Source organism: Vipera ursinii (assembly GCF_947247035.1).
Source record: "Vipera ursinii genome assembly, chromosome: 3".
Taxonomy (NCBI): Eukaryota; Metazoa; Chordata; class Lepidosauria; order Squamata; family Viperidae; genus Vipera; species Vipera ursinii.
This window is the reverse complement of record NC_139516.1, coordinates 176,471,273-176,609,775: the sequence shown is the minus strand read 5'-3', so window position 1 is coordinate 176,609,775 and position 138,503 is coordinate 176,471,273. Positions and strand designations below refer to the sequence as shown.

The following is a 138,503-nucleotide window of genomic DNA, read 5'->3' as shown; positions in this document are numbered from 1 at the left end:
GATAGATGATTCTGAGCTTCATTAGTTTCTCCTTCCCTACCTTTTAATTTCCTCCCTTGCTTTCTACTCATAATCACTTCTTGTGTGATCCAAGCACTTTAAACCAATGGGATTTGTATAATGCTGTGGAGATTACTAAGTACAGCAATTGTTTCATGGAAACTGAAGCCCAATACATTTGAGAGGCATCTTCTTATGGAAGGTTGAATTAAATCTTGCTTTTGGTGCTCCAGGAAGCATTTTCCCTTATGCACTGCAAGCTGGTAACCTCATGAGTCACTCGAATAGACAGGACCAATATTTTCAGATGCATTTTTGTGTCTAAGGATGCTTATAAAGTTTCAGATAGCATTTTATTTTCTAAAACTAGCCATGATGGGGGGGGGGAAAGACTCACTTTGCCTCTCACCTGTGTCCCAGTCCCCCCTCAAAATAGAATCTTAGCATTTCAGGTTGATCCATTCTGAAAGCCATAAAGCAGTTGCTGTAGAATGACTTTCATCCCATTTCAGGATTCTATCAGTCAGTTAATATCATTTATCTAGATAAATGGTGCTTGAGGTTTTCTATTTTAAATACTATTTCTACAAAAATTTAAAGATCAGAGAATCCTTCTTTTAAAATGGCATCTTATTTTAGGAGAGACTAATTTTCCCCATAAAGTTTTTGGCTTTATTTATATTTATTGCAGTTAAGATCTATGGTTTTCTAAGATTTGTCATAACTGTTTAATAACTAAAGTGCTAAATATTTTTAGAGGTAGTTGTGGATTTTTAATCTACATCATCCTAAGTACTGATAATAATAATAATAATAATAATAATAATAATAATAATAATAATAATAATAATAATAATAATAATAATTAATAATAAAGTTGGAAGGGACCTTGGAGGTCATTTAGTCCAACCCCCTGCTCAGGCAGGAAATATTAACAGGGTTTTCATATAGTGCAATAAATATGCAAATTTGGAAAACTAAATCTATTTTGATATATAGATTAAATATTTGTGACAAATTCTTTTCTTGGGTAAAATATTATGCTAATATCATAAATACAAGGGTGTCTGCAAGTGTGGCCTATGGGGAAAAAAACCTCATAGATTTTTCCCTATAGTTTGCTTTACATAAGTGAATATAAAAACCTTCCATGTTGATGATGCTATTAATGTGAGTTCAAGATCAGCCTTTTTAAAAAATATGTAGGATTATTTTTGTCTTTTTATAATTGCACTTTTTGTATATGCATTTCATTAATATATTGTAATAAGCCAAAGTATTCACACCATAGCCTATGGATCAGGCACGATCCACAAACTGTGCTTTTATTTGTTTTGTTGCTGTTTTGCAACCTTTCTGATTACAGTGATTGATGAGATCTTCCAAAACTTGAAATAAAGATTAATGTGTTAAGTTTTAGAATGGTCTTTAAAAAATTGTAATTCACCTTTATTTCCCACTCTACCTCCCAATATTATTGTAGTCCTTTGGGCTGATAGAAAACTTGGTCCCAGTATGCTGAATGATTAAATGAGAAGAAATAAATGTGAATGTATTCTAATTGTTATATAGTTTGTTTAATTTAATGCAGTTATTCAATTTTGTTTTTTTCACTATATGACTTTGAGCATATGGTCTTGTATTTATATTTATTGCTGAATAATAAAAGAAATACAATTTAATAGTGCTTTTAAGAATGAAATGTATACATTTTTTTCCTACTGTACCTTCTTAGCATGTCTGCATGCTAAGTACCCTTGCTACTCCATATGGGTACTTTTGATCATCGAAAAGGGGAGGAAGAAAAGACGGCTAATTCAGATGTTTAAGAAATGGTATTTATAGCTTTAATTTGAGAGTTGCTTCTTTTTTTAAAAAAAGGTACATCCTTTCAGCTCTTGCTGCTAGATGTAATCTAATTTATTACTAAATTAATGTAATTAGTTTCTAATGCAGGATTTCCACAGGCAAGTGATAGGTTTCAACTGTCAATTGTTTGAAGCCTCTGAGGGATCAGGATTTTTCACTAGTATAAAATGTAAACCACCTAACTTAAGCAACTAGGCACAAGATTGTTGGGGGCAATAAGCTGACTTTGTAAAAATGCCGCTTGCCCGCCCCCCCAAAGCCCTAATAAGCAGGCATATACATAGAATGAAGGCTATTGCTAAGCACATTGATTTGTGCTTCTTAGATTGTAAGCCGCCCTGAGTCTTCGGAGAAGGGCGGGATATAAATGGGATTAAAAACAAAAAACAAAAAAAATTCTTGTTTGCTTATTGGGTTAGAATATCTTTTATTATTATTATAAGAATGTTGAATCTAAAACTACCAAATTGAGGTTTATGTTTACTGTTCATATCTAATAAGGATTAAATGTTGTAAGACAACTTCTCTTCCCATATTGGAGCTTTAACCAAGCCAGCTGGATATCACCAAGTTACTAGCACCTCTACCTGAAAGAGAGCTAAGCCAGACAGTGCTTGTAAAAACATGATTGGGCTTATCTGAAAATCTACTTAAATTAAGGACTGAATTATAGAGTTTTTCTGTCCTGTGTGGTTTTCACTGAGTCCATACAAGCTGTACCATTTTATGAATAGCTGATAAACTTTTTCTTTAAGGTACTGTAACATGTTTGGCACTAGGGGGCCTGCACTACCCATGTTGTTTGATTTTGCATCAAACAGATCTTCCTCAAGGTGCTCAATCAATCTGTATGAAAAAGTAAGAAAGCATACAGATATGCAGATATGCAAACTAGCCAAATGTAAATGTTAGGTATGAACCCAAATCTCCTGCATGCTTACTCCAGGAAAAAGTGGTGTAATTTTTCAGGAAACCGTGCATTAAACATGATTCTGTTTAACAAATCTTGTGATTATGGATTATACAAGAGAAATATTGGGATAATATTACTAAAATAAGTAACCATGGTGATGCATCCGTGACTGGTGACTAGTTAAATTAACACAAGTGGGGGGGGGAAAGCTGTTAAGATGTGATTTCCCTAATTCTAAAACCTGTAAATATGTGGAGGAGCTGCTCTGATGAGTTAATGTAGTAGGGAATAATACATCTTCCAGCAGGACCGTCTGCGGAGGTGGTCAAAAACATCAAGATGGTGCCCAGGCCTACACGTTTGTAGCTCTGCCCCATTTTTTTTACATATGTGAGAGAGCTTTAATTGCATGATTACAGTCAGCTTGAGTTTTTTGACACGCACACTCCCAATTTAGCATCTGATTGCAAAAATGAGATCGTCAGACTTTTGGTTCTAGACAGTCTCAGAATCTTATAAACTACTTTTGTAAGATATATTCAGTATTTAAATATTACAATAATAAATGTGTATATCTGGTACATCACTAAATACAAATGGCTTTAATTTTGAATTTATTGTTTAATTTCACATACCTTTTTGGGTAGTTGTTTTCTCTTAGTTTTAATACAGGCTTTTGTAGTAAATTGTAATCTAGATGCGAAATCTATCTGAGAAAGGAAAATTAAAATCTCAAAGAGGTAATTTTGCACTGGATTTCACTGCTAAAAAAAACTAATTAAGATCTGGAACATCTCTTCTACCTCATTAAACATCTGACAAGATGGATTTTGTGACACCTGTTGCCAGTCTTCCTTTCATTTATTTTTGCTTTTCTTTTTAAAGAATCATCACCACAAAGCCTTCTGTTTGTAAATGAATGTTGCAAAACTGAATCTGCAATCAATACATTGAGCAAAAAATAAAAAAGGAAAGTAAAAGTGTAAACACATTATCTAATCTTTGCTGGAAAAGCAAGAGAGGAGAGGGGGAGGGAAGGAGGTATTATGGCTTCTGGGTGTTGTTGAACCTTAAATGTCTTCACTGTTAGTCAGCATGGCAAAGGATCTCAGCTGGACATCTACAGGTTGAACATCCCCCTATCAAACTGTTACTTGGGGGAAAAATCCTATTTTATTATTGTGTATGCATTCCACAGAAGTTCTGCAGCTTCATCACGCTTTGCACAGTTGCATTTAAAAGATGGCATGCACCAAAAGAGGAATGGTTAATGTTCCCCAAATGCATGCATGAATTTGATATGATGCAGGAATCATGAAAATGGCTAGTTCATCCCATTTCCTTTTTAAAATTGCATTTACTCCTTTTTCTGTAGATTGGAGAAATCCCAACAGATTTTTAAAAAAAATACTTAAGCAGTTTTCCAGGAGGGATGCACCTCCCCATGCCATTTAAAAGTAAGCTGATAGAGATGATATAATGCCTCTTCCTTCTCCTCCTCCTTCTCAGAGAAGGAGCTTGGGAAAGACCTGTTCTAATGGATGAAGCAGTCTAAAGTGGCAGCAGGAGGTTTGTACTGTCAGATTTGCAAGATTCTGTTAATTTAGCCTTACAGTAGAATTAACTCATCTAGTGGTGTTTTCTATCTGGGTTACCTGGGAGAGCTGACATATATGAATTCTGTGCATTCTATTTTCTGTTGGTATTGATATATAGGATGCCTTTAGATGGAAAAAAGCACAGAGTATACATGCAGATCTAAACCAAGTCATCATCAGTGTAGTTCTCTTTTCCACACTCCAGGTTTTTTTTACTGAGGGCTTATTTTAGTATGATTGGGTCTTTCAAATCTCTACAAACTTATTACACAAGTATTGGAAAGTTTTCTTGGAGTAGGCACAACTTGTGCCTTGTTATTTTTGTATTGCTGTCTTTTTCATATGAAAAAGAAAAGAAAAGTGGGAGACTGAGGCAGGCAACATTGGCACTTCTGAAAATGGTATTGGGAGTTCATCTGCTTGGATGGAGCTGTATCATATTCACACATGTCAATATAAAACTAAAATATCTAATTAGCTTCCATATATAGTTGTTTGTGGAGTCCTTGGTGCTTACTGACCTTGGTTGTTTGCTTGCTTAATTAACAGAATAGAATAATAAGAGTTGGAAGGGACCTTGGAGGTCTTTTAGTCCAACCCACTGCACAAGCAATTCTGGACAAACAGCTGTTCAATCTCTTCTTAAAAACATGATGGAGCACCCACAATTTCTGAAGGCAACCCTTTCCCACTGGTTAATTGTTCTCATTGTCAGGAAATTTCTCCTTACTTCTAGGTTGGTTCTCCCCTTAATTAGCTTCCATCCGTTGCTTCTTGTACTGCCTTCAAGTGCTTTGGGAAATAGGTGGACCCTCTCTTTTTTTGTGGCAGACTCAAAATATTGGACCATTGCTATCATGGTCAGCCAGTCCTTCTTTTCACTAGACTAGAAGTGAGTGTGATGCTTGCTGCCTGTTTATATAGAGTAGCCTGCCATGTCACTTTTGGTGGTGATGTGATTTGTTCCTTGTTCACACTGATGATGCAGGTAATTTATTAATTAGCGGGTTAATGAAAACATCTCCAAGCAAACAAGCTCAGAGAACACCAAGAACTCCACAGTTCAACCCTGTGCTACAGATATTCTTTTTAATAGGACCCAACTGTTTTTTCATTGCCAAAATGCTAATTGAGTTTTGCTTTTTTTGATAAAAGCACAGAATGACTCAATTGGTTCCAACTTTTGTTTGATGGCACTTTCAGAATGCAGTGTTTGGTTTCAAACTTGAAACGAAGTACTTTTTTACTCTCTGCCAGAACTAAAGAAATATGGAGGATTAAGTCCAGTGGTGGGATTCAAATATGTGAACAACAGGTTCTCTGTGTGGATGCTGCTTCCAGAAGTCCATTCTGGGCCTGGGCAACAAAAAATTAGCTACCAGTTCTGCTGAAGTGGTGTGAACCGGCTGAATCCCACCACTAATTAAGTCTGTGGATGAACTAAGTGGAGGGCGAGGTTGAACTACAGGTAAGACAACTGGGAGTAGAATTTCCATTGCCAAGAAAGTGTTGTTAAGTGAGTTGTGCCCCATTTTACATTTTTTTTTGCACACAGTTGTTAAGCAAATTATTGCAGTTATTAAGTGAATCATGCTTCCTCCATTGACTTTGCTTATCAAAAGCTGGACTGGAAGGTTGCAAATGGTGATCACGTGACCCCAGGACATGTGATCACCATTGTAAATACATGCAATTTGCCCCAATTTTATCACACAACTATCAGAATGCTGCCAAAGTTGTAAATGTGAGGACTGATTATAAGTAGTTTTTCCCAGTGCTGTTATAAGTTCAAACAGTTGCTAAAAAATGGTTGTCAGTTGAGGACCACCTGTATACAAAGTTCAAGCTTCTGCCCTATCCCAATTTTGCCAGAAACAAAGTAAGAGGAATAATTTTCCTATTAGTCATTAGAATTTAATTGGCTTATATACTTCTAGAATGTGATGTTGTGTAATATTTCATACAGATTAACAGTTGTAAGTTGCTTTTTCACTGAATGTGATTTTCTGTTCTAGATTGTGAGCATTAAATGCCAGGGAGCATTGTTGTACTTTCAAGTTTAGAATTCAGGATCATTTTTGCTCATGTAATGTCTTTCTAGAAGGGACGCGGTGGCTCAGTAGGCTATGACGCTGAGCTTGTCGATCAGAAGGTCGGCAGTTTGGCGGGTCGAATCCCGAGTGTCACGTAACAGAGTGAGCGCCTGTTACTCGTCCCAGCTTCTGCCAACCTAGCAGTTTGAAAGCACGTAAAAATGCAAGTAGAAAAATAGGGACCACTATGGTGGGAAGGTAACAGCGTTCCGTGCGCCTTTGGCGTCTAGTCATGCCAGCCACATGACCACGGAGACATCCTCGGACAAGCGCTGGCTTTTCGGCTTTGAAACGGAGATGAGCACCGGCCCCTAGAGTCGGAAACGACTAGCACGCATGTGCGGGGGAACCTTTACCTTTTTAATGTCTTTCTATGGATTCTATAATTTATTTTATTTATAATTTACATGTGTAAGGCTGCCAACTCACTACAGCTCAGAACAATGTACAAATAAAAAACAAAACCCAGTAATTAAATCAATAACAAATTAGAAGATGGTGATAGTTGGGAGAGTGGCAGGTAGAAACAGTTATATTATAATCGTGCTGACCCTAATCCTGTTCAGCCCAAACTAACATAGAACCTGAAAAACTACACCAAAGGATGCTAACAAAATCTGTACTATTATTTTTACTTATTGCCTATTGCTTTTATTTCCCACCTTCCCATACATACTTAAAAACAAAACACAAGGCTGCAGGCTATTTCCTCTTGCTTACTCATTGCACAGTTGGACAACTGCACAAATCTACAGCACAATTTTTTATGCATTACAAGTCTTAGCATTCTTATTACTGTTCATAACTGTACACCTGAAATATTAAATAATTCCATTCTCTCTAAAGATGAAGACAATAGGGCTTCCACTATGCTATTTGAATAATATCACAGTTATTCCCATATCTCATACAGAGAAAATTTATATTAAATACTGGAATGGAGTGAATTACTTAAGAACATTGCCCATAATTATTGCAAACAAAAAATGAATAAAATAGAGGTGAGAATGTATAGGAAGTTATTTTGATGCTATCGTGAACCCCCTTTACTAAGATGCAATTCCTGCCATTTCAGTGACAACACAATATCCCAAATGAAGTAAACAAAATTACACCCAACAATCTACTGGTAGATCTTGGGTCCCCAATACTGTACAAAAGGACAGTGATGTCTCAGTAGCACGTTCTATTACGTTTACTTTTTTTGTTTTAATCATGCTTTTAATTTAAAAAGTGATAGGGACTTAATTGCAAATGTAAATTGCCTTTCCAAATATGATTCTGGGTTTGAAACAGACTGCAGAGCCTTTTTTAGAAAATAAAATGATGGCATGTTGTACACAGTCCAGCTTTGCCAATTATGAATATTTTGTGGTCTAGTAGTTAAGGTGAAGGTAGGTGAGGAACCAAGAGATTATAGTTCTAAATCCAACCTTAGGTATGAAAGCTGACTGGGTGATTTGGGGCCAGTCACTCTCTCTCAGCCCAACCCACTTCACAGGGTTGTGGGGAAAATAGGAAGGAGTATTAGGTATGTTTGCCACCTTGAGTTATTTATAAAATAAACACTGGATTAAACAAACAAACAAACAAACAAATTTAAATGTGTCCATTGACCCACAACATTCTGCATACTTAGTCTAGAGAGTGGTTTCTCTCCATGGTGTACAGTATGGACAACTCACGAGAAATGGAAGTAGTCTCTAAAGGGTATGTCAAACTAAAATATAATTTTAAATGGCCAAAATATCGGGACATCACAAATTGGCTCAAGAGTTTAACATGCTCACCTAAAGTTTTGCTAGATTTCTAATGAGCACACAAATACCTTATGAAATTTGGCAGTCCCATGAGATTCTGATCATTTTTTAACATTCACTGTTAACTTTGGAATGAAGCGGAACCACATGAAGAATGCAATAATCCTATCTATGGCTTATACAGTGGTCCTAAAAAGACTTTAGTGACAAAGTAGCAGTCTGAAAAAATTAAAGATCGGAAAGTACTGTTCAAAACTGTGATGTCAAGGTGTACAGTTAAGGTGTCCATAGTTGGAATGCAAAATTCCAAATAACCATTAGAGATGAAAGAATTAAAATGAATACAAAAAAAGACAACCATCTCTCCAATAATTACTCTGCAACTATGGCTTTATGTTTACTCATTGGTTCACACCCTTGAGGTTATAGTAAAGGCCCCAGAGACTACAACAAAAATTCATACAACCATATCTTTAGGAATTCGTTTTTGGCCTGATACAGGGTATACAAAATAGAGTAAGATCCTTACTCCAGTTACTGCAGATGAAAGGAATCAAACTGAAACATCAGGAGACTCTGCAGTTCAGTTAAAGAGAGTCACAAACTCTGTTTTCCTTAGTAATTATGTTTTCTAGAAGTGTTAAAGCATTTGAAATGATGCTTCACAATTCTTCTACATATAAAAATAATACTGCTAGTGAAGTTGCCAGACGAACACATGCATTAAAAGTTGACGCAGATAGCCATTAAAGCAGCTGTGTTGAACCTTGAGGGTGCAGCACCTTGGCATGCAGCTCGAAGTGTTTTGCTTGTGTCAATGCATGCTGTTAAGCACCTCTTCCTAAAACTTATACCTAAAACCGTAATACTTTCTACACGTTTAAGAACTTTTTTTTAACTTTTTTGGTAATTTCTTTCTGGCAATGCCAGCTGCACTTTATACCAAACCAACAGGCAACAATATTGCTGAAAAGTAAGTGAACATAGAATGAAGAAAGTTTCCTCACTGAATGATGAGAGCTTCCAGAATGTGAAATTACCAGGATGTCAACTTGTCAACAGATCATTTGAATCTTGTTTTACAAAAGGACATAAAAAGGAATGCATAAGTACTTCTTTTGTAAAAAAAAATGTGTTTCCTGGAAATACTTTATATGCGTATTCTTAAGAAAACAGTATAGAGAACACCACAAAGGACCACAAGCTATGCACTGTTTTTAAGCTTAGGATTTGTTTGAACATAATTTATATAGTATGGCTATGAGTCAAGGTATCATAAGAATCCTGCTCAATTGAACAAACCATGATTAAGTTTGCACTGTAAATATATTTGACTTATAAAGTTGTAAAATGACAGTTTGCTGTTATCTAGGAACAGCACGTATCTGTGATCTGTTACAGATGTATTTTAAAAATAACACATGAAGTTTCCCTAAACCTACCTTTTTGGTTGCTTTAAAGTGAATGTGAAGGCAATTTCTCTTAGTTTAATGTTATACAGAAGCCCAATACAGCAGAATGTTCTCAATTGCTATAAGCAGACTAGCCTTTGCAATAAATAGTGCATATTCAACCTTGTTCTAATTCAGGTATAACTCTGCCTCCTTATGAACTATACTATAGTATGCAGAGAGAGAATGTGTTTTCACTCAAGTTTTCCTCTCTCCCAAATAAATTAATCTTCTTCACTTTTCTTTGACTCCTTATACCACATGCGCATCAACACAAATTATGTTTGATTTTAAGCAAATTACCAAGGACTAAGCAATCCCATTTCCAATCCTGATTGCAAATTCTGATTAGAAAGGTATCTGTGGTTGGAGTAAAATATAGTTGACAGTGCTACAGACAGAATATTAAAACACTCCTTTAAAAAATTGAAAGACAAGATTAGGGATTTTGTATCTAAATAGCAAAATAGGATGGGAACAGTATAAGTATTTATTTCAGGTAGTCAATCCAATTTATAAAGCTGCTTTTAGGCACCAGCATTACATTTGCTCCATAGTCTAGAAATTTTTTTATTGTTAGCCCCTCAGAATCACTTTGTTGATATGGGGAAACTACATAAATTGTATAAAATAATAAATGCTATGGAAGGCTCTGTCCTCAAATACAGTTTTGCACATATATAACAAATATATGAATAAGCAATGTGTATGTAGGTAAGTGTGAGGGTGGAAGAGCAATAACATAATTTGCATCCTGACTTCATTTACACAATGTAATGATACACATGGCCTCATTGTGTCAGCTGCCTATGAATGCACAGATCTCCAGATCTGATCTCAGATTCCTATCAATTCTAGCAAATCTGGTAGATAGCGAAGGAGGGTGGAGTAGCAAATGAGCAAAATCTGGAGATTGCCACATGAAACACCCACATTTTAGGGAATAATATAAGAAATTATATTGTGGATGAGAAATGCTACATCCTAACTAGCTTCTGAAATAAAGAACTGCAAAAATCATATATAAATGTCACAAAAGGAGCAGAATGGTTCAGTATTCCTTCGCAAACTGAGCATAAGGGTGAACCAGAGAAACAAAGTAACTACACCATGAGACAGGATGATTTTGTACAGCATAAAGACTAGATTTTTTTTCATACAGTATCCAGAAGAGGATGAAGAACAAAGGCCTAATTCATAGAGCGCTGAATATCCACAGAAAAACCACTTTTATGTCTCCCTTTTTATACAATTGGAAGAAATCAAAATGCCACGTTAATACATATTCTAAGGTTATTTACAGATCAATTTACACTGTTTTGTACATATCTTCATAATGAATGCCTTCTGTTCAGCTTTTACATTAAGGCCATCATGAATTTTCAGAGGCTTATAAGGCTGTAGCTGGTGCCTCCCCTTGATTCCAGTCTTGTACACATTCATGTTTGGCTCCTTCTAAGGAGAATTTTTTTTTAAAAAAAATGTGCAAATTACACACATCTCACCTGAATTTTGAAGAATGAAATAATTCTCTGTTAGTTACAACAGGTCCACGGAATGCATCTTGGAATCAGAAAGGCATATGGGAGAAGAGCCATATGCAAATTGTCTTGTAAACCTTATGCAATTGTCATTGGAAAAAAACACAATTGAACTGAGGGAGGCTTACAGTATGCCTGTAATTAAGTGGGATTCCATAGAAAAGGCTAGTGTTTAATTTAGTTGGATGTTTGTGTCCCAGTTTTATCATTCTTTCCTTCCCTCCTGCTCATTTCATCAGAGCTGAGAGCTTTTGGGGGAAGTGTGTGTGTGTGTGTGGGGGGGGTTCTGTGTATGGCAAATAATTTCTAGCACATGCAAATACAGTACAGTTGTCTTACTCCAAAACTATGGTAAAAGAGGACTCTTTCACACGCTCCACTGTTTTCATGCCATAAACACTAGATATTTTGTTTTTTAAAACTTCAAAAAGGAAAAAGTTACATTGTACAAGTTGTCATAAAAGTGAGTAAAGAAAAATTCAAGATTATCTAAGAAGGATTCATTTACAACACTAATAAAGAATCCGAAGTGGTGACTGAGAAATGCAGCCACATGTCAGGAGAGGAATCCACAGTCCAGGTTGAACATAACAAAGTCGAGTTTCTTCAGTGAACTTGCACGATTGGGCTTGCACGATTGGGCTTTCGTTGCAAAGCCTGGTTCCTCCTCATAACACTGCTAAACATAAGCATGGCATCATGCTTTTTTCAACCTGAAATGAGAGTATACAAGTTACCTGAGAAGAAAAGGTTGGGAAAGAAGTTTTGACAAATGTTACCAAATATCTTGTCTGATGATATTTGCTTTGAAGTCTTTAATATTCTTTCCTTGCTCAAACAGACTACCTGGTTTTGTAATGTCTGAACAGTAGGCACATTCAAATAGCACAGCCAAAATACTTTCCTCTCGGCTGTGGGCTAGCACAAAATTATGCCATTCTTTTGCACTGGTCCCATTTACTGGCCCCTATCCTGACCCTGCAATGATGCTGATGACTGCAGTTATAATGTGGAACAAGGGAAGAAAACAGAATGGTGGGTTTTCTGGGTTTCATTTCCTCTTCTACCTAAGCATAACCTGATGATGCAATAATAACAGTACATAAACAAAAAGCAGATGTAATGGAATGTATGAATGGCTTTGGGGAATGAGGGAAGTGATGCTTGTGCCCCCCCCCCTGCTTCATTGGTTCATAACACTGGCAGCTATTCTTGCCTTGTCAATTTAAAGGACTGGTAGTTGTTGATGGGATTGGGGATGGGGTTTCCAAGTGCTCATGCTCAACTTCTTTTATCTACTTAAGATGACATTTTTCCTTGGGTTTTCTCAATTACTTGTTTTCTTCTTATCTACTCTCTGAAGGGACCAACAAGATTCCTGTCCGGTTGTCCTATCTGCTTATGTATCTGCTTTATCTTTGGTTTTGGCTGCTTCATAAGTATTATGCAGGCTGGTGCCTTCTGAGGAACCGCATATCTGGTCTGGTCTTAAATGGCCATGGAGGGAGGATCATGCACACAACAGAAAGAAACCAGTAGAAACTGGCAGATCTCAGCCCCCTCAATGTTCATTGCACACACTATTAATGAAGCAAGTTTGATTACATCTATAGCAAAAATGTGCTATAAATTGAAGGCATTAAACACGAATAATTGAAGGCAACTTTAAGCTGCTTTAGCTGTGAGACAGAGATAAGACAAAGGAAATGTGACATCCCTAAAACTTTGCTGGGACACATTTCTCCCATGTATAGAGGAGTATGAGGATAAGACCATTTTTGAAAGCAATCTAACGCCTGTTTAGGATTAGTAGAGCAATGCTATTGTTAGTTTGGAATACTCCATGATTAGTTTAATATTTTTTTGCATTGTGCCAAAGAAGCATGTGGCTCTTGATTTCTACTAGTAAATGGAGCTTGTCTCCCAAGGATTTCACAACTTATCTAAGCAATACATAAACATTTAGCTTTGTGCAATCATAACCCGGCATGTTCACTGTACAGAGACAAATAATTTATAATAAGGAAGAAAAAGGATTCACTTATAATCCTGTGCTTTACATTGCAATCAAAATTCATTTTCAACAGAATAGTTTATTTGTTCCTTTTACTTTTACATCCCCTGAGGATTTAAATATAGGAAGTAATTGAAATCTAAATGAATAACTCAACAGCTGAAGTGCTGAAAAATTAAAGGATATACAGATGCTTTCAGGCTTTAATTGCCATGCTCCTGCTTGTGATATGTCTCGATAAAGCAGGAGGTAGATTCCCCAGAAATAGCCAGCTGGATAAGTGCTAACACTGTGAAACCAATTCTTATTTGCTAGAGCTTTCTACTCAAAGGACTCCACCCTGATCTGGAAGTTAAACCACCTAGTTCTCTGGAAAGTACAAAGTCAGAAAGTTGCAGGCTGCAGAAATGCTAGGCTGGCTTACTCAACTATAAGTTCTCGCAGGAGAGAAGCTGAACTTCTGGCCACTTTGATTCCTGCTTGTTGCCAAATGTATCTGAAGATATGTCTTCAGCCAGGCCATGGCATCCATGAAAGATGACAAACAGTTCTTTTTCTCTTCTAGCTTTAAGCTAAAAGACAGTTAGGCTTTTCACAATTTAGGTAATAAAAGGCCCATTAGTTTTGAAAACAGCAGCTGCCCTGGTCCATTTGCATCAAATACTGATACCAATTATTGTAAATCCTTGTGGGCAGACTACCACAAATCAGACAAAATAAGCATCAAGAAATTGGTGGATAGCATAGATAATTGTTTTCTGCAGCTTGGCTCTTAAATTTTTTTTACCTTGATCATTGAAATTCTTTCTTCTTTAGAGTCCATTAGCATTCTAGAACTGCACAGGGATGTAAAGCCCTTAGAACAAGTTGCCTGTGTGTTGTACATCTCTCAAGATATTCTGCCATGACAAACATCTAGGAGACTACCTTAAACCAGGTCAGTTTCTTCATCTAAACCACAGATATTTTTCTGACTAGAAACGAATGTAGTAGCTGACTTGGGTGTGAGGCAAAGGCATTTCTCAAGTAATTTTGTATCCCTTTCAGTCTGTAAAAATCTGGATCTTGGTCAAGTCATATTTTTTCCAAGTTTTTTTAAACAAAGAAGCTGTCTCAACCATTACATCTAGTTTACTGAAGTTTATGCCACCAGAAATGGAGCATCCTTTAACTCTTTGCTGACTGCGCAATATGATGTATTTTGTAATTGTCAACTGCTGTGTGGTTTTATGGTATTCAGAGCAGCTGTTACATTATCTGATGGTTTCTACTGGAATATGGTCTGAAAAGTGAAGAAATGCTTGGGGTGGGGGAGACCCTATACCTGGAAAATATAATAATTGGCAATGAGTTTCAGCCTTACCCGCTGTCCCTTCTTCAGGCTTTTAAATTTTATTTGATTTTTAACATAGCATTTTCTGCTATTGTGTGAAGTTGCAATTGCTTTTCTTACTGCTCTGATGTTTTTAGCAACTTCTGTTTTATTGGCTTGTTTAGTATGCATCTTTATTTATCTGTGACCATTATTATACATTATCTTTAAAATTGCTGTTACACAACAGTTATCAAATGTTGTAAATATAAACATTTTTTAAAAAAGGAAATTAGCTGATAAATGCATAAAGTTCAAATACAGGATCCTTTCTTGGAAGGGACATTGCTGAAAAAAATGGGTGGCATAGGCTATGGATTTTTGGCTATTTCTTGTAACTCCTAACATCTTGAAGGATGGTGGCTAGTCTAAATATTTCCATTTATTCGTTAGAAGGATGTAATGAGTCAACTAATGCTTGTGTCCATATTCCTTTTAAATTTTACTGCCTTTTACATTTCTATCTAGTGCCTAGTAGTTTCTCCAATGGAACCACAATATAATAATTGGCGTGCTTAGAACTGTTACTGGTTACAGATACATTCAACTATGGAGGCAATCAAGAGTCTTCAATAATGAGTGCATTTAAGAATAGGAAAATATGTATCTAATTTTTTTAAAAAATATTTCTTCTATGTTGTTGTTATGAAATTTTAGTTTTATTCTTTATGAAAGAGCCGTTTTTATTTTACACACACACACACACACACAAACACACACACACATCCATGATGTTTTTTTAAGGGAAATTGTCTTATGTCCTTGATAAAATACAATAGTGCCTTTTCTCTTTCCTGACATTTATATTGAGGTTTTCCAGGCAACACAATTTCTGTCAGTTCCAAATATCCAAAGTAGGAAAAGATGTTACAGATAAACATTCTCTGTGAATCAGCTGTATCCTTTCCCCATCTCATATTTACTATTAATTATAACCTCTTTTTCCTCTAGGAGCTTAAGGCAGCTTGTATGGGAATAACTATAACTCTGTAAGCATATCTGACTCAGGAATTCTGTGAGTTGAAGTCTATGAGTCATAAAAGAGCCAAGGTTGCCTACCCCTGGTCTAGTTGCAATAAACAAAAAAGTAGAAAATGTTTGAAAATGCATTGGGTTTGCTATATTTTAAAAAAAATAAAGTTAAGCACTTTGAACTTCAGTCTGAAGTTTTTGGATTTTATTCCAAAAATATGATTTGGAGTGACAGGCGAGTGCAAACCTAGTACCTTTCAACAATTCATGAAAGCAGCTGTGTCTTTTCCTGGGGATCGTGTTGCAACAGACTCTTGCCTTTCCTACTAAAATCTCACTTATCAAAAGCCAGAAAAGCAACAGCTTGATAGAACATTTCTTTATATGTTTATTGCTCTTGGAAATATATTCACTGAATGATCAATACCTTCTTAAGCCTTGCAGAAGAAGGGATGGTTATTACTTTTTAAGCCTTCCTGGCAGATTTCAACCCAAGAAGTTAAAAATTATGCAAATATATTTCACTTCATGAAATATTAAAAGGCCAGTAACTGCAGGTTTACTTTAGGCTGAATTAAACAGAGATTATTATATATATAACATCCATGGTTGTCCATGGTTTCCGAAACAAAGTTTGTGTGTGTGTGTGTGTGTGTGTGTGTTTGTGTATGTACTGTACGTATGTATACACAAATGCATATTGTTTGAAGTTATAGACATTAACAATGTAGAAATTAACAAGGTATGAAGAATGTAACAAAACAATATAATTTTTCAAGAATCAGGCTGAATTGTAAAATAAGTAGAGTAGAAGAGAATAGAAGGAACTGGTACCATCACAAGGAAATTATCTATTCAAATTGTTTTTGTCTCTTTTAAAAAAAACCTTGGCATTATCTGTCAGACATCTCATCTTTTCAGAACCAATAAAATGCACCACAAATTGGACAGGAAAATAGAGGATAACTGCATAATAGTTTTGATACGTATACCGGTATTAAATTATATTTCAGAAATTACTGCTGCAGTAAAAGTAGAATTGTCCATCAAGCTACCATTTACCAATACCAATGGTAAATTATATCCACCCAAGATTACTTCAGCTGTGAGCTGCTATATTTATATTTTATATGTTATAATTTAAAATAGCGGTCCACAACCTTTTTGGCACCAGGGACTGGTTTCATGGAAGACAATTTTTCACAGACGGGAGGGGAAAGGATGGTTTTGGTTTCACTCTCTCATCTGCCACTCACCTTCACCTGTGTGGCCTGGTTCCTAATAGACCATGGACCAGTACTATTGGTCCAGCAGTTGGGGACCCTGTTTCAAAGTACCTTTTAGAATGTATATCACTCTTTTAAGGAAGCTTTCATAGGAAATAACAAAATGAAATAGAACAATGTATATCACACAAAGTTAAAAATAGAATAAATCATTAATATTAACATAACATGAATTAGAATAACAAATGAAAACAATGAAAATACTTAATCTTATTGATATGTATTGGCTATATTATAAGGGCAGAATTAAAAGAAAGCTATTTTTTCCAAGAGAAGAATGTTGCTCTCTTTTTTTAATATACCTTTCCATTCCCCAAAATTTCTATGAGAACAATATTATGTCTCACCACAAAGTTGTGACTCCAGAGATCGGGATGTATATATCAGTATTTACTGCTGTCCTCTTCTTCCATAAAAACACTAATCACATAACAGGCATAAACAAAGCCAATCAACTGTGAGAGAAAAAAGAAACAGAAAAACTGTTACTTCATCCTAAATGTGCCAAACTACATCTAGTTCAGAAATTTAATATATATGCAAACTAAGTAGAAACATAGGAAACTAATGGCAGAAAAAGACCCAATGGTCTATTGAGTCTACCCTTTGAGTTTTTTGGAACTGTAGAAACTTTTAAGAGTTATAATCGGTTTTAAATATTCCATTCTGGTTACAAATTCATGACAATGCAAACTAAAATTCCAGTGAAATTAAGTTTTTGGGATCAGAGTATTTGAAAAGAAATTTCTCATATGAATCCATTCAGAATATACAATTGCATTGTAAGTTCTCTTTATAGATGCTACCACTTATAGAATTTAGATTGGGTGAGAACTTTTCTGTAGCCATATTCCAATTACACAACTCCTTCCTACAGTGGTGACTACTACTGCTGGGAATGACATAGTGAATCCACAGCTAGCTTCATCAAAGGGTATGCCAGAAAATGCATTTGGCAGCAGTGTTTGTAGTTTAGTCGAAGTCCCTTGCTGTTAAGTAACGAGGAAAATGGCATTCTCCCCACCACCAACACACTGTAGAGGTAAACAAGTCTTTTTGGTGTTGAGATAATTGGCATCTCTTCTCTCCCCTTCATTCACGCAAGAAGACCTGCCAGGTCTCTGATGCTCTGGAGTGATCCTATGGGATGAGATAACTGAGAGCATAAGACCTGTTCCCCGCTTTTCCCCCATGCCAAGAGAAGTAGTGGGGAATAAGGAGGAAGAAAGATCTCTTCACCTCCCCTCCTCCAGTCCATGGGTGACAGGAAAAGCAGGACACGGGAGCAAAATGCCTCCTTTGGTTCTAGAATGATCACTCTGTTGGATCAGAAAGTTGGAAGGAAAACTATTGTTCCACAACTTATTTTGCTATCCCTGGATCTGAAAGGGAAGGGAAGCAAATCCTTCTGGTTGCAAAAATAATCTCTTGACCCCAAAGAGCTCCCCTACCACAGATTCCTTTCACCAGAAGAGTTGTTCTCCTCTCCTCTTGTTCCTCTCCAACTTATTTTTTTAAACCAAAAGTACCGTACTAAATCAAATTCAGAGCTAGAGAGAAATAATCTCCCAAAAAATAATGTGGCACTCATACAAGATATGTCTTAAACTTGATCCAGAAGAGGCAGCAGCCTTTTGCTGTTTCACATGGCCTCAGACTATTTGAGCTGTCCACACAAGTATGTGCATCCCACTTTTCATACAAGAAAACCCTTCTCTGCTTCATTGCTGAGGCATAGTAGAGGCTGGTAATGTGATCAGCATTTCTTTAAGCTTGCATAATTTTCAATCACTTCCCATAATGGATAAGTAGCTCTTTGATCTACCACATAGAAATCTAGGATAATCTTTAAATATGGCCAGGATCAACATTGATTAAGGTTTTAAATAACTGCTTTTGTAGGTCCAATATAACTTCTTCAAATATGAATAACACATATACCATGAAATTACATTAAATCAAACATATTTTCTTTTAAAAAAGACAAAAGAAATTGTTTTAAAAAGTTAAATTGATGCATGGAATAGTTGCAAATATCTGGGGCAATTTAAATAAAGAAAACTTATCAATAATTAGATGAAAATATTCTTCCTATTCAATGGCAAATATAAAACTCTGAAAATGGACTGATCTTTAAATATATATTAATGGAGTACTATAGTAGCTTTTAATAGCAAGGGAATTATTACAGTATTTTCTGTGCTTGATTGATGGTCATTATAATAAAATATTTATTCCAACAAATTACTTTGGCTAGCTATCTTGATTAACCCAATTGTTATTTAACTGATATGGCTGCAGTCACAAAAGGCTAACTAACAGATAGGTTAATAATTAATCTGCAGTGGGACAATTCCTTTCATTGCTTGGCTTCTTAATGTAAATAGCATTTGTTGGCAGCTTGCCTAGACTCAAGTTAACTTTTATTAATTGATAAGAAAGCAAAAGTTGGTGTGCCCAATTAGCATTACATAATTTTTTGAATCAAACACATAGATCAAGAATGGAATTCTATGGTCCTCCAGGTATGGCTGAAACACAGTTCCTAATATTTCTCACTGGTTTGGTCCACTACTACAGAATTAAATGGTCAGATGGAAACATTTCCAAATAAAGCCTGACACTATTTATTTATTTATTAGGACTCAGGGCGGTGAAGAGTGACATAAATAACAGAATGCACAAATACAGATATTGAAAACAAATTAAACCCTAAATTAAACCCTAGTTTTGCCTAAATGTAGAAGATAGTTACCTTAAAACAATAATTACAACAGAACCCGTCAGACCAGACCGGATTGCTTAAACAGATATGTTTTTAGGTCGTGTCGGAAGGAGCAAAGGTCGGGAGCCATCCGGAGCTCAACCAGTAAACGGTTCCATAGGTCAGGCGCGCCCACAGAGAATGCCCTCCCTCTGGGAGTCACCATTCTCCGAACGGTGGAACCCTTAGGAGGCCCTCTCTGTGGGAGCGCACTGGACGGAGGGACGTTGATGCTGGCAGCAGGTGATTCCCAAGGTACTCCGGACCCATGCCATATAGGGCTTTGAAAACCATTACTAGCACCTTGAATCTTACCCGGAGGACAACTGGGAGCCAATGCAGCTCACGGAGTAGAGGTGTAACATGGGAGTATCGGGAGACTCCCAACACAACTCTCGCGGCTGCATTCTGTACCAGTTGGAGCCTCCGAGTGGTCCTCAAGGGCAGCCCCATGTAAAGAGCATTTGTTGTTGTTGTTGTTAGCTGCGAAGTCGTGTCCGACTCATCGCGACCCTATGGACAACATTCCTCCAGGCCTTCCTGTCTTCTACCATCTTCTGGAGTTCATTTAAGCTCACGCCTACTGCTTCAGTGACTCCATCCAGCCACCTCATTCTCTGTCGTCCCCTTCTTCTATTGCCCTCGATCTTTCCCAACATTAGGCTCTTCTCCAGTGAGTCCTTCCTTCTCATTAGGTGGCCAAAGTATTTGAGTTTTAGCTTCAGGATCTGGCCTTCTAAAGAGCAGTCAGGATTGATCTCCTCTAGGACTGACCGGTTTGATCGCCTTGCAGTCCAAGGGACTCGCAGGAGTCTTCTCCAGCACCATAGTTCAAAGGCCTCAATTCTTTGGCGCTCAGCCTTTCTTATGGTCCAACTTTCACTGCCATACATTGCAACTGGGAAGACCATAGCCTTGACTATACGCACTTTTGTTGACAGGGTGATGTCTCTGCTTTTTAGTGTGCTGTCTAGATTTGCCATGGCTTTCCTTCCCAGGAGCAAGCATCTTTTAATTTCTTGGCTACAGTCCCCATCTGCAGTGATCTTGGAGCCCAGGAAAACAAAATCTGTCACTACCTCCATTTCTTCCCCATCTATTTGCCAGGAATTGAGAGGGCCAGATGCCATGATCTTGGTTTTCTTAATGTTAAGTTTCAACCCAAGTTTTGCACTCTCCTTCTTCACCCGCAACAAGAGGCTCTTTAGTTCTTCTTCACTTTCTGCCATTAGAGTGGTATCATCTGCGTATCTTAGGTTGTTGATATTTCTTCCGGCAATCTTAATTCCAACTTTTGATTCATCTAGCCCTGCCTTTCTCATGATGTGCTCTGCATATAAGTTAAATAGGCAGGGCGACAGTATACAGCCTTGCCGGACTCCTTTCCCAATTTTGAACCAATCAGTGGTTCCGTGTCCAGTTCTCACTGTTGCTTCTTGACCCGCATATAAGTTTCTCAAGAGACAAATAAGATGGTCTGGTACTCCCATCTCTTTAAGAACTTGCCACAGTTTGTTATGATCCACACAATCAAAGGCTTTAGCATAGTCAATGAAGCAGAAGTAGATGTTTTTCTGGAACTCCCTAGCTTTCTCCATGATCCAGCGTATGTTAGCAATTTGATCTCTAGTTCCTCTGCCTCTTCGAAATCCTGCCTGTACTTCTGGTAGTTCTTGATCCACATACTGCTGAAGTCTAGCTTGTAGGATTTTAAGCATGACTTTACTAGCATGAGAAATGAGTGCAATGGTGCGATAGTTTGAACATTCTTTGGCACTGCCTTTCTTTGGAATTGGAATGTAAACTGATCTTTTCCAATCCTGTGGCCACTGCTGAGTTTTCCAAATTTGCTGGCAATTGAGTGTAGCACTTTTACTGCACTGTCTTTTAAGATTTTGAATAGCTCAGCTGGAATACTGTCACCTCCACTAGCTTTGTTGTTGCTCAGCTTTTCTAAGGCCCACTTCACTTCACATTCTAGGATGTCTGCCTCGAGGTCAGTGACCACCTCATTGTGATTATCTGGGACGTTAAGCTCATTCTTGTATAGTTCTTCTGTGTAATTTTGCCACCTCTTCTTAATCTCTTCTGCCTCTGTTAGGTCCCTGCCATTTTGGTCCTTTATCATGCCCATTTTTGCATGGAATGTTCCCTTCATCTCTCCAATTTTCTTGAAAAGATCTCTGGTCCTCCCTATTCTATTGTTTTCTTCTATTTCTTTGCACTGTTCATTTAAGAAGGCATTCTTATCTCTTCTAGCTATTCTCTGGAATTCTGCATTCAATTGGGCATATCTATGTTTTTCTCCCTTGCCTTTCGCTTTCCTCCTTTCCTCAGCTATTTGCAAAGCTTCCTCAGACAGCCATTTTGCTTTCTTGCATTTCTTTTTCTTTGGGATGGTTTTGGTTGCTACCTGTTGTACAATGTCGCGAACCTCTGTCCATAGTTCTTCAGGCACTCTGTCTATCAGATCTAATTCCTTAAATCTATTTGTCACCTCTACTGTATATTCAACAGGGATATGATTTAATTCATACCTGAGTGGCCTAGTGCTTTTCCCTACTTTCTTCAGTTTAAGCCTAAACTTTGCAAGGAGAAGCTCATGGTCTGAGCCACAGTCAGCTCCTGGTCTTGTTTTTACCGACTGTATAGAGCTTCTCCATCTTTGGCTGCAGAGCATATAGTCAATCTGATTTCTGTGTTGACCATCTGGTGATGTCCATGTGTAGAGCCGTCTCTTGGGTTGTTGGAAAAGAGTGTTTGCTATGACCATCGTATTCTCTTGACAAAATTCTATCAGCCTGTGCCCTGCTTCATTTTGTACTCCAAGGCCAAACTTGCCTGTTATTCCAGTTATCTTTTGGCTTCCTACTTTAGCATTCCAATCCCCCATGATGATAAGGACATCATTTTTTGGTGTTACTTCTATAAGGTGCTGTAGGGCTTCATAGAACCGGTCAATTTCATCCTTTTCAGCACTGGTGGTTGGGGCATAGACTTGGACTACTGTGATATTGAATGGTTTCCCTTGGATTCGAACTGAGATCATTCTGTCATTTTGAGGATTGTATCCCAGTATTGATTTTCCTACTCTTTTATTGACTATGAAGGCTACTCCATTTCTTCTGAGGGATTCTTGCCCACAGTAGTATACCTGATGGTCATCTGAATTAAATTCACCCATTCCTGTCCATTTTACTTCGCTGATACCTAAGATGTCGATGTTCAGTCTTGTCATCTCTTGTTTGACCACGTCCAGCTTTCCTTGATTCATGGATCTTACATTCCAGGTTCCTATGGAGAAAAAATCTTTACAGCATCGGACTTTCCTTTCACCACCAGACACATCCACAGCTGAGCGTCCTTTCGGCTTTGGCCCAGTCGCTTCATTCTTTCTGGCACTACTAGTACTAGCCCTCTGCTCTTCCCCAGTAGCATATTGGACGCCTTCCGACCTGAGGGGCTCATCTTCCAGCGTCATATCGTTTTGCCTTTTGGTACTGTCCATAGGGTTTTCATGGCAAAGATACTGGAGTGGTTTGCCATTTCCTTCTCCAGTGGATCACGTTTTGTCAGAACTCTCAGCTATGACCTGTCCGTCTTGGGTGGCCCTGCACGGCATAGCTCATGGCTTCATTGAATTACGCAAGCCCCTTCGCCACGACAAGGCAGTAGTCTAAACGAGAGGTCACGAGTGCATGAGTGACCGTACGTAGGGCATCTCGGTCTAGATAGGGCCGTAATTGGCGCACCAGGCGAACCTGGGCAAAGGCTCCCCTAGTCACAGCTGTTATGTGGTCTTCCAAGGAAAGCTGTGAATCTAGGAGGACTCCCAAGTTGTGAGCCCTATCTGTGGGGGGTAATAACTTACCCCCTATAGAAAGAAATGGAATGTTCTGAATATCCTGAGATGCCGGTACGTACAGCCACTCAGGCTTGTCAGGGTTGAGTTGAAGCTTGTTCTTCCCCATCCAGACCCGAACTGCTTCCAGGCAATGGGACATCACATCAAGGGCATCACTGAGGTGGTTTGGGGTCGAGATAAAAATACTCAATATTCTACTTCTAAAAATGTCTATGGGACTATAGGGCCAGATGCATTTTTGTACATAAAGATGATACTGAAGCTGGATATTTATTTTGCAATGTTCAGAGAATACATGAGCAAATATTGCTTCTACCTCCATAATTTATTGCTATATAAAAATATATAATTTTGCTGATGCTTTCAAGGTACCACCCATCTTATTTTGGCCAGAATAAGTTTACTACATGCTCCAAGAGTTTACACTTAGGCTGACTCCTCAAGGATGGGGAAAATGATTCTAAAACATATATTTATTCTATATTAGTATATATTAGTATATTAACATGATTCAGGAAGAAGAATCAAAACACTACTTTACAGAAACTGCATCGAATAGCATGTTGTGATTTTACTTTTCTACTTTTTTTAAAAAAAACCATTATCTGCACTGTGCATAATGTTTTTTTCTGAAAGAGAATAACATAATGGATATGCAATCTATGGAAATAGGTGAGGATTGGTAGATAAATATACAGTATATGTTACAAAATGTATGATAGCATATTTAGAAGTTTATTATTTCCATCGTATACACAACCCACTACCAAATTGCCATAAGGAATAAGACACCAGATAAATTATTTAAAGCAGAGTAGACATGGTTGACATTTTAGTTGCCTGGCAGATTCAACTTCTGTAATATTCCCTCCATGAATCCATGTTTTAGAAATAGTTTTGCAAGAAACAAAGGAATGCCTATATAATCTTAATAGTTTATTTTAACTGAGTGTATTATTTTTTATAAACACATTTTTTAAAACAACAACAATGAATTGTCCTTTTGATTTTAAAGAGCTGATGGAATTCTTTATTATTTCAACTAACATTAATTTACCAGCAAAGCATAAAGGATTGTAGAAAATAAATGCTCAGTTAACTTCAATAATGACTGTTGCTAAATTGTACTTCTCAGGAAAACATTTCAGGGGATTCAATAAAGGAAAACTCAAGCAGTATTATGCAATTTATCTCAGGAAATATTCTATGATCTAACTGTAGCATTTCTCTCTGCTTTTCCCAAACTGATTATATTAGCCACCCCACCCCACCCTTGGAAAACCTTCAGACGTGGTTTTCAAGAAATCTGAACAAATCAAAATACTTTTGAAGCAAACCTCAGGACCAAATAAATATCCACGTAGCTCTGAAAGTCACAGAAAATTCAGTGCATCCAGACAGTTCCTAGTAGATGCCTTAGGTGCAGTATATAACTGTACAGAGAGTTTCACTTTAACATCTCACCAGCAAAGCAAGTATTAATCTAAGTTACTGGAAGATTTTTTTTCCTGCTATGTTAGATGTTTTATGTTAAAGAGATTTAAATTCAATATTAAATAGAAGTGTAGGTTATATGTAGCCTAGTATGATCTTTTATACTACTTTCGAATGTCACAACTAGTGAGGACGTTTTATTCTCAGTGCTAAGTTTCTACAGCAATGATTTCAGATTCCTTGTTCTTGCAAGCAAAGCTGAACTCACTTGCTATCCAGATTCACGTTCAGAGAAATGCTTTAAGTTGTAGACAAGTACTGAGGGTGACCCAGGTCTGTACCGGAGATTCTTATAACAAATCATCAAAGCTATCAGGCTTTACTGAAATAAAAAATGGTTTTGTTAATAATAAGTTTTGCATTGAAGTTTACCAGGAGAGATTTTTTTTTAATTTTAATTCCATTTATATCTCGCCCTTCTCCGAAGACTCAGGGCGGCTTACAAGCTTAGCAGTAGCCTTCATTCTATGTATGTGCCTGCTTATTAGGGCTTTCACACACACCCCAAGCGACATTATTACAAAGTCAGCTTAATTGCCCCCAACAATCTGGGTCCTCATTTTACCTACCTTGGAAGGATGGAAGGCTGAGTCAACCTTGAGGCTGGTGGGATGCGAACCTGCACTAATTGCAGGCAGCTGGTGTTACTTAAGGAGGCATTAGCCCACTGCTCCACCAAGGCTCTATTTTGCTAGTCACAGCCTATTTTTTTTTTCTTTGTTCACATTTATCATCCCTTCAGTGTATTTTGGGAAATATAATTTTGTCATTACAGCTTTTGTTCTCCCCACCCCCATTTTCATTTTGCCTGATTTATTTTCTTAGATCTGTAAAGAGTCTTCCTATTGCAAATATTTCACCAACCACACATAAATAGGGTCTTCAAAAATTAGATAATCATTATCTTTCTAACTATACTTTTCAGGTAATCTATTTATTTTCTTTAACAGAACTTTTAACTATCCTTTTTTTGTTTTGCTAAATAGCAATATCATTAATTTTTTTTTCAAATTGTTCAAAAAAACCCCCCATTCAGCCGTTTATCTTCTGAATATCTCACTAAAGTGGAAAATAAAAGTGCCAGAAAAAGATATTTCATACATGAGCTACACATTCACTAAAGGATAGCATTTTAGACATTTTTTTTTTAAAAAAAATCATTCTTACTGGACTCTATAAAGTATATTAGTGTTTTGGTTTTATTTATAAATCAAATATATTAAGTCATACTAAAAAGATGAAATGCTTTAAAATAGAAAACAGTACATATTATAATATTGTATGTATATGATTCTTTCTGTTTGTGAGCTCTGAAAAGCTGAAATTTTTGCAAAAGTACAGGAAAGTTTTATTATTTATGTACTGTACTATGGAATGGAGATTGGATTCTATCAGTGCCAGAATCAAAATATACAAATCATTTCCTATCAAATCCTTTCAAATATCTACTCTAGCTGTGAGCAAAACTATCTGAATCGGTATCAGTGAATGTTTTAATTATTTGCTTCTTTTTATAAAATAAAAAGCAGTTGTCTCATGTTGCCCAATGATACAGTCAGGGTCTATCTTGCAGTTGGGTGCCCACTGAGCCATATAAAAATGTATTTCTTGTTCACTTTTAGCCATAGATATCAGGCTTGCTTTAAAAATCACGCTACATTGTTTTACTTACACTGTTTTAGTTGCTTATTCTTCATACTAGCCTGCATGAAATTCAATATGAATTTCAGTCATGGGATTTGTTTTTTTTTGTTGTTGTTGTATCCAATAACAATTTTTACAAAGCCCTTCCAGATTCACAGTTGACAACTTCCTAATTATAAGGTATTCTCATTTAAATAAGTGGACAGGTAATTATAACATGATTATAGGATTTCTTCAAAATAGACAAATAATGTTGATATTTGTAAAATTCTGGGAGAAATAGTGTCTATATAAATGTGAGCATAGGAAAAAACAGATAAGAAGAAATTTATTTATTTATTTATTTAGTTACATTTATATACCGCCCTTTCCCTGAGGACTCAGGGCGGTTTACAGGGAATTAAAAAATCCAACATACAAAAGTTAAAACCAAATTAAAAAATGTTAAATTGACCCTGTACTCTTAAAAACCCCAATTAAAAATGATATCTTAGTTCTTCCAATATTGTTCCAGAGACTTCTATAAAGCTCTATAAAGTGTTGTTCCGCAAGTTAAAACATCCACATTCCTTCACATGGAAATAATTGTTTTAAGAAAATGTAAATCTTAAATTCCTTTTCAAAATTCATTTATGGCCTGAAATGATCACAGTTAATAAATGATTTGTGGCTTTTGTATTTCTTACTCAAAGCCAGGTGAGTGATTATTGCATTTCTGCCAATAAGAAATCCTATTTTATATGTAAAAATTAACTAATAGAGATAATCAAAGGCGTTTCCAGGAATAAGGAAAAAAAATGGTTTTAGTAGTTTGGATGAAATACTACACTTTCTATTCCAATGTAACAAATGTTAGGAGGAATGGCTAATCTTATATATGAGAGATCTACATAGCTTAGAATGAAATTGTTCTTTAATGGTGTCTGCGTACTCTAGGTAAGTACAAGAAATGCTGACTCAGGAATTCTGGGAGTTGAAGTCCACAAATCATAAAAGAGTCAAGGTTGCCTACCCCTGGTCTAGAATATGGAGCCTTGGTGGAGCAGTGGGCTAATGCCTCCTTAAGTAACACCAGCTGCCTGCAATTAGTGCAGGTTCGCATCCCACCATGCTCAAGGTTGACTCAGCCTTCCATCCTTCCGAGGTAGGTAAAATGAGGACCCAGATTGTTGGGGGCAATAAGCTGACTTTGTAATAATGCCGCTGGGGGGGCGAAAGCCCTAATAAGCAGGCATATACATAGAATGAAGGCTATTGCTAAGCACATTGGTTTGTGCTTAAAATTGTAAGCCGCCCTGAGTCTTCGGAGAAGGGTGGGATATAAATGGGATTTAAAAAAAGAATATCAAAGTAAAACAAGGAAGTGGAAAAATGAAACAAGTAAAATAGTGTTATCCCATGGTAATATACAAGTACCAGTAAAACCTCAGTATACACTCTAGAGGAAAATGAGCTGGAAAAATATAATGAGGGGAAACTTTGATATGCCAGCTAATGAAAGGCCATAAAGGAAATTCAGTTTTTTCTTAATAGACAACTTAAATATGTTATTAGCCAGCAGAGGGAGTACAATGTAATTGAGTGCTTCCTTATAGGAATGAAGAATAGAATCTAAATGCCCTAATTCTCTAGCTCAGGGGTCGGCAACCGGAAAAAGGAAAAGAGCCACTCAGAACCGGTTCCGTCACACAAACAAAAAAGTGGGAGCCGCAAAAAGTGCGCACGCGTGCGTCCACTCACGCGCATGCGCAAAAAACAGCTAGAGTCTAGCTGGTTAAAGATGAAAGCTGCCTCTGAAATATTCAATATTTGTCAGTTAAACTAGAGGATATCACTACATCAAAAAAATAAAATAAAGGGGGTGATAGCAGAAAAGAACAACACAAAATAATTGCATGAAGAAAAATAATTAATTCAAAAGCTGCTTCTGATCAAATACAGCATCCCTGACATGTTAATGGAACTTCAGTGCAATGTGCCTGGCAGCAACTACAGGATTAAGGGCACCAGAAACAAGAATATACCAGAACAAAGTTTTAGGACAGAAGGCTGGCAAGTGGCTACATGGTTAACATGGTGACAAGCCTGCAGGTAATAACAAATATAAGATCAAATTGCATCAATTAGGAAATTAGGAACTTCACCATTATATATGTAACCAATCATAAATTTATTACTTTCCTGATTTAAATGATATATCATATCCCAAAAGGGTACATTCCCTAGCTGATGGGAAAGATGAGTTTTGTGTGTATTCCATTTATTTTAATAGTGTTGGTATAAGAATTATTTTCTGTGAATTACCAATATGTACATAGTAATTATCTGGACTCCATCCATATGAACTTTCCATATGGGCAAAAATTACTGCATAGTATCTCCAGATTATGAAATAGTGATCGCTTTGAGTTTAATATAGGAAGACATGAATCTACACAAAATGATCTGTTTGACTGGATTGTTATAAGAATGTATAAGGCAGGAGTGTCAAACTCAATTTCATTGAGGGCCACATCAGCATTGTGGTTGCCCTCAGGGGGCTGGGTGGGTATGGCCAGGGTGGGCGTGGTCTACTGGGTGGGCGTGGCTAGAGTGCGTATGGCCTACTGGGTGGGCGTGGCCAGCTCTACATCGTTCGCATCAAGGGTGCCTATGGGGGCCTGGGCAGGAGTGGGACAGATCTGAGGGTCTCTGGCAGAAGGAGGGTCTCTGGGCCAGGGCCAAGACAGAGGGGGCCATTCCCTCAGTTTCCAGGATGGCTTCACAGGCCACATGAAACCACTTCGCGGGCCGGATCCGGCCCCCGGGCCTTGTGTTTGACATGTCTGGTATCAGGTATATAATTTGAGAACAAAGACAAATACCAAAGTCTAAAATAGTCTATAAGAAATAAATAACCTGGTGACCTTTTAGCAGAAAGAAAAGGAAGGAAGGAAGGAAGGAAGGAAGGAAGGAAGGAAGGAAGGAAGGAAGGAAGGAAGGAAGGTCTCCAAATTGCTTGCTATCTATAGCTGATGAAAACTTCAACCAAGAATACCCAACACATACTTATTGCACAGCCTTATTGCTTATTGCTTTCAGGAAATGGGACAGTAACTCCCATTGCTCATTGGAAAGAGGAAGCAGTGGCTTTCTAAGTCACCCTCATTTAGATAAAAGATAATCACTGAATGTGAATGTAAATAAAATTTATTACAGTCTCAAATTAGCAATAGACTTCTTTTATCCAGACAGGAGAGACTCATAAAGGGAAAAAATCCATTATTTTCCTTATGTAAATATTTGTTTTCCCTGAATTTTGCTACAATCTATCTTGTCAATCCAGATAAAAAGGACTAATTACTTATGTCACAGGGCATGAGTTACTATTGTTTTCCAGTTTCTTTAGGTGGACTTGTGATCTTATGAAATATTTAAGAGGTATTTCAAGGTAGATTACTTTTGATATACTCAGTGCACCACTTGTAGCACCAGAATATTATGTCCTAATATATTTTGGTAATGATGATTTAGCAATTTAAGAGCCTACAGATTGAATTAATAATGGTAACCAAAATAGTTTAGAAATTTGTAATAATTCTAGCCGTTAGCTTAGGAACCTTACTTAAATCGTTCTGGAAGTATAAACTGAAGTTCACAGGTGACACTCAACAGAGAGATTCTTCTTGAAAGGTTTACAAATTATAAGCATAAATTGTCTTTTATCAGAGTTCTACCAGGAGGAAGGTTGACAAGGCTTTCTGGGGGGAAAATACCTTATCTAATCAAGCAAGTGTGAGTTCAGGTAATAGCCAGTTGATTAGAATAACAGACTGGTTTGACTTTCATACATTCAGAGGTTGTCCATTTCCAATCAGGGCTAGATCAAAGGTGAGATTTGAAAAATGGTCTGATTGTGTATTTGGCAGCTTTGGTAATGTAATAAGCTAAAGGAGAAGCAAATGGAAATGGAAATGTCAGCTATTTTTAACACCAATAACATCTTAAAGTGAGAATGCTTAAAAGGGTGTTAATAATTAAGTCTGTAAAAGAGAAAATTATTTTCTAAGTGCCACTTTTTTTAATCAAGTTCTGTATGTAGGATTTATTCCAATTACTCCTTCTAATGACAGCATTTCCGCAAAGAATATTTTTTATACTCCCTATTAGCTTAACTCCACCCACTTCTTTGGCAATCAGTAATCTTTTTATTCTTTTCCAAACAGTTTCTATATCCTGCTTCCTTAAATTGCATTTTCATTTGTTTTGTTGAGATATTTTTTCAAACTCGACCCATATGTTCTTTTCCTGTAGTCATCTTATTTTAATTCCAGTTACTTTTTATTCCTTGTTCACTTTTTCCAAGATCCACACTTTGCATTAGCAAATCATGGAATGTCTCACTTTCATAACATTCTCATCCTTTCATTCTTCACTACTTTCACAAGGACCAATGGGATTCTGAGACTCAACAAAGCAACGAATCTCCTGTGCCCAGAAGAATCTAAAGGAACAAATTACAGCTTACTTGCTATGATGTACTGTCATTGTTTTTTAAAAGATATTAAAAAATGAGGCCCTTTACCCCAGGAAGCTATTGACTGTGGTTCTTAAAGGACCTAGCTATATCCTTCTTTTTTGAGATTAGTACCTGCCTTAGGCATATGGCTGCAATCTAACTCAGCTGGAGCTGACACATTAATTGAAATATATATGCTCTCCTGTCAGGTGAGCCATGATATAATTTTGATACCCTTTAGAGGACTTATGACAATTCATCAAGGATAGATGTATGCTTTCAGATTATATACATCATTATATACTGCATGTAATATACTTTCATCCAGCAATTCCCTAATATATATCCTGAAACAGGTAAGACACAGTCAAAATATTTGCACTGAATATGTATGTAAAAAAAAGACAATATCACTGCAATGAGATTAGATGAAACTGGGATAATTTCCCATTCTCATTGTATATTTTCATGTATTAGTCCCTGTATTAATCTAGAAAAAGGTCTATAGAAAATGTAGCCTCAATGGTGTAAGGCAGGGTTGTCAAACTGCCAGCCTGCGGCCCAATTGTATCATGCGGAGGCCGCACCCACCCCAGCTCCAGCAATGCGAAAAAAATCACAATACACTGCAGCATATCACGTGACATGGTGACTTTGATACCTGTGGTGTAAGGTATTAATTGCATAGAATGGGTCCTAAATAGCTCTCTGTCCCTGCTATGCACTTAAAAGAGAGATTAGAACAGTGTTTCTCAATGTTGGCAACTTGAAGATGTGTGGAATTCAACTCCCAGAATTCCTCAGCTAGCATGGGAAGAGGTTCCAAGATTACAGTCACCCTTAAATGAAAGGAAACAAAACACTTCTATTAGATGTTATCTTGTGATGGGGCAGGGCATTTTAGTATGTCCCATACATTGAAATAGAATTTTATATGTTTATTAAAGAAAGGTTCATGTGACAACAAAAATATCTTCTTATTTACAGTAATTATATAGAAGACAATATTATCCATTAAACATATGCAGATTTCCTAATGGTGCTGGAGATTTAAATAGTTTGCTTCCAATTACCTTGAAATTAGCCATTACCCTTCCAGTAGTGGGATTTAGGCTGACTTTTAAGTGAACATTTTATCATAAGTGACACATACATGATCATCCCCTAATTTTCAGTAACAATGTTTTCAAGGCAATTCCCTACATACAGTCACTATGGAATCATTGGAGAAACCTGATTGTACAATAACAAGTTGACATTGAACAAGGTGGTGGTAAGTACCCATAAGACATTCATTAGTACAGTGTAATGATAACATGTTGGTCTGATTGCTCAAGAAGCCACTAAGCAATTCCTCAAGTTTTGAATGAAACTAATTTTAATTGCCAAGAGCTTTAAATGTCACATTGTTGTAATTGCTTGTTTAAGCAGATACAATGAAAGCATTGCCAAGTGTGCTGCCTTTTTCTGTATTTTTTAACCTCATAGTTAAATAATTTCTTGTATTAGGATTTTTCTTAAGCAGCGGGCATTTTCTCAAAATGATTATTATTGAACTGATTGTTAGCAGATTCCTAATAATTTTTTTTAAAAAAAGACAATATGACTGAGTTGATTTGGCTCTAAGGTATTTCTTCATAAGATAACTATTAAAGTAGAATAACTGTCAAGCCCAAACCAAGACAGTAAAATCCAATCCAATAATTTATCTACTTACACCTAATAGACATAATCTTACCCAGCTAAAGCTGTAATATTCTAACTACTAGATCTATCCTGAAAGTGTAATATATTGGGTTAGTTCACTAATAGTTGTTATAATCAGTTGTTGTGTATGTTTCAAAAGTCTCCAACTGTCTTGGAGCAAACTGCTAGCCTGCAATTTAAGCGGAAAATTGTTCTTTAAAATGATTGGTCGCCGACTAGTGGTGGCACTGTATAAATAGATGTCAAGTGGTTGTCACTTCTGTTTTCAGCAATAAAGAACAGTTGTATTACATCGGTCTGGTCAATGTCTGAATGAACACAATACGCAACAGAAAGATTTTAGGATGTGGCTACCCTGAATCTCCCCCCCCCCTCTCCAGCTTTGAACTGTGCTGTAATCTGGGCCTCTCTCTGGGAAACCTCTCTGCCAAAATTGTCCCCGACTGCTGCTGTCAGTGCACATTCCATCACATCAACTTTTTGTTACACTTACAGGAGAAGTTTACCATGCCTTTCTAGGAACCAAAAGTAAACCACTTTGTTATTGTTCCATGGTTCATCATCAAGAATTTCAAGCAGCATTTGAGACCTAAATTGCAGCCTGATCATATATTTTAAATGTTAGAGTTGTACAATGGGAGACTTGTGTCCCATGGGGTCTTCTGAAATAACCTATATAAGTTTCACAATCATTGACAAGGCCAATCATGAATCATGAATGTTCTTCCCATGAAATCATCCCCTGGCAAAATCCTTCATAATTGGGCCTGCTCCACAGAATTTAAGTATGTCAACAGTTTTGTGGAGCAAACTAATATAGAAGTAGCTTGTTCTGGAATACTTGACAGAAATTTCAATATTTAGGGTAATTCTAAACAACTCAAGCACAGGCCAAATCCTCCTAATAATTCACTAGTCAAACTCTTTCATTTTTTTACTGCCAAAATATGCTATATTATAAGAGTATATATACAGCGAATATACAGTATATACAGACAGGATTGATGCCATAGTTGCCAGATTCACATATAGCATTAAGGAAATGATAGCTAGACTGCTACATCACAGTAAGCCAAGAACAAAGAAGCAAATTATTACATAATTACATATGACCTAATGTGTTACGTGATTATGGTAGACTTATTTGAACATAAGCTGAGACTCACGTGAAATAAAAATTCGCACACAAAAAACAGTAACAGCTAAACAAAGTTTGGAGAAAAACAATAACTGTCTTTGCATTACTTGGATAATGATCAAGAATTCTACATCAACTTTTATTTCTCAAAAAAGGAGACTATCTAAAATGGGAGCTATGAAAGAACTCCCAATGGGTATAGGATAGTTCAATCAAGAGGCCTGGGCAACCTTCTAATGAAAGCACTTCATTAGTTATATCCTTTTGTTCATTTGAAAAATGACAGTGGTTATTAATATTCTGTTATTATTTCAGAAATGTCAAGCTTAATTAAAACTGTTTAGTATAGATGGGGAGAAGGTACTTAGCAAATATCTGACACTGTAGTTTTAGAAAAATACATTGCTCTTTATATTTTCAAGAAGCAGAATGCACATTAGGGAATAAAATTTCAAATCCATCAGGGCAAAGTATTTTAAGAGATATGTGTCTCTTATAACTTTTATTCAGGCATTCAAAAGCTAGGAGTATTCCTTATTCAAGTTCTCCCAATTATTTTTTTTAATTCCATTTATATCCCGCCCTTCTCCGAAGACTCAGGGCGGCTTACAAGCTTAGCAGTAGCCTTCATTCTATGTATATGCCTGCTTATTAGGGCTTTCACACATGGTTGGTCACCAATGTTTCTCATCTCTTCCAGCATTGAGGAAAAAGTCTGCAGGAAAAAGTCTTCATTTGTATAATTGTAGGGAAGCTACAATTGCAAACAAGCAAATTTAACTGTGTGAAGGTAGCCAATGACTGCTTTAAAAGGCTATGGAAAGAATTCTGTTGGGCTTAGCAGAACAGACCACAATATGGTCTATTTTATTTTTTTATTTTGATTACCAATTTGTTTCTAGCCTCAGTACAATTTGCTAACTTTCACACCCTAAGCAATTTGAGACCAGTGTCAAGAACTATCTTTTCCTATGTGAATATGCTTAAGAACTTTGATCGGCTTCCTCTCCCATCAGAAATATACAGTTGATGAAGGCAACAGAAGAGGACCTTTCAATTTTTACCATTAAGTAAGGGAGCTACTTTCCAAACATCAGTCTTCTTTGCTGTATACGCAGAACTATTTTGTGACCAAGCTAGTTATTTTTCTCCCTAGTTTGGTTGTTTTAAATATCTGGACAATTCCTTTATTAAATCAGCATTCTCTACATAAAAGAGATATTTCTTATATTTCTATTAGATTTAACAGGCTTTTTTACCACTTTTCCATTTTTATCAATGCAGAATAAATTTTATCATCAACTGCTTAAATTCCCTTAATTGGATCATAGTTGTCATATCAGTGGTACTTGGAACATTTACTATACCCATTTGTATCCTGTCCTTTTTCATGGAGTTCAGAGCAACCTGCTGAAGTCAATGATAGTTTCCTTGTTGGGAAGAATACTAGCTTCAAAGGTGATGATATGGACCAAACACAACATTAAACAACTCTTTGACTCACCCCATCGCCACCGTAATTCTGGTATTCAATGGCTGTTGACTAAAATTTAGACTTGGGGAGTTTGCTTTACCCCCGATGCCTGAAGATATTCATGACTGAGCATTGATTCCCACATCCACGACTAAACGATGTGCCATCTTTAATGTTTATATATATGAATCTTAAAGTGCCTTTCTTTTTTGTGTTGATCATTTCCAGTGCACAAGGGAGATATTTGGAATAGAAGATTCTATCAGAAAAGGTTTTTCTTCTTTATTATAACTTTACAGATAAATTGAAGAGCCATCTGTTTTTATTCTCCTGATCTTTACTCATTTGACAATATACACATTGTACATTTGCAGACTCTAATTAGTGCTAATATGTGATTACATTAGTCCCAAGTCAAGAAATGTTTTATTACATGAATACTTTGTGATAGGCAGAAACTGGCTTCAGAAGAGCAGTCTCATAAAAGCTGTGTAACAAAGGGATACACAGTGTAGCATGCAAAATATGTGAATTAATGCTCATTTTTTTCCTTTTCCTTTTTTTTTGCAAAACTATCAATGGCAGTTTTCTAACTTGAGGAAAAGTAAGTTCCAAGAGTAATTAACTTTGGGATAATTATATCTGATATGTCATGAGCTTTAAGCCAGAGATCCCCAACCCTTGAGCCATGGCCCACAGCCTGTTTGAAAATGGACCGCATGAGCGATGTGCAAGCATGCGCATGCGAAGCTCTACTCGCACGAGCTGTGGGCCCTTGCAAGCACAAGCATCCTCCACTCACATGAGTGGAGCTTCGCAAGCAAGCACAAGGGCCCTCTGCTCATGTGCAAAGCTCCATTCACCTGAGTGGAGGGTGCATGTGCCTGCCACTCACACCAATGGAGCTGCACATGCATGTGTCTGCCACATGTTTCCCCTCCTCCACAGGGCCAGGCTGCCAAGCTGGAAATCTTAGCAACTGCTGCTTTAAGCTCTCTTTCCTTCAGGATTTTGCTTCCAGTTCTGTTTTGATCCTGCATTAGCCTAATCATCACAATAATATTCCAAATCATTTTTTAAAATATTATTATGATTCGTTACATAGTTAGTCAGATATTCAGACTACAGTTTGAATTTTGGTCTACCTATCGAGTCCTTCCAAGGACCTGGATAGGTAAATCTGGATGTTTATCTGGAACACCATTGAACATCCAGATCTGCCTAACCCAGGTCCTTGGAAGGAACTCGATAGGTAGGCAAAAATACCAAATCCAGTCTGAACATCTGGCTGACTCTGTGACATACCATAATAATGGCAATAAGCAGATTTATTTATGTATTTTTTTATCTTGCCTTTATTACTTTTATAGATAACTCAAGGCAGCAACCATACCTAATATTCCTTCTTTCTCATATATTCCCCACAAGAGCAATCGTGTGAGATGGACTATGTTGAGAGAATGGCCCCAAGTCACCCAGCTGACTTTGTGCCCAAGGTGGAACTAGAACTCTCGGTCTCCTGGTTTTTAGCCTGATGCTAAACTGGCTCTGCACTGCACCAAATGGCTCTCATATGCATCTATCCAAATATACTATTAATATTTTATGTTCAGTGTTAGGTTTTGATATTAAATAATTTCTTATATATAATTGCAATACATGCCATTAATTCCATTTGTAATTAATAGCTAACATACCTAATTGTTTAGTGTTTGACTTACGGTAAATAGCAATCTGTTACTGTTCAGATTCTCATTGTTGTGCATTCTTGTTACATATGCTTAATCTGAGCATTTTTTCCCCTCTGCATCATCCTCATTTTCCTCCATTGTTGGCTTACCTACCTCCTGTTTCAAATCTTAGTACATTTGTGTATGACATAATACCATATTTTTTGATTACATCTTACTATATCAGATCCTAATTACTTGGTGCCATAGAAATGGAAAATCCTTTCTATTTTCAACTCTTTAGTATGACGGAGTCTTATCTTCTACATCACTGCACAACAGGTCTGTTATTTTGCATGTCTCATTTTTGCTCAGCCTGAATAAAACTGAAATTACTTTTGCAGGTAGGAAAAGCGCAAATGCCAGCTGACCTAAAATAATTTAGTATGTATTTATGCATAAATTTGAGGCATTTGCCAAGTATTTTATAAATAATACACTTTGGGGCTGGTTTCCAGAATTAAAGGTCAGCAGCAGCATTTTTTTTTACTTTAGTGTGCATAATTATGCTAGACTATAAACCTTTCCAGGTATAGGTAGCTATGAACAAAAAAAAACCAAGTAATGGAACTCATCTCATTGTTTCATATTCCTTTCCATAGTTGTTAAGAGTATACATGTGAATGTATCCTCCTAGCTGTCCTGTGTACAAAAACATGGGTAACTGATCAGAATCCTACAGCATCATAGCATCATACCAGCTTTTAAGTGCAACTCTTTTTCTTTTTTTTTATTGAAAAGTTTTAAGATACAATTTTCCTTTAAAAAACCCCCCTTCCCCCTCCCTCCTCCCCCCCTACCTCCCCCCTCCCCCCCTCCCTCCTCCCCCCCCTACCTCCCCCCTCCCCCCCGACTTCCCAGAGCTAAATACAAGGTATATATATAAAAAAAGCAAACATAAACAACCATATACTAACAACTATAAATTCTAAAATCCATCACTCTCTAGCTTATATAGGATAAAACAAACCTTAGCAATATTAAATATATATAAAAAACTAAAATAAAAAAAGAAACACTCTCTAGCTTATATAGGATAAAACAAACCTTAATAGTATTAAATATATATTAAAAACAAAAAAAAGGAAAAAAAACCCCAAGATAGAAAGAGAAAAAGAAAAAGAAAAAAAGGAAAAAAGAGTTATTCAAATACTACATAATACTTCCCAACCCTATACTTATCCTAAATAGACTCCATCCATTTTGTCCATTCCATGATATAACGTTCTTACAGATAATCTTTCAAATTAACCAAAATCTTCACCACCTCAACCAAATCAGAAAACTTTAAAGTCAACTCTTCTATAATCGGCCGTTCCTCTTCCAGTGCCACATCTATAATTATTCCAAAAAAAAAATTGCGAACAAAACTTTAACCTCCATTTGAGAATCTTCTGTATATTCCACCAAACTTTAATCCAAAAAACCTCACCCTTTCCACAAAACCACCACATATAAAAATATATTGCGTCTACACCCAAACCTTTTCCCACCTCCCATACTGGACTATAAATATGTCATAGAAATTCCATAGACTTCTGCAAATTCTGCTATTTTCTCTTCTTAGATCGTTTTGCAGCAGCACGCGTCACCCTCTGTTCTATAGGATCATCCAACGAGGTTATATCTTGATCTCCTCCAACACCGTTGTCTTCTATCTGACCATCTTCAGCCTCTTGATGCACTCCTTCTCCAGATCCCTTTTCAGCTTCCAGAAGTGTTAATGGCGTTGCATTTAAAACATTATTGTAGAAATCACGCGCTTGCATCACAGTAACCAGACGGTACCTTTTACCTTCGTGCGTCACCATCAACCCAACTGGGATCTCCCATCTGAACCTTATATCTCGTTGCTTGAGCTCTTGCACAAGAAATGTAAAATCCTTCCTTCTCCTTAAAATCTTTGGAGGAATTTCTTTTAAGACCAAAACTTCTTGATTAGCAATCACAACTTTAGTATCATAAGCAGCTCGTATAACTTCATCTCTAGTTTCCCTTTTTGCAAAATATACCACCACATCTCTAGGCAACTTTCTCTGTCCAGCAATCCATGAATTCACACGAAACATTTTATCCATGCCTCCTTTTATTTCAGATGCTGGCTGTTTCAATACTACTTCGAAAGCCTCAGAAACCAGCTGCTTTAGATCTTCCTTAATATTCTCCTTTAAGCCTCTAATTCTAATGGCAAACTGCATCTGGTAATATTGAGCAAGACTCAGTTCCTTTTCCATTTTATCTTCATTCTCCAATACTTTTGCTTCTAATATAGCATTCTTTTGAGTCAAATCTTCTAGCTTCTCCTCCAATTCTTCCACACAACGAGCCACTTTACACACTGAAGACAAGATGTCTACCTTCATCACTCTAAACTTCTGTTCCATCCTCTCCTCCATTCTCTCCTCCAATTTCTCCAATTTCTCCTCCATCTGTGCAAATCTATCATTAATTGATTCCAAAATTACCTGGGTGTGTTTTTCAAGAGCATCTTGTAAGTCCTTTGATGTCAATACATCAGGAGGATGCAGCGCCTGCAGTAATGATTGTTGCACCGGCGAAGTTCCAGCACTCCGAAGAGTTTTAGGGGGTGGTTTAGCCGCCATCTTTTACCAATTGTGACGCACTTTCACTTCAGATTTATAATCCAAAAAAGTCCATCAAGCTGGAGAGTAAAATATAATAATCCTCTTCACCTTTTCCTCTTGTATCGCTCTGCCTGCTCCTTTAATCCATAGTCATTCCTTCAGGCAGGGGTGGTCGCAGACGCCTGGCTCTGCTCCAAGAAATCAGGAGCAGAGGCGCTGGCCAGCTGGGAGCAGCCCAGGCTACGGGGGAGTTCAATCCTTCAGCCGCCCAAGCCATAAGCTCAGGCGGCCCTGGAGAACTCTACCCCTACCTGGGAGCTCACCCCCTCCTCTTCTCCCGAGGAGGGGGCTTCAAATTCGCCCGAACAGCTGATCGGCGCTGTTTCGGGCGAAAATAACTCAGCTGAGCCGCGGGCAGCCCGGAGAGGCTGTCTTCGGCACCGCGCCGCCACCGGAAGTTCAAGAGCAACTCTTTTTCCTTGTAGTAGAATTCAAACAAACTCAGCATATAATTGCTGTCAGTAAATGCTATATGACAAAACAAACATTATTTGGCTCTTAGTAGTACTTGTCCTAGGGCACTGGCTGTCTTGTCCATACTTATCATCAGTAGCAGAGAGGAGTGTGGTGGCTCACAAAGTTAGAACACTGAGCTTGCATAACAAGAAGAAGCCACTAAAGCAGATGATAAGCTGCAATTTCATTCTGATGTTTCCCACTATTTAAAGGACTTCTTGCCTTGTACTTTACACTATGAAACCAGGTGACTACCAGTTACTGCTACAACAGACATCTCTGTTATGAAAGAAGGCTGGTTGGTAGAGGGAAAAAAAGCACTGAGTTCAACCTTTGCATTATTTAGGTGGCATTAAACAATGTGTTATATAGAATTTTGCAACTACCTAATGTCATGTGGATTTCTGCAATCCTTTACTGCAGGGGTGTCAAACTCAATTTCATTGAGGGCTGCATCAACATCGCGGTTGCCCTCAGGGGGCCGGGTGGGTGTGGCCAGGGTGGGTGTGGCCTCCTGGGTGGGCGTGGCTAGAGCGTGTATGGCCTACTGGGTGGGCGTGGCCAGCTCTACATCGTTGGCATCAAGGGTGCCTATGGGGGCCCGGGCAGGAGTGGGACAGATCTGAGGGTCTCTGGCAGAAGGAGGGTCTCTGGGCCAGGGCCAAGGCAGCAGGGGCCGTTCCGTTTCCAGGATGGCTTCGCGGGCCGCATGAAACCACTTCGCGGGCCGGATCTGGCCCCCGGGCCTTGTGTTTGACATGTCTGCTTTACTGGTAGCTGTATATGTAAACCTATACTTACGTGCCTGCAATTTTTTTTATAATTTACAGAGTATTTGCCAAGGCTTAGATTATTATACTTTAAAGAGTAGCAATTTGTTTTTCAATGACTTCTATTTTTTCAAGGAAATTGTGAATATACTGTAAAGCATCAGCAGAGTAACCTTTTGAAAACATGGCAGATGATTGCAAGTGTATCATTAATTGTTTATTTTGCTAAAGGGAATGTGCTTATTTTCTCTGCTTAAGACATATGGTAAGATAGTCACAACTCCAAGAGGCCAAAGTAGTATTAAAAATAAGTATTTTTTCAGAATGTTATAAATATATCAGGGATTTGGAGCTCTGTGCTCCATATTCCTGACAAATTTATCTCATCATCTCTTAATCTTGGACATAATCCAAGAGATGCCTGAGACATTAATGAAACAATATTCTAAACTCTGATTCTTGCTTTATTTACTGTGGACTTTTTAAAAAACCTAGTAACAAAATACACAATAAAGTATACACTCAAATCATTTCTTAAACATAGGAAATTGAACATGCAACTCTATCTTTTTCTTAAAAATGTGTATTCAGAAAGGCATTAAAAGTCTCTTGAGCATAGAAGAAATATTTCATTTTATAATAATTGAAATGTTCCTCATTTTAACAGCTGCTGCACTGAAGACTGCTAATTAAATGGTTGCTACTTAAATTATTTTTTCCCTTTGATAAAGTAGTATTTAAAAACACAAAAATATAATGGTTCATCCTCAAATAATCAGTAGCTGACAGATATGTTGAAAATAGTAAGGCTTAAATCATCAGTTAAATCAAGGACACTGTAAAGAGGTTAATAATGATATGGTGGCTAAAGAGGAATGATCTATGGGGGCATATTCATATTAAAATTCCAAGTAAAGATGTATCCTATATTGGAAAAAAAGTAAGTGGGAATGTAGAGAAGAACAGTCAGATATACTATGATAGTAGAGAAATATTTTATTATTTTAAAAAATAATGCAGATATGTTATTTCAGATATTTTTCTGAATTTTTTTAGGAGCCAATGAAATAATGTTGTTTTTTTTCTTAAGATTTACATGTAAGCTTTAGCTTAGATTTTTGTAGATGCTGTTTTAAAACTAAATAAAGATGAATTTTCCATTCTAATAATACACTATAAGCTCGAAAAGTTGCCTTAGACATTACCTCCCATATTTCCCTGAGAATTAGCAATATTGCACTTAATAATCAAAATTCTTAACTCTATTCCACAAATAGGACAATCCCTTTCATCCCAGCAAAAGAGAATGTGGCGGGAGAGATGAATTGATGCTTATTAACATCCACGAATAATTTCCAGCTGGGTAGATTTTAAAATAGGCAAGGGTATTGACTTCTCTACTAATGATAGCATCCCATGAAGAGCAATCCAATGAGAGTAATGACCAACATCAGTTAAAATCTAAACTTATATGGAAATATGTTTAATAAAATTCATGCATATACATGTAGACAGTAAAACTCTGTAAACATGGACTTAGCCTGTTTGACTCACTTTGCTTGTAACTATGTCTGTGGGATCTCTTTATTAAGGAACTAGTTTCCTCGTTTGATGTAGCCCTGCTATATGCTCAGGAGACTATCAATTACTTAGATTTTAGTCATAAATTATGTTGGATCTGTTTATTTCTTAATTCTTCAACTCTCGACTCCTTTTTTCATAGTTTGTTGACCAATCTTTTATACTGGCAAGCCACATTTTTCTGCCTTACATTGACCTCTTGTTTAAAACAATAATTATGGACTGATTGTGTGAATAACCTCAAGCTGACATTTGCCGGTTCAAAGAACATGAAAATATGTTCCAAATATAATACATGTACAATAAGATTCCTAAATTTAATTATATGTAAAAGAAATCTAATTCTTTTTTTTACCTAGTAAGTATAATGAATTTTCAGGAAGTACTCAATAGACATCTAGACCAAACATGAAGATCTACTGACACCCCCTAACACTGAGTAAGAATCATAGAAATATTAGCAGATTAAATGTCAGAGCTTGAAATATAATGAACTATAAGGGCATTGTTACATGGTAGTGGTAGATTAAATAGGAGTAAATAGCCTTTTATCTGATTGTTTTGAGTGATTTGTTTCTTTGAAGTAGACTAATAGTATGAGAATAGTGACTACCTTAAAATTTTTATATATAACAGGTTACATTTCTATTCTTGTGGAATCATAATGTGTTATGACATCATTTTAATTATAAACATCATTTTCACCATTGTGTCAAAAATAAAAACTATCCATCTCAGAAAAGAAAATATTTTACCATCCTTCTTTCATCTGTACTTTCCTACCATTGTAGTGATTAATAGCTATATACAGAACTAGAGCCATACTGAAAATTTTGGAACAAAGCAACTGCATACCAAAGTGTACAAAATTATCTGGTATGATTCTGATATGATTGAAGTTAATAGTTCACAATGTACAGAATGTACAGTATAGGAGAGCCTAATCTATAACTTCTTGTATAACATATCCACATTCTATTGGAGTTTAAAAGAAAAAAAGGTAGTGAGTTTGTCTGAATTATATCAAAAGACCAAAGAGAACAAAGAGACCATTGTACTAATCTAATAAATAAATGCCTCATCTTAATGGTCAATTACAAGTAATTGACAAATCTAAAGGAAATGCCTTTAGCAAAAATATCTCCCCTTGATATTTTGAATCTTACCCCAGGAATATAAGCTGCTCCTAGCTAATTACAGCAGTTCATTAAGTCTTCTCTTTCATTCATTTTTTCTGATTTGATTGGCAAATCAACATAATGCTTCATTTTAATTTGCATGCTAAAGTAATGTGGACTACCATACTTCACAAACTACATGTTCCAAATGACTCCTTTAATAATGTTTTTTTAATTACTACACTATTTATAATCATATTTTCCCCTCTCTTGCAACTGAGAGGAATTCATTAAATAAAGATTATATCAAGCTGGTAGAAATGAGGAAGGATCAGAGGATCCCATGGAAACACAAATATTAATCTGTCTAAATTTGGATTAACAAATTAAATCACACTTAATATGAACATGTTTAAAATAATATTGTCTGCATTGCTATAAATCTTATTTAATACAGTCAAAAGCTGCTACCATGGGAAGATACCAAACATTCAGATTGTGAGCCAAATCATGACTTCTTGCACCTGTAGAACACCTTTAAGAGTGCTGCTTTTAACACAGCTTTTATCCATTCTCATGACAACTTTATTGAACTTCCATAGACCTTCCATAGAAAATTTCCCTGCAAGTAGTATTAGATATTACTCTTGTATTCCTAATAACAGGTTAATTCCTGAAACAGCTCAGCATAGCCAATATGTAGATGAGGCAAAGGATAATTTAAGCAGAATACATTTTGCAAGTTATTCTGTTAGATGCATGAAACAATGCCTGGACAACCAAATATGTGTGTACAATATGCAAATTCTTTAAGGTTCTATTGATGAAATTAAATTTAAATTTGGCCTCTAGGGAAAAGAAAGTTCCTAACATATAACATATTTTCTTAACATATGTAACATAAACTAAGAAACATCTGTGTTAATCAAAAGTCTCTTCTATGAGCATCTTTGGCATTGAGAAAGAAACTAAAAAACAGAGCCATATTTTTTGTGTCTATATACCAGGAGTGGGCAATTAATTTTCGCAAGGGGTCACATGAGAAACAGTGACTATTATGGAGGGCTGAACCAATAGAGGTCTGAAGGTGCAGAGGCACACATGCATCCACATAAGTAAATTTTAAAAAAGCCTCCTTCAAAATAAAAACAACACAGTTGCATTTCATGCACAGTGTAAACATATAAATGTGATTTGTAATTTCCAATTGACCTCATGCAGGCCAGACACGTGGCCTGGGGACTGTAAAATGTGCAGGTAAGCTATATATCAGCAGTCTCCAACCCCCAGGCTGCGGTCCACTACTAGTCTGTGCCTATTGACAACCGGGCCGTGGGTCAGTGCAGCGCGATTCATACGAGTGGGTGGCCCAGTGTAAACGCACATGAGCGCGCAGCTCAACTTGCAGTCCAACTGCATGTCCATGTATTTGCATGCCTGCCCATCACTTGTGTGGCCTAGTTCCCCTCTCTCCCCCCAGCTGGGCTGCCATGCCACAAAAGTTGGGGACTGCTGCTATATATTATTCATACATATAATGTGTCCGTCTGTGTGTGTGTAACCACAAACAAAACAGAACTTCCAAAAATATTTCTGCATTTTGATCAAATAAGACTGCAAAAGTTTAAAACATATTTCATATCAAATTATATATGCAAAACACTTTTTAAACCCCTCTGTTATTTTAATTCTGAGATTTTTTTTAAATAGCCAAATAACTAAAGTGGCTCCCCCCGTTCCCAAAAAGAAGGCAGCAGTAGCAATATGGAAAAATGTCAAAATAAAAATATCCATAAAAGTAGACATGGACTTACAGAGAGTAGAATTTGGATGGCACTATGAATGACCTCTAAGTACTGAAAGTCAATTATGCAACCTGTCACAGAGACATAGGAAATATCATCTATGATCCCAGGAGCTGAAGGGCGCACCACTCTACGTATGCAGCCAGGCCCATGTTCTCGCCACCAAGATCGATGCATTGAGATGTTAAAGGTCATGAGATCTGTTTCCTAGTAAACGAAAGAAAAGAAAGCATTTTTTAAATAAAATTTTAATCATTTAATATGAAAAATATATTTCAAAGGAAATACATACTACCACAGTACAGTTTAAAACAATGGAGATGAAAATTGCCTGTAAAAAAATGTGATCTCCTTTTGGAAATATCACATGTTCTTACAACCTAGACAGATATTTCAATCTCTATTTCCAAATATGGCAATAAAATATTAGCTGAATTATAAAATGAGCAGGTGCAAAATATTTCATCTGTTTCTGGAAACACAGCGAGCTTTGTCAACATTTAGCAAATTTGATAACATACAGAATATCCAAGATAATTCTGAGAGGAAATGTACAATGTTCTTCTCCCATGAATTATTGAAAGCACCTAAAGAATTCTAATGATTCCTTACTACCTCAACACTTTTATCTACAAATCAAGGAAGGTTAGCGCTAAGGAAAATTTACAAATAGATTATTTCATGGCTTCAAATTCTAATGTACAGCTCATTTTGTCTAGCATTAATCTCAGCATAGAGATAACACTAAGGGCAGGAAAAAGAATATATAAGTCCAGTTTGTTAAAACATGGGTGTCAAACTCGCTGTGTCATGTGACTTGTCGCAACTTTTTTTGCGTTGCCAGAGCTGGGGTGGGTCCATGATGCAACTGGCTTATGTGCCAGCAGTTTGACACCCCTGTGTTAAAACAATGAGAAACATGACATACTGGTATAATGCTACAGTCAGGCCTTACAAGGTCTGTAAATTGGACCTGGTTTCTTTTGATTTTAGATACTCATTAGAAGTGGTGGGGAAGCTCTTCTTTCCAATTCTTGGTAAATACAGTAGCGGCCAAAATTGTGGAAACCTTTTGGGAAAAGTGTATTTTTGAGGTTTGATGGCTAATAATACCACTTTTTTTGGAGTAGTACCATAAAATTATATATCAATGGAAAGATAATTTAATCAAGAATGTAATGCAACAAAATTTGTTCAATTATCTGTACTGTATTCTATGAAAAGTTATAGCCAAACAACCAGAAAAAGGAAGCAGAACTTGCTTAGGTTAATATCAGGTAGCTTTCCTTCATCTGATTGCAGCCAATGAGCATGAGTGTTTAGAGAGCCAATCAGGTGTCATCTTGTTTTGGCAATGAGCCAATCAGATCACAGTAGGATTCAGTGATTGATGTCATGTATTGAAGCTGAGAGCAGGACATTTGTCAGTGTGTTATGTGATCGCTATCAAGTTGGTTGGGTTTTTTTTTTGTGTTCTTTCATTTAGTGAGTTTGTAAAACATAATAAAATTAAAGTAATGGTGCAAAGAGTTGACTGGTTGCCCAGAAAGTGATGTAAAATAGTATTATTAAGTGAACAAGACTACAGTTATAAAGAAATTAGAAGAAAAACTGGTGGAAACTTAACCAAAGGTGGCATTTCTACTCTACACTTTTCCCAAAAGGTTTCCACAATTTTGGCCACTACTGTAGGCTTCCACTCTTTCTTCATAAATTTCCTCAGAACACTGTTTGAATTGTTTATACATGTTGCAATATTCAATTTCCATAGGTGTTATACAAAGGATAGAATATGATGATCTGCTGGAATAAAGCCCAATGAGTCTTTCAGAAGTGATGTTGAGATCGGATAGCCTCATTAGAATGATAGATTGAATCATTAGATACTCCTCACTTAACACCGCATGGTAATGCCATTAACAATGTCTTGTCCTTCTACCTTATAATAGTATCATTTGCATAGATAAAGTTGGTTTCAAACTATTCTTAACTGTCATCACTGATGGGCCAGTAATTGAGTAATCTGTGTCTAACAATATGGAAAATATTCATGCAGGGAAAATATAAATTGTTCATATTTAATATACAAAACACTTGCAGTTCATCTATTCCTGCTTATGAAAGTTATTTTTACTAATAAATTTGTTGAATCCATTTATGTCAATGAATCACCATTCTCAAGTTGTTTTTGTTGCAAAAGCCCAGGAGATAGACTCTGTTGTTTCTATTGACTTCAATGTAATTTTAGTTACTTACATAAAGTATAGTAAAGTGTAGTAACCATTGAGAGAATTGGTAGGATTGAAATATTCTGGCATTTTTGTTAATGCTCAGTAGAGATTAGGATTCGCTACCCTAAGCAGGAATAGATGTTTTAAAAAACATATATTGAGAACTTGACATAGAATATACATGATTCATCATATATAAATTGTACTTCAGCTTCTAGGTTTGACCATGTAATACTATTATATTCACAGTTTTAGATCAAATTTAAAAATACTCTAGTTACTTACATCTGAAAATAAATTGGGGATGCTCTTCAAGGACCAAGAAATTATTCAAATACTTCTACTATCTTTCAGGTACTTTCATGAACCCAAAACCACAGGTATCATTTGGATTGGGAATTATTTATGACTTTATTTATTCTGAACTTCCCTGAAATTGTGCTAACATAACTATCTCCAATCTGTCGTCCACAATGTGTTGTTTTGTTATTATATAAACCAATAAATAAATATTTTCTGTACAATAAAGCAGAACTCAAACTAGTGTAGACATTTGGTCAATACAGAAGATTTCTATGGGAAATGGTTTCTATTCTCACATCCTATACTAAATGTTTAAACATAAGATACATTATATTTAAGCATCTTACTTTTCTCACCAATGAATTGCATTATTTTTTGATAGGCTTAAGATTCAGAAGGAACTTGACCTATCTTTAAGGTGTTGGCTATTCTCCCTATCTTGGTACTGTCTGCAAATCTGATGAGTTTTCTTTCTATTCCCTCATCTAAATCACTTATGAAGATGATGAAGAGTACTGGCCTAGGACAGAACCTTGAGGTATCTCACTGCATGCTTCCCTCCATATAGCTGCAGTTCCACTGAACAATGAGTATGCACAATCCTCTACTGTCAATGTTGCAGTAATATGCAAATATGTAATCTTTTTGCTTAGGAACCAATAATTAACCATTAGGTTAATTTAACAATGAAGAAGAGAGCATCTGATAGCTGAAGAATATAAATATTTGTATATTTGAAGAAAATCTTAAATAAAAAGAAAATAGATCATGCAAATAAAACATGATACAGCAATTCATGTGCAATGACTGATTGATGACCAGATTCCTATAGTTCAAAAAACTATAAACCATGACATTAACTTTCCTCATAAAACAGTCAGTAGCTTGGGGGCATCTCTATTTTGGAATGGCTTACTGCCTTTTAACCAGTATCTCACTTTGCATTCATCTGATGTAAAAGATCCTTTGGGATCTATAATTCATATGGTAGCTTGAATTATAATGATGAAAGTCTGACCCTTTCTTTCATTTTTGCATAAAATTATTCCAGGATGTTATATACTGTATATATAAAGTCAGCCTAAATCTACAGGGATACAACATCAGCATCTCTGCTGAAAACTGCTTGTACAGCTAAGAAAAAGGGCTTTCTTATGTAAACTTATTACATTGTCTACCAGCACAGATTTGCCTTTCCAACATGACAGTAGATGCTAGCTGGTCTCTGTAGATAGATTTGGGTATCCGCAACCTAACCAATATCTACCGGTAATTTGCAATGCGGTTCATTAGTGCCTTAGAATTATGAAATCAGAAGAGGAGTTGATTCCATATTCTGGCAAAAAAGTAGGAAATATTTTCAATTGGGAGATAGTTAGTAAAATAACAATAAAGATATCCAGTTGAGAGATAGTTAATAAAATAACAATAAAGATAGTTAATAAAATAACAATAAAGATAGTTAATAAAATAACAATAAACAATAAAGATTACTAACAGTTTTTTATATCACAAAGATAACAAAGATTGAGATTCTGGCCAGGTTTGCATGATAGAAATCTTGCTGCTAAGGAAAAAACCCCCCACCAAAAATAAAATTGCTAGATTACAGAAATCAGAAGTCATAAGGATAGAGAATGTGTGTGGCTTGGGGGGGGGGTTGTGTAAAGTCAGGTGTTGTTTTATTAAAGAGTCTAGATTTGAGTTCCCTAAATAGACATATGGCCTAATTCAATTTTAGGTTTTTATTTCATTCTCTTGCTGTGAATTCTGTTTCTATAAAATTTGTCATCTAACTTGAATTTTTTAATTTTCATGTTGATGTTGAGAAAATTGAGAGTACAAGTCAATTATCTGCTGTATATGCAAAAAGTATTTTCTATCTGTACACTACAACTAAAGAGTCTAATTATGATGACACCACTTTTCTAAAATAGAGAAATAAGTTCTGATAGTATTATTCATGGATTCCACATCACAGGTTTCAGGAATATTAAATAAAGAATTTAATTATTTTAAACACAGATGAAGAAATGTTTATACTCAAACATCCCCAGATACACTCCTGTGCTGTTAAAATAGTCCAATGATACAATATCTAAAAGTATCATCATGTACAATGCCATCTACTTAAAGTGTTGTCATGATAATTCAAGAATCATTTATCACATTTATATTATTTTCTCTACAAATCTTTACAAGCTGACTGGAGACCTCAATACCTTCATAAACCTATGCTATTACAGTTGATCGTACTAAAGTACTGCACAATGGATTTTGGATCTTTAACCTGGACTATAATATTAATTTTAAAGGCTTTAAAAATTGACTAATACTTTAGTCAATAACTTATGCTATTGTTTGTTAGAATAATCTTAATATTAGAATGTTTGTATACTATATTTATTCTAGTAGCAGTATCTCTTAGCTTGTTCCAGTAAAATTAAACAGAATGTGCTGCAGTTTCTTAAGTAAAGAATACCTTGCCAAGACAGTATTATGTATCTAATAGTCCTGATAAAATTATAAAAAAATAATAAATTGAATTTTAGGAGGCAATGCTGGTTCTTCAGCATTATTTCTTCAGAAAATATTCACCTGACTTCTGTAAAAGTTCTTAAAATCAGTTTTTTCTTGTACTGAAACTTTGCTATAGAAACATGGAAACATGGCAACATAGATCAGATGGCTTCTTTGTCATTTTTGGAGGACTGGACATGATCCTAAGCATTGTCTAATCACTTTCATCTGCTTGTTAGAGTGAAAAGGGAATTCATGCAAGATATGTGTTTTTTATTCAACAGTCTGTCTGGTTTTGTTAGACTGAACCAGTTTTGTAACTAAGCTTAATATATATTTTCTTTACATTAGAAAAAATAAGAACTAAGTCATGAGAATATTATAAACCTTACAGTTGAGACATATTTCTTGTGTCAAAATGAACTCAAGTGGCTGAAATTAAATTGTGTAAAATAAAACAACAAAGCTCCATACTATAACATTTGGCTTCAGGCTAACAATTTATTCTTTGAAAATTTATAGTCTAAAATTAGTTGAAGACATAACATGCTTGAATAGTTCAATTTCAACTATTGATGCACACTAAGGAGTTTGCCTTAAACAGTACAGTTTGGGTATCACGAGGAGCCATAAATTGTTAATTATTTTATGTCTTGTTGGTAAAGGACTCCATGGACATTTTCTACTTCAGATGTTCAATAGACAGTTCTTGAGCACTGTGTACCTTTAAAAAAAAAACCCGGAGCAAATAATGTGCAATGCTTTCGAGACAACTCCTTGAAGGAAAGGAGCTTTGGAACAAAGTAAGTTCTGGATGGTTCTGCTAGCACTTAAATTATTTTTGGCAGTCTAAGGTTTTAATTGTTTGATGCCTAAAACAAAACAGCATCTCTTGTTCTCTTTCAGATAGCACTCCTTGAGCTGACCCCACAATCACCATTGGTATGATGCATTTGTGTGGCACAAAATCTTTTTGAGACAAATCCACTGGGGATTTGGGAGGAGGAATAGGTGGGAGGTAGCCATTTTCTTTTCTCCTTTAAAACAAACAAACAAACAAACAAACAAACAAACAAAAAAGAACAGATGGTCTTACTGTTTTTGACAATTATCTGCACTCAAGCGCAAATAATGATTACTTCTGTCTCCTGTCACTGCAACCTATACAAATGTAATACTTTGCTTCAGCATCTATATTTCTTGGCTATTTCTGGTGACATGTCCACGAATCTGTCCATCTTGCTATATGAGAAAAACTATCCTAAAATAATTACTCTTTTAACCTGTCTTTTTGGAGACAGTTTGGTGTGAACAAATGAAATAACCTATTCAAACCTTGTAAAAATTTCCCCTTTTCACACTCTGAAAAAGTTATTCTTTTGTGAATTTGTTTTAAAAAGTATAATAAAAAAACTCCTGTAGAATTTTTTATGTAGGTAAGAATGCAACAGTATTTAAACACACAGCCATAAAAAAGGAATATCACACTTGCAAAGTAAGATAGCTGAAATGGTGCACCCATCTTGATAGTGTCGCCAGCTGCATGCTTGCTGCATTTGCTGAAGGACCCTCTATCTGGATGGAGCATTCACACAGAGGCATCTGAGTTGGCAGTGACAGTAAGCTTACCTGCACTTAGTACTCCATCAGCAAGCACAAAACAGCAGAATAGACCCTGTATTACATATGGACATCAAGGGTATATAGGGGATTTTCTATGAACAAGAACCATTAGCCCAGCCTATTTCTGTCATTAGAAAACTAGCAGGAAAACTCAGTGTCACTGCCAACTCAGATGCATCTGCGTGAATCCTTCATCTTTGCCATTAACAGTTGAACCAAAACAGCTGATTAGGAAAAAAAATTCAAATCACAGCTAGTTGTTAAAAGTAATAAAAATTAAACACTATACTTAAAATGTTTTCAACAGTTGTGAATATTTTAAGAATAGGGTAGAAAACCTGATCTTGTATATACATATAGAGAAGGGGTGTCAAACTCAATTTCATCGAGTGCCGCATCAGCATTGCGGTTGCCCTCAAGGGGCTGGGTGGGTATGGCCAAGGTGGGCGTGGCCTACTGGGTGGGCGTGGCCAGCTCTACTACATTCGCATGAAGGGTGCCTATGGGGGCCTGGGCAGGAGTGGGACAGATCTGAGGGTCTCTGGCAGAAGGAGGGTCTCTGGGCCAGGGCCAAGGCAGTGGGGGCCTTTCCCTCACTGTTTCCAGGATGGCTTCGCGGGCCACGTGAAACCACTTCGCGGGCCGGATCCGATCTCTGATATAGAGAGAGTGGGCAAGGAAAAGCACAACACACATAAGAGACAAACTCACATAAACATCCATTTTTTTCTTGTAAATAAAGTGAAGGAAACTGATACTGAAAATGACCATTTTGAAATCAAGTACGCAGATCTTAGTTGCTTAGATTGAAAATCACTGAGTTAATGAATGCCGCTGAAATAGGGGGACAAATAAGGAGCACTTATCTGTTGTAATGCATAAATATTGTCAGAAGAAAGGCAAAATAATATGCCCTTTATTTTACATTTCAAAAGTTTAAGTTTAAGCAATAAATTTTTCCACTGCTTAAGTCATATTGGTGATTATACTAAACATTGGTCTCATAAATAATACCAGCTTTGTACACCAAAAAGTTCAGCACTTGAAGTAATTTCATTAAGAAAGAAATTACAGAACCACACTGAAACAATTTATATAAAAACATTCAAGCCAGATTATTCCTGTATTTTCAAAAGGTAATAATAGGGTACCTTAAAATGATGTCTTAAAAGATTATGTTAATTTATTTTTTAGATTTTTTTTTTTAAAAAATTATTCCTAGTTTGCTCCTTGGAATTTTGTTAAATAATCCAGACTTCAAAATGGGACTTATAAAAAGATGTGATACTCTTTTATCATGCAAATAGGAACACAGAATGGCAAGAGGAATTAAACTAATGATTAACCTTTCCTTCCCTCTGCTCTCCCCCCCAAAAAGAAAGAAAAGACAAATATATCAAAGTTGTTCTGAAAAACCCATTTGTCCCCTGGGAAATTAAATTGCAAATATAGTCTCTTTTCTTTTATTTCTTCTTTTTGCCAGGTGCTGTGGGAAGTAAAAAAAAGAGGTATTCAAATGCAGATTTAATGGAAAAAAAAACATACTGAGATTATAGCTACTGGAGGGTCTTAAAATCAGTTCAAAGGCTCACTTAAGATACTGCAAAGAAACAAAGGAACAGCTCTTTTAATAGGAATTTCTGCTACAGAACAAAATGAAGATGATGCATAATTAATGCAATAGTGTATACAGCCTGAATCTTATAAGAGAACCAACAAAGTCTTTATTTTGCAATATCTGGATGTGGATGATGAAGATTAAGAAAGCACTTATTAAACACAAATGTTTAACTGACAGTTAATATAAGTGTAAACTGACAACAAATAGGTTTTTTTAAAAAAAATATCACCTTACCTATTTTCATATTGAGAGCTTTCATCCTCAAATCAATAATGTAATAGAGTATAATAACGGCAAGTGTCCAAATTTATTGAAGAGCAGTGATTAAAAATCTATATATCAGGCTATTTTCATTTTCCTGATCATCAATGTAAGAAGCCTTTTATTGAAATTATCCATAATTTGTATCTGCATTATACATTATGTATAATGTACAGCTCTAACTTATTAACAGGTAAAGACGTACAACATAAGATCTCATTTGGCATTATCACAGATCAGGGTGTCAATTTGTTATGGGGCTAAAAAACCTGACCTTTGAGTAGCGGTCTAAATATGAAAAATAAACATGGGGAGGACAAAGAAGTACTAGACCCTTAAATGGTCTTATTTTCTCCAGGAACTCATGTCAGGTGACCTCTGCGTCTTGGCCCAGCTGACCATCTACAGTTGCAAGAAAAAGTATGTGAACCCTTTGGGATTACGTGGAGTTTTGCATGAATTGGCCATAAAATGTGCTCTAAACGTCATGTAAGTCACAATAGAAAAACACAGTCTGCTTAAAATAATACTACACAAACATTAGCTGTTGTCATGTTTTAATTGAACATAAGATGGAAACATTCACAGTGCAGGGTGGAAAAAGTATGTCAACCCCTAGCCTAATGACTTCTCCAAGAGCTAATTGGAGCCAGGAGTGAGCCAACCTTGACTCCAATCAGTGTGATGATATTGGATGTGTTGCTGACAGCCGTCCTTCCCTTTAAAAACACACACCTGTTTTGGGTTTACTGGTCTCAAGAAGCACTGTCTGATGTGAACCATGCCTTGCAGAAAAGAGCTCTCAGAAGACCTACGATCAAGAATTGTTGACTTGCATGAAGCTGGAAAGGGTTACAAAAGTATCACCAAAAGCCTTGATGTTCATGCGTCCACGGTAAGACAGACTGTCTACAAATGGAGAAAGTTTAGCACTGTTGCTACTCTCCCTAAACGTGGTTGTCCTGTAAAAATGACTGCAAGAGCACAGCGCATAATGCTTAATGAGGTAAAGAAGAATCCTAGAGTGTCAGCTAAAGACCTACAGAAATCTCTGGCACATGCTAACATTTTTGTTGACACATCTACAAAACATTAAATAAGAATGGAGTACATGGGAAGACACCACGGAGGAAGCCATTGCTGTCCAAAAAAAATATTGCAGCACGTTTGAAGTTTGCAAAAGAGCACCTGGATGTTCCACAGCACTACTGGCAAAATATACTGTGGACAGATTAAACCAAAATTGATTTTGCAGGAAAATGTATGACCATCTGTCTGCCAACTGAAGCTCCGCAAAGGATGGGTGATGCAACAGGACAATGACCCAAAGCATACAAGTAATTCAACAAAACAATGGCTTCAACAGAACAGAATACGCCTTCTGGAGTGGCCCAGTCAGAGTCCTGACCTCAACCCAATTGAAATGCTGTGGCATGATTTTAACACAGCGATTCACAACAGACATCCCAAGAATATTGCTCCACTGAAACAGTTTTGTGAAGAGGAGTGGTCCAAAATTACTCCAGATTGTTGTGCAGGTCTGATCTGCAACTACAGGAAACGCTTGGTTGAGGTTATTGCTGCCAAAGGAGGGTAAACCAGTTATTAAGTCCAAAGGTTCACATACTTTTTCCACCCTGCACTGTGAATGTTTCCATCTTATGTTCAATTAAAACATGACAACAGCTAATGTTTGTGTAGTATCATTTTAAGCAGACTGTGTTTTTCTATTGTTGTGACTTACATGACGTTTAGAGTGCATTTTATGGCCAATTCATGCAAAACTCCACATAATCCCAAAGGGTTCACATACTTTTTTTTGCAACTGTATCCCAAAGAGTTCAGCTCCAGGCTACCACCAATTGCTCAGCTTCTCAGTTTTTGAAGAAGTCATTGCTGCCCTCCAGAGACAAGTCTGTCAATCCCCAAATCCTCTATTCCAGAAAACATACTGAAGGGGGAAAAATATGTAGGGATACATTCAATGCCTTACATATGGTATCATATATAGGGATTCCTAATTTACTTTGGCCCAGAAGTGGTGAGAACAGCCAATTGAGGCTAATGGTGGCAGTACCCCTTATAGTTTTGATTATGAGCTTTGACTAGGTTGAAGCCTTACTAATTCTAGTAGCCAGAGCTGACTTTCCTATTTTAAACATTCCTCCTCCTAAAGCAGGGGTTCCTAAACGGGGTTGCTTGCACCCCCTAGGGCTGAGAGACAATATTCTAGGGGGTGCGAAAACTTGGGTTTCCAAAATTATAGTGTATATGCATAATTTGTTGCATAATTTATTTTGAACCTTTGTACGGGATGCGTGAATATATCAGAAGCGTTCTAGGGGTGCGGGGTATAAAAAAGGTTGGGAGCCACTGTCCTAAAGGCTTAAAACCATTTGAATTTTTCCAGGGGCTCATACTGGGTGAATTCTTGTATCATACCACTAGGGGCAGAAGCTACAGTTGGCAGTCTAGACTCAAAAACTTCAAATTCAGATGCCAACAAGTCTTATTTTCTGAATTAATATCTACTTTTTCTATAGGGGAAATGTTTCACTTTTCAGTCTTTGGACTAAGATAAATATAATATTCCTTTTCTTCCTTTTACATGGCCTCATGTTTCTAATCTTTTGAATCAGGAAGTTGAGTGACAGCTGTAAGAGAAGTGGAATTTCTTCTACTAATAGTTCTTTTTTTGCTGCCAGAAGGACATCAAAGCAGTTCTGGATAGAGTCTTTCAGAAAACTTTGCTGTGAACATCTCATACGGTATTCTCTATTGTCAAGAAGTCTATTTTATACAGAACTCTGTATGCAGCACATAATTAACTTTATATTAGTGGCTTAACTGTGATTTAGTATTGCCATTTCCAAGCTATTTTTTCTATGACAGTTACTGTCATTCAATCATTTATTAACACTCAATTTCATGGAGTCTAAATTGCTTTCTGTTATTACTTCTTAATAATTATGTTATTCAATTTTATATATGAAATATTGACGGGAGGCTGGAAGAGAAACCAAAGAGAGAAAAGACATTAACAATAAAGAGACAGAGGTTGAATCAATTAACACGCATGCTGGCTTGGGTAATTGTGGAAGTTGAAGTTCACACATTTTGAAGTTGCCATGTTTGAAAAACAGTGAATTTAACAGTTTGTTTCACAAATGGCAACTTAGACCAGGTGGAAAGAAGCCTGAGCAGAAGACTTCATAACTTTCAAAGAGATGCTACCTTGATTAACTTACTATTATGAAGAAGAGGAATTCCTTTGATAATTTCCAGGATTCTGTGTTTATTCTGAACTAGCATTATAAATACCTCAATAAATTGTGATTTTAATTTTTTGGGGCTAGACTTAATTTAATTTAATTTTAGTTTTATATTGTATCGTTTTTAAATTTTGCCTTGTAAACCACCCTGAGTCCTTCGGCAGTAGGGCGGTATATAAACTGAAATAATAATAATAATAATAATAATAATAATAATAATAATAATAATAATAATAATACAATCTAGTAGGTCTTGGTTTTTTGATTTTGATAATCTGCATGGAACTTAATGATATGCTACATAATATAACATGGCAAAATTATATTAATTTAGAGTCACTTTCTACATCTCACCATCTTCTGTTACTACTGATCCTAAAGTAGCGCAATGCCAATAAAATGCACAATTCAAAAAATAGAAGCAGCTTTTAAAATAGAATATGGGCTATTTCATGTTTCACAATAAACAACAACAATAATAATAATAATTCCAGCAACCATTCCTTATATGTTTTGGCCTCCAGTCCCCTAATCATCTTTGTTGCTCTTCTCTGTACTCTTTCTAAAGTCTCAACATCTTTTTCACATCATGGTGACCAAAATTGGATGCAGTATTCCAAGTGTGGCCTTACCAAGGCATTGTAAAGTGGTATTAACACTTCATGTGATCTGTGAACTGTTTTTTGTGAAATACCTGTGTGTTTCTTGGAACTTACAGTAGCCGTGTTTCATGCATGTATGAAATACTAAAATGCTATTACTCAACTAGATATCTATAAAAATTGCTAGGTCTCACCCAATACCACCCAATATTGATACAAATTCCTTTTTAAAAATTATTTGGTTTTTGAATATTTAAATTTTACATTTATTACTTTCTCTTTCGTGATCTAAATATTATTGTTTTCACTGTTGCTTGTTTTTGTTACAAATGTATAAGTCATAAGATTTTGTTAATATTCTGTTTAGTTTGGCTAGCAAAGTATATTAACTGAAAAGTGTTTTCCCATTTAAACCATTCATTATTCTTTCCACTGCTTTATTGCCTATTAAATACTGGCTTTCCTTTTCTGTCTCTGCAGCTAACATACAACTAAGAATCCTAGAATAACCTTGGAATGTTAATGTAATAATAATCTTTTTTAGTTCCTTGAGAATGATTTGATTGGTGGATCAAAATGCCAAATTCAATCTAAACATCTGGCATCTTGACTATTTAACCAACCATAACAATAACAACATTGATACTTTGGACACTCTAACACCATCAACCTTGGGGGTTGGACCCTTGTTCTAAAGCCTGGTTGCATCAGAAAAATAAAGGCTTGTATCATGGGTCCCTAAAACAAAGATATTTAAAATAAACCTTTTAAAATATTCAGGAAAACCTCAACATATATCTCTGCATGTTTATATTTGATATCAACCTTGTCTTGCAAATATTCTAGACTTGAGATTGAGCAAATGAAATTTACTTTTTATTTATCAGGAGAAAATTTAAATTTGGATACAAAATTGTATCTGCTCAAGAAGCTAGAAAAACCTGTCAAAAATACTCAAAAAATCCTTTGATGCTTAGAGTCTTTATCATCTCCTAAATGATTTCTTGATTTCTGCAGTCTAATTGATGAGAAGATGTTGTTATCACTATTGTAAAAAAAAAAAATAGAAGTTGGAAAACATTGATGTCTCCTGCAGATCAGTGTATCTTCTGGAATAGAAATGTAAAGAATTGCAAAGAGTCTCTTAGATTTCTTATGAACTCCAGCTTGTAAGCCGCCCTGAGTCTTCGGAGAAGGGTGGGATATAAATGGAATTAAAATAAAAAATAAAAATAAAAAAACCAGACAAATAAAATTTTAACATATTTCATACCAGAAGAGCTGGTTTATAACCTCAGGCCCCTATGGAGGTTTAATTACTATGCTTGAGCTTCCCATTATTCACAAACCTTAAGCCTGCATCTGCTTAAAGTAGCTATCTCTTTTCCTGGCTTCGATAATTATGCTTCAGCACAACTTTAGGAAAAGACATGCTTAGTTCAAGAATTTGCAGCAAGTAATATGCATGCACCCCTGCAAAGACCTGAAGCACCTTTAAGAAAAGAAGATTAAATGCTTTCAGAAGTAGTACTTGAAAGTGTTATAGATGACTTGCATCACAGCAATTTTCTTGATTCTAAAGACCAGGTAGGAACATATTATTTTTAAAAGTAGCAATCATGATAATATCACTGAGTAAATTTTAAAGCTGATTATACAAACTATTAGTACAGAAATGTCAAGCTCTCAAGACATTCCATTATTAAATAATTAACAAAAGTCTTTAAGAGTGGGAAGGAAAGAAGAGAATGTAGTATCACGGGGGGGGAGGCGGGGGAGCTTTGAAGGAAACTCTGTTATTTCAGTTTCAGCACTCATTATTGTGTTCAGAAAAGAGAACATCCTCTGGGGTAGGATTTAGGTCCTAAACTTTAGGATATTAAATATAAGTGTGTGGGGAAAGGCAATGTGTATAGGCACACTGTGCTCTTTCCGATAATACTAAAAAAGTTCCATTTTTCTGAATCAGTCCATATTTATACCTTAAAACTGATTTGTGTCAAATAAAGCATTTCTCTCTCTCATGTGTTAAATACAGGATGCTGTATAACAACGTATCTATGGAATACAAAAGAGCAGGTTCCATTCTCCTAACCTATTCCTAGTTCAGTTTTTCTAATTGTTTTCATTTTGATTTTGTTATAAATTTGCATGAATAACAGATCCCTTATTCCTCCCGCAAATCCCACTTCCACCCCTTAGATTTACTTACGAGACTGATGATGTACAGAAACTTCTAAAATTCTTCTTGTTCTATTCTGTAGTCAGGTTAATGACTTCTTTTGCCTCTCATTACTATTTCCTATAAACTTAGTTAATGCAACTTTGACAAACCCAATGATATTTCTTATCTGTTAACACGGGAACAATGTTTCCATTATATTAACATGGAAGGACAGAGGAGACAGTTCCAGTAATCGGTTTGGACATTTAACACAAGACCCTCTTATAAGCGGTTTTTCAGATAACATGATTGTAACTATAACTTTAAATTTAATGCTGTGGTACAGATCATTGGAGCTTTTAAAAATTACTTTATGTTCTCTATGAGGGTTGGGTTCTTGGTTACTTCCCCAACTATTTCTTTGGGACATAAAGATAACTAAGGCTAAATTCCCCAATGAGCTAAAAATGAAAAATTGTCTGGATCATTTTCCAATCATTTTTTGAATGAATTGGGTTGTGAATTACTATTTCCATTTTAGAGTGCAGTGGGCTACTTATTTTTAACCTGAAAAATATAAAGAACTCATGGATATTTAAACCTTCCTCAAAACCTTAGCAAATTTAAGACAAGTGGCCTTCAATTCCAGAATTCACCAATCAGCATGCTGGCTGAGGAATACTGGGAGTTGGATTCTACACAGTTTAAAGTTGCCAAAGTTAAGAAACACAGATTTAAACAAATGTGAAAAAATTAAATCAAACATTACTAAATCTACTCATAGTACTATAGGAAAACAGAAAGCTGGTTCCAGCTTTGAGCATAAGAAGTTGCTGTTGCCAAGTCAGAACAGTGGAGACTTCTTCATAAGACTGCCTATTTGCATTGATAACTGCTTTCCAGTGCACCAGAAAGATCTTTCTCACTTCCCTTCATCTCCTTCCTATAGCCATGGTGTACACTGTAATATTTTTCCTGATCAAACGAAGTGGAGCTCTCAAATATTTGCACAATTGCATTGCTTCCAAGTCTCATAATAAAACTATTGTCCTTATACAAATTTGGAATTTGTGTTATCGATTGAACAACTTTTTTGCATGACCAGAGTGTATAAAATTTAACCATTCAACAGTAGGATGTAATGCCAGAGGAAGATTTTATGCCACCTAAAATTTGTCATATCACTATGGGAATTATATTGGTAAGATGATTACATTTTGTTTGATGATTTTTTTTCCTTTTTGGGTCTGCTATTTTAATCTTCTTTCATTATATTACCTTGCACAATACTATACTATAAGCTTCCTAAAGTCAAGGTTTGGGGCAGCACATGAGTTCTAGCATGTACATATATACTGTACATAATCCATCTCTAATTAATAAATTGAGTTAAGTGAATTCTCAATTTATTTTCCCAAATATTTTACAAGCCAAAAACTATTTGCAGTTCAATTAATATAAACCTGTCAAATTTCTGTAGGCTCTTATTTTGTCTACCAAACATCTACATATATTTTGTTCCTAAGGATGAAAAAAAAGTAGCAGAACAATTAAATGTTGTGTTTTCAAAATAAGAAATCAATGATACTTTCTTCTAGCAGTTTTAAGTGCTTCTTGAACCTACCCTGGTGCCTATTAGAACTTCCCACATTCCCCTAAGAGGAAATTCCAGGACGTACACTTTAAAACATGAACATTAAGTGCCTCATCCCTACCTGCATTCTGTAACATTTCACCAGGGGTGGAAACCTGGAAATATCAAAAAGTTACTTCTATTTGTGATTGTTGTGTTGTCTAAGTAATATTATTCATGTATAAATTTTTGAATTCAGTCACACAGAGGTGCTGATATTATATTGCTCTGGAATACACATCACCTATTCCATAGTGTATAGTAATATGCATCTCAAGGTTTATGTTACATATCTTTTGAGACTTTCTTCTTCTGTTGAATAGGTTTAGTGTTTTAACTATTAAAAGCCAGTGTATTTTGGAGATATCACTGTGAAGCTCACCTTGCACTTAGTTTGAGATCGTTTCTGGCATTTTGAAGGCTATTTTGTTTCATTTTCCAAAATTTTTAAATTTAAACTTATTTTAAATTTAAACTTATTTTAAACTTAAAACATACTCTATTATACTAATGTCATTTGTTATTGGTGGTTTAATTATATTTTATATTTCATGTTTGCATTTGATTTTAGTTTAAGGGACTCTCTATTATTTTGTGTATGTGGAGCATTCTGTACATACAAATAAAAAACCCAAACATATTAACAACTAATTGCCTTGAAAATGAATCAGAATATTTTTTAGTTCTTTCAAAGTATTTTTAAATAGCTAAAATTTGTTAATATTTACAGTGTTTTAATACATATGCAAACATGCAGAGAGTTTTTCTCACCTTTTATTTGTCTCTCAGTTTGCTTAGGAAACAGATTACAAAAAAGATAATCAGGATCACAACAATAAACAATATATGCCATCTCAAAAGGCAAGTCAGCATCCCTAGGCTATGTAGCTGTTATTGATAACATTATTTTATTTCCAACACATGAATACTTCTAAAAGTATAAGAAATCTATTTGGCTTAGTCACAATATATTGAACACAGAATTTTTGATAGTGTATTTATTTCATTTTCTCAAAACCTTGAATGAAGGTTTCGAGAGCATGCAATCTGACAACATGCAATCAAAATACATGTTATATTCAATAAGAAAGGATTAAAGGGATAATTTCTTATTGAAAGCAAATTTTCCCAATTTCAACATTTGGATGAATTGTCAAATTTACTGGAAATCAAATAAACTGAAAAACATACTGTAATGTTCCAATTGTCAAAAAGAGTTGACATTTCATATTTCATTATGCAGTTAAAACAAATTAAGTAGATTATATCATGGTTCTCAAATTGTAGTAGTAAAATGTATCTTGGAAAGTTTTTACTGGGACCTCAGTAATGGAAATGCATGAAAGGCAAGATATCAATTTTTCATTCATAATTCTCCTGTTTTTCCACTATTTTTCCAGTGCAGTATTTTTTTCTACCATAATAAAACTTCGAGTAGGGACAGACCAATTATTTGCACAATGCCTTCTGGGTGATAGGCATCCAACCAGAAACCTGGGACACTTTTAGGACAGAACTAAGTGATCTCTGAAAAGGATTTTAAATTTAATATTGAAACATGAAAAATAATGAGTATAATGTCACAATATATTCAAGCTATCTGCAACCAATTTTGTACAACTTTGCACTGATCAACACAATGTCTATTCTATAGCACCTACAGCTTTCTATAGCATCAATAAAGATCAATAGCCATTCTGTAGAATAGAAGCCAATTAACTTTCATTAGCTCAGTTTAATTAATTCAGCCCAAGCTTTATCTCTGTGAAGACAATTTTATAGCATGAATGCTGGAGCTGCAGGTTAAGAGGCTGGCCACTACAGGAACATTCACCACATTCCACCAACTTGTCTCTCCCCACTCTGTGTTCAAGACACTGAGCTACCTTTTCATCATCACATTGGGCTTCATAAACTAAGCAGATGGCTGACCTTTCTCCTTGCTTCCTGCTTCACCACCACTATATAAATGTGTGGTCCTAGCTGGTTGGTCTGTTGGATGTACTGTTAGCTTATGAGGGGAAGACCTTAACATTTTGAGGACTATAATAGGAAGAACAATCATAAGACAGCATGAAAGTACTTCTCTCCCCACCCACCCCTCTCTCTCTGGGTAAATTCAGCATCTGTATCAAAGGACCCATGTTTTTTGCTACTTATTTAGATATAAAAGGGAGACAACAGATGTTTTATTTTTATTCCTCAACAATTCAACTGAGTAATGGAGAGAAAAAATTATGCCAGCATAATTTGTAGTTTTTAAGATGCCAAAAGATGGCTGCTTTTGGAAAAGATCCTAAGTAGCAAAGAACATGCTTTGTATGCCAAACTCCCAGGTCAGTGGAAAAGTGTTCTGACTGAAATCTTGGAAAATCCTTGCCAGCTATTGACAACACTGAGCTTTATGGGCCAGTGATCTGATATACAATAATGCAGTTTCCTATGTGAACAACTTTACCTTTTTGGAAGTAAAAACCAAACTAAACCAATCTGGTTTTCTTAATGGTGACATCTCTCTAAGTGTTGAGGTGTCTAATTCCAAAGAACAATGTGCACGTTATTTAAAGTCATTGAAAGTTCTTTTAAATCAATTCTATAGATAGAACACATGCCTCAAATATTAGCTATGTTTATAATTCTGGTTGTGCGGTGTGCAATATAGATGGATCCGTGCAATATAATAACAAGTATGATCATGACTTTTCTTCACATTCCCCAAAACAGATGGTAAATTGAAGATGGCATCTATGGCTGGGAAGGTCTAGTTTCCAGTTCCATTAATGATTAATTTTATCAACAAAGGCCCCTTCCCATTTGGCAGAAAGTCTATAAAGGCCATTCTTTATCAGCTCTGATGATAAATGTTCCCCACAGTCAGGAAAAATGATACAAATCTTGACATTTTTCAAAATGTACTAATGGCAGAGGCAAGGAAGGAGGGAACTAGGAAAAACGTTTGATATATCCAATTGTAGAAATACAATGTAAAAATGTTTTGTTAGACTTTTGGCATCTTTATATAATTATTGATACTCATAAATCATTATTGCATAATGATAGGAAGAATCACATTGATGAGTTTCTTCTAAGCATTCGTGGACAATCAAATAATGTTTTTTAAATCCTATGGAGCAATGGTTTAGAATGTTGGCAAATGACTATAGATAAGTCCACATGTATTTAGATCTATTTTAATTCTGTTTTTAACGCAGATATATGTGTAAAACTATTTTGATTTATCATGAAGGATGACCTACATTATCAAAAAGGATTCCCACTAAATTTTTAAATGAACAATAAACATTAGCCCTAGAAGGATAATAAAATAAATTCTCACTATATTACTTTCTTCCAACTTGTCAGAAACATTTACCATCAAACTTTTGGCAAGTCTTTTTGAGTGGTGATATTTAAATAATACATTAATGTGGTATAAAATGTCAGCATACACCATCACATTGTGCAAATAACAAAGACAATTGTACATAATACTCCTTGAAAATGGAAATCTTTACGCACACATACTTCAATGTTTGTGCTGAGCTTTTAACAATCACTACATAGAGATGAAGCCCAGCTTTAAAAAATATTCCACTAAATTTTGTATATACACTAAAACTCCAGATCTGAGTTAGCAGCTTTCCATAACGATAGTTTAAATGAAGAAAATGTCAGATACTGTATGATAACATCTCTCATCTTCCTGTAAATTGCTGCTGCTGGTTTTTGAAAACACCGGAAATTGCTGGCAATTGACAATGTGACACACTGCAAGGATAGTTTGACTAGACTTTTGCTCATTGACACAAACTGTTCTTACATTATTCATGCACATCATTCAACACTTAGGCAATTATCAGAATCATTGATTTCTGAAATCCAGAGTCTTCCTTTCACACTAGACTAAAATCTCTTTTTGTCCTCTTTATAAAGATCAAATTAACATGGCAGCCAACAAATGAAAAACCTTTAACTGTTTCAAGGATCACTAACTCTACCGATTTTCACCATGCCATCATACCGACAGTTTTTAGAACATCCTATATTGGATTTTTACTGAAATTGCAGTTATAAAGGAGAAAAAAATCATTAGGGAAGAAATAAAACAAATTATTAATTGATACAAGAGAGTTTAAAAAATGTATTATACTATCATATAAGCATTATCTATGTGGTCCCTAAGAAATGACACAAATTTTGATAGCATGGAATCAACTGAGAATATTTAAAGTTGCAATTACTGAGTCCTATTGTGACAGAATATATTTGCAAAAAATGTAACTGATCTAAAAGGTACTTGGGAAGAGCAATGAACTTGCCTCTGGATCTATCATAGCAAGCAGCAATTTTTATAAATGGCCTTTTCTCATTTTTCCCTTGGAATACAGTCACAGCGTGCTCAGAATTGGACTATTTGAAGTAAAATCAAATAGTATTTTAATTGAAATACATACATTTATTTAAATATATTTCATATATTTTATAATACTGATCATATTATATTCCTGTATCAATCATTGTTTTAGTTCATGCTTTGCACTGCATTTAGCTACAGCACTGTAATCAATAAAATTACTATGTGTTAGCAAAGCACATCATAGAAATGCCATGCTCAGCAGCATTTACTCTTGCTCTAATTTCAATTCCATTTGGACTTAACATATGTAAATTGTGCCTTTATATTCCACAAGTTGAAGTTACACAGTTTTTACATTTTCTTTCAATGAAATGCATGTATCACAATCAGTTCTGTTGACTAGAGGAAGGATTAACCTGTCTTACTTCCTTTCTACTGCAGTTATGTCCAGAAAAAGATTAAAGCTGGAATAACCAAAAGCCACTCCTTTTAAGACTGCCCATGCCAAATATCCTCAGTACTATTTTCAGAGTTTCTGGATGGTTCTGCCTTTTCAATATATGTTGTTGTTGTTAGTTGCCCAAGTTGCAACTCATCGCGACCCCATGGACAACGTTCCTCCAGGCCTTCCTGTCCTCTACCATCTTCTGGAGTCCATTTAAGCTCATGCCTACTGCTTCAGTGATCTATCCAGTCACCTCATTCTCTGTCATAATATGAAGATATGAAGTCGTCTTCTTTAATTTTTATTCTCTCTCTCTCTCTCTCTTTCTGTCTCTCCCTCCCTCCCTTTCTCTCTCTCTCCTTTTGTTCCCTTTTGCTAGTTAACTTTAAATAAACATTAAGCTATATGTTTTGCTAACTGACATGTGTACTTCTCCTGATCTGGATTCAGGGATTGACTATATCAATGTTCGGGGAATAAACTAAACTGAAAATACACACACATTTTCCAACACAGATCTTCACTTTACTTTTGGAGTCCTTTCGTATTACTTAGAGAAGATCGGGGGGGGGGGGGAGAAAAATTACAAAGTGATATACCTTGTTATGAAAATTAGAACAGAAGCTGCAGGAAACATGTATTTTATAAATTTTCATATGCAATCTCATAAAGATGTACCATAATTTTAAACTGAAGCAAGAAGATAAAAATGTATGTATTTGTGCATTCATTTTTAATGTTGTCCAATGTAATACATCAACATTAATACTTAATTTCCCTTTCCAAATTATGTTAAAGCCAATATCAGCATCACTGCTTATTTCTAAATTTAATTAACAAATTAATGGGCATCTAAATTTAATTAACTTGGGCATCTGTCAATACTTTTCCAGACAGACAGAACTACTCTATTAATGGAACTAAGTGATTCCCTTGCCCTCCCCCTTTATATGCTTACTTGAATAAATTTATGTATAGTACGTATGTACTTACAAACAAGTGTGTAACATATTAGACTTGTATTACCTCAGTCAAAAGATTAGCTAACTAAGTTAACTAATCCAGATCCTCTCTCCTTTTCACCATTTAACTTTAAAAAATTATCCTAATAATAAAGCAAAGGGTGACACAACAGACAAACAGAGGATCACTGAGGTGCTAGAAATTTTCTTTAATTTTCCCAATGCATCCTTATAATACTTTGAGATTACAATCAGTTCTCTTTCTTGGTATAAAATAGAGGAAAAACTTTAAAAGGAAAGAATAAATATCAATTTCAACTGATGGCATGACCCCACTTGATGATTGTGGGTAATGGTTATAACATTCATCAAATAAAAAGACTGTAAATAGAGTATTAAATTGGGAATCTCTTTTTTAAAAAAATATTTTATTAAATTTATTATTGAAAACATTGGACACGGTACAAACGGACTGACATACCTTCTTGTCTACAATATTCATATATGTATATATAAACATAAAGTACACTTAAGATACATATCGATTATATATAATACAATACTTAAAGCAATCAACCAATCTATAAATTCTAATAGAGACCTTCCTTTTGTTCCTGCCAAAAATAAAATTTATTCCAAATTTTGTAGTAACCTGATTGATCTTTATTTTTAATTTCCAAAGTTAATTTATCCATTTCTGCGCATTCCCAAATTTTCCTTATTACCTCGTTTTCTACTGGAATTTCACTCCTTTTCCAATTCTGGGCAAATGACATTCTTGCTGCTGTAATAATATGAGTCATCAGATACAACTCTTCTTTTGGATATTTCTCTTTTGTTATGCCCAATAGGAAAAATTCTGGACTAAACTCAACTTCTTGTCTTAATATTTCTTTTAGCCATGTCCAAATCATTTGCCAAAATCTTTGTGACTTGCTACAGGACCACCACGTATGAAAATATGTACCTAATTCTTCGGAGCATTTTAAATTTGCACTAGCGGCGTTTGAGAATCTGCCTGCCTGCCGACCTGCTGTTCTCCGCTATGACGCCGAGAAGTCCGGGACGCCTTGCCCTGCCTTCCCTCTTCTGCTTGCTCGCCGTGAATACCCTCTGCTTGTCGGAGGGGCAGCGGCGACGATCCCACCGGTCAGAGATCTTTTTACAATCATCAGCTGGCGGGCGCCGTTTTTGGCGGCGCGGAGTCTTTTTCTCCTCCCGGATGGTGGCTGCAGACGGTGGGCCTGGTCATCGGCCTCGGCGGACATGTTGGCGAATTCCCGGACTTACTACATCGGCTGGGATTGCCTCTCTCCGCCGTTGGAAGATTGCCTGGACTGGCGGACGGGCGTTGGGAAAGAATGCTTTTGTTCTTCCCCCTCCCGGACTGGTGGTGCTGGCTGGAGATGCGAGGATCGACAGAGGCCTGGCCTGCCTGTTCTTACTTTCCCTGTTGACAGGCAGGCATTTGGCTAGCTCCATGCCTGATGGGAGTTAAGATCCCTCCTATTGATAGTCCAGTGTGGCCGGGACCGGACCGTGGTGGGAGGACGGTTTTGGACTGGTCAGCGGCCACCTCACTGGTGTGAGAGACCAGTTGGGGTGGCCCTGGCTCAGGATTCCCTTTCTCTCTCTGCTCCTGATTGGACTCCTCAGCCGGAGTGAGAGGACGACTGAGGCTGTCCCCTGGATTTCCATCTCAGGTGAGAGCTGAGATGGCTTTGCAGATTAGGAGATATGCCTACTGGACTTGTTTACCATCTATACACCATCACTGAGCGATCCTTGGACATATTCATAACATCTGCCCTAAAAGACTATCCCAGCGCAGTATGATTTATCATTATTCCAGAGCGGACTTGTATGCCCTTAGGGCAGTTCCTGCCTCATGGGCGTGACCTGTCGCCTGTTTCCATGCTCCCCTTAATGACGATCCCAAGCTTTGGGATTCCGAGAGGTGGCTGGGCTTAGATAGGGGCCTCGAGTTAAGACATGCTAAGAGGCCCCTGATAAAATTTTTAGCCGGTTATTTTAAGAAGTTAGGGAGGGGGAGGGGGGGGTAGGGAGGGAATCTTTAACCGGCACTCAGTCTGGTCCTGTTAGAGGTCTTGACGGGACGGGGTCTGGGGAGGTGGCTGCTGGTTCTGGGAATGTGGGGGTGGGGCTTCAAATCCCCACGGCGATAGGGAATGGCAGCAGGTGTTTGCGCGGAGGGCCATATCAACATCTGGGATCGCGCCCCCGCTATCTCCGAGCGGTGGCGCGCTCCGACCCTCCAGTTAGCACCCTCTTACCCGGGGATGAGGGTGATCAGGCCCCTGAGCTCAGGTTGGTCTATTTTAACGCTAGATCCGTAGTTAACAAAGCTCCCCTCATCCGTGATCTGATCGAGGAGGAATGTGCGGATCTAGCGTGCATCACGGAAACTTGGTTGGGTTCGGAGGGAGGGGTGCCTCTCACCGAGTTATGCCCACCAGGTTTCCGGGTGCTGCACCAGCCACGGGCTCAGGGCAGGGGTGGTGGGGTGGCAGTGGTTATTCGGGAGACCTTGTGTCCCCGGGAGGCCACCATTGTCCAGATGGCCGGGAGTGAATCCCTCCTCTTGAGATGTGGTCCTCGGGTTCAGTTGGGCTTGTTGCTCACATACCTGGCGCCCAGCTGTGTGGCAACAGCCCTGCCTGAGCTGCTCGACACCCTCTCAGGGTTGGCGGTGGAGTTCCCCAGGCTTATAGTCCTGGGTGACTTCAACCTGCCATCACTGGGGGGGTCGTCGGAGTTAGCTCGGGAGTTCATGGCTTCCATGACAGCCATGGGCCTGACCCAGGTTATTGAGGGCCCTACTCACGAGGGGGATCATACTCTTGACCTGGTGTTCCTGTCTGGACAGTGGTTGGATGATCTGGGAGGGGGTTCTCCATCCATCACCCCTCTGTCATGGTCAGATCATTACCTCCTGAGGCTGGTTTTCCGTCATGCCATCCCCCGCCGCTGGGCGGCGGAACCGACCAGGTGGTTCCGCCCCAGGCGCCTAATGGACCCGGACCGGTTCCAGAGGGCGCTTGGGCCGATACCTATCACCCTTACCCACAGCCCAGTCGATGCTCTGGTGGAGGCCTGGGAAACAGCTGCCACCAGGGCACTCGACTGCGTTGTACCCATGCGACCTCTGACTCGGCGCAGATCCCGTTGGGCCCCATGGTTCTCTGTGGAGCTCCGGGAGATGAAGCGTCGGAGACGAGGTCTAGAGAGCGGTTGGAGATCCAGCCGATCCGAATCCGACCGATTGCAGTTAAGAACCTTTATAAGGTCTTATCTTGCGGCGATAAGGACGGCGAAGTCTAACTACTTTGCCGCCCTTGTCGCATCCGCAGATAATCGCCCGGCCGCCCTGTTTAGGGTGACTCACTCCCTCCTTAACCAGGAGGTGAGAGAGGATCCCTTGCAGGGACGAGCCGAGGAGTTTAGTCATCATCTGGCGGACAAAATCGCTCGGATCCGGACCGGCCTGGACTCTGACTGGGCAGAGTCTGATGTGGAGGAATCAGGCGGTCTTGAGCATGTTATCTGGACTGAGTTCGACCCTGTTTCCCCTGATGATGTGGACAGGATCATGGGGAGACTGAGCTCCACCACCTGTTTGTTGGATCCGTGCCCCTCCTGGCTAGCTTATGCGGCTCGGGAGGGAACACGAGGCTGGTTCCATGCAGTAATAACTGCTTCTTTGAAGGAGGGTGTCTTCCCTGCCGCCCTGAAGGAGGCGGTGGTGAGACCCCTCCTCAAGAAGCCTGCTTTGGACCCGGCTGTTTTAAACAACTATCGTCCAGTCTCCAACCTTCGCTTTCTGGCGAAGGTTGTTGAGAGTGTGGTGGCGCATCAGCTCCCTCTGTTCCTGGAGGAAACTGATTATCTGGACCCGTACCAATCGGGCTTCAGGCCCGGACACAGCACGGAGACGGCATTGGTCGCACTGGTGAATGATCTCTGGAGGGCTAGGGACAGGGGTTGCTCCTCTGTCCTGGTCCTATTAGATCTCTCAGCGGCTTTTGATACCATCGACCATGGTATCCTGCTGCGGCGTCTCAGGGGGTTGGGAGTGGGAGGCACCGTTCTACGGTGGTTCTCCTCCTACCTCCGGGGCCGCTCGCAGTCGGTGTTGACAGGAGGGCAGAGATCCGCCCCGAGGTCTCTCATTTGTGGAGTTCCTCAGGGGTCGGTTCTCTCACCTCTCCTGTTCAACATCTACATGAAGCCGCTGGGCGAGATCATTCGTGGTTTTGGGGTGGGGTATCACCAGTATGCTGATGATACCCAACTTTTTCTTTCCACCCCGAACCAACCCAGTGATGCCCTCTCCGTGATGTCCCGGTGCCTGGAGGCGGTTCAGGTCTGGATGGGGAGAAACAGGCTTTGTCTCAATCCCGCCAAGACTGAGTGGCTGTGCATATCGGCGTCTCGGGTTAACCATGTTATTCCACCCCTAATGATGGGGGGTGAGGTGTTACCCCCCGTTGATAGGGCTCGCAACTTGGGCGTCCTCCTGGACTCACGGCTCAATTTTGAAGATCACATAGGAGCCGTGACCAGGGGGGCTTTTGCACAGGTTCGCCTGGTGCGCCAGTTGCGTCCCTATCTGGACCGAGACGCCCTACGCACAGTCACTCATGCGCTTGTGACCTCCCGTTTGGACTACTGTAACGCTCTCTACATGGGGCTGCCCTTGAAGACCACTCGGAGGCTTCAACTGGTGCAGAATGCGGCCGCGCGAGTTGTAATGGGGGTTTCCCGATACTCCCATGTAACACCTCTACTCCGCGAGCTGCATTGGCTTCCGGTTGCCCTCCGGGTGAAATTCAAGGTGCTGGTTATCACCTATAAAGCCCTACATGGCCTGGGTCCAGGTTATTTGAGGGAACACCTGCTGCCGGCATCAAACGCCCTTCGCCCAGTGCGCTCCCACAGGGAGGGTCTGCTCAGGGTTCCGCCGGTGAGAGATTGCCGGCGGGTGACACCCAGGGATAGGGCCTTCTCGGTGGGAGCGCCTGCCCTCTGGAACCAGCTGCCGGTGGAGCTGAGGACTGCCCCGACCTCCGATCATTCCGCCGGGGCCTGAAGACCTGGCTCTTTGAGCTCTCGGGCCCAGACTGAGGAGGAATTTTTAATTTGGGGTTCTTTTTAACTGACTACAGGGTTAATTTAATATTTTTTAATTTGGTTCTTAATTTTTGTATTTTGGATTTTTAATTCCCTGTAAACCGCCCTGAGTCCTCAGGGAATAGGGCGGTATATAAATATAACTAAATAAATAAATAAATAAATAAATAAATAAATTGGGAATCTCTTGAGAACCAGTTTGGTGTAGTGATTAAAGCATCAGGCTAGAAGCCAGGAAGATATGAGTTCAAGATCTTGATTTTGACATGAACCCAGCTGACTGACTTTGAGCCAGTCCCTCTCAGTCCTAAGAAGAAAGCAAGAAAAGCCTTGGGAAAAGCCTTCCCAAGAAAACTGCAGAGCCTTGCAGAGTCCAGGAATCAAGATTGACTTGATGGAAAAACTCTGCCCCTCTCTATATTTTACTATTGACTGGGCCAAAGAGTACACAGCTGGATTTGGAAAGCTTGACCTCTTGAAGATAGCTTGCATGTAATGGTCCTATACACAGTGAAATCATCTCAAATAAAAATACACTTGAGTTGTAGGACTTCTGGTTTGCCATCGTGGCCACTGCAGATGCTGGAGGAGAGCTCCGTCTTCTGCGTTCAGTTTCATTTTGCTGGGGGACCCTCGAAAGGGTCAAAAATCGCCCTGTAGGGGTGATGAGCAATGAGAGGACCCCCACTTGATTGCAGGAGGGCAGCAGCCCTTCTGCTTGATCCAGCGCAGCCCTCCAAACCAGCAGAGGAAAGACCGGCCATAGCAATATGGTTCATCACTAGGCTGCAGACAGCCGAAGTCAAACTTACCACCAGGCACTTCTAAAGCAATGCAGATAAAACTGGGTGAGATCTGATCTTCTCTCTCTTCTCTTCCTGTAAAAGCTGCCCAAAGTACCTTTCCCCCTGTAAAGAGAGAGGGAAGGGAATTTCTATCCCGCCCTCTAAGAATAGCGGCGACTGACTACCCAGGGGACTTAAAGCACTAAAAGAATAACTTTAATCTAATTGGATTTATATATTTCTGAAACATGGGGACCAAAAGTTTTCTTATTCTCACTGAAGACTTTTGTTTTTATCTATAAAAAAAGAAAAAAAAATGGGGAAAAAATTGGACTTAAAAAACCTTAAGTGGCATCAATGACATCTTGTGGCGAAGCTTGGTATTACAATTTGTTATTGTCTAAAGGAGACTTTGCTTGAAGCCCAGACTATAGATAAGACTCTTTTAACTTTGATAAACACCAACTGTGAGACGTTCAGCTGTAAAGATAACTTCTGGGTGGCATGGCTGGCCTCCTTGAACTATGAATGTAAACCCTTATTGATTTTTAGAGCTATATGTGGGAAATTGCCTTCCTACTTTTTTATCTGAGGAATATTGGTTATTATTTGAGACGATGAAATACCTTGGATTATAAAATCTTACTTGACAAACAACTTTAACTATAAAGACTACATGCAAACACGTGAAATAGAGGTCACATACCCAGCTATAAAATTATTTTCATCATCTGATTTCAAAGTCCGCACCATTAAGAGAAGATGGATGAAGACCAGAAAAAGATTCTTTCCATGTTGAAAGCAATACATGAAACCATCCTTTCAGCTTGTGACGAAATAAGATGTTACAGAAAAGAACAAGATATCAGCTTAGATATACAAACCCAAATTCCAACTACAACTAAAGAACTAAAAATGCAGAAGGTAACAGAAGAAATGGAACAATCAAATACTAGGACAGAGGACTCAATTGACCAACAAATACAGTCAATGGAATATCCAGAAAAGGGACTGACAACACTGAAAATGGAAAAGACTTTCTATATAAATCAGAAGAAATTTGAGGAGCAAGAAGAAGAACAGACTGAATGGAAGATAAACATACCAGGACAATTATAGGAATTTGGAATAATAGGAAGACAATTTAAGGAATACAAATGGGCTTGTCCTTCAAAAAAAAGGCAACTAAATGGTCTCTCTTATTCCAAACAATATATATAATAATAGAGGGAGACCTATTTAATGATTTAAAAGCGTTGATGTAGAAGGCTAGTTGGCAAAGAAAGAAAGCCAGAATAAGGCTGAAGAAAATTGGGGTTTTGATTTATCAGAAGGGATTTCATATTACTAATTAGAGGGTCAAAGGGAGAGGTTGAGATAAGGGAAATTTTGATTATTAAATTTAAAACATTTGGAAATTAGTTAAAAATAAGGATGCTATTTGTTTAATACTTAAAAATTAAACCCAAAAGAAAAATATATATATTATGAATATGTTTGATTTATTGATTAATTCAGATAATATATATAATGGGTTTTGATTAATTAAAGGAGATACTGTATTATTAATTAGATGATGTAAGATGCAGGGAAATAGATAACTTTTAGGACATAGAACAAGATTATACCCAAATAGGTAAGACCTGTATTTTGAATATTAGATTTCATTATGAATTGAGATAAAGGAAACTTTGGTTACCTAAAACCAGAAAATTATAAATATCAAATATTAAATTTGAATATTGATGGGAAACTAAAAATTGGGAAAAACCAATAACAGGACATTGATTGAATGTAAAGATTGAATATAAAAGTAATTAAGATATGTATAAACTAAAAATTTATTGATAAATGTAATAATGATGTTTTTATTTAGTTGATATAATAAGAACTATGTTAGCTTAAATATGAGATAGTAGATATTAAGGGGAAAAGAGAGGAAATATTTGAAGTTGTAGTTTGAGATTTGTACTAAAGATTTTTGTATGTTACTGAACTATTGATTAACCCAGCCACCACGTTGCTTTTTAAATACCTAAATGTAAAATTAGAAAATTAATAAAAATATTATTTAAAAAATACACTTGAGTTGTACATGGAAGCCTACTGGCAACCAGTGAAGTTCATAAATGGTTTGGAAGTAACTGGCACACTAGATGAATTTGTGCAAAGGCCTTTTTGACCAGAACTATGAAAGCTTTGGAACCTTGGTGTTAAGACAAATCAGCAAACAACAGGCACATAGAAATAAGCAATGACATTTACCCACCATTTAAAAGATGCAATCAAAATGCTAAAAAGAAAACAAAAAGACTAGAACACCTTCTTGCCAGCAATCATCACCCAGATAAACAGGGATTAACACCAAGATTAATACCAGACAATCAAACATCAAACAACAACCTAATTAAGGAACTATCAAGAAAAAAACAAAACTCCCATAAACTAGGTCAGGACAAGCTGTTGTATATAAACAAGAGAGCAAATCCTATTCCCTTCTAGCACTGAAGATGTTACCTAGTATGGTTACAAAATGTCTGCAAGCAAACAACCAAGTACAGATAGCACCAAGGACTCCACAGTTCAACTCTTTGAGCTACATATATTCTCTTCTATTGGTGTCATAAACAGCCTATCTGCATTTAACATCTTGGCTGCCCCTGCTCTGTGTTCCCATGGGCTTGACTCTAAATCAGTTTAAGAAAAATTAGGTGGGAAAGTCTACAGAAGGAAACTTTGCTTCAATATCTGTATTAAGGCCACATTGTTCTTAAATACTAAGACTTTATGAAAAAGATGGTTGTCAAGAACCTTCTGCTCTAGAAGCTGGCGATTCCTATCATGAGCTACTTTTGGCTGCGGAACAGAGAGGATGACAGAACAGTTAACAAGCTGAAACAACTTCTGGGAACTAGAGTAAAAAAACAATAACAATATAGCCTCAATCAATTCCAAAATTAATTATTAAAGTTTTTGCAAAACAGAAAGCCAAACAAAATAATATGAAATATCTGTTTGGAAGAGTTCCATGTTATTGCTAACAAAATGTTTGAATTATGACAAGTTAGAAGAAACTAATCATAAAAATAATTATTTGAAGGCTTGGAACAAGTAGGGTTTATCTAATTACTACATAAAGATGCTCTTAGAAATTTATATATGATGTATCTCTTTATGTTAGTGGTTTTCCCCAAAACATGTCATAATGCTATAGCAATTGTGGAAACAGAAATTCAAAAGATCCACAAATGATCCATAATCATTTTTTTCAAAACGCAATGAAATATATTTTACAAAATAGTCATCCTGTAATTCTTTTAATTAAGAATCATTGTTCCATTTCATTCAGTCAAAATATGGAACCTACCTTAGATAGACCACCTACTTCCAAATAAAAGCAGATAATGAAAACATTCCATGTGACCCAGAGAGCTGTCCAAATGGAGTACTAAGTAAAGAAAGAAAAACAGATAAAAGATTATGATAAAAATATTATACGCATGGAAGCTGTAAACCAAACATATAAGTACACTTCTGGGAACCACCAAGCAGGGAGTTTCCAGAAAGAATTCTCTACTCTGAAATCTGTACAAGTGCAGCCAACTCTAAATCCAATATTTTTTCTTTCACTAACTACACTAAATGAAAGCTAGATTATTAATATATTAGTCTATTGATACCAATATATTGTAACACATTGACCTAACTATGCATTTAATTCTCACGATATATTTCTGCAATGCTTGAAAACAATTATACCACAGCCTTATTTTGCTAAGTCTCTAAGAAATGACCAAAAGCCAAATAAATAAATAAATAAATAAATAAATTTAATTTAATTTAATTTAATTTAATAATATTTCTATACCGCCCTTCTCCCTGAGGACTCAGGGCGGTTCACAGGGCAAGAGTAAAATACAAAATACAAATATTAAAAAGAAATTAAATGATTGCCCAATTTTAAAACAAATTGATATACAATTATAAAACCCCAAAGATAAAATTAAGAATACAAAAAATAAAAACCCCCACCAATCCCCATCAGGCTAGTGATCAATAATGTTGTGAATTATTGATCAATAATGTTGTGAATTAAATTTCTCCAAATTATCAATTGATGACCTTCAATTGATGACAACACATGTATGTATGCATCAAAATAAAAAGGAAAGAAAGTAATAGGAACAAAGTATATATTTGGGGAAAATCACTGGTATCTAGCTATAGCGATGAGAGCAGTGAAATGACGTTTCATGTATTCGTTGTACTAATTTAGCATAAAAATTCAGATTTTTGCAAAATAATGTTATGATGCATACAACGTCACTTTTCTTCTCTTTCCTCCCTGGTGAACATTTATGTGTAATATGAATAGAACTTCTTTTCATGTCTTCATTTATAAAATTCATACTATGGAATTCTGATTTCTTTAATCTCATTTAGACCTGCCCTTATCAGATTGTGTGAAACTTTGATTCAAAGGTGCTTCAATCCAATCACCAGGCTGAATGGAATAATTGATTCAATATGTTGATTATGTGGCATCAAATCAGTGTTGATTTTTAGCTATTACATAGATCGATTTTCTCCCTGAATCAAATCCTTTTAAATTTATTGAGGGTTCAGTAGAATTCTATGCATGTACATACAAATTCACTTCTACAAATTGTACGGCAAAATCAAATCAAACTGCACATTCAAATCAGATTCGGATTTGATGACATAGAACCTATGCATCATTTGACGAAGGAATTATTTTTTGAGTTTTAAAAATTTAATTCAGGCAAGATTTTGCACATTGTGACAAGCCATAATATGTTTTGTTTAATTTTATCTAAATGGATTTAGCATGTTACATGAAATCAACTGTGGTTTATTCAACAATCACAATTAAGTAAACCATGTCTTAACAAGTTGCAACTAAACCTTAATCTCAATTGGCTATAAATTTTAAACAGAAAATGAGGAAGAGGAAATATTTTCCCTTTCAGTAATACTTCATTCAAAATCTTTCCTCTTATTAACTGCTTTCATTCCACAAGCAAAAAATCCATAACAATGAGCAGAGAGTTGGACTAGAAGACCTCTAATGTCCCTTCCAGCTCCATTCTGATTGATTGATTTACATAAATATCAGTCCTTGTGTGTTATTGCCAAATTTGTTAGGAAAATTGTTTAAAAATCATAACTGATACTTAAAGTTGCTGTTCTATGGAACAGCAACTTAATGGATAAAGGACTGGTGTGATTGAAGTTTTAAGATGATTAAAAAACATATTCATCTGCACCATCACTCCAGTTGTACAATGTATTGTAAACTTCAGTTATGCATTAAGAATGCCAGGCATAGCTTCAGAAATATAGAAATACTCTCACAATCATCCTTACCTGGTTCAGTTAAATTTGTGGCTGACAAGGGACCAAAGCAACAGGATAGAAAATGGAACCGATTGGCTCAACATTTACCAAAATCATTTTTCAAAGAGATAATCTGCCTTATCAAACATTCTATGGTATTTTTTTTAGGTCAGATGAAGTTGGCTTTCTTATTGTTTCTTGATATGTAGATTGGCTGAACTCCAAATAATCTGGTTTTACATCTTCTGGGTACTGTGTTTTCACCTTTCTAAAGATTTAGTTTCTTTCCCCAAGAATCACCATCTATCTCTACAGGTTTTTACTATTATACATATGTGAATGTAAAAAAAGCTTGTTAGTTTATAATTATAAATGAAACATGAAATCAGTTTAAAAATACAGTAAAAAGAAAACAAATCGATATTACACAACCTTTATGTAGCATTCCCTTTAGAAATTCAAGTTGATTAACTAATGAAGTTTTGTTCCCGACCCAAAAGTATATCAGCTAATTGGTTGCCTGTGAGCTTACAGATATATATAATAGGTTATAATAGGTTGATAGATTTCATCCTAGTATAGAAATTAATGTCTTATATGAGTCCAGTCTTTTTCTTTTTCAAAACATAATTTTGGCTAATCTTTTTTTATTTTATTTGAACATTAAAAAGTATAATTTCATGTTTAAATAACAAACGTGTCTAGTTTGGGAACTGGCATGTATTTATGAAAGTTGCACTATCCTGGGGTCATGTGATCACAATCTGTAATCTTCCCAACTGGCTTCTGATACTCAAAGTCAATGGTGGAAATCAGGTTCGCTGAACAACTCAAAGATTCACTTAATAACAGCAGTGATTCACTTAACAACTATGGCAATAAAGGTCATAAAATGGGGCAAAACTCACTTAACTACTATCTTACTTAGCAACAGAAATTTTGGGCTCAATTCTGGTTGTAAATCAAGGACTACATGTAATATAAAATAAATCTCAATGTTGGTTTATTAATATTCACATTATTATTTTATTTGCTTTCTCCTTTTAAACAATTCATTAAATGGTCTAAAACGAAAAAAACAAAATATGGAACTAAACAGATTTTAAGGATGGAAATGTTATCTATGGATAATTCAAACATCCACAGATGTTTACAGTTTACACTTCACAGTTATGTAAAGTTAATCACTTTCATAAAAAGTTTCCTTTTTACAAACTTGAGAAACACATGGAAATAAAACCCCAAGTATAAAAAAATACTGTTATTCTGTGTCTGTTATGATGCCATAGTAGTTTGAGAAATAATAAAAGATGAAAGGCTGAAAGGCTGAGCGCCAAAGAATTGAGGCCTTTGAACTGTGGTGCTGGAGAAGACTCCTGCGAGTCCCTTGGACCGCAAGGCGATCAAACCGGTCAGTCCTAGAGGAGATCAATCCTGACTGCTCTTTAGAAGGCCAGATCCTGAAGCTAAAACTCAAGTACTTTGGCCACCTAATGAGAAGGAAGGACTCACTGGAGAAGAGCCTAATGCTGGGAAAGATCGAGGGCAATAGAAGAAGGGGACGACAGAGAATGAGGTGGCTGGATGGAGTCACTGAAGCAGTAGGCGTGAGCTTAAATGGACTCCAGAAGATGGTAGAGGACAGGAAGGCCTGGAGGAATGTTGTCCATAGGGTCGCGATGGGTCGGACACGACTTCGCAGCTAACAACAACAACAACAAAAGATGAAAGGTCTCACATCAATACTAATATAAATTTTAAAAGCAATTTTTTTTAAATTCCATAACTGAAATTCCTAAAATAGAAGAGATTGTCTTTATACCTCAAAATCCATTACTAATAAAATTATAGAAACTTCCCAAATGCTGACAGTTCCAGAGTGAGAAACCATAAATATTCAGCCTTTCCAACCAGCTAAAAGTCAGCATAATGTGAAGGAAGATAGGTTTTTACATGGTTGTAGAATTCCTGATTCCTGTAATGTTAAGTTGCAGAAATTCCCAGTGTGTTTACAGTTGCTATACAAAGACTATGCTTATTATTATGTTGTTTTACATAGCTGAAGTAAAACCCCTTGGCATCTTACAGTTATTTATTCTTAGCGGCGACTAACTACCCAGGGAAACAGAGCAACTATAAGATTAATTTTAATCTAATTGGATGTATATTCTTTTGAAACTTGGGGACTAAAAGTGTTCTTTTTCTTAATGGAGACTTTTGGGTTTGTTTGTTTGTTTTTTAAAAAAATAAGACTTGAAAAACCACCATATACGTTTTGAACTTAAAAAGCTTAAAATGGTGTTGGTGACATCTTGTGGCGAATTATGGTATTACAATTTGTTATTGCCTAAAAGAGACTTGACTTGAAGCCCAGACTTCAGATAAAATTTGTTTGACCTTGACAGTTACCACCTTTGAAAAAACCAGCTGCAAAGAAGGGATTTCTAAGCGGCTTATCTGGCCTGCTTGAACTATGAATGTATACTTTTCCAGACTTTCAGAGCTATACTTGGGGAATTGCTTTCCTATTTCTCTGCATGAAAAGCATAAGTTATTACACGAGATGATGGAACACCTTGAATTATAAACTCTTACTTGATAAACAATTTCTACTATAAAGACCACCTATAAAACGTGAAATAGATGTCCCATATCCAAAAGACAAAAAAATATTTTTAACGTTTGATTCTAAAGTCTTCAACTTAACATACTATCAAGAGAATATGGATGAAGATCGGGAAAAAATCCTTTCCATGTTGAAATCAATACATGAAACCATCCTTTCAGCTTGTGACAAAATAAGAAGCAACAGAAAGGAACAATGTACTAGCTTAAATATACAAACCCAGATCTTGACTACAAGCAAAGAACTAACAATGCAGAAAACAAAAGGAAAATTGGAACAACTAAACACTAAGACAGAGGACCCAACTGACCAATAGACCCCACCAACTGAAAAATCAGAAAAGGGAGTGACAACAGTGAAAATGGAAAAGACTTTTTACAAATAAAGAAATCAGAATATATTTGAGGAAAAGGGAGAAGAAGAAGATTGAATGGAAGATCAACCTCTCAGGACAATTGTGGGAAAATGGAGTAATAGGGAGGCGATTTAATAAATACCAATGGGCTTGTCCTTCCAAAAAAACTTCAACCAAATGGTCTTTCTTATTCCAAATAATATATATAAAAATAGAGGAAGAACTATTTGATGATTCAAAGGCATTAACATGAAAGGTTAGCTGGGAAAGGAAGAAAGCCACAGTAAGGCTAAAGAAAATAATGGCTTTGATCTATTTGAGGGGATATTATATTATTAATTAGATGGTTGAATATGGTGGAAAATAGATAACTTTTAGAAAATAGAGTAACATTATAATTAAATAGGTAAGATGTGTAATTAGACTATTAGACTTTGGTACGAAAAGGGAAAAAGGGAGAAGTTGAGATAAGGGAAACCTTTGATCACCTAAACATAAAGTACTTGGAAATCATAAATAATAGTGTTTTCGTGAATATTGATGGGACATTAAAGTTTGGGGGGAAGCAATAAAATCACTTTGCATTTATTTATTTATTTATTTATTTATTTATTTATTTATTTATTTATTTATTTATTTATTTGATTGATTGATTGATTGATTGATCGATCGATTGATCGATCGATCGATTGATCGATTGATTGATTGATATACTGCCCTTGTCCCATAGGACTCAGGGCGGTTCACAAGGTTTTTAAAAACAATACAACAAATTACAAAACTTAAAATCAATTAAAAAGATTATATTGACCTTGAAATAAAACCCCAGTTAAAATACAATTAAAATCCCAATTAATATTCTCCGTCCAGGCCAGAGAGCTCAAAGAGCCAGGTCTTCAGGTCACGGCGGAATGAGCGAAGGTCAGGGGCAGTCCTAAGCTCTATATAAGGATATTATATAAGGATATTAACTGCAAATGCAATTAAGATATGTATAGGCTAAAAATTATTGATAAATGTAACAAAGGTGTTTCTATTTAGTTGAAAATAAGAATTTTGTTTGTCCAATATGAGATAGTAGATATTATTGGAAAGAGAGAAGAAGTATTTGATGTTCTAATATTAGATTTAAACTAAAATTTATGAATATTACTGAACTATTGGTTAACCCAGACAACACCTATAATGGTTTTGACTTATTAGAGGGGATACTGTATTATTAATTAGATGGTTTAACATGGTGGGAAATAGATAATTTTTAGAAAACAGAGCAATACTATAATCAAATAGATAAGATGTGTAACCAAAATATTAGACTTTGCTATGAAAAGGGGAAAAGGGAGAAGTTGAGATAAGGGAAACTTTGGTCACCTAAATATAAAATACTTGGAAATCATAAATAATAGCGTTAATTTGAATATTGATGGGAAATTAAAGCCTGAAAAAAAGCAATAACAGGACATTGACTGTGTACAAGGATTAAGTGCAAACGCAATTAAGATATGTATAAGCTAAAAATTACTGATAACTGTAACATTTTTTTTATTTAGTTGATAATAGTAAGAATTGTACTAGCCCAATATGAGATAGCAGAAATTAGTGGAAAAAGAGAGGAAATATTTGATGTTGTAATATGAGATTTATACTAAAGACTGAACTATTGATCAATCTAGTTATCATGTTGCTTGTGAAATACCCAATTGCAAAATGATAAAATCAATAATATTGTAAAAAAAACACCATGATATAAAAAAAACATACTAAAAAGCTGAACATTAAGCAAGTGCTTACAAGTTACACTTTTTATGTCGAAAACAATTGGAAAAAGAACGGTGAATGTACTTATAAAGTGAAAAATTACTTACCAGAACTATATACCGAGGTCTGTATTGGATGGTTCCAAACAAACCCAAAATAACAGCTATTATATTCAGGAAGTTGCCAAGGATGGGAGCCCACTGGAATCCCAGAAAGTCAAAGATTTGTCTCTCCAGTGCAGCTAGCTGTAATTAAAACAAGCCAAATAAATATATCAGAATTAAGCCAGGTTTTCCATCATAGGTAAAGCATTATTGATAAGGGCTGATTCTTTTGAAAAGGACTGATACCCATTTCTTCATCCTTTATTTTTTATTGCATAAAAAAATAAAATTGTTACTAATCATAGCAGCAAAAGTAAATATGGGTCATATCTAAAATCATGTCAGCAGATATCCACTCTTGTTCTCTTCTTTGCATCTGCAAATGTGTGTCACATAATCCTATAGTGCAGATCAGCAGTCCTTTAACAGAAATAACAGAACAACAGAGTTGGAAGGGACCTTAAATCACATGAAGCCAAATGTGAATCCACAGCAAGAGAACCGCTAAAATCAACAATCAGTCACAAAATGTATACTATTGTGCATATGTTACTTGACGTTACTGCACAACAGAAGAAATACAGTTTAAACTACTGACAATATGTCTAATTTTCATATTTCTAACAGGAAACAGAATCTCACATATGACATGCTATACTGAATGGCAATGACTTGCACATATTGACAGCTGACTAAATAAATGAATACTTTAATTTATTTTCATTAGTGTAATTCTATGGATTTTATGAGTGTTTAAAAGTACTATTCACCTGAGTAGTTTGAATAAGTGGTATACAAGTAAGTTTCAAGAAATATATAATACTGCCTTCATAAAAATATTCTTGTCCTGTATTCCTTCTGATGATTCTATGGGAAAATTAAATCAGTTATAAAGTGGTCAGCCAGACAGAATGTACTGGCTGAAACATTCTGGAAACTTATCTTCTCGTGTATGCAGAAGCTTGCTTTACCCTTAGCTACCAATTAGCACAAATTTTATGTTAAGCATCCCTTAAAGCAGATTTCCCTTCTAGAGGCTTCCCTTGAGGACCACCCGGAGGCTCCAACTGGTACAGAATGCAGCCGCGAGAGTTGTGTTGGGAGTCTCCCGATACTCCCATGTGACACCTCTGCTCCGTGAGCTGCATTGGTTGCCAGTTGTCTTCCGGGTGAGATTCAAGGTGCTAGTAATGGTGTTTAAAGCCCTTCATGGCATGGGGCCGGAGTACCTCAGGGAACATCTGCTGCCGGCATCAAGCTCCCTGCGCCCTGTGCGTTCCCACAGAGAGGGCCTCCTCAGGGTGCCACCGGTCAGAGAATGCCGTCTTGTGGCCCCCAGGGGGAGATCCTTCTCTGTGGGCGCCCCGGAGCTATGGAACCAGTTACCGGTTGAGCTCCGGACGGCGCCCGATCTGCGCTCCTTTCGCCGCGATCTGAAAACATACTTGTTTGAGCAAGCCGGCCTGGCATGAGGGGGATTGGTGAGGTTTTTATCATTTTTATTGGGTTTTATTATGTATTAACTGTATTTTAATCGGGCATGTATTTAATTATCTTTTAATTTTTGTACATTTCTGTGTTTTATTCTTGCCCTGTACACCACCCTGAGTCCTCAGGGAGAAGGGCGGTATAGAAATATTAATAAATTAAATTAAATTAAATAACAGACAATAGAAAAGTAATTAAGTGCCCTTGAAAATATGGGCATCATGGGATGAGAAAAGCTGAATGAAATCCTGATCATTTTCACTACCTGAGCACTGAATTCTGATTTCCTCAAGAAGCTCAAAGTAGGAACAAATCATTTTATATCAGAACAGTAATGTTTACTGTCAGGTATGCTACTATGCTTCCTTTCATGTATTAATTATATTTATTGTTAAATATTACATTTTCTCTTGAAGCTGCAGGTGGCTTAGATTAGCATTTTCTCATATTTTATTCTGATAATAGCCCAGTAACCCCATAGTTATGTTTGGAATATGAATAATCTTGTTCCAATCATCCATTTCATTTTCATGGCTAAGTGACCCATTCCTATGATAATAACTGCTTCACCATACTTCCGTGCGATCAAAAATTTGCCTTGAAGGATTGCTAGACCCCATAGAACAAATTTGGGAATCCAAGGAATAGAATAGAATAGAATAGAATAGAATAGAATAGAATAGAATAGAATAGAATAGAATAGAATAGAATAGAATAGAATAGAATAGAATAGAATAGAATAGAATAGAATAGAATAGAATAGAATAGGAAGGGACCCTGGGGGTCTTCTAGTCCAGCCCTCTGCTCAAGCAGGAGAACCTACACTATCTTGGACAGGTGATTGTCTAGTCCAGGGGTAGGCAACCTCGGCTCTTTTATGACTCATGGACTTCAATTCCCAGAATTCCTGAGTCAGCATAGCTGACTCAGGAATTCTGGGAGTTGAAGTCCATGAGTCATAAAAGAGCCGAGGTTGCCTACCCCTGGTCTAGTCTTTTCTTAAAAATCTCCAGTAATGGAGCACCACGATTTCTAGGGATAAGCTGTTCCAGTGGTTGATTGTCCTCACTATCAGGAAGTTTCTCCTGAATTCCAGGTGGCTTCTCCTTGATCAGTTTTCAACCACTGTTTCTCGTTCTTCCCTCTGATGCTCTGGTGAACAACCTGACCCCTTCTACTTTGTGGCAGTCCCTCAGATATTGGAATACTGTTATCATGTCTCCCCTATTTCTTCTTTTTTAAAGAATATCCAAGCCCAAGTCCCGCAGCCTTTCTTCATATGTTTTAGCCTCCAGGCCTTTAATCATCTTAGTTTCTCTTCTCTGAATTTTTTCCAAACTCTCAACATCTTTGTTATATGGTGACCAAAATTGGCTGCAATATTCCAGGTGTGGTCTTACTAGGGCTTTGTAAAGTGGTACTAGTACTTTGTGTGATCTTGATCCTATACCTCTGTTTATACAACTCAGGATTGTATTAGCTTTTTTGCTTGCTGCTGCACATTTCTGGCTCATAGTCAAGTGATCATCCACTAGGACTCCAAGGTCCCTCTCACAGTTACTGTTTTTAAGCAAGGTCTCACCCAATCTGTATTCGTGCCTTTGGTTTTTCCTGCCTAAGTTTAAGACTTTGCTTTTCTCCACATTGAAACTCATTTTGTTGGATAGGGCCCATTGTTCAAGTTTGTCAGATCTTTTTGGATCCTGAGTTTGTCTTCTGGGGTGTTGGCTACTCCTGACAGTTTGGCATCATCTGCAAATTTGATGAGTTTCCCTTCAATTCTTTCATCTAAGTCATTAATGAAGATATTGAAGAGTACTGGGCCTAAGAGAGAACCTTGTGGTACTCCACTGCTTACTTCTCGTCATGTGGAATGTAGTGCCATTGAGGACTACTCATTGAATATGGTTTGTCAGCCAGCTACAGATCCATCTGGTGCTGATGTTGTCTATTCCACCTTTTTCTAGCTTGTCAATTTGTAGGTTGTGGTCTACTTTGTCAAATACCTTACTGAAATCTAAGTATACTATGTCCACTGCATTTCATTGGTCTACTGGTTTAGTCACTTTATTGAAAAATGAGATAAGATTGATTTGGCATGATCTGTTTTTAACAAACCCGTGCTGGCTTCTAGTTATGACTTTGTTTGCTTCTAGTTGTTAGCAGATCTGTTTTTTGATTATCATTTCTAGGATCTTCCCAGGTATTGATGTTAAACTGAATGGTCTGTAGTTTCCTGAGAATCCACATTCACAGCATATCTTCATCCTTCCTTCTCAGTTTTTCCCGATTTGTTAATTTTCTATCAAGATATATTTACACAAATGTTATAACATATTGATAAGGTATGACTGAAAAGACTTAACTTTCATGTATCTGGATTTTCCATTAATAATTATGTAACCTTTGTCTACTGAAAGCAGTACCTAAAGTACTGCTATCTCATGTTTTTTTTTCTAGAAAGAAACTTGATTATCATCAGAGAGTCTGTCATCTCTTCAGCAGCCTGAAGCTTCCTGCTTGAAATAATGAACTGTCCCAAAGGAAGATTGTCATGAGGACTTTTCTGTATGGAAGTCTTTCAAGTATGAAGAATCAGAGACATCCAAGGAGGTTACTGAGTCAGAGATATAAGTCATGCAAGAAGAGCAAGTCCTCCAAAAAGAGAAGTCACCTTCTGGTTGGTGATTCAATTATAAAGGATGTAAATTTAGGAAAGGATACAGAGGTTTTGAAAGAGGTCAAGTGTCTTCCAGGTGCTACTGCCAGTAGAGACAAGAAGAGTATTTTTAAGATAGTAAAAAAATGCCAGCAAGGACTGTGATGTGGATGCTATTGTATATCTTGGCACTAATGATCTGTCCCAAAAAGATGTATTCTTTGTGCAGAATGATTTCCAGAGCTTGGGGCAGGAACTTAACAGGATAGGCTGTAGGCTTACTTTCTGAGAAGTTTTACCAGTGAATTGAATTGAACTGAATTTATTAAATTTGTATGCCGCCCTTCTCCTAAGGACTCAGGGTGGCTCACAACAATAAAAAGTTAAAAAACATAAAATACAAAATTTAAAAGAAGAATTAAACGATAAATTTAATAAATACATAACAATTAACCAAATAAAACCAAATGTAAAACTATAGTCAGTCCAGGCCCGATTGTTGGAACATCCATGTCTTCAGGTCACGGCAGAAGGACCGAAGGTCAGGGGCCATCCGCAGCTCCAGAGGCAACTCATTCCAGAGGTTCGGCGCACCCACAGAGAAGGCTCTCCCCCTGGGGGTCGCCAGCCGGCATTGCTTAGCCGACGGAACCCTGAGGAGGCCGACTCTGTGGGAGTGAACCAGGCGATGGGAGGTTGACAATGGCAGCAGGTGGTCTCACAAGTGTATAAGGAACAAAATGGAAAGGCCAGTGTATAGCTATGCAGGAAGCACATCACAATAGTAATGGGGGACTTTAATTACCTTGACATCAACTGGAAGACAAACTCTGCACCAAGTGGAAGATCAAACAGATTTCTGACAAACCTAGCAGAAAACTTTGTCTGCCAGAAGGGAACTAGGGGATCAGCCATATCAGACCTAATTTTCACTAACAGAGATGAAATGATAGAAGGTGTTGAAACCACAGGAACACTGGAGGGGGGAGTGATCATGTAATATTGGAATTCAACATTCAATCTATTGCACAAGCAATAGAACACAGTCAAACTAGAGTCTTGGACTTCAAGAGAGATAATTTCAATAAACTTAGAGAGAATTTAGGAAGCATTCCATGGATGAGAATCCTCAAGGGGAAAACAACCTGCCTCCAGAAGTGGTGAATGCTCCAACACTGGAAGTTTTTAAGAAGAGACTGGACAGCCATTTGTCTGAAATGGTATAGGGTTTCCTGCCTTAGCAGGGGGTTGTACTAGATGACCTCCAAGGTCCCTTCCAACTATTATTATTATTATTATTATTATTATTATTATTATTATTATTATTATTATTATTATTATTATTATTATTATAAAACACTGTAGCACTGAGGAAATAGTGAATTATCAAGCTTTAGTAATGAAAGAAAAATTATAATGTTCTTTTCCTAAGGCAGCACATTTTGAATCAGCCCTATGCCCTGACATATAAGTGAATGCCTTGGTATGAGCTTCTTCACAAAATAGCCACAAAAGTTTATGTTTGCAGAATAATTGGACTCATAAATGTTTTGGAAGAGTATAAAGAGTATAAAGCAGTTGTGGATATGAAGTTATGTAGATTGCTTATATTGGATGCTTTTGTTAGCTAGTCCAGTATTCTTTTGCCACAGTGATCCATGGCAAAACCACAAATAAGATATACCTGCTATCTCTCCAATAACTGCTATCTAGAAAAATATTAAATGATAAATTGGATTAAAACATCCTTCTCTAATAACCGAATACCTTTTAATTTTTTTAATGTCTGTACAGTGAATAATTACAAATCATTTCTGCAATCTCTTTAAATATTCAGGTATGGCAAGAGCTAATTAACTATGATGACAACTGCACAAAGTGAAAATCTGTTTCTAACAAAAATACTCTGTGAATTAACTTGAAGATACTTAATTTGAATAAAAAAATAATTAAGAACCAGCAGTTACAAATGGTACCATCTCAAAAGCTTTTTTAAAAATGCATGTCATCTGAAAACGTCAGACTGAAATTGGAAATTGGGTGTAATTGGTGGCCATGGATTGAAAGCCTTTTTCTTTTACTTCAGTAATTAACACTCTACTAGTGAGTTTACCCATATAGAAATTGTAAGGTTTTAAATTGATACCTTGATTGAGTCAACTAAAACAGGTAAATACAGTGGAATTTGATGCAACATTTTTTAATGGAATCAGACGCAGGGCAGAGCTGAAAAGCTAAAAGGCATTTCTTGTCTGAATGTCATGTTCAAAAGTATTTCTTTGAAACAAGCAGGTAGGATGGACTTCAATACTTATTTCCCTGACTTCTAGGAAAAATGTTCATAACTTTAGGACATGTATAATTACGATCAATAGTACCGTATGTAGCCCTTGAGTTAAAAATGCCAGTCCCCAAAACTTTTTCTCAGTGAGGAACACAATATGGAATTACATTTTTCTGTTCAAATTTTTTAAAGAAAAGCAGAGTAAAAAAGCTGAGTTTTTCAAAGCTCCTTCATTTTTTTTAAAAAACAAACAACTTATAAATTATTTTGGTACAAATTCCTGCTTAAGGAATTGCATGGTTACCTGGAAAACTGAACTGGGTGATTCTATCATTCCTAATTCTTAAGTAATGGTAGGAGCAATTTACATCTTTTGCAATCCCAGAATCCAATGGGACAAGCTGCTATATACTGTAAGAGTATTGCAAACTACAGGTAACCCTTGACTTACAACATTTTGTTTAGTGACTGTTCAAAGTTACAATGGCACTGGGCTAATCTCAGTGATATACGTAGTCATTAACATAAAAAAATGTAAATCTAGGCCACAAGCCTCTTGTGTATCATGAAAATTCTTACATTGGGAATGAAGTAATGATTGTCTGAGGATCATTCAAGCATATTTATATTGACTAAATAATTTTTAAAATGGCATATTAATCAGCAATCTAGCAAATCCGTAAGCTAGCTATATGAGATGAATAGTAGTGCCAAAATGGCAAGATGACATGTTACAAATTGATCTTATGTTGGTAAGCTAGTAATCAAAATTGTTGCTCTTCTCTTCTATTCTCTTCTATTCATTCTGTAATTTTAAATTAAAATGAATGAAAATTCACATTACTGCACTTGCAGGAAAACTCTACTTTTCATAGCTCCAAAACAAAGACATCTGCCATCTTTACTCAAATGACTGGTTAAATTTTTCTTCTTTTGCAACTATACTTCAATTTTCTTACCCTGTGTTGATGGAATCAATAAGTTATATTGCATATTCCCTTTGTAATAATGGTGATACATGACATTACTCATTGGAAGGTGTAGGAAGGACCATTCACACTGATTTAAAAAAAAAACAACATCGGGGAACAATTAGGAAAATTAGCAAGACAGGCTTATGATTGCCTAACCTCTAGGAAAAAAAGCGAACCAGGAATCACTATCATCCTGTAGGGCAGGGGTGTCAAACTGCCGGCCCGCAGGCTGGATGCGTCATGCTGAAACTGCGCCCACCCTATTGCTGGCAATGGAAAAAAAGTGATATGTCACAACATGCCACGTGATGTTGCGAGTTTGACACCCCTGCTGTAGTGATTCACTTTTAGCAGCACCACTTTTAAAAGTGCTTTAATAATGGCTGTTTCCTCTCTTTGGGAAACCACGTGCAGTGATAGCAAACAAAGCATACCGTCTTGCAGCTGTTATATCCCTCTGAGGATAGAAGGCTATAGAGAGAGTTTCCAACCATTTCTCTTTTTAGACAAAAGCCATCCATATTTGGCAACTTTTAATGACACAGGGAAAAACAACATTTCAATGCACTGCTATTACACTCAGTGGGCTAGACAACTAGCCTTTCCATCAATCCACTTGTCTGATTCTACAATTAATTAGGATGGTCTAATTCCACACCTGTTAGGAGGCAAAGATGCCATGGAGTCAGAACGATTGCACATCTGCAAGGCTATAAAGCTTGCAGAGAACTGACAGCTATCACCATTTTTCTTTTCAGCCAATTATCACCCAATGAGAACTTGGTTGCCAGCCAGTAGTAATAAGTGTCTTATTCACAACAAAAATGCATTGCTGGCTTTTATGTGGTTAACATTGTCATGATTCCTTCTTTTACTAGCATAATAGCTAATCCTTATTTAGGCCCTTTATTAGTTATGTGAGCATGGCAGGATTTTGTTGGGCTACAAGGGAGACTAATCAGGCATCTTCTCTAATCGTCCATCAGCAAAGAAATGCGTTGACTTTTGCAGAAAGTTATTCTATTTGAAATGGAAAATTCAAGATTGCGATATTATAAGTGATGGTAAATGTTTGGCCATTATATAATCTAATCAATAGAGAGTTCAGTTTGATTCAGAATTAGACCTGCATCACCATCCTGAAGTACCCTGTGGATTATTTAAGATGTTAAATTTTATATGATTGATAGAATGAAATAATGGCATAATTGAAAGACAGAAAAGTGTTGTGATATTAGCATATTTTCTACATTAAAGAAACCATGTTACATAGGCAGCACAAAATTTTATACTCAGTAGATTTCACATCATTTTATCTATTGATTTTACATACTTCTCAACTGATTTTGTGCAAGAAAAGATATTCAGAGTGAAAGTAAACAAAGGAAATTAATGCTATCTTCTACTGAACAATAAAATAAGTTGGCTTTTTAAAAAGACAAGCATTAGGGGACAAGGGACAGTCCTGTCTGTCTGTCTGTCTGTCTGTCTGCCTGCCTGCCTACCTACCTACCTACCTACCTATCTCTTGATTGAAATAGTATATTTTATAATGTTGAGTGCCAACCATAAGCTAGAACTCATGTCTCATGAATTTTGAACATTGCTGCATAGAACCTGATAGTTCTGTATGTTGAAACAGGGTTAATGTCTGAAAGCAAAAAGAAGGTGTAATATTGCTGAAGCACCATGCATATTTATGTAGCAATGAAAGGAAGAGACTAATATGTCTGTGTAGTATGAGCAATGATGAAATGCATGCAATGTTTTTAAAAGCCAACTTATACTATTTGTTCAGTAAAAGATCAAAGCTAAACCTAATATTAATGTCCTTTGTTGTTTCTATGTATCCAGAAGCAAAAGGAAATTGCTGCTTCAAGTAGAGACCTTTCAAATTATTTTCAAGGACAACTAAGGGCAGGGCAGGAGACATGACTTTATGCCAGGTAAACCCCCTTCTGGGTTTAGGAAACTTTAGTTTAGTTAGCTTACATATTAAGTAAAGTATACTCTGGTCAATCAAAGAGGCCTGCAACTTCTCTCACAATTTAATTCAGGATATGGAATCAAATGTTTTGAGGGAAGAACATTTTTAAGTGAAGTTCTGGAATACAAGCCCCTACTGATGGTGGATCAGCCTTGCCACCTTTCTACATAAATGTTTCCATTGTTCATGTTAGGATGTTAGTTTTTCTTTATTTTTCTTTAATATTTGAATTTGAATTTGTTTTTTTCTAAAACTTAAATCCTTTAGTCCATGTCTTACATTTGAAATGAAAAAAAAAAACAACTTCTGGATATCATTTCAGGCATTTTAAGAGTGTCATCGCATCCATTTTCAGCTAGTATATCTCAGGGCTAAACACCTCAGTTCTTTTAATTTCTCAATAGAATTTAGGTTCTAATCCCGATCACCCTAATTGCCCTTCGCTGAACCTGTCCCAATTTTTCTTTGCCTTAAAATATGCTGCCTAGAATTAGACATAATACTCATTGTAAGATTGAACCAAGGTGTCTACAGTTCAGTCTTATTATGATCTGTCTAGAAGTCCATAGGTATGATGTCAAATTGAAGGGTCAGTAGTTTGCCTTATTTTACATTTTCCCATTTTGAAGGTAGTGAAAACATTTCTTCTCTTCCAAACATCTGTTATTTTATCAGTTCTTCAGGATTTCTCAAATAAATATTCTATCCATCATTTACATCTATTTCTGCCAAACCCAAGTAAGCACCCAGCTCTAATGAAATTATTCGGAAAAGAGGAAAAGGATGACTAAAAAAAATGGGGAAGATATAAACAAGAAAGGATGGTTTCTCAAAATAAGGTATACATTATATGCATAAGAAGCCTTACAGGTGCAAGTTCTGACATTGTCTAAATTCTGTTGCCTGAGTTCTGGAAATAACTTGGTATATTTTATTTTCTGCCAGTTTTTTTAAAAAATGTTCTTATCTTCCAGGCATTAAGGCAAATTTCATGTTGCCAAATGACTTTCCTTATGCTAATTCTTTTGTACCACATTAATAAGTGTACTAATTACCTTTAATGTTCGTTCTCACTTAATGGGAACAAAATGGCTGTGCGTAAGAACACTATATTGGTATATCTGCATAAGCAACAAACTTTCTAAGCATGACATATAATCCATTTGATTGTAAAATGCTTGTGGTTCTGAGATGAGGAGAATAAAAAGTAGAAATATAAAATGCCATACTTGATAAAATAAAATGAAGGTCTTAACAGGAACTGGTTCCATATAATAGGCCTTTGAAAATCTTTGAAAGGACACTCTGCTTCAATTAAATTTGAATAAAACACCATCTCAAAGCTGATTCATGAAACAACGTGGCCTCTTCAATTTTAAGACTGAAGTGAAATTACTATGCTGATGCTCTTTTCTCTCGTTTGACAGGCTCTTCAGGAAAGCCTTTTTATCTTCATGCCAGGCATGACTTATAAACCTCAGGATTCCAAACACTTTACCTTTCAGGAGTAGGTTTATTCACGAGAGAGCTCATAGACACAACTCGAGAAAATTAGTCTCCTAAATGCAGACAAGAAGGAAGCCATATGCACTCTTAAATGTTGTCTGCCAAAGTACATAAAGTCAAAGTCCTTATTTAGCTCTATGTTCCAAGTTTTAAACTATATGGTTTTCCCTCCTGTTTTTTCACAACAATGAATTTCTTTGGATAACCTTGAAAAGCACCTGATCTTAATGGCAGAAAACATTTTCCATTACATGTATTTTATATACAGCATATTCCAAAGTTTCTAATACCTAACACAAAACAAGGGCTGTATCTACATGCTTCTGAACAATTATGTATTGAAAATCCCTGTTCCATTTTTACTTGCAGTTAATTAGATATCAGCCCTATTTCATAGATTTTTTAAAAAAGAAATCATCACAAACACTTCACAGTCATTACCTTTGCTACATCAAGTGTGAAGTTATTTTAGATGTAACATTTTCTAATAATCCTCACTACCTAAATTAAGAAGAAAATAATTCAAGGGAGTTTTCAAAAATATACATATTCTTTGGGCTCACAAACAAAGATACTTAAATCTAGCAAATGAATGGCACATTCTTCCTGATTTCTAATTTCAAAAACCTATTTCCTCTTGAGTCCTAGAAATAAGGCATGAAAACTACAGAAAAATTAAAATAGAGCAATTGAATTCTACATTATCTGTTTCCAACATTCTCTCCAATTAAGCTGCACAACTATTTTTTCTGGACAACAAAAATGAATTCCTTCCCACCAGTGTCAAGTCACTCAGCATTTAAAGATTGATATATAAACAAAAGAAAATGGGAATGGATATGCAATGAAGGGACACAATTGTAGTCCTGCCTTCAGTGGGACTTCAACAGTTAAAAAGTTAGATAGGACCAGGGCTTTTTGTCATAAAACGCACCGGAATGAAGTTCCAGCACCTTTTTTTGATGGATTTTCCAGAGTTGTGTTCTTTTCCTATTGTTGCCCTTCCTATCCTTGTTTGCTTTTGAAAATGCCCCACTGGCGGTACGGTATGAGTGGGGTTCCCTCCGGTGCTGTCTGCCTTCTCTAGAAGGAGCCATGAGACGCCGGAGCACCACAGCCACAGCGTGGCTTGATTGGCTGGGTCAGACCATGTGGTGTGGAAGCCGATGGTGGTGGTGGGAGACACATAAACATGGAGGCCATCTTTCATGAGAGGGTGAGTGAGCCTTTTGCCTTCCCTTACAGAAGGTGGGGTGTGAGGTTAAAAAGAGGTGAAGCAAGAGGAAAGAAAGGCTGCTGGCATGGAAGCTTGCCCAACAGTGAAACTTTGCTGTTTTGGTTCCTTGGGTAGTTCAAAGGCTGGGATGTCTACGAAAATCTCTTTTTAGTGTTTTATACTTTATATTCAAACTGCAGAGGGGAAGAATAAGAATAAAGCCAATGTCTTGTGATTTGGAGGTATTATTATTATTAATAATGATATATATTAATTATGTATTGGTCAGATGTAAAGGTAGACCTACAGTATGAGGTTTAATCAGATCTATTTATTAAATTTGGTTTAACTTAAAGGTAAATTAAAAGCAATCTGTTCACTGACAAAGTGTCAACTTTAATTTGTTTCAAGTCAATATCCATATTAAACTCCAAATTTTTCCACCTTGTTTGACAACTTCTTAAAAATAATTCAATCTTTTACAAGCAACCAATTTTTGTTTTATTGGGCCAATTTCATTCCACATAGAAGGCTGACATTTCCACTCATTAAACTAATGGGTATGCCAGTGGTAAATGTCCTAAAAGATTAATAAAATGCCTTCTTGTAATTTAAAGCCACACAGTGCATGGTAACATTAATACTATTAACTTACCATGAACAAAATCCTAGTCTTTTAGACACACTAAAAATTGAAGGGTTTTTTTTTCAACTACAAAGGTAAACCTTGTAGGGCAGGCAAGGTGGGTTGTATGACATGTGTGAGTTCTGGCACTTTTTTTTTTACAAAAAAACACTGTATAGGACTATTAGTAGATCCAGGTCCTAGCTATTTTTATTTCTGGTAGAGAGAAGTTATAAGAAAGTTGACCCAATTAGATGGATGATCAATCCAGAATTAGCAAAAGATATATAGTAAATAAAATTTCAGAATTAAAAGCAATAGAGAAACAATACTTTCCATTTACACTTTGTGTGCATTTGGTGATCATGTGAATTTACCCAGATAGTGTAAATTCAATTATCTATTTATATGTCTTGTCTAAACTACTTTGAATGCAATGGATTTGTGCTCTATTTCAGAAGGAATGACTAGCCAGAAAATGGTCCATGGCATATAAAGTCTGCTAAATAGGGTAAGCTAAATTAAGACTTACTGGTTTAACCCTTCATCTCCAGACAAATTTCCCCAAATGGAAAGCGCTAGGCAAAAATGAAGGTGGTGGTGGGGGACATTTTCATCAATGAGAGTACTGGATTTGTATAGAGGATAATCTTATCAGAATTATTGTGTCTTTATCCAGTTGCATTGTATTTAACAGCACATTAGAAATAATATATCAGAAACATCTCTCTTCTTTGCTAAGCTGTTTTTATAGTGGCAGCAGCAGCAACATTTGCTTAAACAGATCCTCTCTTTTCTCTGTTCTACAACAGCTTCCTGGTTTTATAGACTTCTTTTATGTGGAGATTAGAACACTCATGTGATATTATGATTGGGATCATATATTGCACATTGTCATGGTTGTTTAATTATGCCTTGGCTAAAACAGAGTTTATAAAGCATAATGGGTTCATACAAATACAAAGTCAAAGCCAAATAGAATACATTACTGTTTCATGCAATATGTGAACCAATCATTGTCGTTTATGGCATGACTGTGTATGGAGATTCTCAATCATCCAGGGCAGCCTTGTCCCAAAGACGTTCTTCCAAAAAGCAACTGGACTTTCTTGGGTTTTTCCCCCCATTTTTATGGTATAAAGTATTGTTTGAAGCTTACCAAATGTGTATATTGAGGAAGACGTGGTTCATTATGATACCTGAACCCATTCCTAACAGTGTATGAGGATTCTAATTAAAGATTATAGACAGAATCCTTCTGTGCACAATTATCTCAGTATTTTATCTCTAAATCAGCTAATAACATTCAGCATGAAACTCTGGAAAGTTATTACTACATACTCATTACATGTGAAATGAACCAATGACAAATGATGCTACACCCAAGAGTCATACAAAAGACTGTTTATCTTAAACCCCTATATATATATTTTGAAAAATAGATTGCATCCAGAAGTTTTGAAAACCAAATTGATGGTTTTGAAGTCCACAATTTGGTAAACAAAATATTGGAAATATTTTACAGAATTGCTTCTATCTTATTTTCAAAAACATATTGATTCCCAAGATCTTTGAAAATTCACATGTACACAAACATTTGCAAAAGGTGAATGTCCAGATTTTAATGTGGTTTACTGAATAACTAGTTTTGTATATGACCATTTTAAAGCATTTAAGCTGAGTTGAAAATGAAAGAAAACATTGTTTGAATCTGGGTCCCTATTTAGCAAACAAATCAGAAATAAACAAAATTCAAGGGATATTTAACTGTTGAGGGATTTAGAAATTATCTTTTCCTTTTCTTTAGAAGATAATGCTGAGCTTAATGCAGTGCAATTCAAAAACTCCATTAGTTTAATAATAGGCTTGTCTGCTGGCACTGCTTCCGAGATGCAGTGTATTAAATGTCATTTAAACATTCAAATAAATTCAGGCTCATGAGTACAATTGCTAAGCATTTTCCTTGCTGAAGAATAAATGATTGTGACCATATTAAGATGAATCAATAATAGTGTAAAAGTATAACAAGTAGTAAATGTGCTAGCAATGGAACCAACATGAAAAATTGTGTTGTTTTCAAATTATTATTAATAAAAAGTGATATTTTGAGTTAATAGTTAATTCATAATATACTGGTGACATTTTGTCCTATTAAAATTTCAAGAGAATGATTATCAGACTTTAATTTGAAAATGGGAAAAAAATAACATTTACTAAACTGCAATTACAGTAGTGGCCAAAATTGTGGAAACCTTGTGGGAAAAGTGTATTTTTGAGGTTTGAGGGCTAATAACACCACTTTTTTCTGGAGTAGTATCATAAAATTATATATCAATGGAAAGATAATTTAATCAAGAATGTAATGCAACAAACTTTGTTCAATTATCTGTACTGTATTCTATGAAAAGGTATAGTCAAATAACCAGAAAAAGGAAGCACAATTTGCTTAGGTTGATATCAGGTAGCTTTCCTTCATCTGATTGTAGCCAATGAGCATGAGTGTTTAGAGAGCCAATGAGGTGTCATCTTGTTTTGGCAATGAGCCAATCAGATCACAAAAGGATTCAGTGATTGATGTCATGTATTGAAGCTGAGAGGAGGACATTTGTCAGTGTGTTATTTGATCACTATAAAGTTGGATGGGTTGTTTTGTGTTTTTTCATTTAGTGAGCTTGTAAAACGTAATAAAATTAAAGTAATGGTGCAAAGAGTTGGCTGGGTGCCCAGAAAGTGATGTAAAATATTATTATTAAATGAACAAGGCTACAGTTATAAAGAAATTAGAAGAAAAATTGGTGGAAACTTAACCAAAGGTGGCATTTCTACTGTACACTTTTCCCAAAAGGTTTCCACAATTTTGGCCACTACAAATGACACATTAGAATTCATAAGCAAAGTTGTTAGTATTACTTTTTTAAAAAAACTCTCAAAAATTTTGCAAGTTTGTATTAAAAATTAGTACATAAAGCAGCTTCCTGAGAAATCATAACTTTTGATTATGGTATTGTGAGTCTTTAAAGGATTGATGTTTTCACAACTCAGTTGCTTTCAACTAAACATTTCTAAGCAGATTTTTTTTAAAAAAAACAAACAAACCACTTTTGTTTATCTTGTTTTGGTTGTGAAAGCAACTTAAGCATACAAAAGTCAAACATGTACCAGCAGTAGTACTCTTTCAACTCTAAGCATGCATCAACCTTTTCAAAAAAAACTAATAGCCAGACATATTTGAGACTAATGTCTAGTGTGAACCCAGCTTATGTGGTTAGCTTATGATTACTATGGAAATTTCCCCCCCCCAAAAAAAAATCAGGTAAAGTTAAGGGTTAAATTTACAGGAGGTGAACATATTCTGCAAACATGTGATTTTCAAAACCATCTGCTTGTCATTCCTTGGCTAGATTAAGAATGTTCCCCACTGAATCTTAATACAGTGCACCTAGGAATAAATCTTTACTGTAGCAGCAGAACTGAAACCATTTCTAACAGATTATTCTGATAGTCATACTGTTGTCTTTCTTTTTGGACTCCTGGGTTTATTTCTGCTGTCTTTTCTTCCCATCTCTTCCATGGCTTAATCTGCTTCACCCATGTTCTAATCTACGCTAAAAAGTAGTTGTTTACTAAGGTTCTAGAAATTCCTGCTCTAAGGCACTCTAGGTCCCAATTTAGATTCCATATCTTCTTCCAATAACTAAATGCTTTTGACTCCATGCAATGATCCCACTCATACTGTTGTTTAGGATAAGATTTTATATCCATGAATAGATCCACATATCCCCGGATTCACAGACCAGCTCTACCACTGCTATTAGATATAGGGACAGATTTTAGCAGGAATTTTGCTACCATTACTAAAGATCTTTGGGAAGATTTTTAGAAAACCAAGTCTATCCTCCAAAGTTAATATACTTGCTGTTCAATTACCCAGTTGCAGCTAAAACTCTGTACTCTTAAATTTTAAATTTCTTATTACAATTCCTTAAATAACACTCCTTAAAATACCATGACCTGTCCAGTCTCTTCCCATGTTTATATGGATTATCTTTTGAAAATTATATTATTCCTATCTTTTTGTTCAGTTTCTTACTAATTGGAAGACTGATAAATTTTGTTGCTGTTGCTAGAAACAAGAATATAGTACATTTTTTGTTCATCATCAGAACAAAAAACATCAGAAGTGCAGGCTTCTATTAATAAATGTTGTGTGTCCCTTTGGACCTCAGATATTTGTCTTTAGAAACACAATAAACTTGACTCTACCAACACATGTATGGTCTGTTAAATATGGACTCCAGTTGAAGAGCTGGAAAATTCCAATTAAGTTTCCCTAAAGCTCCCTGATATCCTTTCTAATGATTTTTTTTTTCATTGCTAAACCATAGAACTTCCATTACAAAACTTTCCTCTGACAACACTTGGCTGGCTTTATTTGGGCTCTGATGCTGAGCAAGGCTGGGATTCATAGTATACCAGGAAATCCCAGAGTTGCAGAATGGACTGGAAGCTGAATACCATCTTCGAAGATGACAACAAATCATGTTTGTAGGATTATCAAAAAACCCTGCAAGGTTGTTTCATGCAGACATCAAGCTTTAAACTTAATTTAAGGGTTTCTTTACCTTTTCATTCTGTAAAATATGAGGAAAAAATTTAAGGGAAAAAAAGCAATTACCATATTTTAAAATTAAATAAGGCCTAAATTTAAGAGTATGAACATCTGTTTTTTATTGCTAACTTTTGTTTTGGGACAGATGGTATTGTGGGATAGGTATAAAAACTGCATTTCTGAACTATTTCTAGGCACTAGAAATCAGTTTTACACAATGCAAACCCTCATTTTTCTATGACTTTAGAAATGAACCAAAAGGTTTATTCTACAGACATAAATTATTCACTACTATGAATTGAGTTATTTAGCTAAAATACTGAACAACAGAAGCAGACTCTTTTCTCATAGACGGAGTGTGCAAATAGTTAATGGTTATTTGTTTTATATTCGTATTGTCAGAATGATATACTGTACATTCACTTCATTTGAATAAAAAATAGTAATCTGGAATTTATATTTGTTCCAATGGATATTATTTTCTTTTTCATTTCCATATTCAAATAGATGATTTATTTATATAGTAAAGGGACATACTACTTCTAATCTTTTGATGTTCAAAGAAATGACATATACATTTGGAAGGAAAATAATGGAAAGCATATATACAAATTACCCAGGTATTTTTTAAAAAATTATGTTTGTCTTACTATGTGTAGTGGTATGTCTATAACTTGATAAAAATCCTATTTTCAATCAAGATGACTAGTAAGAATCTGAGTTCAACTTTTCTGCTCATCTTAAAAAGGAAGCTACCATATTTCATATTCTTGACTCTTTAGCATCCTGCTGATTGGTCAGTGATCTTACTCAAAGGATGCAATGATTACATCAAGCACAGAACCAGCTGTGGCCACCATAATTGCATCTCTTGTCATTTCTGCTCCTCTGACCGTGGGTTCATTATTAAAACAAGTACAATGGATCATTTGACAAATCTGAAACTTTATCATCACTACACATTTCTTTAAGACTAATTGAGTTTTCTACCAAACACTTATCTTTGGACACTTGACAGACAGGACTGCTAAAAGTGACTTTTATCCTGTGATTAAGTTCATTTTTTTGACAATTTACTAAATAAGATACAGCTAATTAAAAAGTGTGTATTGTACAAAAATAAATACAGTATAAAGGTATATATAGGATATTCTCAATTGAATGCAGACTTATCTAATAAAGCTATGGAATTGGTTACCGTTTGAGCTCCGGATGGCGCCCGACCTTCACTCCTTCCATCGCAATCTGAAGACACATTTATTTGAACAAGCCAGCTTGGCCTGATGGGGGATGGGTTGGGTTTTTATTGCCACTTTTAATATATGTATTTACTGTTTTTATTTATTTATTTATTTTATTTAGTTACATTTATATACCGCCCTTTCCCTGAGGACTCAGGGCGGTTTACAGGGAATTAAAAAATCCACCATACAAAAGTTAAAAAACCAAATTAAAAAATATTAAATTGACCCTGTACACTTAAAACCCCAATTAAAAATTTCTCCTCAGCCTGGGCCCGAGAGCTCAAAGAGCCAGGTCTTCAGGCCCCGGCGGAATGATCGGAGGTCGGGGGCAGTTCTCAGCTCCACCGGCAGCTGGTTCCAGAGGGCAGGCGCCCCCACTGAGAAGGCCCTATCCCTGGGTGTCACCCGCCGGCAATCTCTTACCGGCGGAACCCTGAGCAGACCCTCCCTTGGGCATATGTTTAATTCTTTTTAAATTTTGTATTTTTGTATTTTGTATTTTTATATGTCTGCCCTGTTCACCGCCCTGAGTCCTTCGGGAGAAGGGCGGTATATAAATAAAATTATTAAATTAAATTAAATTAAATTAAATTGCAAGATTAGCTAGTTCCCCTGAGCATAACAGAAATCTTACAGGAGTTGCTCTGACAGTTTGTGTTTACAGAAAGAAAGCTAGAAAGGCTGAGCCACCTTTGGAACAGAAAAGATAGAAATATATCTTCCCTACTCCTATTTCTTATTTCACCTCTGACTTTTTGGATATTTCTGGAATTAAACCTGAACAATCAAAAGCAAATAGACTCTACTCTATATCCCCCTCAGATACACAGAAACAATGTAGATGCAACAGGATTTATCTTTTTATTGTAACAATTCAAAACATTTTAAACAAGCTCATTCTATTAAATCTCCATACTAAAAGTTCCTGCCCTGAGTCAGATAAGAACTATCTTACTTGTAGAATAAAAGTTATATTGCTAGAAATGTCTCATTTGTCCCAGGTCTGAGAGTTGGAGAAATGAAGGAGGCTTCCCTGTCAAAATCCTAAGAGGGGACCATCAAGCAACTAAAGGAAACACAGATATGCAATGTCAAGAACCAATGTCAAGAACCCTATCTAGACCGGGATGCCCTATGTACGGTCACTCATGCGCTCGTGACCTCTCGTCTGGACTACTGCAACGCTCTCTACATGGGGCTGCCCTTGAGGACCACCAGGAGGCTCCAACTGGTACAGAATGCAGCCGCGAGTTGTGTTGGGAGTCTCCCGATACTCCCATGTTACACCTCTGCTCCGTGAGCTGCATTGGTTGCCAGTTGTCTTCCGGGTGAGATTTAAGGTACTGGTAATGGTGTTTAAGGCCCTACATGGCATGGGGCTGGAGTACCTTAGGGAGCACCTGCTGCCGGCATCAACTTCCCTCCGCCCTGTATGCTCCCACAGAGAGGGCCTCCTCAGGGTGCCACCAATCAGAGAATGTCGGTTGGTGGCCCCCAGGGGGAGGTCCTTCTCTGTGGGCGCCCCGGAACTATGGAATTGGTTGCCGGTTGAGCTCCGGATGGCGCCCAACCTTAGCTCCTTCCGTCGCGAGCTGAAGACACATTTATTTGAACAAGCCGGCTTGGCCTGATGGGGGATGGGTTGTTTTTTTTATTGTCATTTTTAATATATGTATTTACTGTTTTTAGCTTGGGCATATGTTTAATATTTTTTAACTTTTGTATTTTTGTATTTTTTATATCTCTGCCCTGTTCATCGCCCTGAGTCCTTCGGGAGAAGGGCGGTATATAAATAAAATTATTATTATATTATTATTATTATTATTATTATTATTATTATTATTATTATTATTATTATTATTATTATTAATATATCAAGCTGGCTTTGGTAAACAACCTTCTGCTTTATTGAGTTCAAGAGAAATAGCTAATTTTATTAACAAGATTATTGTGCAGTGATTCACCTCTTTCACTTGAATACCTGAACATCCAGTTCCAGAGGTGTCTGCAGAATTGGAGGCTTTTGTTAAAACAATGAAAACAGCAATGTGCCATTGTGACACAAACTCAATCCTTTCATGTGTGTGTGTGTGTGTGTGTGTGTGTGTGTGTGTGTGTATGTGTGTCTGCAATATTACAGGTGCAAAAGTGTCAGAGCTAATGTCATAATAGTATGAAATTGCTTTCATGACTTGTCCTACTTCTCTCACTCCTCTATGAATCTCTTCATATTAAATGAATGTTCAAAAGTAAGATTTTTACATTTTGACCTAATCATAGATTAAACTGTTCCCCTTAATCTCATTATCACTGAGTACAATTTTGTTGAACCTCTCCTTGAATGTTCCCTGTGTTTTGAAAATGGACTAGCAACATCCCATAATTATTAAGCTCTATGTCTTTAGGCCTTCAAATTCCTTTCCTTCTTGCAATTCACCAAACCATTTTTTCTGCTTTACTAAATACTAATTTTGCTGCTATCTTTGAAATAGAGGTGAAGCTGAGCAGAACATTTGTTTTGAATAAAGAATGTTTGATTATAAATATGCCTTCCAACATTGGAGTTAACTTTTGGAAAAGTCAGCATATGTAGAGGCACCTGTAGGGAAGGGGATAAAACCATCATGATATAGCAGACAGGGCAACTTGATGCAATCCTCACCAGTGGTGGGATTCAAATATGTGAACAACTGGTATTCTGTGTGGATGCCGCTTCCAGAAGTCCATTCTGGGCCTGGGCAACAAAAAATTAGCTACTGGTTCTGCCGAAGTGGTGCGAACCAGCTGAATCCCACCATTGATCCTCACCCTTTTTGTACATACATCAATATCACATGCATATTTAGAAAGGGAGGGAATTACATCATAATAGTTCATACAGCCTCTTGCCATTGCTAAATTCACCTACTGTTAAACATATTCCATCCATAATTTCATTTTTACATCAACTTGTTCCTAATTCACAAAAGAGGCAGGCTGGAGCAATTTTGTGCAACTTAACCCAAAGATGCTTTTTTCACGAGGCAACTGGATTTTCTTGTTTTTCTTTGAAGACTTTTCGCTTCTCATCCAAGAAGCTTCTTCATGAGAAGCAAAATGTCTTCAAAGAAAAACAAGAAAGTCCAGTTGCCTCATGAAGAAAGCATCTTTGGGATAACTATGACCTGGATGTCTGAGAATCTCCATAGACGTGCAAGTTTTAAGTTCCCTATGACTTGCCTCTGACTACAAACCTAAAACATGAATATTTTTCCACACTCCCACCTTCCACTGAAGAAGTTTTGATTACTGAGGCCTTGGATATAGGGAGGCACTTTCCTAACCTTAATGAGCACTTTGCAGCAGGAACCATAGTGTTGGGTCAGAAGATGAATTTCAGGAGATATCCGAACTCATGCCTTTTCTTGGAATGGGGAGAAATGCTTTACAGTTGTTATTTATATATTCTTCTTTCCTGAGGGGACAACACTTGAAGGCCTACCATGACAATCAAACCGAAACATTTTTAAAACCACGCATGCTTCAAAATTATTTGATAACCTCACATGAAAGCAGGTGTAAGGTCTTGTGTTTCCTATCATGACAAGCCTTTAATTAGCAAACCTGATGAATTGTTATATCCCCTTCCGTCTCACAAAGTACCTTTCTATTTGGTGTTAAAGATTTGACCACTATTTTGGTAGCTATTGAGCTATTTTCAAAAGTGTCTCTCTTAGTCCCTTACAATTTTTTACCAGAAATTGTCAAATGTTTATTGATCATGTGTTCTAGTACAGAGAATACCGAATCATCTCACTTCACATAGAGAGAGATAATTTACAAAGCATTTTTGAAAGCCTTGTTCCAATTGTTAAGGTCCATTTATCTTCTGCCCATCATACATAACTGATGTGTCTTAAAGTAATACCTGTGTTGTTATGTGAGATACCAGCAGAACAACTTGTCAGCCTGATGTGATTGACCATAACAAGAATTAATAGAAAGTTAAGGCTAATTTTAGCTCAGATTGTCTATAATGACAGACTCTTCCAAATCTTGGTGGGGGTTTTTTCTCGCTGGTTTGGTAATAGATCTGGGCTATTTTTTTTTCAAAGACATCTTCTTTATCTACACAAAACTGGCCTGGCTTTTTCCCTCAGGCTAAATTTGCATATACCAGTAACAGCCCAGTACATTTTTCCACTGGTCTGTCATATTTTCAAACTTCTTATGGCTATCATCCCCATTGCCTACCCAATGCAACCACTCTCTCTTCTGTCCTTGAGGATTCTAAATGTTTACAAGAACTGCAGGCAGTTTAAAGGCTTTTCAAACAGGCATTTTCTCTTAATACAAACTGTTCCAAGCATGCTATTAAAGAGTAGAGCCAATAATCTGGAATAAATCCTCTGCTTCTTGAGAAAAAAGATGAGAAACAGAGTGTGACTGATAAAATAAGATACACTGGAAAGTTTATTTGCCACCATATTGCACAGCTAAAACCTGCTTTTCCAAAAATTTAATTTGTTACTGCTTTTTTTACCTTTTCTGCCTTTCAAATAGAAAATCAGGTAAGTAACCCTTTGGATTAAGGAGAACTTTTGAAAGTTTCTCTGCCATAAAAGGCTTACTTATTTTCCAAAAGTCATAATAGATGTGGCCAGTCATCAAGAATCAATTTATAAGTAGAGAAGTTTCCTGACATACTCTCTAGCCCTACAGGATATTTATTAACAAAGCCAACTAATATTTGTATTCCCACTATCTGGAAATAAACATGTTTTGGAGAATGGTGCTTTGCTGAATGGAAAAAGGGCTGGTGTTCTCCAAAACTAGTTCTAGAACACAAAGATGCCAATAAACTACATAACAGGAATCCTAGAATTCTAAATACAGTCTGTTTTCTGGCTTCTTAGTTTGTCTTTCAAGTCACAAAAAGATCTAATTGCCTACACATGTAGTCCTTGACTTACAACTACATTTGGGATGCAAATTTCCCTTGCTAAGCAAGGTGCTTGTTAGGTGAGTCACATCCATTTTTATTTTTTATTTTTTTTGCCATGAGTGAATCACTGCAGTTAAGTAAATCATGTGGTCATTAAGTGAAGCAGGTTTCCCCCATTGACTTTGCTTGTTGGTAGCCAGCTGGGAAATTAATAAATGTTGATCACATAACCCCAGGACACTGCAAGCATCATAATTCAGATCATGTGACTGCAGGGACACTGCAATGACTGTAAGTGCAAGGACCAGTTGTAAATCACTTTTAATAGCATGGTTGTAACTTTGAAAATCATTACATGAATGGTTGTAAGTTGAGGACTACCTGTACTTGTCTTTTTGCCCAGCGAGCAATCAGAGGTCCAAAGAAACAATTCCCTTTCAAGTTTTTTTCCTCTGTTACCAAGATGTTTTTTATATTTTCTAAAGATTCTCCTTTTCTATTATTTAAAACATATTTATTGTACTGTATACAATTTGTTTCTATTACCTATGAAACAAATCATAGGAAATAAATTTCTTCACATGAAGGGGAGAGAGAGAAATAAAATTTTATAACACACAACATTGTTGTATTGCAAACAAAAATATCAAAAGAATAGATTTAAAAAAAAACAACTACAAATGAAATATGATGAAGAAACAATACAACTGAAGTTATAGAATGGGCAATGCCACCAAATTTATATTCTGTCATTCTATTGATGGTTTTATATTCATTGCTTGGCTCTTGTCCTCTTGGCTATGAAATTGTCACCTACACTGATGAAATCAGAAGCCCGAACTTCCATTTCTATTTCTTTCTTCCATCCATTAAAAGCACTGCTAATCTTTGGGCATCACTTTGAGTATTAAGACTAACAAACAATGAGAAATTATTATTCACAATGACATGTCTTCTGAGATCATAATTGGCAATGTTCTTTATAGTTAACACACTGTATTCAAGAGACCAATGCATTAATTTGTTAAAAAATGTTGCACATGACAAAGCACTAGTATTTTCTTGTAAACCTTTAGACATTGTATAAGTCATCACATTTTTCAAGCACAGATATCCTTGACTTACAACCATAACTGAGCCTATAATTATGGTTGTAAATCATGATGGTAGTTTAAGTGGATTACCAGATCACCACACCCAATTTTACAGCCTTTTTGTGGTGGTTATTAAGGAAATCCAGTGGTTGTAAAGCAAGAACCATGATCATTAAGCTAATACCATAGTCATTAAGCAAACACATTGTTTGCTATGAGGCTTCTTTGGCTGGAAAGAGGATGTTGACTCTGGTTTCTGACTGTGGAATGCTGCGAACAGCTATAAATGCAGGTTGGTTGCCAAGTGCCCAAAATGCAGTCATGTGACCATGAGGTTGAGGTGGTTATCATAACTTTGAATCCAGGTTGTAAAGTCAACAGATATTCCTTGGCTTATGTCCATTCATTCAGGGACCATTCAAACTCGCAACAGCTACTGAACATAAGTGATACTTATGACTAGTTCTCAGAATTCCAGCAATGTCACCATGGTCATGTGATTGTGATTTATGATGTTCCTTGCCAGCTTCCCACAAGTAACGTCAGTAGGGAAGGTGGTAGGAAGTTAGAAATAAAAATTACATGAGGTCCTCGTTTGATGATGGCAAATGGAACTCCATAACTGCCATTGCTAAGTGGTATAGTCATGTGAAACTGCACTTTACAACCATGTTGCTTAACAACAGCTATTCAGGTCTCCATTGTTGTTATTAACCAAGAACTACCTCTACTTGGATTAACCTATAGTGGAACAATCTCTAAAATATTTCTTGAGAGAAAATAGATGAGAAGCAGTATAAGAATAGCAAACATAGATATGGTATATTGGGCAATGTTCTTAGAAGATGATATGGATATTTCATATTTATGTTTAATTATGAAGAGAAGCAGAATATAGAGTTGTATAGCCTATATAAAATAAAGGAAATTATTTAGCCAATAAAATTCTAGTTATAGATAAACATGCTGTATAGTCAAAACTTATCAATTATTTGGATCAAATTTGCAGGCTTTTGAGTCACCAGTAGGTCCTTTAAATAGTTAACTGTGTCCATATCCAAAGCATGATGTGTTAACGCCAGCAATTTACATTGGTATCTTTCACAAAACCTCCTCCAATCTAATGATGTTAAAAAGGGAAAGATAAAATAAAGAAAACCCAGAATTGATATGAACAGCAGCATTCCACTTATGAATCAAAAAGTGAAGATTTGTATAATATAACAGGATGCTATGATAACCCAAGTGTGACACAACCAAGTAATCAATTGTTTAGCCATCACAGTGATAAGAAACAGGTGGAGCTCACAAACATTCCTTTAAAAAAGTTATAGTTTGTAACTGTTCTTAATGAAATATTTTAATGAGACTCTATAATTAGTTTTGATTCTCAGTTTCCTCACAACAGGGAGATCCACAACTGGCTGCCTTGAGAACAAAAGGAATAAATAAGTAAAGAAGGGATGAGAACATCTGGATAAAATACGAAATTCTCTGCCTTATCCTTCTTCACTTTAAGACAACAGGACTACATCCAATCAGAAATTTTGTTTAAACAGTTGGAAAGAGATGCATACCCACATTATTTAGAGCAGGGACTGATAAATAAAGTGTACAGTTGACAACATAATAATTGAACTGGGGGGGGGGGAATCACAGGACCAGTGAAATCATACCTTTCACTTCCAATACAACACTTGACAACAATACCATTCATTCGAAATAAGACTTGATGGAGGAGTGGGCTAATGCCTCCTTAAGTAACACCAGCTGCCTGCAATTAGGGCAGGTTCGCATCCCACCAGGCTCAAGGTTGACTCAGCCTTCCATCCTTCTAAGGTAGGTAAAATGAGGACCCAGATTGTTGGGGGCAATAAGCTGACTTTGTAATAATGCTGCTTGGGGGAGGCGAAAGCCCTAATAAGCAGGCATATACATAGAATGAAGGCTATTGCTAAGCACATTGGTTTGTGCTTAAATTGTAAGCCGCCCTGAGTCTTCGGAGAAGGGCGGGATATAAATGGGATTTTAAAAAAACTATCACTCCTTAACACCATTTCTTTTTATTGAATAACCTCTCCCTCATTTTATATATATGTGAAATTTACTAAGAAAATTACTTATAGAAGAAGCTATTATCACTGCCATTTTCATCATATTATATTCCAAGACAAAAATAAACATTATATTAAAAAGTGTGGCTATGAGATAACAAAAAACTAATGAAAGATTTGGGCCTTTATCCAAAACTGGCATTAAAAATGTACTTCCCTCATTTACAAACATACAATAGTTGTATTTACTTTCCTAATGAACAGAGAAGATTAAAAAGATTTAATTTATAAAGCAATTATATAAATGCAAAACCATACCAATATTATGTTGCAGAAAAATAATCTTTATAATTCCTTAATATAAATGTGTTATTTGAGGCCCTTCTCTCTTATCAGTCATCTGCAATTTTCTGCTGATTTTATGCTTTAGCCTCATTAAATGTGAGTTAACAATGCAATTCATTGCCCATGTTCTCTATTCATTCTAGAAAACCTTTGTTAGACTTAGTGCAAAAATAAAAATATCCTGATAATACTTTAAGGACTGATAGAGATATTTTCATATAAAAGAGGCCTTTCACCAGATCCATGAAATGAAATTCTTAGCTTTATATAACAGTTACATATACATTTATGAAATGAAAAAAGCAGCTTTGATGCTTCTGTGCAAAGTTAAAATATAAAATACACATGCCAACCAGGCATACTTGCAATGATTAGCAATAATATGCTCTTCCCATGTTCAGTAATCATATAGAGCAGGGCTCTTCAAACTTGGCCCTTTTATGACTTGTGGACTTCAACTCCCAGAATTCCTCAGCCAATGTGCCTGGCAGAGGAATTCTGGGAGTTGAAGTCCACAAGTCATAAAAGGGCCAAGTTTGAAGACCCCTGATATAGAGCATACAACTTGCAGTTTGTTTAATTCAGTGCTCTCTTGGACAAAATTTGGATCTCAATTAATTACTATCAGAATTTTATATTACCAGATCAGTTTACACTGAAATGTTCATTTTGCTTTAAACCACTCTTTGTTAAATAAGGCACAAGTCTTTTTTCGTCTGTGAAACAATACATTACCAGATTTTATTTATTATTGAAACAAACTAAATATCAAAGCAAAAATATAAGATGCAGATTAAAAAAGATAATAAAAGCAAAGCAAAGTAGTTGGTAGTATGCCTATCTGCAATTATTCAATGAGAGAGGCTGTATATATGTTAGTATATGACCAGCATATCCAATTATTATCAATTAGTGGCCAAAAGGATCACTGTAAGACATGACATTTCTAAATCCCTGAAGAGTATTTTTCTCTTCAGTAAAGTGAGTCTCCTTGCACTTTACACAACTTGAATAAGAAGGTTTTGTTGTTGTTAATGATGTTTCGTTGATTTATTTTTTTTGCCCGGCAACATTTTCAAACATTTTCATTGTGCATCCAGAAATGTATATTTCTTTTCAAAACCTCAGCAAATATAAAACATGATATATTCAGTATTTCAGCAAAAGAAATTGCATGCCTTGCATTTATTTTCCCCCTGCATTTAATTAAGCTAGTATGTATCATAATTTGGGGGCACTGTTTTAAAAAATGCTGGTAATTTAAAGGACAATGTCACTTATGTGGTAAATGGCAAATACTTTGGAACTATCAGTATAATTAACAGTGTCCATATGGGTATGTGCCAAAATCAGCAAGATGGTTGTTGCTGTATTGTGATGGCTGCCTTATCTGTTTTATATGTGGGTCACATGTACATTCTAAACAGGTGGAGCTTGCATTGGAATATTCTAACTGCCATCTTGCTGATTTTAACACCCAGCTCCTATTCATCTTGCTGAGTGCAATCCTTACTTCTTTCTGTAAAGACAGTTTCTATGAAACTTGCATTTCTATCATATAGAACAGGGCTTTTTAACCTTTTCACAGATTGTACCACTTTTAGGACATGACAATATTTGAGTACCACCAGTGGTTAGCAAGGTGTCAGAAACCTGATGACTAAAAAAAAGGGGGGTGTTTGGGTTTTATTGATTAGTTTCATTTTGTTTTTATCGAAGTGGCTAGTTTATAATATTATGGTAAAGTAAAAAGTTGAGGTTCAATGTTAATGCTTCTTACTACTGCAACAGAGGAAGTCTGCTTCTGACAGCCCAGCCAGTCCTGCAGCTCCAGCTGCCTCTCCCTCAGGCTTGGGTCGCTTCAGCTCATTCCCCTCACCCGCTACACTTGTCTAGGAGGGTTGTGTACCACCTGCCACGTGCCAAAGTACCACTGGTGGTACCTGCATCGCCAGTTGAAAAGCCCTGATATAGAAAATAACCATGGATTTATATTTCATCCCTGTATACTTTGATTTTAATTTAATTTAATTAATTTTAATTTTAATTCCATTTATATCCCGCCCTTCTCCGAAGACTCAGGGCGGCTTACAAGCTTAGCAGTAGCCTTCATTCTATGTATATGCCTGCTTGTTAGGGCTTTCACACACACACACCAGCGGCATTATTACAAAGTCAGCTTATTGCCCCCAACAATCTGGGTCCTCATTTTACCTACCTCGGAAGGATGGAAGGCTGAGTCAACCTTGGATAATTTTATTGGATAATGTTTTATTAGGACTGTCCACTTTATTACTGCAAATATGAGATTTGTTCAAATTCTAGGTTCTGAGGTAAAGATATGACCATTTGCAGAGCTCTGGATAAGAGCCACTTAGATTTATTTTCAATGCAAAATTCTTAAATAAAAGAAAAACCTACAAAGTCAATAATAAACTAATGATAAGGACATATGTTAAACACATGCAACTGACTAATTAGTTGACCCTACCTCCCCCCTGCACTTGTACTTTCATTGTTTATTTTTTATTATTTTATTACTGTACTACTGTTATTTTTACATTTTTATCATTTTTTGTTTTAGTTGTAAGCCACCCAGAGTAGACCCACAGCAAGATAAGTGGCAAATAAATTTAACAAATAAATAAATAAACATGGATTTTAAAAAGTGCAATTGCTTCAATTGCCCATAGTCATTTGTGAAAATTATGGGTTGTTCCTAGGGATTCTTGGAAATGAAGAAAGCTTTGAAGAAAAAATAAAATAATAGGGAGATGATGATACCATAAAAGGGAACTTGGAGGCAGTTTTAAGTCCAAAATACATCAATAGAAAAATGGTGGCACAATTTTGAAAGAGTAGGAGATTCTTACAATAAGTCCATAAGGGCTGTTTTTATTGCATCTGAGTGACAGATTTACTTAGAGTATTCTTACTCCATTTACTTATTTTTTTAAAGCATACAACAGCTGATACATCCATGGAAAGTCTTTAAAGAATTATTTTAGACAACTGTAAGCTTGTACTCTGCAGGATAAAAATACTAAATGGAATCTCTTTAATTGAAAGCTTTACTTGAGATTCTGAACAATTCAGAGTCAAAGATGTTTGAAACTGGAGTTCTTAGAACTCCATTTATATAACATAATCCCCTAATAGAACCTCAGGGTATCTGCTTAGATTTTTTTTTTTTTTTTGGTAATGGGAACTTTCATCCACTCCAATAACGTGAGATGACACCAGGAGAAAACAGTAACATCCCTGTCAAAAATGAGCAATAGGAAAATCTGGGGACCAGTAAAGAGAGAGAGAAAGAAGAGAGATTATTCTTTTTGTTGCTTTGGATCTTGCTAGTTAATTTTCTTCTTGCATACGATTCTACATTTTCCCAAATCCAATTTAAATCAACCCTATTTATTTTTGACTTAATTTTCCCATATGTCTTTGTGTTTATCTAATCTTGCTTATTTTACTCCTCTTATTATTTCCTATCATTCCCTTTCCCTTTAATTTTCCATATTCTCATAAATTAAGACACAACTGCTACTCTCTCTCCTTCCCCAATCCCCGTCATCTTCTACCTGTCTATATCTGCATTGATTAAATGAAAGAGACTGGTAGGAATGGGACTGTGAATATGTCTGAGGTCATGCTACTGTGTATAAAATGCAGTCTATGTTGAACAATTATTTCAATTTCATTGGTTCAATAAACTAAATTAACAAATTAATGCAAATAAATATAAAACAATGAACCAAGGCAGATGTTCATTAGCACCCTATGGAATACTAGACTGTCTAAGCTGAATGTGGTATGATCTAACCATGGTATTTCAGGGGCACCTTCTATGCCCATTCAGCAGGGTTCCAAGTGACAAGGAACAATTGCTGTAACATCTAGTCATATCCCTTGGAATCTGAATTGGTAGAGAAGATGGTATGGTTAAAAGAAAATCTCCTTCTCCCATGGTTCCCCGAGCTGGATCTATAGAGTGAATACCAACCTTTACTCTGTTGTATGATACTGTTGCAGGTTTTTTTAATTGCCACTGCTGCCATTCCTCCTACAATTCTTGTGCATCTTTTCACATAGGCCTGAATACCAAATGTGAAAGCTGTACAGTTGAGGTACTGCTATTAATCATAAGCCACATGGTTTAACTTAGATTTCATCAATCACTTCCCAACTCAGATTTGTGAACTGAGAGAGGGAGATCTGCTCCCCAGAATTCACAGTACCTTCTGGAGATGAGGTCAGACTGTCCCATAAAAGCAACTTAGTTTATATACTTTCACAACCTGAAAGTGAGATGGCAAAATTTTCTGTTGTGCCAGGCTCACCCTGCTACCTCACCAAAGCCAATGTTGTTGGTTTTGACTGATCCCAGAAAGAAGTAAATATGCCAAACTGTTAAAATAACCCCTTGTGGTATCCTAGAAAACCTATAGACAAGAGGCAACAAGGCACAAACTTATGGCCACTCAGAAAAGCAAGCAAAAAATAACTTAGTATTTATCAACTTCTTGTTAGGTTCTCTGATAGACATGAGACAATTTGGAGGCTCCCTGCCTTGTCCTCCTTAAATTCTGATCTCTCAGCTCTCAGACAGATATAGGAGAATTTTTCAAAAACATATTGTGATGAAATCTTTGAGGCTATCCAGTTAAACTTGGCAAAATGAAATGTTTTTAAAGGGCTATTATCATTGCTGTTTTAATTCCATTCTGCTGAAACTGAGGCAGTTTCATACATAGATGGAAATATTTCTTCTAAGATCATTCCAATTATGACTCATATACTTCTTCTTCCTCTGGTTTTCTTTTCTAAAGGCACTGAGAAGTAATGGAAAAATATCTAGTAAAGATGGCGGGGATTCTTTCAGATATATATTCTTGGAAAAAATAAAGGACAAATCTAAAAAGGGGTAAATCTGAAAAAAAGTTCATAAGAAAAAAACACTAGTTGTTTATGTTTATAACTCTGCTTTAGAAAAACAATTCAGAGCAAAAGCAAGAAAATGAATAATTAAATTAAATAAATCCAAAGGACAGCTTTCTGAAATAAACAAATGTCTGTTATTATGAAGGATATATGGACACCATAAGTATCATACTTGAAAAGAATCTTATAATGAGGTAAATAAATGAGGAAGGAAAAATATTTTGGCCTGAGGGGGCAAGAGAGTAACTTTCCCAGGATTGTTAATTACAGGCGATCCTTAATTTACAACAGTTTGCTTAGTTACAACAACGCTGTAAAAAGTGACATGACCATTTTTCACACTTATGACCATTGCAGCATCCCTATGGTCATGTGATTTACATTCGGATGCTTGACAACCGACTCATATTTATGATGGTTACAGTGCCCCAGGGTCATGTGATCACTTTTTGCAATCTTCTAACAAGCAAAGTCAACGGGGAAACCAGATTCACTTAACAATCGTGTTACTAATTTAACAACTATAGTGATTCACTTAACAAATGGGGCAAGAAAAGTTGAAAAATGGGGCAAAACAATGAATTTCTCACTTAGCAACATAAATTTTCAGCTCCATTGTGGTCGTAAACTGAGGACTACCTCTAGTGAAAGACTTGGATTAGGAAATAACTTCAATGAAAATATCATTCAGTCATGTTGCTGAATCAGAGACTAACCACATCCTCAGCCACTCCCATTCCTAATCTTTCTTCTAATAATCCTTGATAGGATGCTGGGAAGAAAAGAGAAGCAATCTCTTCTTCTCCCAGCAGTTTCCCGCTTTAGGGAATCAGCAATATTGATCAGAATAATTTAGGCAGAGTCTCATCCCTTTCTCTCCATATCATTCTTCCCAAGATCAGTGATGGTCAGTTAAGCATTCTGAACATTGGAGGGAGAAAATTGTCTTGGGAAGCCTGACCTGACGTAAAGAAAATGCAGCCATAAAACTGTTAAGCATCCTCTTCCCAGGTGCTAGAGAAAACTTCTGTACAATTTTAATGAAATAAAATAAATAAAATTTCCAGATGTTTATAACTTAAGTTTCCAGGAGTTTTATAAACAATATGTAGGCATCATACCCATGCTGATTCTAAAAAGTCTAGCAACTTCACTAAATTCAATCTTGTAAAAAAATCCAATTCTGTCACCAGCGACTTTAAGCAGAATTGCATGCATTCAATAAACTAACAGTGAAAGAAATTTTGTTTCGCCATCTCCAGTGCTTTGTGAATTGTCACTGGAACACATTTACCCGCATTTAATTTTCAATGTAACCATTACGGACAATAATATTAGGAGAAGGGGTCACTACTCTTTGACTTTCCTAGTCATATCTTTTTCTCTAAAATCACACATTTATGTACATCAGTTTAATCTGATACAATATACTATAAGTTACAAAAGCAGCCCCAGACAGCATGACCAATTAAGAGGGAAACTTTAGGAATTGTAGTTGAGCAGGATTTAAAAGGCCTGGTTAACTTCTTTTGCCTTAAGCTATCATAAAATTCTTTACTGTGTCTGATGGAAATGAATCTCACTATGAATTAGAATGCTGTTCCAGAAATATCTCTATGTATCTCTATAAGTGGTACAAATTGCTTATGAAAATAAAAATAATGTGGACTTTTATGACAAAGTCATCTGGCATTATTCCCTTGAATTTTATAATATAACAACAAGTCCAGTGAACATAATCTTAATTTATAGCCATTCCATTTTTTCTATTGCTTCTTTGTATTTACCCGTACAAAGTCCATCAAGAATGAAAAAAGACAGTGGCTCAGCAATGACTTTTGATAAGTCATATCAGGAGTCTTCCAAGGAAATTTGTCTTTTTCTGAAATGTAAGGACCCACCTCAGCTAACCACCCAAGAAAGCAGAACTCTTGAAACAGGCATTGTCTCAAAAGGAACTTTTATTAGGGGTTAGTGACAGTAGGGAAGTCAAGGCGAGATCTGGGGAAAACCCTGTTTAAACAGAATAGTTAAACAAGAAATTTTCCTCCTCCCACCAAAGTTATAAGTGTCCATTTGAAATCCAGCCAATCCACAGGTGGCATGACATTTGGGTAACTGGCACAGTTGGCGCACATCTCAAGATCTTCTCCGGTTTCATTTCTCTGTAACTGCCTCCCTGATAAGGAAGACACATTCTCAAGTGGATAGAAGCGGGAGTGGAAAAATAGAAAGCGAAAATCATCCCAAGCAAAAGCAAATCCACCCCCCACCAGCAGAATGGCAGGCCCCAAAAAAGAATACATATGCAGGGAAAACAATAAGGATTTGGGGACCTGACATAAATGTTAGAAAAAAGCTTTATATACATATAATCTTAGCAAAGTCCATCTGAACATCTTTATAAAAAAGTAGAACATAAACATCATAAACACAGTAATCATAATAAAAGTTTTCAGAAATATATTTCCACAGCTGTTATTCTGTGTTTCTGGTCTAACAAGTATGTTCACACGTAGACTCTCCCTTTAAGTTCTATATATGCCAGTTGCAACTATGGCTATCTCAATGGTCAACAAGCTAGCATTTTTCAAATTACAACTGCTGTATGAAGCTGCTTATAGGGTTATGACATACGAATTTTCTTGTTTAATAAATTTACTTTGTGTGAGTTAACAAAATACATTACTTGTTTGGGATGACAAAAAAAACCCTTCTCAATTTGTTTTTCTATTAGGCATGTAGAGTACAATTTCATCCAAAAATCATTTAGGATTATATGATTGGATGAGATCAGAATCTGGGATCCAGTCAGAAATCCAATAATCTTATATGCATAGCAAATAAGTATTGAGTATTTAACATTATTGTTATTGTGTCAGATAAGCATATAAATAAAGCACCTGGAGACTTGTGAGCTCTTCTGATAAAGAGAGGGTTAAAAGAATTATGAATAATAAAAACACATTTTTAGTCAGGAAACATTGCTGACATGTTAATAATAGATGACCTGAAATACTCAGCATAGCATCAATATCTGTGAAACATTATAAAATGAAACCCTTATAGCAGTGAAATACTAGATAGTAAATGGTGGCAGGCTCAGTATGTGTGAAAGAAGTCTTCCCTAAAGGTTGTTTCTCTCTTGTGTGTATGCTCAACTGCGACATTCTTAGATTAGAAAAAGCATTATTTTCCCTCTGGCCTTCCAGTGGTTCAATGACTTTACCAAATTGCTAACAGTATCTGCACTTAATACAACCCATCCAACAGCATGGCTGAAGTAATTAAGGCCTCACCCTGGAAAGCTCAACTTAATATGCCTTTCCTTTTTTTCAAGTGAAGAGCTGAAATGTATCAGAAAGCATTGGGTTGTTTAGACAGGAACTCTGGTTCATGCTTTTTAAATACCTAAATATATTTCCATCATACTCAAGAAATACCTTGCACATTATTCAAAGTAGTCCAATTGTTGAGAAAATGGCCGTCTTCAGTCTGAATTCTTAGCCTCAATAAATTATTTGAAAAGTCCTGCTATTAGATTCCTCTGTTGTATCTTTATGCTGGATTTACCTGAATAAACCTACTTGTCTAATCAAAATCAAAGCAAAAAAGAGACAAGAGAAAAAAATGCAGCAAACCCAATTAAGATTCAGCTTAAGTCCCTACTGAATATGATTCTATAGTTTGAGAAGACAATTTTACTTATAGTTTTCAGTGGGCATATATAAAATTGCAACTTTAATATTGGTGCATAATACATTGCCCCATATATATTGATTCACACTGCTGAGTTGTAAAGCTCATGTTAGTTTAATCTAAAATAAACTTTGTAAAATATAATAAAAAGGACCATAATAAAATGGACCATCTGCATGCCATTTTGTATGATAATATGAATGGTTTTATAAATATATTTTAATAGATAGTAAGTTTAGCTAGGTGGCAGCACTTAGTCAATCTTGACTGATCCTTACAAATTAAGCATACATTCATATAGAATTAAAGTATATATTCTACTTTAATTGTACTGTTCTTTACTGTAACCTTTAACTGGGTGAAATGGTACCTCATAGAACAAAAGTTTTTTGACCAAGTTATCTCAAATTTATTTATTTATTTATTAAATTTTTATGCCGCCCTTCTCCCGAAGGACTCAGGGCGGTGTACAGGGCAATAAATATCGAAATACAAAATACAAAAGTTTAAAAAAAATAATTATGCCCAATATAATACAATAATTAAAAATTACGTTAAAACCCAACCCAACCCCAAACCCATCAGACCAGGCTGGGTTGTTCAAATAGATAAGTTTTTAGATCGCGTCGGAAGGAGCGAAGGTCGGGGGCCATCCGGAGCTCAACCGGCAAGCGGTTCCATAGGTCTGGCGCACCCACAGAGAACGCCCTTCCGCTGGGGGCCACCAATCGACATTCTCTGATCAGAGGCACTCTGAGGAGGCCCTCTCTGTGGGAGCGCACTGGACGGAGGGAAGTTGACGCCGGCAGCAGGTGCTGCCGTAGGTAATCCGGACCCATGCCATGTAGGGCTTTATAGGTCATTACCAGCAAATGGGCTAACTTACAGAATGTGTCCAAAATCCAAGACCCATGGAACTGAAATCTGGAAATTTTGTAAGACATTTTATGACATAAACATGAAGCATTTTATGACATAATACAAAACATCATAAAACAGATGCTGAGATCAACTCTCAAGCTTGACTGTGCTATATCGTTCAATCTGGACTACTGACAAGGTAGATAGAGCTCTGAATTTCTCCTTGAAATTTTAAGAACATTACAAGCTCTGCCATTGTTGAAGGCATTAAGGAATCTGGTAAGGAAATATCTCTTGAAATGATGAGCCAACAGACTATGGGTTATCTTGTGTCTTCTAATAAACTTCTCTAAAACTCTGATAGCTTCTGTGCTTTGTAAGCTGCTTTGACAACTCGCAATATTGCCAGCCAACATGAATAATAATTCAGTATTACAGGAGTTATAATCCAAGATATTAGAAAGCACCAGTTTGGGAACAGACCAAGATATGTTTTCAGTGTCAGAACTTAGTGCCTGATTCCCTCATGTTTGCATCAGGCTAGGTTTTTTTTTTAAAAAAGGCATTTTTTACTTTTTTACTATTGTTAACTGAGAATTAGAAAATATTGGGTGAGGTAGCATTTAATCTTCAGAAATATTCAAGTAGAACCTAATATATCTTCGATTCACATTTGGGCAAAATATTTGAATAGATTTTTTTTTCCTATTCATAATACATTGACTTAATAGGCTTCTAGCAAAATAACCACCTTATCAAACACTGTGAATCTATGGGACTATGGGGATGGGGTTTTATTTTTATTGTTATAATTGATAGGTTTTTTTTCATTGCAAAGATTACTGAATGTAGCAAATATTATTTATGTATTCTTGATAGATAAATTATAAATCTCAATCTCTCTCTTTTTCTATCATAATGACAGTTCCATAGTATTTTAAAAATATGCAGGTAGTCCTCTACTTACAACAGTCCATTTAGTCAGTGTTCAAAGTCACAACAGCACTAAATAAAGATGTCCATTTTTCACACTTACAATCTTTGCAGCATCCCCAGGGTCACATGATCAAGGCAACTGACTCATATTTATGATGGTTGCAGAGTCCTGGGGTCATGTGGTCACCTTTTGCGACCGTCTGACAAGCAAAGGCAATGAGGAAACCAGATTCACTTAACAACCATGTTACTAACTTAACAACTGCAGTGATTCAATTAACAACTGTGGCAAGAAAGGTCATAAAATGGGGCAAAATTCACTTAACTTTCTCATGTAGTAACAGGAATTTGGGGTTTTAAGTTGAGGTCCACTTGTGGTATGGCATGATATATATTTTACACAATAAAAAAGAATGACCAACTGTAACAGCATTCTTAGCAGAATGATTTCATACATTTCAATAAGTTTCTCTCTAATGCTGAAATATAAAAACAATGAAGTGTTGCAACATCTTAAAGATTTGAAAGATGTTTGTGAAATAGTATTCAGTTTAGCTAACACCACAAAAGAGTACTTTTAAGGAACGATGTAATAAAACTAAACATAAGCAAGAACAAAAAGAAAAATATCTGAAAAATAAGAGATTGAATTTTGTTTCTTTGTTCAAATCCAAAAATTACTAGTCATCTCCCTCTGTTTCTTCAAAATGTTTCATAAAATGTACTCTTTTGATAGACTTGTATCTCTGTGGCTGGCAATTAAATATATTCTTGAAATTAAAAGTTATGCAGAGATTGTAGTGCATACTGGATAGCAGAGATTTTGATGGTGCTCTGCAGAAAGATTTGACATTGCTATATGATACAGATTCTTAAGAAAACAAACATTTGCCTACAAACAATACTGGGGAGAACAAGTTCATACTAAAATCTTTTGCCTCTAGTAGTTTTATTTATTTATTATTTATTTATTTTATTGGATTTATATACCGCCCTTTCCCGAAGGAGTCAGGGCTGTTTACAGGGTACTTAAAACACTGATACAAAAAATTAAAAACAATTAAAAAGAATTAAATTTAATCCCTGAAAAAATATAAAAACCCCAATTAAAAACTCTTAGCCTGGGCCGGGGAGCTTGAAGAGCCAGGTCTTCAGGTCCCGGCGAAATGAACGAAGGTCGGGGGCGGTCCTAAGCTCCGCGGGCAACTGGTTCCAGAGGGCAGGCGCACCCACAGAGAAGGCCCTCCCCCTGGGTGTTACCCGCCAGCAATCTTTAACCAGCGGCACCCTGAGAAGGCCGTCCCTGTGAGAGCGCACTGGACGAAGGGAACTTGATGCCGGCAGCAGGTGTTCCCTCAGATATCCCAGACCCAAGCCATTAAGGGCTTTATAGGTCATCACCAGCACCTTGAATCTCACCCGGAGGGCAACCGGAAGCCAATGCAGCTCGTGGAGTAGAGGTGTTACATGGGAGTGTCGGGAAACCCCCCATCACAACTCGCACGGCTGCATTCTGCACCAGCTGAAGCCTCTGAGTGGTCCTTGTGTTTTGTGTTAAGGAATTTCAACTCAGTGTAATAAAAGGGGTGTTGTCTTACCTGAACGCCTTTTCTCAGCATGATGATGGAGAATCCACGAATGGGTTACCTCTGTCTTCCTGCCCAATTAGACTAAGTCAGTCAAACTTGCCACACCTCTCCTGGGCCAAGACACCTCTCAGTCACGAAGAAGGCGAAGCAAATGACACAGTCCGACGTGTTGGCTCCCATACCCCTGACACAGGACCTGATGGACACTAAGGGGTGGGTGTGGATTCTCCATCATAATGCTGAGAAAAGGTGTTCAGGTAAGACAATGCCCCTTCTCCAGCATGATAGATGGAGAATGGGACATACCAAAGCTGCCCTGTCCCTATGGGAGGGAATCAGTGTGGGCCTGTGTCCCACCCTGTGGAACTACCTGTTGCAGCACTCTCTGGCCAAATGAGGCATCTGCAGAGGCAAACCTATCCAATTTATAATGCCTCACAAAAGGGGAAGGTGAGAACCATGTTGCCGCCCTACAAATGTCCTCAATGGACGCCTGTGTTGCCCAAGCCGCAGAAGTTGCAGCACTAAGAGTGGAGTGAGCAGTGATACGCCTGGGAACTGACAGGGAATGAGATTGGCACACCCCTGCAATACAAGCCCTGATCCACCTGCCTATAGTGGAGGCAGAAACCTTCCGCCCCATAGTGAGGGTTGAAAGGAAACCATTGCCATTCCAAGGCAAGAGATGGATGAGGACAAAAACCCGGCAAAATGATTTCCTGCACTCTATGAAACAAGGTATTGACCTTAGGAATAAAGGAGGGATCCAATCGAAGGACCACCTTGTCAGCATGAAAAACGCATAAGTCCTGTCTGACAGAGATAGCTGCCAATTCAGAAATGCATCTAGCCGATTTGACGGCTATCAAGAAGGCCACCTTAATTGTCAAGAACCGCAGAGCACAGGTCCTGATGGGTTCAAATGGAGGAGAGGTAAGGGCCTGCAAGACCCATGGCAAATCTCAAGAGGGATACCAGTGAACTGCTGGTGGTGTGGTGTTGGTCACTTCTTTGAGAAATGAGCGTACCATAGGATGTGGAGCCAATGCCTCTGAATTGCTCCAAGTAAATACGGTGGAGAGAAGTGCTACTTGTCAGCGGATGGTATTGGGCGCCAAGCCCTTGTTAAGCCCCTCCAATAAATACAGTAGTCCAAGATCCTCAGGATAGTATAAACCGAAAGATCTAACTGGTTCTTATCACACCAACTACAGAAACTTTTCCAAGTAGAGTCATAGATGCTGTTTGTTGTAGGCCATCTGGAGGCCTGAATCATCGTAATTACCTCCGATGAATAAGACTCATGTGCCAGGCAGTCAACTGGAGCCACTGGGGTTCTGGATTATGCAGAGTTCCCTGGCTAAGTGGACCGCGATCTGGAGGAATCCTCCACAGGGGAGAGATTGACAGACTCACGAGGTCAGCAAACCACAGCCATCTTGGCCAGTGTGGTGCAACAAGTATCACCTCTGCCCGCTCTTGCAGTAACTTGTGGATGACTGCCGGGATCAGAGGGAGAGGTGGAAAGGCATACAGCAAGCCCCCGGGCCAAGGGCTGCAGAGGGCATCTGTCCTCACTGCCCCCAGAGGAAACTAGGAAGAAAACCTTAGAAGCTGGGAATTCGCTGGAGAAGTGAACAGATCCAGTACTGGCCGACGTAACCTCTCTGATATCTCCTCGAAGAGACTGGGATGCAGGCACCATTCGGAGTGATGCACTGTCGACCTGCTGAGAAAGTCCACCTGCTGATTTGCCTCTCCCGAGATGTGCTCGGTACTGAGTAATGAGAGAATGGTCTCTGCCCAAGAGCCCAACAGTTGGGCCTCCGCCATAAGGGACCTGAAATGGGTACCCCCTTGCCAGTTCACATGGGCTTTTGCCGCTACATTGTCCATGAGGACCAGGACATGTTGTCTTGCCACCCTGTTGCAGAAGTGGCGTAGGGCCAGATGTATGGCTCTGAGCTCCAACCAATTTATGTTGTGCTTTAGGTCAGACTGGGACCGCTGGCCCTGAGCCAACTGAGACCCTAGATGCACCCCCCAGCCAAACAGGCTGGCGTCTCTAGTCAGGGTGACCCAAATGGGCTCCTGGGACAAGGAGCCCCTGGCTACCACTGGCGAGGTCTACCACTGGAGGGAGTTTAGGGTCTGAGAGGAACCCTTACCCTTTGGTTGGAGGAGCTGGTGCCCAGTCTCTGAAATGGGAGCAAAAACCATTGCAGGTCCCTGGAATGTAGTCTGGTCCATGGGACTATTCCCATGCAGGAAACCAACTTCCCTAACAGTTGGGAAAGAACGGCCAGGGTGACTGCACGCTCCCTCTGGACCTGAAGGACCAGGGCTCTGATGCTGTCCTGATGGTCCTGAGATAAATAGATCCTGCACAGTTCAGTGTCTATGACCACACCCTAATGAAGAAGGTGAGTTGAGGGAACCGTCTGGCTCTTTTGAAAGTTTACCAAGAATCCATGGTCCTAGAGAGTCTTGATAGACAAAGCCAGGTCTGATTGAGTTGCCTGGACCGATAGGGACTGGATGAGAATGTCGTCCAGATAGCACTGGATGCGTACGGGGATGGACCTCAAATGCACGGTCAGCGCCACCAAGATATTGGTAAACACTCTTGGGACCTACTAAAGGCTGAACGGTAAGGTTCTGTACTGGTAATGGTGAGTCTTGTAGCAAAACCTGAGGAACCTCTGGTAGGCGGGAAAGATAGGAATGTGAAGGTATGCTTCCGTGAGGTCGATGGACGTCAGGAAGTCTCGCCTCCTGATGCTGGCCAAGATGGACTGTAGTGTTTGCATCTTGAACTTCTTGTATGCAACATGAGCATTCAGCCCCTTTAGATTGATTATTGCCCTTCATCCTCCAGACATCTTCAGAACGACGAAGAGGATGCGATAGAACCCCCTTGCTAGCTGCCCATCCGGGACTGTTTCTATTGCCCTTATTTCTAAGAGGTGCTGAACAGCCTCTGACATGAGAGCCTCCCTGACCGCATTTTTTGATAGTGGACAAGGAATGAAGCGCTCTGGGGGGGCGGACATGAATTCTAGGGACAGACTGCTCCTGATAGTGTTGAGGACCCAAGCATCTGTGGTGGTGGTCTCCCATTTTTGAACAAACGTCAGTCTGCCACCCTGAAGTCATTTAGACTTTCTGAAGGGACAGCCCCCCCGTGCCTCGAAAGGGCCGCTTTGCTTGGAATTGTGACCTGGGTCTGTCTCTGGTTCCTGGTCAGTCAAATTGACAGTCAGACCTGGGAGGGAGGGAATGGGGGGCTGAGCAAACTCCGATCCTGACCCTGACCAGAAAAATTGTCTGTGGACGTATTGGGTAGGCCGTCTATATGCCCATCTAAGAAGATGAGACATCACATGCTTGTCCTTGTTTTCCACCTAATAAGGTGTCAAGATCTCCCCAAAAAACTGACCACCATGGTAAGGGGCAGCTGCCAAGCACCACTTGGATTTAACATCCACTCACCAGTGTTTGAGCCACAGGAGTCTGCGAGCGGTAACATTGGAGGCTATGGCCCTAGAAGAGAACCTGGTGGCATGTAGAGATGTGTCCGCCATGTACTCCGAAGCAGCCACTAACTTGGCTAAGTCCTGGGGGTACTTCCTCCGGGGGTACTCTGGCTTGAAGTTGGCAGAGCCAGAGAAGGGAGGTTCTGGCAAAGAAAGAAGTGGATGTGGCTGCCCTCACTGCCCATGCTGAGGACTGATGGGTCCTGTGGAAGGAAAGTTCAGTTTTCCTGTCCTCTGCCTTCAAGGTCTCAGGCATATCACTGGACACTGTGGAGGAGAAGAGTGGAGTTAGAGGTTCATCCACAGAAGGAACCTCTAGCACGTCCGACAAAGCTGGGTCAACATTAAAGAGCTTCTTGTCCGTCCCCCCTGGAGAGGGAAGAGTGCCAGGTGTTCTCCATTGCTTCTGTACCATGTTGAGGAAGAGAGGGGGACAGGGGATGTGACGCTCAGTGACCACAATGTCTGAAAATACTGGCCTTGCAGCCTTGGCTGGTGGACGGACCAGGATGGGGAAGCTGGTCAGGACCAATCTTAGCAGTAGCGCTGGTCTTATGAAGCAGAGATTTAAAGAGCGCCAGATTGAATAGACCAGCAAAGGGAGGAGGGTCCAGAGTAAGATCTTCATCCTCCAAGAGCAGCATTTCCATCGGGTGGTACTCCTCAGAAAAAGATACTCTGCTGCGAGGAGACCGGGTGGGAAAAATAGGGTCAGAATATTCTGGTACTCCCAACTGGGGGAGATAAGGCAGTGTCATTGAGGCCACTGATTCAGGTGCATACCTTTGTTGACGTTGTAAGACCAATGCCTGGGTGACCACCTGGGAAATCAGAGCCTGAAACTGCTCTGGCAACCACACTCCCTGTGCCTCTGAGGGCCGAAGCCTGGACTGTGTTGCTCTTGGGACTGGAGGCGTCAGTTGGATACCTGGTCCCTGGGTAAAGGAAACTATCTGCTCCTGTTCAGCCCTGGGAACATAAGGTTGGTCATCATCCCCCTCCAGAGACCAGACCCTCTGGGCAGACGAGGAAGGAGGAGCAAGCTGTGGCCCAAATACAGATTCCTCTGCCAGAGGAGAAGAGACATGTTCAGTGCCCATCATCCCCTGTTTCTGGGGCTTGGCAAACTGCCTTTCTAAGGGCTGGTGCCTCCTGCTGGCCTCTTTCTCTGCCGCCTTGGAGGACTTTTTGCCAGAGATGGCCTTGGCTTTGGCCTTGAGCTTTCCAGCAGCCTCCAGTTTGGAGGACTTATGCTTTGATTGCGCAGGAGTGTTGGGGGCACCATGTGAAGCCTGAGGTGCGGTGTTGTCTGCCATCACAATTGGGAGATATCTCAATGGAATGCTGAGAGGGATCTCAAACAGAGGAGCAAAGTACTGATCTGAGGCTGTGTGCCACTCCCAGGGATCAATAAGTACTCTATGGCAATGGTGGCTGCAGGACCAATTTAATGGACAACTGGCATACCTACAAAGCTCCTGATAGACTTAAGACCAGTTGTAGCACCTTTGGAGCACAGGCCAAGTCTACTGTTGTGGCGGATCACCTCGGTGATAACAGCCAGCTCACTAGTCCTAGTTGGTGGCGGCGAGGCCAAGAATGGCATGGCCAGCACACATCTTCTGTTGGAATGGACAATGAGACAGCTAGGTTGAGGCCTAGAGCTACAGTTGAAGCCTCCTATACTTGACCATCCACTTTGAAAGCTTTCGGGCAAGGCAAATAATGATTGTGCTACATCAGAAGGGATCTGAACTCAGAACCCTCTCCAATGATTGGGAGAGGAGGAGCCTGAAAAAGGACCCCTGTGAACTGACCAGAGGCTCAGGGACCAACTTCCCTGAGCTGGAAGGCAAGGTAAGCACCTTTGAAGTCTGTGGGGGTTTGGGGGGTCTAAAATTCCCCCCCTTCTCAGAAGCTAGCAAAGAAGGCTGCACAAGCCTTTTCAGAGGAAAAGCAATGCGATTGTGGTGCCCAAAATGGCGGCCACTACTGCTGGTACTGAAAAAAGAGAAGCAACCTGTCCTTCCCCTTAATTCAGGAGAGAAGGCAGGCAGTTCTGAGAGTCTTCGCGTGCCTCAGATGCTACCAGCACGCTTAAAAAGGCAGCTTAAAAAGGCTTTCTGATGAAGAGCCTCCTCTCAGCCAGCTGCTGGTAAGCTGGAATTCAAAATGGCAGCCACAACTGGCATGCTGCGAAACAACAGCCTGGGGCTTCTGAGAAAGATAAGATCCTGAAAAGAACTACAGCAAAAGCTATCTAATTGGGAAAACTTCCCCACAGACTTGCAACAGTGAAAACAGTTGAGACCTCCGGAAGGCAAACTCAATCCTGAAAGGAACTACAGCAAATGCTATCTAATTGAGAAACCTTCCCCACAGACTTGCAACAGTGAAACAGTTGTCTGGAAGGCTGTGAATGCTATCTAATTGAAGAATACACAAAGGGGAAAAATATATACAACCCACTTAATTACTCAGAAGAGATGACTCAGCAAGATTCTGGGAGCCAAAATTACCACGTCTATTCTGGGCACAGACTAAGTCATGAGTGGGAGGTGTCCTGGCCCAGGAGAGGCGTTGCAAGTTTGGCTGACTTAGTCTAATTGGGCAGGATTCTCCATCTATCATGCTGGAGAAGCAGAACATTTTCTAAGCTTAGCGGAAGATCATTGGGAAAGGCAGACACAGACTTTAATTGTTTATCTCAAATTCATAATTTCATGCCAGGCTTTATCATAGGACCATTTAACATGTTTAATTTGTTTCCAATTTAATTTAATTTTACACACAACTATTTGAAGGAAAAGACATTTATTAGGGCATCATCCTGGAAAATTAAGCTATTTGCATTCCAACTTATATTTATTCATTTATCAAATTTGGAGATTGCCCATCTCACTCAGAGCAACTCTAGGCAGTATACAGTTAAAATACAAAACCATATAAATAAATTCTGGCAGGAGGAAATTAAAATAATACAGTACAATTAAAAAGGCAGGAAGAGGGCCTTCGATGCACTAACCAACCCCAATGTTCTGTGCTCTTCTGTGAGCCCCAAGTGAATTGGCAGAACCAGATCTTCCAACACTTCAGGGGAATGGAGACCTGCCTCACTTCTGGGAGGGGGGGGAGAGAAAGAGCAAAAAAGGCCCTCTTCCTAGACTCTGCCATTCATCTCTCGGTATTACTAGATTGCTACAGTTGTCCAATTTCATCATCAGGAGAAAAAATGTCCAGATCGCAGTTTCCTCTGTCATAAAATCAGTTATAAATGCTAATTGAGTTAGAATCCATGGAAAAATCTTAATGTTTTAAGGCAATGTAAATATGAAATATGAAATTCATATTGAATGAAGAGGGTAATACATTTCCCAGCATATTATTCAGGCATTCTATTGCAGTGTCTGTATGGTTTGAAAACTCTAGGTAGTTTTTGTGTAGTGACCACAATTGGGACTGGCAACTTGATTGTTAAGTGAAACCACAACTGTGTTTATGATCTTACTTCAGCTCCCATCTGCTTTATAGACCTCCAAACATCATAAATGTGATGACTGGTTACAAAGATAGTGAAGCACTATCTGAAAAGTTATGTTTAGCCTAGGATTGCCTTCTCTAAGGCAATTATAGATTCAGTAGGGAATATTCCTCTACCTAAAGATTTCATGACTTCAAAAAGTAATATTTATAATACCAATGATGCTTCATAATCATAATTTATAACATAATATGGTTTTATTTATGATCAGCTGATCACCTTTCCAATAGGAAATTGAGGTATATTAAATTTTATTCACTAGCCAAAGGACATCTACAAAAATGTGAGGTCAGCAAAAATGAGAGTATATTCTTAAAAACTATTTTAAAAACCAGGTTAAAGTCACAGTATAAATTAAAGGAAATGCAGTTCATTCAGACTTCTACTAGTTTTACTGTGGATATTATTTAGCATCTCATTTTGCTGTGAATTTTAGCAATATATTGCAATTTCTCTTTTGTATCACATTTTATCAATATCCTGTTAGAGGAAATCGAGTTGTAACAATTATTTAAACAAGTGTGTGTGTGTGTGTGTGTGTGTACACACACACACACATATATATACTGTATATATATATATATATATATATATATATATATATATATATATATATATATATATATATATATACTGTATGAGGAACAAACAGCCACATGCTTCTCCCAGAAGAAGGAAGCTAAAGCCTGATGATGACGGATGGGATTCCGTCGAAACATTGCGCCTACACTTTTAGTTCTACGCGGGGAAAAACCCGAAAAACCAAGGATCCATATATATACTATATATATATATATATATATATATATATATATATATATATATATATATATATATATATATATATATGTATGTATGTATATATACATTAGAAGAAGCAAATTATTTCCTTCTTCTAGCACTCTTTTCATAATCTAAGCAAAAGAAAGACACAAAACACTACTGATATGCAGCATTGACACACTTTCATAAACAGAAGTTACACTTTGCATAAAATAATGCAAAAGTAGTATAAAGTACCATGGAGGTATCATTTGATGGTTGTTGTTAATATTTTGCATGTGTGAATCAATCAGAACATGAAGTAATACAAAAATAAAATTATCTTTGCATGATAATGATAACCAGGGGTTCATGTCACCATTTCTATCACTAGGAAGGTAAGCAGTAGCAGTTTTATCACCTTAGATGAAAGGCTTAATGAAATGTGGTATTGTTTATAAACTATTCATTACAAACCACCCTTGCTACTTCTGCTTTCTAATTTTACAATCAATATTATTCTAATATTCTTAATTACTGATTCATAAAATGAAAACATTCAAACTGATTATAAAATCTCTTTCAGATGACAAACACTAACAGAATTAACACTGAACTAATTTACATCAGTACTTACCTACCAGTACCAAACTTGCCATGTTCAATTGCTTATTATTTTAGCAGTTCTATCTTTTACTGTATTACACTTAGAGTAACTCCTGAATTATGATGAACATCTGAAAGACAGAGGTCATAAGAACCTATCCTCATGGCTTGAACAAAGATAACAGAGGAGTTAATAGCTCTGAGTCAGATCTGGCTTCTTCATTTGAGTGACAGAAGGAACTACCCAAGAATTAATGGTTTGGAAGCATTGCCTATGTAGTATATCTGTCAGTATTTTATCAGGATTGAGCAGTCAATTATGCAAATAGGATACAGTTGGGACGGGGTGTTTGCATAAGTCACATAGCTGTTTTAAAAAGTCAGCCTTGGATGCCTTCTCCTTCCCAATATTACCAGCTAGCAGGAATCATGTAAAGGTCACTGAGGGTACCCACTTTCTTTCCTAGGTTAGGGACACTTTGCAAACTGACCATACATTCCTACCAGCCTCCTTTCAACATGTAAGTGTATTAGCTTTATTATAAGATGAGCTGTTTAAAAACAAAAGAAAAAGAAAACAGAGGGGCTTCTACTTTGAGCTTCCATTTAGAATAGTAGCTAAATAACTACTTCTGCCACACATCTTTGCAACACCAAACACAACTGACTTCACTGCAGTTTCTGGCCTCTCATGGGAATATAACCTCTCATGGTTAATGGGAGTACAGTGAAGCAGAATCTCAAACTATTATGCCATCTATACTACCCAATATTGCCTTACAGCATCTCCTCATGTTCTCATGACGATTGGCTCATTAGTGATAACTCAGATCATTGCAAAGTAATAGCTTTGGATAAGGAGCAGTCCTACACAGGCTGTTCTGTAAGATGTACCACTTTGAGATGGGTCATATTTTGCCATGTGGAGGAACAGAACTTCTAAAAATGCATTAATAGGTTCCATCTGCTTCACAGGCTTTTTTATATCAATGGTATTTTGAAAGTACCGGGATCCAATTAATTAACAATTCATTAATTAAAATGTTCCCAAAGAGAAAAGGAAAACAATATCAGCCCTAGAGTTGATAGTTATTTTTACTCCCATTGACACTGGCACAAAAAGGAAAGGAACACAGATTCTCCACTTTTTTTTGCTCAGTTACCTGCTAAGCTTAGGAAGAGTTAGTTTCTCCTCTGTGCAGTCTTCCTGTCATATTCTCAGAGTTTTGATATTGTTGCATGAAATACTCCTGTTAGTTCAGGGGTGTCAAACTGCTGGCCCACGGGCTGGATGCATCATGCTGAAACCGTGCCCACCCCAGCTCCGGCAATGGGGAAAAAGTTGCGATACAACACAACACGTCACATGATGTTGTGAGTTTGACACTCCTGTGTTAGGAGTACAGTATAGTATATAAGAACAATATATTGTTCTTTTTTATATGGAAATTAATAACTGTCTGGGAAAGCCTCACTTGGAAATAAGGCTCACTGCATTCAGTAACTTAACTTACACAGTGGGTTATTGTACATTGGGCTGCCATTGCACTATGCAAAGAATTACCTAGGATGCACTAAATAAAATATTTGTTTCTAAATAAACATTCATAAGATTATATTGCAAGTATTAGTAAAGTCTTTATATTGATGCCATGACTAAAATAATTACTTGCCCTTTATCTGAGCTGACACCTGCAGTAACCCTATGTTACATCACAACACTATAATGTGGTTTGTTTTTAAGTGGCCTGTTGCTCTAACAAATCATAGTTTATTCACTGATCCCATTCATACAATGCAACACAAAACACGTTGTGGTATAGTGGGATTTGTGAATACTGATATAAGGCATATGTGTTTCCTGATTTCTTCCTGATTATTTTTACCCAGAGATGGGCACCCTTTTTATGCTGAGGACAGTGCCTTAGATGTAAATTACTCGGGAATTTGAGGTAGGCAAAGGGATATGGAAGCAGAAACAATCAAGCAATGGAGAGAGCCAAAAGTTAGCCTCTCATATTAGGTTTCTCCCATCTTCTCTCCCCATCACCCTCTTTTCTCTGTTACAAGTTGCAGGCCACAGGGAGTAGCGAGGTCAAGAGAAGGGGACGACAGAGAATGAGGTGGCTGGATGGAGTCACTGAAGCAAGGAGTAGCTAAATATGTCTTATTAGCAATGTGACACCTTTTTAATAAAGTTTAGAAATGAGACTAAGGACAAGAAGTTATTTATTTATTTATTTATTTATTTATTTATTTATTTGTTTGTTTGTTTGTTTGTTTGTTTTTATATACCGCCCTTCTCCCGAGGGACTCGGGACGGTGTACAGAGGAAGGTAGGTATACAATTAAACAATAGTAAAAACAAATGAAACCCCAAGAGCTATCAGGCCAGGCCGGACTGCTGGAACAAGTAAGTTTTTAAGTCGCGCCGGAAGCTGCGAAGGTCGGGGGCCATCCGGATTTCGGTAGGCAGGCAGTTCCAGAGGGTTGGCGCACCCACTGAGAATGCCCTCCCCCTGGGGGCCACCAGCCGGCATTCTTTGACCGGTGGCACCCTGAGGAGACCCTCTCTGTGGGAGCGCACAGGACGGAGGGGTGTTGACGTTGGCAGAAGGTGCTCCCGTAGGTAATCCGGACCCATGCCATGTAGGGCTTTGTATGTCATCATTAGCACCTTGAATTTCACTCGGAAGGCAACTGGAAGCCAGTGCAGCTCACGGAGGAGAGGTGTGATATGGGAGTATCGGGAGGCCCCCAAAAGTGTTCGTGCAGCTGCACTCTGCACCAGTTGAAGCTTCCGAGTGGCTCTCAAGGGCAGCCCCATGTAGAGAGCATTACAGTAGTCAAGGCGAGAGGTCACAAGTGCATGGGTGACTGTACGTAAGGCATCCAGGTCCAGATAAGGTCGTAGTTGGCGCACCAGTCGAACCCGAGTGAAGGCCCCCCTGGTCACAGCTCCTATGTGCTCTTCCAAGGATAGCTGTGAGTCTAGGAGGACACCCAGGTTGCGGGCCTTATCAACAGGGTTAATAACCCACCCCCGATGTTAAGGGATGGAATGCTCTGAGTATCCTGGCATGCCGGTATGTACAGCCATTCAGTCTTGTCCGGGTTAAGTTGAAGCCTGTTTCTCCCCATCCATTCCCGAACCGCTTCCAGGCACCGGGACATCACGTCGAGGGCATCACTGATGTTGTTTGGGGTTGAGATGAAAAGCTGGGTGTCATCAGCATACTGATGGTACCCTACTCCAAAACCACGAATGATCTCACCTAGCGGTTTCATGTAGATGTTGAACAGGAGAGGCGAGAGAACCGACCCCTGAGGGACTCCACAAACGAGAGGCCTCGGGGTCGACCTCTGTCCTCCTGCCAACACCGACTGCGAGCGTCCCAGGAGAAAGGAGGAGAACCACCGCAGAACCGTGCCTCCCACTCCTAATCCCCTGAGGCGCCGCAGCAAGATACCATGGTCGATGGTATCGAAAGCCGCCGAAAGGTCTAATAAGACTAGGACAGAGGAATGGCCCCTGTCCCGGGCCCTCCAGAGATCATTCATCAGAGCGACCAATGCCGTCTCCGTGCTGTAGCCCGGCCTGAAGCCCGATTGGCACGGGTCTAGATAATCTGCTTCATCCAGGACCTGAGGAAGCTGATGCGCCACCACACTCTCAACAACCTTCGCAAGGAAGCGAAGGTTGGAGACTGGACGAAAGTTATTCAATGAGGCTGGGTCCAAGGTGGGCTTCTTGAGGAGAAGAAGGATCAAATTCCTCCCAGATGATGTCGACAAGACTGCCCATGTCCTGTTCCTCAGACTCTGCCCAGTTGGAGTCCAGGCCGGTTCGAATCCGAGCGATTTTATCCAACAGATATTGACCGAATTCCTCGGCTCGACCCTGTAAGGGTTCCTCCCTCACCTCTTGGTTCAGAAGGGAGCGAGTCACTCTGAACAGGGCAGCCGGGCGATTATCTGCGGATGCGATGAGGGTGGAGAAGTAATTGGATCTCGCCACCCTTATCGCTGCGAGATAAGACCTGGTGTGGATTCTTAGTCGCAACCGGTCGGATTCGGACCGACTGGATCTCCAACGGCTCTCTAGGCCCTGTCTCCGACGCTTCATCTCCTGGAGCTCCGCGGTGAACCATGGGGCTCGCTGGGATCTGCGCCGGGTCAGGGGCCGCAGGGGTACAACTCGGTCAAGTGCCTCTGTGGCTGCCGTTTCCCAGGCTTCCACTAAGGCATCCGCCGAGCTGTGAGCTGTTAGCCTGAAGATCAGATATGGTATTTTATAGGTTGCCTGGTCCTCCACACGTGTAAAGAAAGAACAGTGTTAAAAGGAGGGGAAACAAAAAAGGGATCAATGGTTTCCTTCAAGATGAGGAATTGTTTCTGACTTGTTCAAGAAACTGTGGCTAAAGAACACTCATTGTTTAATTTGACCGTGTTGATCTCCCTTTATTACTCTTGAAGAAACTTCAGCACCTGCTTACTTGTATACTGATGTGTAAAGATCAATCAAGAGAGAACATGGGCAATCACTGCAAAGTCTACTTCCAGTTCCACATGTGATGCAAAAATTCCCCTAAGGCCTTTTTCAACCAAGATACTCTCCAGAGGTGCAGATGGGACAATATTAGTTTAGAAGCAGATTCTCCAAAGGAAAGCTTTCTGCAATATCCTGCTTCTTTATTTTCCAAATTAATTCTAAATGCATACTCTCTAAACCTAATATTTCAACACTGTATTCTTTGGTGTACAACTAATAAGCAAATCATAAAATGCTCAAACTATGAATCAATGGAAATTTCAATAATCTTCTAAAAACACTAAAAGCAAACAACCAACTTAAAACTAGAGCTTTTTGGTATGACAGGGATTCGTGTATTCTGAGAATTATTTTTACTGGATTTTTATATCAGATGAAATAAGTAATGAAAATCCACCAATTTATAGAAATGATCAAATTTGCCACATAAGCCCTGCCCCATTTATTCAGTGGAAACCAAACAGCACTATAAACAATGTCTATGTTAGCTATGTAGTTGGAATAGTCTTTACTCAGAGCAAAACATCCCTATCCCTTGACTATTATTAATGGAGTAACAGGGAGTATATCTATCGTTCATTTTCTTTGTTTTATTGCTTTTCTAAATGTGAACAAAATAAAGAACTCCTTAAAACACTTAAATAATTGGAAAACAAAGTTAACACTCCAACAGATATGTTGTAATCACACTTCTGTTCTTGACAGTACAACACACAACTTTGAAAGGAAATATCTCAAGTATGAGCAGAGTTGAGATATCACCTTGCAATCTCAAATGGACTTTTTTTTTTAAAAAAAAAGGGGGGGATTCATTTCACTCATTATCAAATCCTGGAGTACTGTTTGAACATCTTGACCTCATATTGAACACAAAAATGCTTCTAAAATCCAGCTGTATAGTTGAGACAATAAAATGAATGAGATTCCCACAGAAATGTGCAATATTTAAATAACTACTTCTGAAAGGGGAAAGAAACCTTTTCTTCACATCAATACTTCAGCTGCCTTCAAATTAAATTAGGATGAAAATCAAAATCCATAGGACACATTCAGTGATACTCAGGAGAAGGGAGGGGGAGGGGGAGGGGGAGGGAAAGGAAAGAGGAGGAAGAGGGAAATTACCCAGGACTCTGTCTTCCAATTGGAGGTCAGCATCAGCATCACCCAAAGAAAAGATCAAAAATATACCTTGTATCATATGAATGCATATTTCCCAATTGGTCACCGTGAGCACTTGAACTTATGTTCAGTCTGAAAAGGATCAACTTGCTTTCATGAGCAATGTGCAATACTTTTCCTGGGAGCCCCATTTTCCATAAGTAAGCTTTTCCGCCACAGAAGAATAATACACACAGAAGGTTGACACAACCAACCAAAGGAGGAGGGAAGCAATTGGGCATCTATTTGACAATGGCAGCTGCTCAACAAACATCTCCCCTCCCTTCCAAGAAAGCAATCTTTAGACCAGGAGTCTTTGCTCCTCTTGAGCTGGAGTATCTCTACAGCTGAGCGGCAGTTAGCTGAAGCTTGGAACCGGTTCACGCTGTTAGTTGGGTTGCCAAAAGATGTTACCAAAAGCCAGAAGGTGTGTGTGAGGGGGTGAGGGGAGGAAGCAGACCGGTCTTGCCCGCTGCCTCGCTTTCGGGACATCCTCTTGCCTCAGACAAGTTGATCGTACTTAGAAGGGAACGCCTGAATCGCCCGCGCCCCTACACCCGCCCCAACACCCACACACGCACACCGCCTTTGCTTGCAATCGCCTTTGCATTTTATCAGCCAGCGGCAGAGGAGACCCAGGCGAAGACTTTCCAACGCCCAGGGAGCGCGAGGTGGACTAGTTCTTCAGCTGCAAGACAATCCCAAAGAGTGACCGGCTTGAATTCGGTTCACAAGCGGGGGGGAAAGGGACGGAATCGAGAGGTTCCTTTCCGCAGCGCTCCCAGCTGACGGGAAGGGACGATCCCAAGTCAGCTACACCTCGGCGAAGGGCAGCTTAGCTACTCACCAGCTGCAGCGTGCAAAGGAAGATCAGCGTACAGCGCCCAGTGCAGCATCCCATGGTAGAAGCTCGCCGGAGCCGGGGCGCCCTTTTTATCCCCGTTTCTGCAGTTCCCTCCGAGCCCCAGCCAGGCACCGCTCTCACCACATACGGACAGACACCCACCCCCCTCCCCGCCGCGCTCTCCTCGTGCGCCGGTCAAATCCCTTTGTTTAGAAGCAGGGAGGGGGATCTCCTTCGCTTCAGCCCCGGGGAAGGAGATCAGGAGAGCAGCTCAGCGGCTGAAGGAGGCATCCAGGCTTGCAAGCGCCCCTCAGCTGGAGCGGGAGGCTGAGGGTGGGCGTGTGGCTGGAGGGAGGAGGAAGGGAGAGAAGCGGGGGGGGGCAGTTGCGCGTGTCTCGGCGTGTGGTGTCAGGCGAACCTATGAATGAGACTTGTGAATGGCGAAACCGGCGACCGGGAGGGCGGGCTCTCGGAATTGTCAATGGCCGAAGAAAGGAAACGTGAATGGGTCTGCAGGGAACCTTTGGCCGGTAACCCGATTGCGAAAAAGCCGGCAGGTGTTCCCGCGGGAAGAGGGAAAGGGAAAGGGTTTAGGGAACCCTCGCGCTCAGCGGCAAAGCGGAGACGGGTCTCGGTGCCGGGAGGGGGTGGGGGCTGCGCGAAGAGGGGGCTATTGTTGAGAGGAGGCGGGGGGGGTGGGAGCGACGAGACAGTCGGCCTGAGGCGTGGCCAGAGGGAGGGGCTTCTTCCGTCGGCTCGCCTCGCACTGGGGGAAAGCGA

General features: G+C 37.5%; 1 protein-coding gene across 1 annotated transcript; it reads right to left on the bottom strand.

Moving 5' to 3' along the window:
* Positions 1-17,252: 17,252 nt before the first annotated feature.
* Positions 17,253-137,780, bottom strand: NKAIN3 (sodium/potassium transporting ATPase interacting 3; the record flags this gene model as incomplete). The annotated part of the gene is made up of 5 exons (XM_083361233.1): positions 17,253-17,324; positions 45,568-45,765; positions 76,856-76,936; positions 83,693-83,830; positions 137,727-137,780. 5 exons carry the CDS (start codon positions 137,778-137,780, stop codon positions 17,253-17,255), a joined length of 543 nt encoding a protein of 180 aa, XP_083217359.1.
* Positions 137,781-138,503: the final 723 nt, after the last annotated feature.